We start from the raw sequence: 144,179 nt of genomic DNA, 5'->3' as shown, positions 1-144,179 counted from the left end.
ATCCGGATTCGAGCCCTCAGCTCCCCACCTGCAGGAGGGTGTCACTTCACAAGCAGGTGTCTATCTTTCTCTCTTCCTCTCTATCTCCTCCTCCTCTCTCAATTTCTCTCTGTCTTACCAAAGAACAAAAAAAAATTAAAAAGGCATAGGAGCAGTGGTTTTGTAGTGCAGGCTCAAGCCCCAGCAATAACCCTGGAGGCAAAAGAGAGAGAGAGAGAGAGAGAGAGAGAGAGAGAGAGAGGGAGAAATTGTCATATTAAAAAACTAAGCAGCCACTTCAATTCAACATGATGATGACACAAATACTTTTTTTTTTTTTTTCTAGAGGACTACTCAGTTCCGGTTTATGGTGGTGCTGGAGATTGAACCTGAGACCTCAGAGCTTCAGGCATGAAAGGCTTTTGCAGAACCATTATGCTACTTCCCCAGCCCAATCTGATTAACTTTACACTGCATGGGACACTCAGGATTCTGAAGCTGGCAGAGCAATGGAGACACACTAAGGAAAGACAGTTGCCTAGACTCTTTCTTCCCCCCTCACCTGACATCTCCACACAACCCACCTGCCTTTTCTGGGGGAAAGAAGCTGGCTCAAGTCAATTTGTCTGCATCCTTATAGCAAGAGCCTCTACTGTTCTTGCAAGAGAATGCATTTGTCTGCACCGGTCCCTCAGAGAAGGTAGTCTGCAGAGCTTCGGCACTCTTGGCACATATTTGTGTAAGGAATAAAGAATGGAATACATAAAGGAACAAGCAAATGACTCAGTTATAAGAATTGGACTCAGAGCTGATATTCTCATCAGTCGCTACTACTATGAGCAACTCACTTTATCTCCGTGAGCTTCACCTTCCTTATCGCAGACAAGAGAAAAGCATTTCTTGCCTAGTGGACTTCTCAGAGCAATGGGAGGAATCACATAAGAAGAGTGAGTGCTACAGATAAATGGTAAAGCATTACACAAAAAGACAGGTATTGTCTGGTCTCTGAATGAGACATAAAAAACTAGCTAAGGGTTGACCAAGGAACCAAAACAAATTTCTCTGTCTAGGAATGTATGACTGTTGACCCAGGTCCCAAAAGAAAATCCTAAGAGATCTAAGTATACTTATGTTTGTAGCAGCACAATATGTAATAGCCCAACCTGGAAGCAACCTAGGTGTCCAACAACAGATGAGTGGCTGAGCAAGTTATGGTCTATATAGAGAATGATTTGAATATTGTTCGGCTATTAATAATGATGAAGTCACCTTCTTCACCTCATCTTGAGTGGAGGTTGAAGGAATCATGTTAAGTGACATAAGCCAGAAAGAGAAGGGTGAATATGGGAGGATCTCATCTCACTCATGGGCAGAACGTAAGAAACAAGAACAGAAAGGGAAAACACAAAGTAGAACTTGGACTGGAGGGAGCTGGGCAGTAGCTCAGCGGGTTAAGCACACATGGTGCAAAGCCTAAGGGCCTGTGTAAGGATCTCGGTTTGAGCCCCCAGCTCCCCACCTAAAGGGGATGGCTTTGCAAGCGGTGAAGCAGGCCTGCAGAGGTGTCTATCTTTCTCTCCCCCTCTCTGTCTTCCCCTCCTCTCTCGATTTCTCTCTGTCCTATCCAACAACAACAGCAATACCAACAATAACAGTAACAATAACAACAAGAACAAGGGCAACAAAATGGGAAAATGGCCTCCAGGAGCAGTGGACTCGTAGTGCTGGCACCAAGCCCCAGCGACAACCCTGGAGGCAAAAAAAAAAAAAAAGAAAGAAAGAAAGAACTTGGACTGGATTTGGTGTACTGCACCAAAGCAAAGGATTCTGGGGAGGGATGGGAGGGAGAAGTGGGAGGAGAGTGGGGTCCTGGTGCATGATGGCGGAAAAGGACCTGGGCTGGGGGTGGGAGTGTTTTATAAAAACCTATCAGGGTGAGATGAGAAATTATATCCATGTGTCAACAACCATATTGTAAACAATTAACCTTCCAATTTAAAAAAATAAGGGAAAATTCTGAGAAATATTCATGACGCCTCCTTCTGCATCACTCCTCCAATCTTTTTTTCTCTTCATTTTTTACTTGTGATTAATAGCGGGTTAAAAGACTGTAAGATTATAAGGTATAGTCCTGCACCACACTCACCACCAAAGTCGTGTGTCCTAACCCTCCCAGCACCCAAAGATAACCACCACAGTTCTCACAAGTCTTAGAAACAGTTGGCTGCTTCTTCTCCTTCTCCTTCTCCTTCTCCTTCTCCTTCTCCTTCTCCTTCTCCTTCTCCTTCTCCTTCTCCTCCTCCTCCTCCTTCTCCTTCTTCTCCTCCTCCTTTTTTTTTTTGCAAGTTCTCATGTGTATCTGTTCTCTAGATTCCTCATATGAGCAAAACCATCCAGTAGTTAGTTATCTTTCATAGCTTCATTTTTCTAAGCATAATCACTTCCAGTTCTACAGGACACAATATCATCTTTTTTTAATTGCAGTTTAGTATCCCACACTCCTCCGATCTTATTAGAACCAATAACACCTATTAAACCATCACAACGGCCAAGACAGGAACAGCCAATTAACCATTCAAGTTGCATCTCTCACATTGGTCATGACCTCCAGAGGCCTACCCAACCCAAGGAGTGGGACTAGCATGGAAATGTTGGTCTGAATTTTTCATACAAACGCCATGTGGAGAACTAACTAGAGAACTGCTATGTGACAACATTCCCCCATAATTCAGCTGCTAGAAACAAGTGCTGTAGAAACTAGTCAAGGCCCTATCTCGGGCCTGCAGGGAGTTGTGTCACATCACAGTGCCACAGCAGTTGAGGAGCGTGGGTCAAGAACAGTGTCCAGCACCAATTGCAGACAAGTCCAAACAGCCTTTCTCAATCAACTCCAAACTCTTGCCTTCATCTCTGCTCAGAAGCCCACTCCCGCCGACCTCTATTTTTTCAGTCATCACATTTCTAGGATCTCATTCCTGGTCCCTAACACTAGTTCTCAGAAGTGTGTCTGGCTTGTGTTAACAAGTTTCTCTAACATAAATCTTGGGAAGTAGGTATGGAGTTCCAATATCTTTCCCCATACTAATGAAACACCTTCTCTTCTTACTTATATAATCAAAGGGATTACATAGAACAGTGAGGATCAGTTTTAAGGACACTATCAACCACCCACATTTCACTTAATACCTGGTGTAGCAAGAAAACACCAAGTGCTGCCATTTTGAGTGCCAGAATACTTCCCAATCCCATTCGTTTTCCTTGTCACTACCTCAGTCAGGTCACATCTTTCACTTGGATTATTGTGGCTGCCTGCTTTATGTTGCTCCTCTCTGAATCAGTCTCCAAAAAACTACCAGTGCGCTCCTTCCAAACACAAATCAGATGGTGTGGGCTCTTAGTTGAATAAAGAAGTTTCCCATTGTCCTCTTCGTGAATCCCTCCACATGATCTTAAAGAACCTTGAGGACACAGCCTCTATTCCAACTTCCCATGCCCTCTCCCTCTGCCTCTCCACCCACCCTGCTGTAGAGAGTCCTCATCTCACAGCTTGTTCTCATGGACCTTAGCACTGGCACATCCCACACCAGACCTGCTTCCACACAAGTAAATGCTTAAGTGATACATGTGGTTTAGCTTGTTGTCTTTATCAGCTTTCTGAAATCTTGCAATTTGACTCTCTCAGGCTCAGCTGACCTTTGAACAGAAACCAAGACCCATTAGGTTAAGTAACTAATCTCATGTGTCTAGTTAGTAAGTGCTGGAGCCCAGATCTGAATTTAGGCTATTTTCTCAAGTAAGAACACACTTGGTCTCTGAGAGTAATTAGCCCCCAAATGGGCCAGTCTGTGTAGAGCTTACAAAATGGTTAACTTTAGGTTAAATCTTGCTACTACTCATTGCAGATAACACACAAGATGTATTAATTTTGTATATGAGCCTTCTTGAAACTAGGTGTATAGCTGAAGATTACTCTTCTCTTGTTCTCAGAGAATTCCCACTAATTACATTTCCTGGTCTGATTCACTATAGACTCTCCATAAAATGTTGCCTGTTCAAGAGTAGTGACAAATGTTGGCGAGGGTGTGGAGAAAAAGGAACCCTTCTTTTTTAAAATTTTTTTAATATTTATTTTATTTATTTATTCCCTTTTGTTGCCCTTGTTGTTTTATTGTTGTAGTTATTATTGTTGTTGTCGTTGTTGGATAGGACAGAGAGAAATGGAGAGAGGAGGGGAAGACAGAGAGGAGGAGAGAAAGATAGACACCTGCAGACCTGCTTCACCACCTGTGAAGCGACTCCCCTGCAGGTGGGGAGCCGGGATTCAAACCGGGATCCTTATGCGGCCACCTGCGCTTAACCCGCTGCACTACAGCCCAACTCCCAAAAAGGGACCCTTCTACACTGCTTGCGACAAAGCAAACTGGTCCAACCTTGACTGAAAACGGTCTGGAGACTTCTCAGGACACTAGAAATGGACTTACCCTATGACCCAGGAATTCCTCCCCAAGGGATATATCCAAAGAAAATGAGCACACCCATATGAAGAGACCTAAGTACTGTATATCTATGTTCATAGCAGCACATGTGTAATAGCCTGACCTTGCAAACAACCCAGATGTCCAAAGACAGATGAATATCTAAGTTGTGGTATATATACACAATGGAATACTACTTAACTATCAAAAATGAGTAAGCTATCTCCATGACTTCATCCTGGGTGGAACTTGAAGATATTATATTATGTGGGGTAAGTCAAAAAGAGAAGGACAAATAACAGGTGATCTCACTTATAATTGGAACTTAAGAAACAAACCTTAGGAAGAAAACAATAAGCAAACTGTGAACTGAGCAGGGCATACTGCACCAAAACAAAAGATTCAGGGGACAGAGGGATTGTGAGGGAATGAAAAGGGTCATGAGATAATGATTTTCCCATATGTCAACAACCATATTGTAAAGCACAAGCACTCCAACTAAAAAATAAAAAAAATAAAAAAGATGGTGTCTGTTCTTTTTACCTGAAGAATGATCGCTTGCTAATCTGAACCATGGTAGTTTTCCAATATGAACACAGAGATAGCATTGCATTACATTTGGTGTTTATATCTGGCTATAGTCTGAAAAATGTTTCTATTGTTATTGTATGAAGATTCTTATCACCATGCTAGTCCACTTTGAGTAATGTATGCAGGGTAGCTTTTTTTTTTTCTGCCTCCAGGGTTATCGCTGGGACCCAGTGCCTGCACTACAAATCCACTGCTCCTCCTGTAGCCATTATTTTTATTTATTTATTTATTTATTTATTTATTTATTTATTTATTTATTTATTTTGATAGGACAGAGAAGTTGAGAGGGGAGGGGAAGACAGAGAGGGAGAAAGAAAGATAAGAAAACCTGCAGACCTGCTTCACTGCTTATTAATTGAGCCCCTTCTGCAGGTGAGGAACTGCTCAAACTGGGATCCTTATGTGGGTCCTTGCACTTCGCATTATATGAACTTAACCCGGTGCTCCACTGCCTGACCCCCATGGTAGTTCTTTGTCCATCCTTTTAATTCTCACTTTTATGCATCTTATGAAGTCTACCTATTGTATGCAGGTATATAAAGAAAAAAAGAGGAGAGGGGAGGGGAGGGGGGGAGAGAAGGGAGAAGGGAGGAGAGGGAAGGGGAGGGGAGAGGAGAGAAAAGAAGTGAAAAGAAAAAGGTAACCACCTTGAGAACTGGCTGAGCAGACAAAACCAATGTAATCATACCAGCTTAATTTAGCTTATTTTGCCAGACTAGTCTGGCCTAGATCATTGTTTATGACTCTGGAAAATATAAGCAAAGGTTAAACTATTTCCCAAGGTTGTTATGCGATAACATAGGAATCAGTTTCCTATCTTTCGAGAAAGTGCAGCAGCCTAGGAGGTGTTGAAGTGGATGATGGGCTATTGAACTCTCAAACATGAGGTCCCAAATTCAGTCCCTGGCAATACATGTGATACTCTGGTTCTCTCTCCTTCACTCTTCTCATTAATATATATAGATCATTTTTAAAAGAAAATCTAATCATTACACTGTCTTCTCACTAGGTAAACTACTTTGTAACAATATACTCCTGAACCTCATTCCATGTTTTCAAAGGTTGAATGTTCCCAGGTTTGGGTGTCTTTTGATGAGTGAACAATAAATACGACTGTCATTACTTTGGTAATGTCTTGGCTACATTTCAACTGTTTCTGAGCTTTCGGCATAGTAAGTTGAATCCAAACTTTAAAAAAAAAAGTATATAAAAGAGTGCTAATCAATTTTCTTTTTTAACCTAGTATAACATATATCACCAGCGCTCTTCTCAGCTCTGACTTATGATGGTGCTGGGAACTGAACTTGAGCCCTAGGGAGTCTTAAGCATCAAAGTCATTTTGTATAACTACTGTGCTATCTCCCTGCCACGCCCATTTATATAGTTACAGATAACCTACCATTTACTCTTTGTTTTTTACTTGATTACTTTACCTTCCTTACACTGTTTTATCAAGACATTTGTGTCAAAGGAAGTGTACATAAAATGAAATGCACAGATTTTAAAGATTACTTTGATGATTTTTGACAGGTGTAAATACTTGTGTAATCACCAACCCAATCAAGGTAAAGGAAATCGAAATCATTCCAGGAAGCGTCCACGTCCCCTTCCAAGTAGCAATTTCCACAATCACAGATGAATTAATTTAGGCTGTTCTGGAACTTCATATACAGAGAATCACAGAGTATTTACCTGCAGGTTTTTTCACTTTGTTTATGAGATTGGTCCATTGTTGTTGATCCTTATTTTTGCGTTGAAGGACATGGCAGTTGTTCCCTTTAGAGTATTATAACAGAGCTACCGTGAATATTGGTGTACAAATCTTTCTAAGGATTTCTGTTTGTTTGTTTGTTTTTCTTTCTTTACCTTCTTTACCAGAGCACTGCTCAGCTGTGACTTAAGGTGGTACTGGGGATTGAATCGGAAACCTTTGGTGCCTCAGGCATGAAAGTCTTTTTGCATAACCATTATGCTATCTTCCCAGCCCTGAGGATGTATTTTTTAAAATTTATCTATAAATTAAGTTTGAGCTGGCAAAACTGTTCACCTGGATAGTGTGCCTGTTTTGCTAAGCCGATGACCCAGGTTCAAGCCTAACAGCCATTATATAGGAGAAAGTTGCCATGCGTTGGCGTCTTTCCCGTCTCTGTCTCCATCTGAAAAATTGTCAGGCTGTAGGAGGTGAAACCCCCAGTAGTGACAAAAGTAAATTTTAAGTTTGAATGTTTCTGGTTTTGCGCCCTGTCTTTTGGTATATTTCAATAAACATCTACTAATTATTACTTGGTGGGTTGCTGATTTAATTTTGGCTGTTTCTGAACTTTTGACGTGGGATAGACAAGTCTAAACTAAGAAACGTACGAGTAGGAGTGGAGGGACTTGTTAGGTCATACAAGAGTCCAATGTTCAATTTGCAGATTACAGAATACATATCTGGCTTATTACAGCCGAATACATTTTTGTTTTCATTTTCCTGAGATATGTAGAACCTAATAATGTTTATAATTCATTTACCCTCCAGGCTGCTTTGTGATTGCCGTATGTTTTGTTATATTACCTTTTTTAAAAAATATTTATTTTCCCTTTTGTTGCCCTTGTTTTTTTTTATTATTGTAGCTATTATTGTTGTTATTGATATCGTCGTTGTTAGATAGGACAGAGAGAAATGGAGAGAAGAGGGGAAGACAGAGAGAGGGAGAGAAAAACAGACACCTGCAGACCTGCTTCACCGCCTGTGAAGCGACTCCCCTGCAGGTGAGGAGCCGGGGGCTCAAACCGGGATCCTTACACTGGTCCTTACGCTTCTTGCCACGTGTGCTTCACCCACTGTGATACCGCCCGACTCCCCATTATATTACCTTTTAACGTACCTATTTTTGACAAAGAAAAATTGTATTTAAGTCATGGAACTTGATGTTCTGATATAAGCATACATTGTGAAGAGATTCTAACAAGCAAGCTGGCGTACTTGCCACCTCCCTTAGTTATCTTTTGGGCCTGCATATACAGTAAGAACGCTTAAAAGCTACTCTCAACAAATTCCAAGTATACAGTATAACATATTAACTATAGTCAACAAGCTGTATGTTAGGTTTGCAGAGCTTCATCACCTTATAAGGAAAAACTTTTGCAGCCCAGGAGATGGCATAGTGGCTAGAACATTGGGTTAGTAGCCCCCTTCTCCCCTAGCCCTTAGTGTCTGGAACAAGCCATGTTACTTTCTTTATATTCCACATAGAAGTGAAATCATCTGCTTTCTGTGTCAGGCCATTTCACTTAACATTATGTCCTGCAGGCTATCCATGCTGTCACACATGGTAGGGTTTTATTTATTTATTTATTTATTTATTTATTTATTGCCACCCAGGGTTGTTGCTGGGGCTGCCTGCTTGCATATTAAATCCACCAGTCCCAGTGGTCATTTTCCACCTTTTGATTTTTCACTTTTTGATAGGATAGAGAGAAGTTGAAAGGGGAGCAGGAGATAGGGAGCAAGAGAGACACCTGCAGCACTGCTTCATAGCTCCTGATGTTTCTTCCCTGCAGGTGGGGACCAGGGGCTTGAACCCAGGTCCTTGCACATGATAATGTATACACTCAACTGAATACACCACCACCTGGCCCTGGATTTTCCTTCTACTAAAAATGTAAATAGCACTCCATTATGTGTATATATGCCTTCTTTTCTTTTTTCTTTTCTTTTTTTTTTTTTTTTTTGCCTGATTGTCTAAATTTGTTCATTTGTATAAGGACATTTAGGTCATTTCAATGACCTGCCTGCTATGAATACCGCAATAAACACAGTGCAGCAGATATTCCAAGAGAGTGAATATCCTTTATGGGCTGGGTGGTGGTGCACCTGATTAAATGCATGTGTTACCACGCACAGAGACCCAGGTTCAAGCCCCCAGGCTCCACCTGCAAGTGGAAAGCTTCATGAGGCACCAGTGAAGCAGTTCTGCAGGTGTCTCTATCACCCTTCCCTTTCTATTTCTGTTCTATCAAAGAAAATTTTAAAAAGGAAATAAAAATTTCAAATACTCTTTGAATATATACCCAAAAGTGGGAATACTCCAACACATGACTTTAGAATTTTCAATTAATTTCATGTTTTTTTTTTTTTTTAGGAAACGTCATGCTGTTTTCCATGACTGTACCAATTTTTTTTCCCCACCAATGTTAAAAAAAAAAGGGTTTCTTTTCTCTATGACTTTGCCAAATATTTGCTATCTGTTGTCTTTTTGAAAACAGCATCCTAACAGGTGTAAAAGTTCATCTCATCATGGTTTCGATCTGTATTTCCCTATTAGGGATATTCAATACCTTTTTATTAACCTGATGGTCATTTGTCTTCTTTGAGAAAATATAAAGATGATTTTCCTATTACATTAATAATTGGATTGATTGTTAGAGTTTTTGCTATTGAGATGTACGAGTTCCTTAACGTTTTGAATTACACCCTTGTCAGTCAGATTCAACAGTTTGTACTTAGGGTAGAATAGTCATTTTGACAATATTCTTATAATTTGTGTTCAGTATCTATTTGTGACTTCTTTGATTTTTCATCAGTTTGTGTTCTATGTACGAATCTTTTACCTCCTTGGTCAAAATGACTCTCGATTTCATTCTTTTTGTTATCATTACTAATGGAATTAGTCATCTTTGTCCTTGATACTTAGTTGTCTATAGGAAATCAATTCTTTTTGTACATTGGTCTTGTCTCTTGAAATTTGACTGTATTATTAATTTTTGGTAGTTTTGTCTTTAGGGTTTTCTACATATAAGATCATGCCATCTGCAAACACAAGGCAGTTTTATTTCTGTTCCAATTTGATACTATTTCTTTTTCTTACCTGATTGCTCTGGCTAGAACATCCATTACTAAGTTTAATAGAAGTGGTATGACTGAGTGTTTTTGTCTTGTTCCTGGTATTATCAGGAACGTTTTCAACTTCCACCTGTTGTGTATGTTAACTATGGCTTGGTCATATATGACTTTTATTATGTTGACATAATTTATTCCTAGTCCTATGTTGGTGACAGGTTTTATCATGTTAAATTTTGTCAAATACTTTTGCATCTATTGAGATGAACATGCAAATTTTTATCCATCATTCTGTTAATGTGACATTAATTGATCTATGTTGAACCATACTGCATCTGAGGAATAAATTCTGTGGTCATGGTGTGTAGTTCTTTAAAATCTGAATTTCATTTGCAAGCACTGTTCAGAATTTTAAAAACAATATTCATCAGGGATACTGGCCTGAAGTTTTGTGTGTGGTGTTTTTTGTCTGACTTTGGAATCAGAATAATGTTAGCATCGTAAGAGGAATTTGGAAGCATTCCCTTCTCTTCAATTTATGGGAAAAGTCTGAGAAGGATTAGTGTCAATCTTTCTTTAAATTACAGGTAGAATTCACTGTAAAAACTATCTAGTCCAAAACTTTTCCTCATTGAAAGATTTTTGTTGTTGTTGAAGTTTCTCATCCCAGACTTCCTGATACTTGTTATTGGAAATCCTGATTGTTACCTTGGCATCTATGTTGCAAAATTTGTTGTCTGCCAGGTACACTCCTTTGACTAATATCATGAGGCCTATTTCTGCAGGTTGTATCACGATAAGAATCCTACTCTAGGGCAAAGTCTAGATGTCAGAGAATTTACTAGCTCACAGGCAGTAGAGGTGTATCGCTACATGTAGCCACCCATAACTCTGATGTCTGGCTGCTGCCCTGTAGGTCTGGAGATTGGGCATGGAAAACTGGAATAAACTCAATATCTTATGGCATCAAAATAACGTACCTGGTATAATGACACTCAGACAATGCCAGTTTTAAATATCCATTGCTACATTTCTGATGTTTTCCATCACCACGAAAATATGTCCTGACTTTTTGATGCTGATGTTTAACCACTGTTATTTGTGTCTTAACATTTAAGTTTGATGTGTTTACTTAAAAAAAAAAACATCTTTGGATCTGCCATCTTTGCTTAAGTGGCCAACATACTTCTCTGACACCAAGTTGCAGATGCTACTAACATTCCTGGGCAGACACCAGTGTGTCCCGGAACCTCACCTCTCCAGAGCCCTACGCCATGAGGGAAAGACAGAAACAGGCTAGGGTGGGGGGTGGGGCACCTGATTGAGCATACATGTTACAATGTGAAAGGACCTGGGTTCAAGTCCCCGGTCCCCATCTGCAGGGGAAAGCTTTGCAATTGGTAGAGCAGTATTGCAGATGGCTATCTCCCCCTTCCCTCTCGATTCCTGACTGTCTTCTATCAAATAGATAATGAAGAAAAGAAACAAGCTGGGGATATGTATCCACCTGTCAACGCCCATGTCCAGGAGAGAAGCAATCACAGAAGCCAGACCTTCCACCTCCTGCTCCCCATAAAGAATTTTGGTCCATACTCCCAGAGGGGTAAATTTTAGGGGAAGATGACCAGAGGTCTCTGAACTCCAATTCCATCAAGACTCGGAGAGAGAAGAGGAAATAAAAGAGGAGGAGGAAGAAGAGATGGGGAGGGGAGGGAGTATAGGTGTAGAAGTAGTAGGTGTGACTTACAAAGGAAGGCAGGACCATAGGAAAAAATAGGCAAATATCTATAGTCATAGAAGTAACAGTCAACCCATACCTATGATCTTGGGAGCACTGCAGTTTCCAATGGAGGGAAAGGGGACACAGAGCAGTGGTGGTGGGAAAGGTGTGGAAATATACCCTTTATCTTAGAATTTTGTAAATCGATATTAAATCACTAATAAAATAAACCGTCTTTGATCTTCCTTGTTGCTTTCTGATGTAATGAATAAGCTTATCAATAAAAACTCTGGGAGCTTGAGACAGTGGATCACAACTGGCACTGTCCCCGCTCTGAGAGCCTTGTGTGTGTTTCCCTCCAGATCTCTTCAGATCATGGGCATATGGCTGAAGTGAATTGTTCTCAACCCTGAGATGTGTCAATTCTCAGCGTCCTGGTAACTGGCAAAGGTTCTCCGCCCGCAAATTAGCCATGATTTTTGTCAATGACTTAGTCTTTATCCTAGTTATGAATAGTTTGGCTTTCGACATTTAGCCTTTCTGTTTCTGCATGATTGGGCCTTGGCGAGTGGCACGTTTCTAGGACCATTGCTGTTCTTTCAGATTATAATTTGTTGGTATGTCACTTTCACATGGCAATCCTGAGGTTTTCTCGTTTCCATTTGCATGGAATTATCTATCTCTTGGGATTATCTGCCCCCCTCACCCCATGTGGAGAGCAGGAAGCAAAGATAGGGCTAAAAAAAAATAAATAAATAACAGAGCACTACATATTGACTGGTTGCAGTTTTATAGCAAAGGTAACAAGAGACTTTTGTCTTGAGAAGCTGAGATGATTCACACATCCTCTCCAAATCGTAAACGTTTACAAAAAGGCTTTAACTGGGTTGAATCACGTTCCCCACACAGCTGGTCTTAGCAACACATTTTATTTCAGAGAGAGGTCCTAGGGCAGCGTCTGGGAGGAAGGTAGGCAGGTGGAATGCACAGTCCTAGGGTGGGAAGGGGGCAAATGGTGGTCAGGAGCCTCTAATTGTCTGGTCAGTGTGTGCTCACCACTGCTTTGAATTCCCTTCTACAGCACCATCCCCTGACGTTCAGCCTGTGTGGCACTAGTTGAATCTCTTAGGCAGCAAATAGTTGGATCCTTCCTCTACTTTTTTGTTTGTTTGTTTTTGTTTTATTTTTTGGTATAACTGCACAATTTTACTGCTCTGGCAGACATTTTCACCTTCCTGTCAGTATCAGAGATACAGAGGTGAGAGGTAGAGGTATTATAGCACGGGTCCATTATTTGTGACGCTTACCTTTTGCATGGTGCTCCCTTATAGTTCCACAGGCAGGAACTAGGGTCCTGGCACATGGTAAAATATGCTTTACTGGAGTTCTCTCCTGGCCAGAACTTTTTTTTTAAATATTTATTTATCCCCTTATGTTGCCCTTGTTTTATTGTTGTTGTTATTGATGTAGTTGTTGTTGGATAGGACAGGAAATGGAGAGAGGAGGGGAAGACAAAGAGGGGAAGAAAGACACCTGCAGACCTGCTTCACCGCATGTGAAGGTACTTCCCTGCAGGTGGGGAGCTGGGGGCTCGAACCAGGATCCTTACGACGGTCCTTGCACTTTGTGCCAACTGTGCTTAACACATTGTGCTACCGCACTATTCCTGAGGCCTTTAAATTTTTTATTTATTTATTTATTTATTTTTTGCTTCCAGGGTTATTGCTGGGGCTCGGTGCCTACACTATGAATCCACTGCTCCTGGAGGCTATTTTTTCCCCTTGTTTATTGTTGTTGTTGGATAGGACAGAGAGAAATTGAGAGAGGACGGGAAGACAGAGGGGAGAGAAAGACACCTGCAGACCTGCTTCACTGCTTGTGAAGCGATCCCCCTACAGGTGGGGAGCTGGGGGCTCCACCTGGGATCCTTAAGCTGGTCCTTGCGTTTTGCGCCAAGTGCACTTAACCCACTGTGCTACCGCCCAGCCCCCGGCCTTTACTATTTTAAAGCCACTCAGTTAATCTATGTCTGGTGATTGGAGAATTTAGTCCACTTGCATTTAAAGTATTTATTGATACATAAGGACTAATATACTAGTTCCGTCTTGTTTGTTGTTTTCTGGGAGTTGTGTTTTTGTTTTTTTCCTTTTTCACCTCCAGGATTATTGCTGGGGCTCGAGAATCCACTGCTCCTGGAGGCGTTTTTCCCTTTTGTTGCCCTTGTTTTATCGTTTTTTTTTGTGATTATTGTTATTGATGTCGTTGTTGGATAGGACAGAGAAATGGAGAGAGGAGGACAAGACAGAGAGGGGGAGAGAAAGAGAGACACCTGTAGACCTGCTTCACCGCCTATGAAGCGACTCCCCTGCAGGTGGGGAGCCGGGGGCTCGAACTGGGAGCCTTACACCGGTCCTTACGCTTAGCACCATGTGCGCTTAACCTGCTGTACTACCACCTAACCCCATTCTGGGAGGTCTGTAATCTTTACTCCTTATTGTCTTTGTGATTTGATGATTTCTATTGTAATAGGTTGATTCTCTTTAGCTTTTCTGTTTATTGCAGAGTTTTGCAATAAGTACAAGAAAGCTTTGTGAGTAGTGAAGCAGAGCTTGCAAGTGTCTGTCTCCCTCTCCTCTCAATTTATGGTGGTCTCTAACAAGTAAAGATAAATTTCATAAATACATTTTATAGTTGTAAGTCTATTTTAATCTGTTAACAACTTAATTTTGTTCACATAAAAAGCACCATTCTTTTCCTCTACCACACCAATTTATGTTTTTGGTGTCACAATTTTTCTTAAATCCTGGTATCTATTTGTTCTTCAACTCTGAAAGATAGCTTTGGTAGATATTCTAGATTGGTAGTTATTTTATTAAGTGCTTTCCATATATCAGCCCACTCTTTTCTGGTCTGTACAGCTTCTGCTACTAAATCTGTGGATATTCAGAAGATTTTGGTGGGTGGGTGGGTGGGTGGGGAGTAAGGAGTGGAGAGGTTCCTGTGTGACGAGCTTTTTTTTCTCTTGGTCCTTTCAGAATGTCTTTGGGGTTTTTTTTGACAGCTTTATTATATTTCTCAGTGATGTCTTTTATTGGCTTGACACTGAGAAGTACCTCTAAGCTTCAGGGATCTGTATGTATCCCAGATTTGGGAGTGTCCCACCATTACATTTTTAAACAAACTTTCTGCTTCTTTCTCTGTCTCCTCCTTCTGTGATTACTGTAACAAGACTATTTCACTTGGTAGCTTTATGTGGGCCCATAGGCTTTCTTAATTCCTTTCCATTCCTTTCTCCTCTGGCTAGATAATTTCATGAGATCTTTCTTCTGATCAAATCTGCTATTGAAGCTTTCTACTATAATGTTCAGTACAGCTGTTATTATTGAACTCCATTTTTGCAGTCTTTATGTTTACTATATCTCTTTGACTGTTCATTTTGTTCTTGTACTTTCTCCTGACTTTCTTCAATTATCTGTGGTCTCTGAGGTTCTTTAGAACACTTAAAAATCCTTTATCAGGCAATCTGTCAATCTCTATTGCTTTTGGAGTTGAGTATTCATTTGCTGGTATCATGTTTTCCTGACTCTTCATTGTCCACAACACTGCTAACTGTGTGATCCTTAGCAGTAAGAGTTACAGGAGTCCATTGTGCTTGGAGTAATTTGGGGATCCTTATCAGCACCTCCAGGTCCAGCAGCAAAGGACTGAGATAGGTGGCAGTTATGACCAGCACTGACAGTATGCACATGCCTAGCTGTGGGTAGTGCTGGCTGCAGACACATACGCAAAAGCAAGAGCCAAAACTAATGTCAGTGGCTGGGGACAACCATGGACACATGAACAGCTACATATAAATGCCAGCTGTTAGCATGTCAGGCTGTCAGCAGCCCCTCATGTGGCTACAGGGTGTAGTCAGATATATGTACAACAGTGGGGCCCCATAAAGAGTTGGGGTCACTGGTGTACAAATACTCATCCCCAGGGGTTTGCAGTGGGCATGCGTGGTAGCACAGGCCAGTGACAGGAATCAGGGCTATGTCCACAGGCCCTAGCAGCTAGCCCCAGACTCATGCCCAGCAGTGGGGAATAATGATGTGAGTCAGAGCTTGTAGTACACTAGCCTGTGTGAAAATACAGGCATGTGGCCAGTTAATACCAGCTCCCCATCCAGAGTCATGGAAGTTTTTGGTGTTGTTACGTACTCACATAGCTACAGAGGTTAGTCATGGAGGCATTCCCATCAGAAGTTGGTGACAGGAGTGGCAGACTGGCAGTGTACACAAACGAGGCTATAGGTGTTAGCTGTGGATCCACTGGTGGTGTAGGCCAGTGAATGGTGTGCCAACGCCTGACCCCCGAGATTTCAATTACGTGAATGCTAAATCATTTCAGTATGTATCAAATGACTCTTATATGCTCATCTTTATTCCATGTTTCCCCTGCCTTCCTCAGTGTGAGAACTTTCTATTGACTCACTCTCGGTCACTAATCCTGCATCATTCTGTTATGGCCCCTGTTACTAAACCCAGAGGTTTTCAATACAGACAGAACATTATTCACTTCTGAACTTTTTGATTATTGACTAAAGATCCAACTGTTTTAATTTTTCCACCCTTTAGCCAATTCATTCTTTTCTTCTGTTTTAAATATATCATTAACATATTATTCAATGTTATTTTAGAAGTCTTATCTACTAACTTCAGTATCTGCACCAACTACAGATCTGCATTTACATTTTTCTACTGCTTTATATAAGCCATACAGTATTACCTCTTTGCATACTGAAAAACAACTTTATTGTGTAGCAGAGAGTATGTTCAGAATTCTAGCAGTTTTGGGAGGAGTAAGGTTTATTTCTAAGTGAGTAGGCTAAGTGACCAATCACAACAATCTGACCGGAAATTGAACTTGACCAGTGATCTATACTGCAAGTTCATGAATAATTAATATCTCTGCAAAAAACTTCCTGAACTTTTACCCGTGTCAATTTTAAATCAATACTTGTCATCTCTCACCTAGGCCACCATAGCAATCTTCTTGTCATCCCTCACTTTACATTTTGTCCTGAGCCACCTGGCCTCTACAAAAGCCAACAAGATTATCTGTCAAAGTAAAAGTCACACCATGTAACTTGCCAACATAAATTCCTTCAAAACTTCCATGTATGATTCCAAAACAGTGATCCACTGACAAGTGTCACTAATCACTTCTCATTTGTGTGTTTCACAAATAGAACTGAGAAGAATAGTGTGATCTTTTTTTTAATGAAACTAAATTTATTTACTTTGAATAAACTGCATTCTACAGTTCTATCTTTGATATCAATACATTGTTTTAGGAAATAATGTTGGCATGTGTACCACTTTTCATTTGCCTTCCTTTGCAAAACTAGAAGTCAAACGTGGGCCATTCTCCCCAGTTCTTAAAATTATACTGTCCACGGAATCCAAGTCTGCGCAGCACTGACTAAGAACTGAAGTGCAAGTTCCTTAATGTGGCACATGATGTGGGATCCTCCATGCATACAGATGCGCAAGCAATGCAAACACATACAGGAGGCTAATCTTGATGGTCTTAAAACTACATCCATTAATTGTCCTTTTAAAAAAATATATTAATATTAGATAAGACCAAACTACACAGAAAGCATTATAGTAGATGGGATACAAAGATGATCAAAGCAGAAAAGGGGCCTTGCCCATAAGGAAATTAAGAATAGTTTACACTTTGGAGTCATACTGCTGTATGATTTCAAAGTAGATAATTAGAGACTTGCAGAGGCATGGCTATGAAGTTAATAGCAGCTGCATTTTGCTCTCCCAGATCAACTACAAAGGGCAATGAAGAAAAATCACGTGAAAACCCAACAAAATACGGCCATGATGTTTTCAAAATCACGTCCAACCAGACACGTGTGGCTTGTGAACAGAAAAGGGGTGAGGGTGCGATTCCCAGAACTAAAAGGCTTTACTCAGGGACAGCTGAAAGAACTATAATGCACTAAAAATATGTACACTAAGAGAACTCGACATAGTTTCAGCCCAGAGGTTTCCATGAGGAAGTGCAATAAAAACTGAGACTGAAAGAATGCAAAAGGTGAATGGGTGAGTGAGATGGAGAGAAAGCAACACAAGTAATGGGAACATTGTGCAGAGTATGAAGTAGGAACAACAGCTCATGAAGGGGCCAGATGACACTAGACCTTACATGCCACACACGGAGTTTGAACTCATTCCCAAAGTGAAGCACTACCTGCCCATGCATCAACAACCACAACCCCATCCTGACCTCCCTGGACAACAGACCACATACCGAAGTGTCCAGGAATTTCATCTCTCCCGATCCCTATTCTACTAAGTAAAGATAGACAGGTCTGGGGTATGGATCCAGCTGGAAGCAATTATAGAAGTCAGACCATTTTCAACACCCCAAAAGAATTCTGGTCCATACTAGAGGGAGAAAAGAGGCAGTTCTGAAAGACAGGAAGCCTGAAGCCCCAAATAGCTGAGACATAGTCACTTTGTTCTGTGTAATCAAATGTTTCCTCAGGTGAGTGGGAAAGAATTTAAAGGTAGCACCAGGGAAGCAGAAGGAAGCAAGGAAGTTATAACAGGTGTGGGCGTGGCTTGGACAGGAAGTGAAGGCAAGGCCTGCCAGGTTTATAAAAGTCAGTTGCCCTAGTGCTGTTGAGCTCTGCCTGCTGCATATAGACAAGTAAGCATGCACTCTATCTCTTTCTACCCATGTGGCCTCTAGTAAGTGCTCTCACTTTCCCTGAATAAAAGCTTAAAATTCCTGGGGGAAAAAACAAATAACAGAAACATTATGTTTTATCTCTCATTGCTTTCACAATAATCTGCACTCTTCACTCCAAAGTGCCCAATTTTTAATTTTTAAAACTAGAGTTAGGAGGGAGCCAGATGGTGGCGCACTTGCTTAAGCACGCATATTAATTACAGTGTGCAAAAACCATTAGGAGCGCAAACTTTCTGAAAGCCAAAAACAGTCATATTGGTATTTCCATCTCCAGCTCACATTTATTTATACTACTGGGTACAACAATCTAGTCAATGTGTTTCACACACAAAGAGAGAGGGGGGAGGGAAGGGGAAGAGAGAGAAAGAGAGAAAATGTTTGCCACAGGCCTATTACTTAGAGAAGAACTCACAAAGGGTGGACAAAGAAAAACATTATTCCTCTTCTCAAATGCCTCTGAGCTCATGTGGAATTAAGATTTAAGTTTTTTTAGTCCAGATAGTTTGTAGCTTTTCCTGGAAATCCAGTTCTACCATAGTGATTTCCAGGTAATGACAAACACTCCGGAGATTCTCGAGGACTTCTAGAAGGATCTCAAAGAGAAGTTCTGTAGAGGTTAAATAGCGGACACTTTTATTTAAGAAACCTCCAAATATAAATGAGTAATGGTAAGTGAAATGTAATTCTGGAAAGCAATGATTCTAACAAAAACTGAAAGGAAAGAGGGAAGAGACTCAGGTACTTAGATACAGCTAGAGTGAAGTAGTCAAGAGAGAAAACTCAGCTGGGGTCATCAGTCAACTCTAAGAACTTGTCCACTACAGAGTTTAAGATAACATGGCCCATGTTTCCACTATATTAACGAAGTGATACTTTTAGTAGATTTGAGTATTGTAATCCTTGTTCTTTATTTACAATAAGTACATTCTGTTAATATGAAACTGTCAAGTGGCCATGGCATTATTTTATTACAAACTAACATTATAAGTTGAGTAAGTAAAGTAGTGAAGAACAGAGTTGTCTTAAGAGTTAGACTGGGTTTTTCTTGGCTGTGCCTTACTGGATAGCATGATCACAGGCATTTATTTAATCTGTGCAGGTCTCAGCCTCTTGATTTGTAAGCAAGAGCTAATTGACAATATAGTACACATCTTATAGAAGTGTTACCTAGTACAGAGGGCAGGGGAGATAGCATTATGGTTTTGCAAACAGATTTTACTACCTGAGGATCTGAGGACCCAGATTCAATTCCCTCTCCACCCTAAGCCAGAGCTGAACAGTGCTCTAGTAAAAAATAAAAATAAAATAAAAAATTGCTAGGAACCTGGGGGTGGCACACTCAGTTGAGAGCATACACTACTATGAGCAAGGACCAGTGTTCAAACCTCTGGCCCCCACTGCAAGGGAGAAACTTTACAAGTGACTAAATAGTGCTACAGGTGTCTCTCTCTCTCTGCCAACCCATTCCTTCTCTATTTCTGTCTCTATTGAAAATAAATAAACATTGTCTAATAAACTTTCTAAGACTATGGAAACAGTCTATTCCATGCTGTGCAAATGGCAGCCACTACTGCTGAGCACTTAAAAACGTGGCTAGTGCAATTAAAGAAGTGAAGAGTGGGATAGAGAGCATAATGGTTATGCAAAGAGACTCTCATGCCTGAGGCTCCAAAGTCCCAGGTTCAATCCCCAGCACCACCATAAACCAGAGCTGAGCAGAGCTCTGGTAAAAAAATAAACATACAAACAAAAAACACTTTAGACTCAATTCTAAAGATTTAAAAGTAAATCGTGATACATGGCTAAAGGCGAATGTTCTGCAAAGTAATGTCTTTGTGAGAACCATGTAGGCTAAGCATCCACAGCAATGTCTGGCACATAAGAATTAGTTCATCGATAATTCCCAGCAAGTCATCTCAGAAGAAACTGATCTGCAAGTGGGTTGCAATTTTCAACCCATTTCCTAAATGTTGTCAATAATTCTTATCCAGATAATTTCTAGTTCCTAGCTAGCTAACTTTTCTTTTACTTTCTGCATGCAGTAGCTTCAGAAACACCAGACTGGACTGTATGCCAAGCCAAACTTCTCATCTTGAGCTCAATACATGTGTGGAATGATCTCTTTCTCTGAAGATTTTGCAAACTGTTGAGAACACATTCGGTATTGGACCCCGTCAGAGGTTACCCGGCCTCCAATTCTGGGCAGTCAGACTGTTCCCAATGTTTTTATTACATTTACCAGAATCTTCCAAGTATTAAAGCATGTTCCCGTCCTGTCTAGATAAACTAGATGGGGATTTTATTATTGTACTTGACACAACCGTTAATTTAGTCCTTCTAAACCTTGAGACATCTAACTAGGTTTACAAATACTAGATGAAAATGTCCTATAATCTTGTTTTTGCCTGGGATTAGACTGAAATTAGAAAAATGCTATCTTTTGCTCTCTGGCATAAATTTCAAACACATATTTGGTACTTTTGAGAAGGTTCCCCGTTCTAAACTGGCATCATGTTGCATCTCTTTCTATGTAGACCACAACTCTATTTCCACAACACTCTACTAAGACCGAATCCACTTTATCTAGCTTGAAGTTTCCTAGATTAATCAATATGAATTCTTTCCACTAAAGAGGATATGGCAGAGAACGAGACCAGCTGATAGAAGATTACTGAAAGTCTGAATTTTGATAGCTAAGAAACAGGCTAGATTGATATGATCCTCATAATTTTGTATCCTAAAACAGAGAAGAAAAAAAAAGAGAAAAGTACATAAATGACCTGATATAACACTTGCAGGAAATTAAGGAAGAAATGACAGGATTTTAAAAATAATTAAAGCTATGGGCTAGAAAGATAGCTCACTCAGTAATGTACTGGTCTTGAATGTACATAGCTCAGATTCAATTGCTGGTACCTACCACATGAGAATGCTATGGCTCTGGGGGAAGCTCCAGTGTTATAGTCTGTCTGTCTGTCTCTACAAGAGACAGACTGCATCCACCCTCTGTCCCTCTCTGGAAAAGTTAGTCTGAAACTGAAATCCTACATACACCAAGGAAACTACTATCAGTTATAAGTTAATCTGAATCGCAATTTAAAAGGGGGAAATCCCACCAAGTTACTGCCCCAAACTGAAAGGTGTGAGTGGAGGCAGAGTGGGCGCTTCTTTCCTACCCTTCTTCTAGCAAGTGCAAGTCATCCTCCTTCTGTAGTAAAATGATTCTGTCTTGGAAACCTCGTGTGTGCAACAGGTAACTTTATGCTCTGCAATTCTTTTCTCCCACTTCTGGCATTTAGAATGAGTTTAAAGGTGGGGGTCTGTGGGGGTGGGGTGGGGAGAATACAGGTCCAAAAAGGATGACAGAGGACCTAGTGGGGGTTGTATCGTTATGTGGGAAACTGGGAGATGTTATGCATGTACAGACTATTGTATTTACTGTCGAATGTAAAACATTCATTCCCCAATAAAGAAATTTAAAAAAAAGAATGAGTTTATAGCTTCAAGTATTAGAAACCTTGATTTCTGTGGCAAGAAACTGGTATTCTGAAGGAATAGGCATATGGAGGAAAGGGTGGTGGCACAGTAAATCAATTTGATCAGGCTTAATTTCCTGTGACTGACTATAAGAGAACTCCTAACTCTTTAAACTGGAATCACCTACCTGCACCAAGACAAAGTCTTTCCCTCCCCAAAGACCCTACTCCATGTTGTGAGTCTAACTAGACCTAGCTGACATGTATCTAGACCAGTATCAGCTACCAAGGCAATGTTGAACACCAACTGGCTGAGACTAGTCAAGATTATCCTCTGGAACTGGGGATGGCATCAATCATATCAACTGTGGGAAGTAAATTTCTGGCACAAAATAGAGTTCTGGTACAAGGTAAAGAAGAAATTGATGCGGGATAGGTAAGTCACAGAATACATCATGTTTGCCTCTCACCTCTGACTGACCTGGTGTCTAATGCTAAATGCTTGTGCTGATTATTAATGCTGAGCTCGACTGGCACAAAGCACGACCTATACCTTGGGGGTAAGTGACTGTCCTAATATTTTGGTTGAACATAAGTGACTATGGAAAAGTAGACAATTAAGGACGAACTTGAAAAGGTTAAAAATGTTCTAGTTGAACTCAGGACTGTTACTGAAACCGTGGCCCTAAAGGGACAGGGTTATTAACATGGATGAAATGAGTTAAGCAAACAAATAAAATAATAACTTTTCCACATTCTGTTCTGCAGGAACTGCTTTGAAGAAGTAGGAAATGTATTCTCTTTTAGGAAGAAATGCATAGAAGCATCCCAAGAGCTCTTCCCCACTAGAGAAAGAGAGAGACAGGTTGGTTGGGAGTATGGATCGAGCTGTCAATGCCCATGTTCAGCCAGCGGGGAAGCAATTACAGAAGCCAGACCTTCCACCTTCTGCATCCCACAATGACCTTGGGTCCATACTCCCAGAGGGGTAAAGAATAGGAAAGCTGTCAGGGGAGGGGATGGGATACGGAGTTCTGGTGGTGGGAATTGTGTGGAGTTGTATCCCTCTCATCCTATGGTTTTGTCAATGTTTCCTTTTTATAAATAAAAATTAAAAAAAAAAAAGAAACAACAGCAAACCATCATCCAGAAAGCCAGATGACCCATGACCTCAAACTCCCTGTCATATATATTTCTCCTGAGACCTACCTCTACCTACCTCCTGTCTTTCCTCAAGGCTCCATCCTGTTTGTCCAGAAACCCACCTCTTAGTTTTTTAAGAAATAAACAAGACAGAAATTTGAAGCCCCTCCTTTGACCTGCATAAATGTTCTTTAAAACAAAGAGACAGAAGCAGACCTGAGAAATGTCCCTGCCTTTGGATTACACTAAGAAACGTTTTTCTTCCTTTTATTTTATTTGCTTTTAAAAGACTTATTTATTTATTAGAAAGGTAGGGGAAGAAAGAGAAAGAACCAGACAGCACTCTGGTACATGTGCTGCCGGGGACAGAACTCAGGACCTCATGTTTGAGAGTGTAATGCTCCCAGACCACCTTTTTCTTCCTTTAAGAGCTTATCTGTATAAGACACTTCAAGGTAAACAGAACATTCCTTGGAACAGGCTGAAAGAAAATTTTCAGGGTCTCAAGCCAAATACCAAGGGAAACAAAAGTAAAAACAAATGGGACTGTATCAAACTGAATAATCCACCGCACAAAAAACCATCATTAAAGAAAAAAGACATCTCACTGAACGGGAGAAAATATTTGCCTATGTTCAACAGAAAAATGGCTAATATTCAAGATATATAAAGAACTCACAAAACTCCCATCAAAATGGGTAGAAGATCTGAGCAAAAGCATTACCAAAGATAACATACAGATGGCCAACAAACACAGGAAATGCAAATCAGGGCAACAATGAAATTTGACTTCACACCAATGCAAAAGGCTGATTATCAACCAGGATAGTTAATAATCAATCAGTGCAGGTGAGGATGTGGTGGAAAAAGAATCTTTGACATAGCTGGTATGAAACTAAATTGGTCCAGCCATGTGAAAATCAGCATGGAGACTTTTCAAACCTTTAACAATAGAGCTGCCACTCTGTCATGTAATGGCACTGGGACTTTGGTGGTGCAGGTGGTAATTTGTGCATAGACATAGGTGTGAAACTATACTCTCAAAATCAAATAATACTGTAAACCATGTTAGATAAAATTTTAAGAGAAAATAAAGCTAACACAAAAAACAAAATAAAGCTAAAAAATAAAAATAAAAAAATAAAGCTAAAAAAACCAAAAACTTATCAAATGACTCAGAAATTCTACTTCTAGATATATCAGAACAAAAAACAGATTCAAATATATATATATATATATATATATATATATATATATGTGCGCGCACGCGCGCGCACACACACACACACACACGTTCACTGTAGCACTATTTACAATAGGCAAGATATAAAAACAACTCAAGTACCCACTAATGAATGAAACGATAAACTGGTATAAGGGCCCCAGGTTTAAGCCCACAGTTCCCACCTACAAGGGAGGAGCTTCACAAACAGTAAAGCAGTGCTGCAGGTGTCTCTTTTTTTCTCTTCCTCTGTATTCCCCCTCCCATCTCATATTCTTTCTGCGCTATCATAATAAAAAGAAGGGAAAAGGGAAAAAAAAAAAGAAAAGAGAAAAGGGGAAGAAATGGCTGCCAGGATTGGTGGGTCCATTATGCAGGCACTGAGCTCCAGCAATAATCCTGGTGGCAATTAAAAAAAAAAAAAAAGAACAAAATCAAATGAAGAAAACCCGTCTGACACAGAACTGAGAGCGAGTAACTATTACATATCTCTACCTTCTACCTGGCCACCCAACTGAGCAATGTCACATCTAAACTGTTACAGGCAGTTTCAATAAACAGTACATGACTTGCTTCCAGCTTTCCTAGTAACCCAACAATTATTGCATTCCAGAAAGCCTGAAATACTTTCCACTGACATTTCATAGAAATAAAGCTGTAGAGTTCATCACAATTTGCAATAATTAAAAAAAGTATATTAATATGGAAAATCATAAAAAATTGCGATGAGTATTTACTCAGGATCGAGGTCCTAAAGGTCTCAGGTCCATACCAGTACATGCCAGAACCGAACAGTGCTCTAGTTGTGTTCACTGTGTCTTTCTCTCATAAAGATAGACACTGGGATTAAAAAAAAAAAAAAAAAAAAAAGGGCTGTGGTCTGGGAGGTGGTGCAGTGGATAAAGCACTGTACTCTCAAGCATGAGGTCCTGGGTTCAATCCCGGCAGCACAAGTATCAGAGTGATGTCTGGTTCCTTCTCGCTCTCCTATCTTTCTCACTAATAAATAAATAAAATCTAAAAATAAAAGTTATTTTAAAAAGGGCTGCATTCTATAAACTCCATTTGTATCATTTAAAAAATATATATTTATTTGATAGTGACAGCCAGATATCCAAAGGGAAGGGGGAGATAGAGAGGAAAAGAGACAGTGAGACACATACAGACCTGCTTCACCTCTTGTGAAGGTTTGTTTCTCCCTGCAGGTGGGGACCGGGAGGTTCAAACCTGGGTCCTTGTGCATTGTAACACGTGCTCTCAGCCAGGTGTGCCACCACCTGGCCCTTCTTTGCTTTCATTTTGTGGTTGTGATTAATAGTAGGTTACAAGATTGTGGCATGGAAGATGATGGATTAGCAGTTCATAGTTCCAAGTGTAAAATGCTACCACCTGTAATAATCTTTACTATCAATTGGCTGAGATGGAAAAGTCCATCTCAGTTAACGATTTTAGAGCAAGTCAGGACATTCCTTTCTGTACACATCCTTTTGCGCTATTTTCCCTCTCCAGATATTCTCTTACTAGTCCAGAATGTCTTTGAAAAGAGAAGTTTCTTTATTATCTTTATTTATTTATTGGATAGACAGCCAGAAATTGAGGAAGGGGGAGAAAGGTAGGAGAGACACCTGCAGACCTGCTTCACCTCTTGTAAAGGTTCCCCCTGCAGGTGGGGGTTAGAGGCTTGAACCTGGGTCTTTGCGCACTGTAACATATGCATTCAACCAGGTGTGCCACCACCCAGATCCTTCTTTTTAAATTTTTTTTAAGAGTAAATTTTTATCCCTTTGAAATATCTTACTGGACCTCTTTAAGATAAAGCAGAAATGAATTTTCACTTATTTAATTTTTTTCCAGTCCCTAAAGTGCACTGTATCCTTTAAGTTAGGTTAGCAAAAATTTTGTATTTTGTAAAAAGTGTTACCTAGAATGCGAATTTCAGATAGTTTAAAAGACAGTTTGCTTTTTTGAATTTTCTATCAGGTATTCTTAACCTTTAGAAAGAGGTATGCTTTTCAGAGAATATCCTAAATTTTTCACATTCTTATAGACAAACAATTTCAGAAAAGCTTTTTAATGAAAGGTTCAAATAGATTCAAACACATAGTTCATGATTTCCCCCATTCTGACATTTAAATTTCTCAAGAGTATGCTAACTTAAACTTGTATATCCTAACAACCTTGTTTCATTTATCTACTTGAAGTTGACTTTTATGTACTAGGTTTTACTAAACTGAATATGTTAAAAGGACTGTTAAAGGCATTTCTTAAAAAAAAAACACATTGACTAAAATATTATATTTCAATACCTGTCTTGAATTAAGTGGTTAGTCTGAGGCTGACATTTTGGGCTGGATCATTCTTTGAGTGGAGAGGGGCTGTGTCCAGTGAAGAGCAGAATGTTTTGTGGCAGTCCTGGATTGTCCACTAGATATGAATGGCACTTCTATGTCATCACGCCTGGGCCCTACTACTTCAGACCAAAATGTCTCCGGAGGATATACCAGATGCCCATGGAGAGAGTGGTGGGTGACAAAATGGACATAGTTGAGAACTACTAAAGTACGCTATTTTTGTGTATCAACGAAATTGAAGATTCTACTATAAAAGTCTCAGTCCTAACTTTTAGAAAGGAGGCATATGTTTTAAAATGAAAATAAGTGGAAACAAAACATTCCTGCTGGGAAGACATATTTTGAAAAATGACTAGATTGAGATTGTAACTATGACCCAGTCAGTCTCTGTACAGCAAGATCTGATTCCAGCTGAACCTCTGCTAATTTCAAAGCAATATCTCTGTAAAGGGCACCACGCACTTTTTGGTCTGTCACCCAGGTTTGCTTCTTTTCTCTCTGAAGCTCTTCTCTGAATAGATGGAAGTTTTGCTCTCTGCCTAATAAAGCTGCCACATCACGACTTTTGTCTGTGCTTGATTTATCCCTCTGCTCCAAGTTGCTTCTAACCTCACCTAAGGCAGAAGTAACAGAATGAAACGTAAACAATTCCTTGTCCAGAGCAGATGCCAAATGATCAATTGGGCAACCTTCACTTGCAAATTTTAGGTTTTCGATCAAATAGTCTATAGGGAGAAATGAGATCAGGTCATGAAGGCACTGGAGCAAAACTGTTTGGTTCCTAGAAAAAAAGAAATCATAATATTATACAAACAGGGATATTGTGGCATGGCTGTAGACAACATATTGCAGTAATCAACATTCAGTAACGCATGTAATCACTGATGGAATTCAATCTAAAGCGATCTAATATATAGATTTTTACCAGAGCATCGCTCAGTTCTTCTTTATGGTGGTGTGAGGGATGAACCTGGTACTTTGGAGCCTCAGGCATGAGTTTCTTTGCAGAACCATTATGTTATTTATCCGTGCCCTCTAATATACATCTTACGTCAAGTTGGTTAATAATAATCAAATTGCTTCCTGATTTAAGATTTTTCTGAATAATCATGTCAATATTGTTCTTCTAAAGTTTGTGAGGAAGTAAATGGAAATCTTAAAAGAAATTACAGGCACTAGTCAACTAAAACAATAGCCAAACCAAAACAAATATAAAATTTAAACAAATCTTCAGTTTGTAGATGAATTTACTTGTCCATGTGGGCCACATCAGACAAGGATTCCGACATGCCCCACACAGCACAGAACACTACAGTGAGGGTCTCTGTTGGACCACATGTTCGCCACATATCCACGCAGCATTTTTTTCTGGACCAACTCCAATTTAATGTACATTACCTTGAATAGACTATTAAAATCCCTTGAAATGGTGTTCTTTGTTGCCAGTTGAAGATTGTCCCATAGAAACTCCCTGACCTTTTGCAAAAGTAAATTTCTTGAAATTCTTTGACCATTTCACATTTCATGTTATCCAAGAGCCATGTCTTCATTGAATTCAGGGCATAGGTGGGTGACGTGATTTGAAAACAGGTTTGGTGCAAGGCAGCAAGAAGTGCAAAGAGATCTTCCACATGTTCTACAAGAAAAACACATTGCAACCTCTGTTGTTAAAAACTTGGCCAACTATCAAATAAAGTTCTTATTTGATTAGGCATATGATTTTAAAAAGTACTAACAAAAATTACCTATAGGTTCCTTCTTTAGAACTGTCACTAGGTATTTCCCACTTGAAAGATCTTCTAGACTAAAAGAAATCCTGCCACACTGAATAAAATCATTTTCACAACGGTAACCACATTTTCTCTTCTTAATTTTTAGCAGCACAATGCAACAAAAATTATTAAATACTAAGAGGGGTGGAAGAGATGTCACAGCAGTAATTGCATATACACACTCTTTCTCAGAGGGTTGTTTGCAAACAAAATTTTGCTCTTCCTCACTATCAACAGTCAACTTGATCCTTTTTGCCTCTGTTGTTGTGTCACTTGGCACTGAGGGTTGAGCTGGCAAAGAACGTGTCCTTAACTTGATCACCTTGTTTTGACATTTAATAAGTTGAAAGTTAGAGCTGTGGTCTTGAGTCATTAACAGTGACAATGTCATATGATTCAGGGATCTGGAAAAAGAGAACAACAAAAAAGCCAGAGTTCTGTTTACAACAGCATTCTTAAAAATCAAACAAACAAAACAACAAAACAGCATTTTAACTATCAAATTAAGAAAACAAAGCAAAAACTATAACAGAAAATTAAGCTTAACAAAAAAACTTTTGGTGGTGGGAATGGTGTTTATGTACACTCCTAGTAAAATGTAGTCATATACATCACTAGTTAATATGAGAGGGGGAAAATTAATTGTATGTCTCGAAGTTTTTCAAAACACAAACAGTCTTTTCTCAATATATGCAGTGTAATTGATATGCAGACTCTCTCAAAAGCCTAGACCAAGTAGATCAGAAGCAACCAATAGCACAGCTATACAAGATACTGGGTACTGTACAGCAAACCCTAACAAAAGGACTTTTCAAAGTTAACCCAATTACCAAATAATGTGATGATAACATTAACTATCGATTGTCTTTTTGAACCCTAAGACAGCAGGAACCTCACATCTCCACTATAGAGCCCCTACTTCCCCCAGTCCTGGAACCCTTGGATAGGGTCCACTTTCCCGTATGCCTCTCCCAATCCATATCAAATAATATTGCATCTGCCGATCACAACCTAACCAACACAACGATTGCCACCTCAACATGCTTCACTTCAGACTGTGTCCAGAGACACTTCACATGTGGAATGACAACCCTTCAGCTTCATTACTCAGGTGAGACCTTTCCTTTCATAGTATACTCTCATTCCATCTCAGGTGGTTCACTTTCTAACAAAGTCCCAAAACCTAGATATACACCAGTTTCTGTGAGAGAGAGCATATGTTCACACGTATCCGTAAACTATGCAAAATATATACCTGAAAGCAGAAGTACACTAGAGTTTGCAGTGAGTAGCCCCCTAACACTTCCTCTCCACTATTCCAAGCTTTGGGTCCATGATTGCTCAACAACTTGTTTGGCTTCGTATGTTAACTCTCTTTTCAGTCACCAGGTTCCAGATGTCATCAGGATGCCGGCCAGGCTTCCCTGGACTGAAGACCCCACCAATGTGTTCTGGAGCTCTGCTTCCCCAGAGGCCCACCCTACTAGGGAAAGAGAGAGGCAGACTGGGAGTATGGACCGACCACTCAACGCCCATGTTCAGCGGGGAAGCAATGACAGAAGCCAGACCTTCTACCTTCTGCAACCCACAATAACCCTGGGTCCATGCTCCCAGAGGGATAGAGAATGGGAAAGCTATCAGGGGAGGGGGTGGGATATTGAGAATGGGTGGTGGGAATTGTGTGGAATTGTACCCCTCCTACCCTATGGTTTTGTTAATTAATACTTTCTTAAATAAAAAATAATAAAATTAAAAAAAAATTAAAGACATTTTATTTTTTTAAGATTTATCTTCCATTCTTTTGCCCAGAGCTGCTCATCTCTGGCTTATGGGGATGTTTGGGCCTGAACCTGGGGTCTCTAAGTCTCCATCATACATTAAAACCCATTGTATTAATGACTATGCTATTTTCCTGGGCCAATCGAACACATTTGTAAAGCTCTTGTAGTACCACTTTTTTTTGAAAGAGGAAAGTAATGCAATTATGTTGGATTTTAGGAAAACTAATGTTTTAAGAGACAAGAACAGGAAAATGCCTAAGTTTTATTTTTAAGACAGAAGTCCCCCATTCTTCTTAATTATGGGGAAAAATCATTTTGAAAGCACGAGGCTCTCCGTTTGAACCACAGCACCATAGGGGCACCGTGGATAGCATGAGGTGTTTTGTTTAATTCTTAAGCACTAAAAATTGCATTTTGGACTTCACTAAATGACTTGAATAAAACCTACCTATTTTTGCCTCAGCAATGATGTTTTAGGTATAATAATATATTTGTTAAAAATAATGAGAAAGCAAACCAGACCACCACCCTGGCTTAAGGATGGTCAAGGATCAAAGGCAGGATTTCATGCATCCAAGGCCAGGGCTCTGCCATGTGCTACATCAAGCTCAAATATTAGAAGGGTTTTTATCTTCATTATATTCTTGGGCTGGCAAATTAGGTCATCTGGAAAGTGTGCCTACTTTGTCATGCATACTACCCAGGTTTGGGCCCAGCCCCTACCACACTGAAAGAAGCTTTGATACTGTGGTATCTTTCCCTCTTATTTTGTGTATTTTACTTTACTGATCTCACTCATAAGTGTTTCTATCTGAGAAAGTCATCATGACGCAGTGAAGCACAGCTGACAACAACCACCACCACAAAGTAAACTGTATTATACTTCTGTTGGGTAGCACTGCTGTGGAGTATCACAACGTTAGCATACTAGTTAGTGTTCACTTACAGCTGCAAAAATGTGGTTTTCACTCCAACAACCAAACTATCGTCCATTACACGATACCAGATCTTCTCTACTATCTGCTCTGAAAGTTGAAAGTTGTCTGGCTGGTTTTCAGTGAAGTATGTATACACAGGGCGTTCTTCTTCACCACAAAATGTCACAAGATGTTCCTTACAGAAAAATATGTTGAAATGATTAAATACTAAAAAGGTAGCAAATGTAGCAAAGCTGAAAAAAATCATGTAAATTACTATCTGGCCAGGCCTTTGGCTTGCATCTTTTAAATTACCATCTACAACAGACTTCATTATATATAACTCACCAAAGTAAAAAGTTCTAAAATTTGGCTTAAAAGCATGCTCTGATTAGGAACAAGATGGGCTATATCTAGCACAGCCAGCAGAAATACAAACAAGGAGTGCATTCTGACAAAAAGTCTGAAAATATGAGTCCCAGGTGAGCTGAAAACAATTCAATTTATTGGTGGCTTAAACTAAACCTGTGAGTATAAGCTTCTGTATGAATAAAATCAATTAAATTATCTTTGGATCACTGGTTGGCTGTTGTTAAAACTTTTACTCATAAATTCTAGGCCATGCTCACTCATTTCTACACACACACACACACACACACAAGAGAGAGAGAGAGATTTATAATATCAGAAATAGGGAGAGGAAGAATTATAGTAATATATAACACACTGAACGCTTACCATATGCCAGGCACTGTTCTAAATGCAATTCTTTTATCACTTATGTTAAAGCTTCACAATAAGCCTGGTACCCCAAGTCTGTAGTAGGATTATTGCCTGCATTTAACAGATAAGGTAAAGCAGGCACAGGGAGGTTAAGAATCTTGCCCAAGGCCACAGAGTTACCAAGTGGCAGGGTTGGAGCTTGAACCAAAGCAGAATGGTTCCAGAGTCCGTGTTGCATCCTAACCATTCTTCTCTACACTGTCTCTCTATAAGGTAATTACTGAAAAATGATTTGGACTCTTGCTTTATAGTCGAAGTCTTGAAGAATCTGATACTTCTGTCAGTATCTTTCTATGTTGAGACAGCTTATTCATCTGAAACCTATAGAAATTGACACTGACCGCCAGGACTGCTTTGAAAATTAGCCATGCACAGGAACAAGAATAGCGCTTAGGACTATTATTTAAGACATCGATTTAACATTTCTTCTCCTTTTCCAGTACTGGAAAATTGTTGGGATGAGGTAGAGGAGGAGAAAGGGAGACCTGAAACAATGAGTTTCATTAGGTTTCCAGGAAATTAGGATAGTAACATGGAAATGAAACACTGTGCTTTTGTTAACATTAACAGAAATCATGATTTGGAACCAAATCATTTTTTTAAATTTATTTTTATTCTTGCCTTTTTTAAAAAAACTTTTAAAAATATTTTTATTTATTTTCCCTTTTCTTGCCCTTGTTTTTTAATTGTTGTTATAGTTATTTTTGTTATTGATGTCGTGATTGTTAGATAGGACAGAGAGAAATGGAGAGAGGAGGGGAAGACAGAGAGGGGGAAAGACACCTGCAGACCTGCTTCACTGCCTGTAAAACGACTCCCCTGCAGGCAGGGAGCCAGGGCTTGAACTGGGATCCTTATTTCAGTACATGCGCTTCGAGCCACATGTGTTTAACCCACTGTGCTACCGCCTGACTCCCTTTTTTTTCTTTTTAAACTTTATTTATTTATTTATTTTTAATATTTATTCCCTTTTGGTGCCCATGTTGTTTTATTGTAGTAATTATTGATGTCGTCGTTGTTGGACAGGACAGAGAGAAATAGAGAAAGGAGGGGGAAGACAGAGAGGGGGAAAGAAAGACAGACACCTGCAGACCTGCTTCACCACCTGTGAAACGACTCCCCTGCAGGTGGGGAGCCAGGGGCTCGAACCGGGATCCTTGTGCCGGTCCTTGAGCTTTGCGCCACCTGCGCTTAACCTGCTGCGCTACCGCCTGACTCCCTAAACTTTATTTATTTTATCTGATAGAACAGAGAGAAATTAAGAGGAGGAGACAGAGAGGGAGAGAAAGACAGAGAGACATCTGCAGCACTGCTTCACCACTCCTGAAGCTTCCCCCTTGCAGGAGACCAGGGGCTTGACCCTGGGTCCTTGTGCATGGTAATACACGCACTAACCAGGTATGCAACCACCTGGGCCCCAGGCCCAAATCTTCATATGACAAGACTAAAACACAGACACAGAAAAAGGGGAACATTACAAGAATGGCAAATCTCAAAGGGGTCCAGGTTAAAGAACTAAATGACTCAAGGGAAGAAAATATAGCACTGAGTTTCTCTCTTGATCTTAGTCAAAAGGCCAAGAAGCAATCATTAAGTTTCGCTATGTCCAGCTTTCCCTTAACTTATCTAATTTTGCTATGCCGTGCATATCTCTTACATAACTAATGTGCATAAACACTATGCACATTAGTCTTTCTCTTTATGGAACATACACGTTATTTCTTATGAAGTTGAAATAGTTTTTATTTACTTTCTCCACTATCAAAGTGGCATAAGTAACTGCAAACTACAAGAGGCTCTTATGATGGCCAACCACAAGAAAATGATATAAAGCACATATAAGGGCTAAAAGAGCGTAACAACTTAGGGTTATTAAGTGGAGGAATAAATATCCTTAGAGGGTAATTAGGTGGTGATACATTCAGTTGAACACACACATTACCACACACAAGGACCTGGGTTCAAGCCCCTGGTCCCCACCTGAAGGAGGGAAGTTTCACAAGCAGTGAAGCATTACTGCAGATGTCTCTCTTTCTCTCTCCCTATCTCCCCTCCTCCTCTCAATTTCTCTCTGTCCTATCAAATAGTTTTATAAATGTGTTCAAAAAAGTACATATGTATCCTAAGAAATGAACAATACACTGAAAGAATATTGCTCTAGGGGCCAAGTGGTGGAGAACCTGGTTCAGCACACACATTACAGTGTACAAGGACCTGGGTTCAAGACCCCGGTCCCTACCTGCAGGGGGAAAGCTTTGCAAGTGGTGAAGCAGTGTTGCAGGTGTCTCTCTGTCTCTCTCTCCCTAACTATCTCCCACCCCCCTTTCCCTCTCAATTTCTGGTGGTCTCTATCCAATAAAGAAATATAATTTTTTAAAAAAACTTAAAAAAAAGAATATTGTTCTAGTGACAAAATAATGGCATTATCAAAAGATTAAATAATGCTCTCTATTCTGTTTAAGAGATCAGAAATACAAAATTCACTTAGATGTGATTTCTCATTTTTTGACGAAAGCCCTGCTCAGCTCTGGCTTACGGTGGTGTGGGGGATTGAACCTGGGATTTAGGAACCTCAGGCATGAGGGTCTCTTTGCATAATTATTATGCTCTCTATCCCCACCCCTTAGATATGATTTCTATTCAACTATATAAATAAAAATTTAATAGCTAAATCTTTTTTAAACAAAAGGGTTTTTCTCAGACTCTTGAAAACTGAAATTTATTTATTTTTTATTTATAAAAAGGAAACACTGGCAAAAACCATAGGATAAGAGGGGTACAACTCCACACAATTCCCACCACCAGAACTCTGTATCTCATCCCCTCCCGATAGCTTTCCTATTCCTTATCCCCCTGGGAATATGGACCATGACATTTATTATTATTATTATTTACTTTTTTGATCTTTCTTTTTTTAACTGGTGAACTGAGATTTTAACACTCTACATATTAGTATACAATTTTAAATTATTGGCTCCTTAACCAAATTATTTTTCAGCATCATAAAAGTACACTGTTATAATCCTTGCCATTTTTATTCTTGATCCACTAAAAAGCTGTTTCTAATACATTTTAATATTCCAATTTAAATAACTTTCAGTAGCTTATATATCTTAAAATTCACAAATGACAAAATGGTCGCATGATCAATTTTACCTCCTCTTCAGCTGAGGTACTATCATCTTTTCCTTGAATCAGGTTTATTAAAGCTTTGTAAGATTTTGAAATCATTTTTTCCTTGAGCAAGATATGCTTCTGTAATTCCTGACTACAGATCAATCCAACCTATAACACAGAAAGAAAAAACATTGCCAGAGACATAACTTCCAATGAAAACATGGCATTAATTCAGAAAATATTTTCTCCAAATTAATTCACTTCTACAGGAAAGCAGGTAATACTTTTTATTGTTATTATTTATTTATTAATGAAATGGATAGGAGAAGAGAGAAAGAATCAGACATCACTCTGGTACATGTGCTGCAGGGATCAAACTCAGGACTTCATACTTGAGAGTCCAACATTTCATCCACTGCACAGCCTCCCGGACCAAGCAGGTAATACTCCTGAAAGCAAAACTATTCCAGTTATCAGTTTTAAGCCTCTGATTTTAAATGATGTTATTTTTTCCAAAGGAAAATGACACAGTAAATAACAACAATCAAATCTATGTATGAAATGATAGATTGCGAAAGTTATTAGTTATCTGTTTCACCACTGAATTAAGTGATCAATATCAATATTAATATGAAAAGTCCAATGAATATGAATAAAAATCAAGGTCTGCCAAAACGAAACTTTTTCTTGTTGATGAGATAATGTCTGCTTCAAAAACAGCATCCACAAGAGCAAAGACATCAGCATGACTAAAAATTGTCACTTTTAATTTGATGCTGTTTGAAATCCTCTGTTCATATGACCTCTATAGCACAGATTTAAAGATACTACCTGACAGTCTCCCAGCTGTCATGAATTAATATTTTTGTGCTAATAAGCTCACTGTTAGGGTCAGCTTTAACTTCAGAAAAAGAAATTTGGCTCTGAACTGGATAAAAAGCAATCCATTCCTTTTATCATACCGATAATAGATGTCAACACCAGGATAAAACATTCATCATTTACATTTAGCAACTGAAAATAAAAAGAGTTGTAGCATTGAACTGATAGAAGCTGCTTCATTTCAGATGGATAATTATGAGTGTTTAAGCATTAATCTAACTTTCAATGTAACATTTTCCCCTAGATTTTAAAAAATGAAAGGCATCTTGGTTTGGGATTTCTTTAAAATTATGTATTAGGCCTGGAAAACTCTTTTATCAACAAGTACAAGTTGGGAAGTGAAGACTGATTATATCTTATTTCACTTCATTATCAATATTTTAAATGTCTAGGTAATATTTCATTTCCCCACCTCCCCCCTGTAAAACTTCATCTGTTGACCTAGTTCTGTAGGTATTACATCATTCATTATAGGAGTGACTTGAGCCTGTGTCCACAGATGGTAGAGAGCCAAAACTGAGATTGCTGGAGGACTAGGAAGTGAGAGAAAGGAAACAAGGGAACCCTCAAAAATGATTATTGGGGGGAGTCAGGCGGTAGCCCAGTGGGTTAATCGCTCGAGCGATTTTATATATGTATATGTATACACACACACACACACACACACACACACACACACACACTGCACAGCATTCAATGGTTGGCATTATTATATTCCTAATGATGGATATTTAGGTTTAGATCGAATTTTGTTGTTTGTAAATACTTCACAGACATTCCATTAAAATCAGCTTTTCTTATATGTTTAAGTATAACCCAAATATAACCCTAGTACATATTTTTAGAAGTGTAGTTGGAACAGCAAAATGATTTCTGCAAGCCAATTTTTTTTCTTTTAAATTGTATGTATTTGTCTTGGCACCAGAACATCTTTTTTTAAAAAAATTTTTTATTAGTATCTTTACTTATTTATTGGATAGTGACAGCCGGAAATCCAAAGGGAGCGGGGAGACAGAGAGGGAGAGAAACAGAGAGACACCTACAACACTGCCTCACCACTCCCAAAGCTCTCCAGGGGCTCAAACCCCTGTCCTTGCACATTGTAACATGTAACATTGTAACATGATCCATTGGGATGCATTGGATCGACCTTCCCGTGGTGCATCCCGTGAGTACCCATTCATTGGGGAAACCGACGATCCTTCCTAGCCGACTGAATCCACATGGATCCCAGTCACTTTCAAAGCCAGCAACAAGCAGCTCCTGACAGCTTTCAACCTGACGCTGTTGACTGGCTACGGAAGGGCAAACGCTAGAAGAAGTAACATGTGCACTCAACCAGGTGCGCCACCACCTGACCCTGCAAGTCACATTTCAATAAACATAACAATTTTCCTCTAAGAAGGCTGGGTCACTTTATACTTTCAATAATCCTATTTTAGAACATGTATTTATAGTAAAGAAATTTATCCTCTGTCATATCACAACTGTTCCTCCCACAATTTATGGTTTTTATTTTACTTTGTTCGCTGCACAAAAGTTTTAAAACGTAGTCAATCTTTTCCGCTATGGTCTTATGATCATTATAATGTTTTATTTACCTACTATTCACATTCATTATAATATGTGTTCAATAAGCATTTAGTGAATTCATCTTAATAATTAAAACAGCTGCAAAGGGCCTGCTATGTGCATATACTTACTTTCTGGTCCTTTACGGAAATAAATTGGCAGAGAGAGAGAGGAGAATAAAACTGAAATAACACCACAAAGAAACAAACAGACAAATCTGAAAGGAGGAACACTTGACCTGGCCTCCTCTTGAGTGCCTTGGGGGGGGGGGGCATTATTCTAGACAAAAAGACCAATGAGACACACAGTAATCAAATGCACATGTAAACTTTTGAAAAACAGAAGCCATATAAACATTTTTGTGACAACTGGAGATATCTGAATATGAACCAATGTGTAAATAAAATACAAAGATTAGTAATTTGGGGCCAGGTGGTGGCGCACCTGGTTGAGTGCACATGTTACAATGCACAAGTACCCAGTCCCCAGTCCCCGGTCCCCAGCAGCAGGGGGAAAGCTTCCCAAGTGGTGAACCAGGGCTGCAGGTATTTCTCTGTCTCTCTCTCTCCCTCCCCCTCAGCTTCTGGCTAACTCTATCCAATAAATAAAGGGATTAAAAAATTAAGAAAATGTAAAAATAAAAATATATATAAACTCAAAAGAAAAGAAAGTGTGTTTGAAAAAGATTAGTAATTTTCAGGAGCCGGGTGGTGGCACAGCAGGCTAAGTGCACACTGCGGAAAGAGCAAGGATCAGCATAAGGATCTCAGTTTGAGCCCCGGGCTCCCCACCCACAGGGGAGTTGAATTGGTGCTGGGGATTGAAGCTGGGACCTCAAAACCTCAGGCACGAAAATCTTTTTTCACAGTCATTATGCTATCTCCATAGTCCTGTTGCTGGTCCTTAAAATAAAACTGTGGTGTCCTGATGCTATAGACCAGAAAGAATGTTTTCCAAAGTGAGTATTTCACAGCCCCAGAGCTGGTACAGTAGACAGAAGAGCATGAGGTCCCAAGTTCAATCTCCAGTAATGCGTGTACCAGAGTCGCGGTCTGCTTCTCTTACAAAATAAATGTTTGTAAAAAAGTGAACATCTAATATTTTATCTTATGAAGTTAACACAATCTTACTACAAAAAAACAGCATTTTTAAGTAACACATTTATAAGCAATGTCATAATAATTTTACAGAGGTACTAAAAAGGAACAGATTGGGGACCTGGCATGTGTAAGGGCCTAGGTTCAAGCTTCCCTCCCCAACTCCCCACCTGCAGGGGGGAAGCTTCATGAGTGGTGAAGCAAGTACTGTAGGTATCTCTCTCCTTCCCTCTCAATTTCTCTCTATCCTACCAAATAAAGGGCAGGGGTGGGGGGTGGGTGGGGAATAAATGGCTGCCAGGAGCAATGGATTTATCATGCATGCACTGAGGCCCAGTGATAACCCTGGTGGCAATAAAACAAAAATAAAATAAGGTATAGATATTTTAAAATACCATTTCTTCTTCTTCTTCTCCTTCTTTTTTTTTTTTTTACCAGAGTACTGCTCAACTCTGGCTTATAGTGGTGCTGAGGTTTGAACCTGGGAGCTCAGAGCCTCAGGCATGAAAGTCACTTACATAATCATTTGCTATCTCTTTAGCACAGAAATACTGTTCCTCAGTCACTGAGTTGCTTATTTTTAAGGCTCTTTCTTATTTCCTTTAGAAGGGTACTAATCCAAAGACACACACACAAAGATACACAGATACTCACTTTCACTCTTCTTTGTAGAGGTGGAATCAACAAACATTTCTTTTTGTTCTTAAGTAAATCATCTTCATTACATTGCAATGGTTCACTCTAATAAGTTAAAAAAATATATATATATATATTTAATTTGGAAACTGAAAATTCATGAGATTAACAAAATGCAAATTAATTTAGTCACTTAAAGGGCAATTTCCCCCACTACTGTAACTATCACATAAGAGACAAAATATGCATTTCCCATCATTTTCCAATAGCTAGAAAACAAATACTACCAGCAGTTATAGGCAGTTGTCCCCCCAATAACTGAAAACAAAAAGTTCCTATTTGACATGATATAGTGGGTTATTTTTCAGTCTAGGAACGTTAAAAAATTTCTCTTACATTACTAAATCAAACTAAACAGGAACGTTCTACTTTCAGCCAGTGGGGGAAAACTATATTGCTTCAGAGTATCACCTCAAGAGATTTTTCTAAAATCCCATAAAGTGGGAGGGGGAAAAAAATCAGCATTTTAAAAAAATTGAGGGTGAGAGACATGTTGTACAGATCTGCAACTTCAGGGCTATTATTTTCCTTATGCTCATGATATTATGAACTGGTACTTCTTTTAAGCTATTTCACTTTATTTTATTACATTTCCTAATCCACTATTATCATGTTTACTTAGATAAAATGTGATTTTTTTAGAAGCTAACAATGAATTGAAAGAATTAATGACATTTGAATCTCCATCAATCATACTTTGATTCAAATTAATATCACATAAGTCAATTTGTGTCACTTTTTAAAAGGAGATTCTATGTATATGTTTAAGATTCAACCTAGGCATTTTAAAGTTCAAAGAGTTTACATATGAAATCACAAGCATTGAAGTAGTGGTGCAAATGCTATAAAACATATTTCTAGGGGAGTCAGGTGGTAACGTAGCGGGTTAAACGCAGGTGCCACAAAGTGCATGGACCAGCCTAAGGATCCTGGTTTTAACCTCCAGCTCCCCACCTGCAGGGAAGTCGCTTCACAAGCATTGAAGCAGGTCTGCAGGTGTCTATCTTTCTCTCCCCCTCCTCTCTCCATTTCTCTGTCCTATCCAACAACAATGACATCAGTAACAACAATAATAACTACAACAATAAAAACAAGGGCAACAGAAGGGAATACATAAATATTAAAAAAACATATTTCTAATCAATACTTAATATAAAGAAAAGAAACAGAACTTACTGGATAGGTTATATCCTCAAGATCTGTTATTTTAAATGAACTCAGGCAATCTGAATTCAAAGAGTCCTTAAAAACTAACAGTACTTGTTCAGTTCCAGTTCCAATGAAGTCATCTACTAGGACTGAGCTAATAGTTTTCCATTCAGCAACAACCTGAAAGGAAGGGGGAAAGGAGGAATAAAGAAGGAAAAAATTAGATGTGACATAAACTAGTCTTTCGTGACATGCCGCTATGTTATTCTATTCTAGCAAACCAGTAATGAAAACAACACAAATGCAAAAAAAAAAAACTGAACTAAAAAACATTCGAGATTAAAAAAGTATGAGTACGAACAATTTTATAAAAAGCAATAGACTCAATATTCTATCAGTTTGTCCAAGAACTGTCACATTCCTGATTTCTATATTAAAAATTTAATTATATATATATATATATATATATATATATATATATATATATATACTTCCTATGACTAAATTACTTTAGAAATTTTACATTTCTTATGAGTAACTAACTAGTGAACATTCTTTCTCCGACCTGGTTTAAGGATAAGCCTTCACTCCTATATGCCTTGTGGAAACGTACTGATGAGCAGACCAATTGCAACAGGAATTCAGCCGCCTTAGTTAACTAGAACACTGTATGAGCTCTCACGACAGAACAACCTTTAAGAGAATCAAGATGGATTTAATATCCTAAATCCTTATGGGGGAGAACATGGCCATTATCAGGGACACAGAAAGGGAGAGATTCTAATAATGAGACAGGTAGAACCATCCTAGCCTAATAGAATGTTTTGATGAGTAAATAACGGATATGACACCCCAAGTATAAATTAGAAGACCACTTTCTTTTTTGCTGCTCAGGTTAAAAAAAAAAAACTGGGTAGTACAGGGAATTGAACATGGGACCTCAGAGTCGTGGGCACAAGTGTTTTGGCATAATTGTTATTATGCTGTCTCCCCAGTTCCCAAAACCACTTTTTTTTTTTTGCCTCCAGGGCTATTGCTGGGCTCAGTGCCTGCAGCATGAGTCCACTGCTCCTGGAGGCCATTTTCCCCCCTTTTGTTGCCCTTATTGCTGTAGCCTTGTTGTGGTTATTATTGTTATTGTTGATGTCCTTTGTTGTTGGATAGGACAGAGAGAAATGGAGAGAGGAGGGGAAGACAGAGAGGGGGAGAGAAAGACCTGCTTCACAGTAACCAAATAGCAATCTTGCCCCTATAAAGCTAATTTCCAAGCAGTGATTTTTCACTTACGTATAAAGGAAGCTAATTTGTAAAGCCATAGCCTCTCTTCTTCCTACCCTGCCAGGAAAATCATGGAATATAATGAACTATGTGAAAAGGCATTAGTAGAAAGAATGTGCTCAGCATGCAAATACCAGAGAGCTGTGTACTCATGCATGTACACACACGGCTGCAATCTACAGCTCAAGAACAGTGCTGTCCAAAGGAAATACCCGATATACTGGATTGTCAGAAAAAGTCATGACACTTGTTTTTTTTTTAAATCTGAGCACTGCTCAGCTCTGGCTTATGGTGGTGCGGGGGATTGAACCTGGGACTTTGGAGCCTCAGGCATGAGAGTCTCTTTGCAGCATAGGAAAACACATCGTGACTTCTCTGGAAACCCAATATATATATAATTTAAAATTTTCTAGTAGCCAATAAAAGAAAATTTTCTAATGACACTGTAAAGAAAAAGGTCAAATTAGTTTATCGTATTTAACTGAATCCAATAGATCCCAAATACTAAGTTTAATTCAATATAATCAGTAAAAGTACTTTTCTTCCAAAAGGGCCATGATTGGGGTACAATGGCTGCGTTCCAACTATACTGCTTCTGGTGGCCTTTTCCCCCACCCCTTCTAATACAGGGTAATACAGAGAGGTAAGAGGGAGAGACAGAGAGAAGTAGAGAGAGGAGAAACACCTACAGCACTGCTCCACTGCTCATGAAAGTTCTCCCCTACGGGTGGGGACTGGGAACTTGAACACAGATCCTTGGCCTGGTAATGTATGTACTCTGCCAAGTATACCACCACCCGGCTCCTCAATAAAAGTATTAACAGAACTTTTTCCATTGAAATCATTGAAATCTGGCAATATAGGCATTTTATAGGCCATTCCAATTCTGATTACAAAAAGTTCAACAGAATTACATGATAATTACAGATTTATCAGTAGTTTAAGTGCGTGTGGCTAGTAGTTACCACATTACAAAGCACTTTCTTGAACATACTAACATTTTTTTTTTGCCTCCAGGGTTATTGCTGGGGCTTGGTGTCTGCACTTAGAATCCACAGCTCCTGCAGACCATTTTTTTTTTACCCCGTTTTGTTGCCCTTGTTGGTATCGTTGTCATTGCTGTTTGATAGGACAGAGAGAAATCGAGAGAGGAGTGGAAGACAGAGAGGGGGAGAGAAAGACATTGTGCTGTCTCCCCAGCCTAGTAACTCAATTTTGTAAAAGTTCTTTTCTTTTTTTTAATTATCTTTATTTTATTTACTGGATAGAGATGGCCAGAAATCGAGAAGGAAGAGAGTGATAGAGAGGGAGAGACAGAGAGAAGACACCTGCCGCCCTTTTCACCTATTGCAAAGCATTCCCCTGTACGGGGGGGGGGGGGGCGGGGGGGCTTGAACCTGGGTCCTTGTGCATTGTAATGTGTGCTCAACCAGGTGCGCCACCACCCGGCCCCTAAAAGTTGGTTGTTTTCTACTTAAACTTAAAATGAAAGCACAGTGGAAATTTGAAAAATATATCACTGCCTATTAAAGACAATTATATTCCAGAGACAAGTGGTAAATGGCATTTTTTTTTCTCAAAGCTATTTAGAGGGCTGGGAAGATTGCATAGAGGCTAAGCAAAAAGAACTCATGTGCCTGAGGCACCAAAGGCCCTTCTGAGTTTCACTGTCCCTTCAAAGTTAAAAGGGGGGGTGGGCAGGCTGTAGCACTGGTTAAGCGCACATAGCCCAAAGCGCAAGACTTTCATGAGGATCCCAGTTCAAGCCCCCGGCTCCCACCTGTGTGTGGGGGGGTCACTTCACAAGTGGTGAAGCAGGTCTGCAGGTGTCTCTCTGTCTCTCTCCCTCTCTATCACTCCCTTCCTTCTCGATTTCTGGCCATCTCCATCCAGTAAATAAAATAAAGATAATTAAAAAAAGAAAAGCACACCTATGGACATCTAATCTTTGACAAAGGGGCCCAGACTATTCAATGGGGAAAGCAGAGTCTCTTCAACAAACGGTGTTGGATACAATGGGTTGAAACACGCAGAAGAATGAAACTGAACCACTGTATTTCACCAAATACAAAAGTAAATTCCAAGTGGATCAAGGACTTGGATATTAAGACCACAAACTATCAGATACTTAGAAGAAAATATTGGCAGAACTCTTTTCCGCATAAATTTTAAAGACATCTTCAATGAAACGAATCCTATTACAAAGAAGACTAAGGCAAGTATAAACCTATGGGATTACATCAAATTAAAAAGCTTCACAGCAAAAGAAACCACTACCCAAACCAAGAGACCCCTCACAGAATGGGAGAAGATCTTTACATGCCATATATCAGACAAGAGTTTAATAATCAACATATATAAAGAGCTTGCCAGACTCAACAACAAGACAACAAATAACTCCATCCAAAAATGGGGGGAGGACATGGACAGAATATTCACCACAGAAGAGATCCAAAAGGCTGAGAAACACATGAAAAAATGCTCCAAGTCTCTGATTGTCAGAGAAATGCAAATAAAGACGAGATACCACTTGATTCCTCCTGTGAGAATGTCATACATCAGAAAAGGTAGCAGCAGCAAATGCTGGAGAGGGTGTGGGGTCAAAGGAACCCTCCTACACTGCTGGTGGGAATGTCAATTGGTTCAACCTCTGTGGAGAACAGTCTGGAGAACTCTCAGGCTAGAAATGGACCTGCCCTATGATCCTGCAATTCCTCTCCTGGGGATAGATCCTAAGGAACCCAACACACCCATCCAAAAAGATCTGTGTACACATATGTTTTTGGCAGCACAATTTGTAATAGCCAAAACCTGGAAGCAACCCAGGTATCCAACAACAGATGAGTGGCTGAGCAAGTTGTGGTGTATATACCCAATGGAATACTACTCAGCTGTAAAAAATGGTGACTTCACCGTTTTCAGCCGATCTGGGATGGACCTTGAAAAAATCATGTTGAGTGAAATCAGTCAGAAACAGAAGGATGAATATGGGATGATCTCACTCTCAGGCAGAAGTTGAAAAACAAGATCAGAAGAAAAAAACAAACAAACAAGTAGAACCTGAAATGGAATTGGCGTATGGCACCAAAGTAAAAGACTCTGGGGTGGGTGTGGGTGGGTGGGGAGAATACAGGTCCAAGAAGGATTCAGAGGACCTAGCGGGGGTTGTAATGTTATATGGGAAACTGGGGAATGTTATGCATGTACAAACTATTGTACTTACTGTTGAATGTAAAACACTAATTCCCCAATTAAAAAAAAAAAAGAAAAAGAAAAACAAGGTGACAAAAGGGAATAAATAAATAAATATTTAAAAAGAAAAGAAAAGAAAAGAACTTTTACAAAATTGAATTACTAGGCTGGGGAGACAGCACAATGGTTATGCAAATGACTCCCATGACTGAGGCTCTGCAGTTTCAGGTTCCATCCCCAGCACCACAAACAAAAGCTGGTCTGTCTAGATCATTCAAATATTTTTTTTTAACTGAACAACTTATGGGTTTTCTAAGATGTATAGAAACAAATTACTAATACTCCTGTTTCAAGTAAAAATGCATATTCAATTATCATTCATAAACATTAGAAATAGTTAAGAGTAGATCTTACTTAAATGAGTTCTCAACACAAGAAAAATTTTTAACTATGTATCAAAGACAGATGCTAACTAGAATTATGAACATTTCCCAATATATACAATTATGCTGCACACCTGGAACTAATCTTATATGCCAATCCTCCCTCAATAAAAAAATTAATGCGGTGAGTCGGGCAGTAGCGCAGCGGGTTAAGCGCACGTGGCGCAAAGCGCAAGGACTGGCATAAGGATCCCGGTTCGAGCCCCAGGCTCCCCACCTGGCAAGGGAGTCTGCTTCACAGTGAAGCAGGTCTGCAGGTGTCTCTCTTTTTCTCCCCCTGTCTTCCCCTCCGCTCTCCATTTCTCTCTGTCCTAGCCAAAAATGACGACAACAATAATAACTATAACAACAAAAAAAAAACAGCAAGGGCAACAAAAGGGAGTAAATATTTTTTAAAAAAATTAATGCCACATTAGATAGCAAACTCAAAGTGACTAAGTAAACCCTTTTATCAAGTAGTATTCAGATACCTATAAGCAAAAGGAAGGGTATATGTAATTTTAGGGCAGCACTAAAAATTATTTAGGTAAGACTCCTGAAGGAATTCTATGAAACATAAGAATGTTATTCCAGAAGCCAGACCTTCCACCTTCTGCACCCCATAACGACTGTGGGTCCATACTCCCAGAGGGATAAAGAATAGGACCGCTATCAGGGGAGGGGATGGGATACGGAGTTCTGGTGGTGGGAATCATGGGGAGCTGTGCCCCTCTTATCCTATGGCTTTTGTCAGAGTTTCTTTTTTATAAATAAAAATTAAAAAAAAAAAGAATGCTAATAGATCTAAAGCTACACCAGCTAAATGATTATGAAAACAAGTGACACACCTGAAAGTTCTTACTCCGTACAGCACAAGCATCGTAAGACTGAAAAGATACAACAAAATACAGGTCTTCATCTCTGTCCATGAGTTGAACTGCACAAGGATCTTCAAATGGAAGTTGGCACACACCTTTAGGCATCCCATTTTGAAACAAAATAAGCTGATTCTTTCCAGTAAGAGTAATCAGAGACATTGTTAACTGGTTGTTGACATACTCAGCTGTGCAGACACGCACATAAGTTATCACACTGCTATAAGCAGGAGGGATAATGTATGAATCACTTAACACTTCCTGACTTTCAAGGGAGTAGATACAAAAATTGGTCTTCCGAAATTCAAAATCTGATTTGGAGAGCTTCTGGACACATCCACCCTCCTTTTTTCCTAATAACACCATACCTAGATTTTCAATCTCCCCTGCCCACTCAACAGAGGAGAAGTTCATAGTCACAGTAACCACGCTGCCAGTTTGGGGAGAAATAAAGTAGAATGATTCAAGATGTCTCCATAAAAGTAAAGGGCCATTAAGGACCCTTAATTCATCCAATTCATAGCTGAGTCTAAAACTCAAACGGTTTTCAAACTTATTAATACTGTGAATAAATAGTAGAAAATAGTTGAAGTCATTATTCTTTGCACAGCTTTGTAGTACAACACAAGGGAGTTTAATTCCAGTTCTGAAATCCGACACACAGTTGCAGCACATAATTTTTACAGTAGAGTTTTCTTTCTTTACACTAAAGAATCCAGTGGATTTTTGAACAAATGTGCTTGTTTCTCTGTCAAACACCATTTTTTTGACATGCAACACGGGTAATTGTTTAGGCCCTTTAACTGGAAAATTTCTTTCGGACAACTGAAAAACAAGGACTTCCCCATTGTAACACAAAAGCCATTCTTGTTCCTTAGACGGCATTGCTTGCTCACTTGCCATTCCACAATATCAAGTCTTTGTGCCGGTTCAGTTTTCAAATGCAGATTTATTCTAGTTGATACTCTTAAGCCTAAAAATGAAATGAGAAAAACCGTCAGCAAGTTGGCATAGTTGAAAACATTTGTTTCTGTTTGAGAACTATCAATGATTACAAATTTTATTAAGGTAACATCGGTAAGCTTTTCACTCTGAATATCAGGCTTAGCCAAAAAATGAATCCCAAATATTTATTTCTATCCAGCCCTTAAAAACCACAATGTGCATTCTGGGGAGATAGTATAATGGTTATTCAAAAAGTTTTTCATGTCTGAGTGCTCAAAGGTCTCAGGTTCGATCTCCAATACCACCATAAGCCAGAGTCTAGTCCTCTGGTAAAACGTATATACACACAGACATTGTGCTGACAATGTAAATGACCACAAAAGATAACGATGAAACTCTCATCTGTCAAAAGCTTTATGCAGGGGCAGCAAACCAGCTCATTTAGTATGCCCCTTTGCCATGTGTGCAACTCAAATTTGAGCCCAGCCTCCACAGCACTAAAGGAGTATTTTTGAATCAATTAATTAATTTGACAGAGACAGACATCTAGAGGAAAAAGGGAAACAGAGAGGGAGAGACACTCCCATCACCGCTTCACCGCTTGCAAGCTTGCTTTCTCCCAGCTTCTTGGGCATTACATGTGCACTCAACCAGCTGCACCACCACCTGGCCCCTACAGGAAACTTTGATGCTGAGGTTCCTTACTTTGCCTCTCTGCATGTCCGTCTCTATCTAAGATCATAATAGTCGCAGTAGTAGTTTTAGGGGCTCTATAAAAAGTGAATCGGGACATTTTTTTCTGGCTCAAAAATTTTCTTAAGGGTTCTACTTGTAGCATAGGAAAACACTTCTATCTCCTTTCGGCCTACTGACTTACTTGGGTTTTCCTATGTTCTTAACATCTGGCCTCAAACCTGGATTCTCCCTCTCCAATTTAGGCCCTCACAACTATTCACTTGTCTTGGACCTTAGTATTCCCAAAGATGGTGGATCCTTAATTATAATGCTCCCAAGGCCCTTCCCGCTTCTTAGGGATAGCAGCTTATAAAGGCTCTAGGAGATTTTCTAAGTCGTCTTAAAAGATCTCCATGAATATAAAATCTAACTAACAGAAATAATGCAGTTATACCTAAGAATACTGCTATTCTTCAAAGTAGGAAACAGCAGAGGATTAGTAATGTAACATACTGAATACAAGAATTAAATAACTCAGTTATTCATAATTATTACATGTCAGATACAATAAATGCATTCTTTTTTAATATTTATTTATTCCCTTTTGTTGCCCTTGTTTTTTATTGTTGTTATTGATGTCGTTGTTGGATAGGACAGAGAGAAATGGGAGGGGAAGACAGAAGAAGGAAGAAAGATAAGACACACCGGCAGACTTGCTTCACTGCTTATGAAGCGACTGCCCTGCAGGTGGGGAGCCGGCAAGTGGGGTGGGAGGGCTCGAACTGGGATCCTTATGCGGGTCTATGTGCTTTGCGCCACCTGTGCTTAACCCGCTGCACTACCGCCCAACTCCCAATAAATGCATTATTTAATGCTTACAATTATTCTTTCAAGGAATATGTTCTTTTGTTGTTGTCTTTGTGTGTGTGTGTATTTTTTTTTTTAAGCCAGAGCACTATTCAACTCTGGCTTGAGCCTTGGAGCTCAGCTCTTAGAGCCTCAAACATGAGACTCTCTTTGCATAACCATTACGCTATTTATCTCCCACATCCAATAACAGAATCTTAAAAGAAAAAAGAAGTGGCACTTTCTCCTCTATTTTTTAATTCTTTTTTTATTATTCTATTTATTTATTTATTTATTTATTTATTTATTTATTTATTCTCCTCTTCTTGAGGGTTGGGCACTAGAACTTGCTTTTAGCCAACAGAATACGGCAGAAGCAACAGTGACTTCTGGGTCCCAGGGATATCCCATAGCTGCTTCCTCTTGGGGCCTCTTCCTCGGCTCATCTATGTTGGGAGAAGCCACCTGCCTGTCATCAAGACACTGGGGTAGCCCCATAGTGCTGTACACAGGGCAAAGAACTATGGCTTTCTGCCCAGAGCCAGCAAGGAACTGTCAACAGCCCTGTGAGTAAGTCTTCTTGGGATCAGATCCTCCAGTTCCAGTCAAGTCCTGAGATAGAACCACCCACTTAAGTTACTCCCAAATTCCTGATCCTACAAAATTATCAGATAACAGATGGTAGTTGTTATAAGCTGATACATTTTTGAAGCAAATCCTTATGCAACAATAGATAAATACATTCCACTGTGGCATTTGTCTAATGAAATTTCTGATGCTGTTTGAGAATTTCACAAAACCTATTAGGTAACTAGAGATAAACTATGATAGTAGAAAATTAGCACAAACCTCTGGCTTACCGGTTTGTTCTTAGGCAATGGATGCAAGATCTAGGACAGTATAAAATCTCAAGGTACTTTCAGCTTCATCCCTGAAGAAGTAAATCAAAGGTGTGCACGCTCGTACTTGTCCAACTATCTCTTACTTTAAAAGAAATAACCATACTAATTACCCCAAAATGTAGCAAACATCATTTGCTTCAAACTTCCCACAGGCATGTTAGGCCTTTTAGGGAATTTCTAAAAAGGAAAAGAAATGATTTATCCCAAGGTAAAGATCTTAGAACTTACTGTCTTCTACCATCTACTCAAAAAGCTTTACTCAATACTTAAGACAACTAAAAATCACTTCTGTAAAGAACATAATTTTATTATTTTTAGGTTAAATGCTACAACTAGTTTAGTCAACACAATGCTCTGGGTCCATCAATACCTGAAAGATATTGTAATAAGAAGGATTTGATTGCTACATGGTGAGAAGCCTCTTCAATTTTAGATCACATACGGTTGTACCCTGACACAATTCTGACTTGATGTAGAGGGGGAAAAAAGTTATGAATTTTTGCTATGAAATTTCCCATGTTATTCAAAGTCCTGTTATAATCCTAACCTAATGTGCTTTACACATGATCTCTAGGCAACAAGCAGACATACATCTCATAGATGTAGAGTCATAAAGATGAAAAACAGATGGCCGCAAGATTAAATAAAGGCTATAAATATTTATTTTTAGGAGGCAGGTGGTGGTGCACCTGGTTAAGTATACAAGGACCTAGGTTCAAGACCCTGGAACCCACCTGCGAGGGACGGGGTGGGGGGGTGTTTCACGAGTGGTGAAGCAGGACTGCAGATGTCTGTCTCTTTCCCTCTCTTCCCAATCCCCCTCTCAATTTCCTTTTGTCACTATCCAATAATAATAAAAAAAAGAATTTAAAAAATAAACTGCTTAAAAAAGGATTAAAATTTCGAAAATATATTAATTTTTAAATAAGAATGATAGGAAAACCACGAAAGGCCATGTTTTCAGTGTTAAGATAGTTATTTTAGTTAACTAAGAAGATCTGAAAGGGAAACTAAAAGCAGGACCTGACCAAATTGTAAGTAGGGCACCAAAGTGAAAACCCTGTGGTGCGGGGTAGACATGCAGCTTCCTGGGCCAGTGGGAGGTGGGAGTGGGTGGGAGGGATGGGTCACAGTCTTTTGGTGGTGGGAATGGTGTTTATGTACACTCCTAGAAAAATGTAGTCATATAAATCAGTAGTTAATTAATATGAGACGGGGAAAATCAATTGTATGTCTCGAAGTTTTTCAAAACACAAACTGAATCTTTTTAATATATAGGCTGTGTATTTGATATGCGGACTCTCTCAAAAGCCTAGACCAAGTAGATTAGAAGTATCCAATAGCACAGCTATATACAAGATACTGGGTACTGTACAGCAAACCATAACAAAGGGACTTTTCAAAGTTAACCCAATTACCAAATAATGTGATGATAACATTAACTATCGATTGTCTTTTTGAACCCTAAGACAGCAGGAACCTCACATCTCCACTATAGAGCCCCTACTTCCCCCAGTCCTGGAACCCTTGGATAGGGCCCACTTTCCCGTATGCGTCTCCCAATCCATACCAAATAATATTGCATCCGCCGATCACAACCTAACCAAGGCAACGATTGCCACCTCAACATGCTTCACCTCAGACTATGTCCAGAGACTTCACGTGTGGAATGACAACCCTTCAGCTTCATTACTCGGGTGAGACCTTTCCTTTTATAGTACACTCTAATTTCATCTCAGGTAGTTCACTTTCTAACAAAGTCCCATAACCTAGATATACACCAGTTTCTGTGAGAGAGAGCTTATGTGCACACGTATCCATAAACTACTGCAAAATATATACCTGAAAGCAGAAGTACACTAGAGTTTGCAGTGAGTAGCCCCCTAACACTTCCTCTCCACTATTCCAAGCTTTGGGTCCATGATTGCTCAACAATTTGTTTGGCTTCGTATGTTAACTCTCTTTTCAATCACCAGGTTCCAGATGCCACCAGGATGCTGGCCAGGCTTCCCTGGACTGAAGACCCCACCAATGTGTCCTGGAGCTCAGCTTCCCCAGAGACACACCCTACTAGGGAAAGAGAGAGGCAGGCTGGGAGTATGGACCGACCAGTCAACGCCCATGTTCAGCGGGGAAGCAATGACAGAAGCCAGACCTTCTACCTTCTGCAACCCTCAATGACCCTGGGTCCATGCTCCCAGAGGGCTAGAGAATGGGAAAGCTATCAGGGGAGGGGGTGGGTTATGGAGATTGGGTGGTGGGAATTGTGTGGAGTTGTACCCCTCCTACCCTATGGTTTTGTTAATTAATCCTTTCTTAAATTAAAAAAAAAGATAGTTATTTTAAACTTCTGACCACCTTTGGAGTTTAAAAATTATAACTGATACATTACTTTGCTTAAAACGACAAACTTTTGATTCCTCAAACTATCTGTAATCTCAAAGCCTTAAGTCACGTATCTATGTAATATCTTTGTGTGTGTGTGTGTGTGTGTGTTATTGTGTTTTTTTATTTTATTATTGGATAAAGACAGAGAAATTGAGAGGGAAGGGGACGACAGAGAGGGAGACAAACAAAGAGAGACCTGCAGCCCTGCTTCACCACTTGTGAAGCTTTCCCCCTGCAGGTGGAGACCAGGGGCTTGAACCTGTATCCCTGTGCACTGTAATGTGTGCGCTTAACCAGGTGTGCCACCGCCTGGCCTCCTGTATGTGTATTGTTATAACTAGAGCTTCACTGCCCTGGGCCAACCTTTTCAGACAGAGACACAGAGCTTCACTGCCCTCGGCCAACCTTTTCAGACAGAGACAGAACGATGGCGAGATACTACAGCACCACAGCTTCCCCTAGTGCATCAGGGAACAAGCTTGAACCTGTGTCATATGTCTGGCAAAGGAGGCACCCCCCCCCAAGGTGCGATATCTTGCTCGTTCCAGTATTTCTTTTTAATTTTCTACTGATACTACATCTATTTTAAGAGTAAAAGTACATATTCATAGAACAAACCTTAAAGCTTCTGGAATAAGTGTAAACAGTCTTTATTTATTTATTTATTCATTTTTCTGATGATAGAAATACATCAGCAAAGAAGTCAAATTAAAGTTCAATTTAGAGCTTTTTTTTTTTTTGCTCAGCTCTGGCTCATGGCGGTGCGGGGGATTGAACCTGGGACTTACGAGCCCCTCAGGCATGAAAGACTCTTTGCATAACCATTATGCTATACCCCCATGCAATTTAGAGCTTCTTAATTCAATATAAACAAGTCCTGATTAACCAGGCCCTGATTATCAGGGCTTCAGGTTTATTATACCAGCCTGTCTGCCATCAGACCTTTACGACAACATTAGCTGTAGAAGAAAACAGATTAATCAGTCATAATTTCCCCTTCTGTTGGAGTTGGAGTGGGGAGAGGAGAAATTTAGAATTAGATTTACCAAACATTCTATAACTAACTTGAGCTTCTCCTGTTCTACATTGCCATGGTGGATGTTGTCTGTATATACACAGATATAAAGTGAAATGAGATGTGTGAGTATACTAGCAAAGTAAGATCTGCCAAAGTAATACATTATGCCGTAGGCTGGCAACAATCTATCACTCTCACCCACTCTTCCCTATGCCTCCTACCCAGTAAACAGAGTGTACTTTGTAAATGTTAATAAATTCACTTTGGCATAATAGATTTCAGAACTCTTTAAATAAACTACAGGTCTGCTTCCGGAGGATCCTAAAAGAGCACTGTGATTTCTAGAGAGGAGAATCTCAAAATAGTACAAAAGAAACTATAAATTGTTATCAGTAGAAAGTGTCTTTGGGCAAAAGGTAAAGACAGCAACTCAGAATTTCACTTACTATGTAATATAATCTTATGAACATAAAACTGATAGCTATCTTTTTTATAAGAAGCAGGGCTTTTTTTTTTTTTTTTTTTTTTTTTACCCCCAAGGAAATTAACTTGGCTACAGAACAGGTTGGCTCTGAAAACTTTTCTACCATTATAACTAGAAGTCATTTGTTCACAGCTACCCAGGATCAACCTTTCGTTCATCTTCCCAGTATTTCTTTCCCTGTGCACCTGAAATATAGGTAAATGTTAGGGAGAGGTGATCCACTAAGGCCGAGGTAAGGGACGTCCTTGGTGTGGCCCTGCCAAGGCAACAGCAAGTGGGACTAGAGATTTAGTAAATCTAGCTTTTTTTCATAGCAACATTAAGTGCTTATTTTTAAGCTGATCATTTTGTATGGTCAGAGAATGTTTCTGAAAGGTCTTTGGCAGAAAAAAAAGGTTCTCCACCCCAGCACCATGAGGGTGAGGGGGGGAAAAAATCGGGAGTTGCGCGATAGCTCAGCGGTAAGTTAAGCGCAGGGACCGGCGTAAGGATCCCAGTTGAGCCCCCGGCTCCCCACCTGCTGGGGAGTCGCTTCACAAGCGGTGAAGCAGGTCTGCAGGTGTCTGTCTTTCTCTCCCCCTCTCTGTCTTCCCCTCTTCCCTCCATTTCTCTCTGTCCTATCCAACAACAATGATAATAATAACTACAATAAAACAACAAGGGCAACAAAAGGGAATAAATAAATACTTTTAAAAAAATCAAGCTAATTTTTTTTTTCTGTGTCATTTCTGTAAGCAATGACAAATCACTGGGAGATTTCAAAAATAAAAACCACAGGACTGTGCTTCTGAATTACAGAGATACTGGTGACAGTGTTGCAGAGGAGGATGAAGTGAGACAGAAAGCAGTGCTATAAACCAGGAGACAACCATGAGAGCTTAATTAAAGGGAGAGGGAGTCTGGAAGGCATTTCAGCAATAATTTGGAATGCATACAACTAGCAATTTCACTTCTATATGTGAGCCCAAATAGTCCTACTTAGTAAATGCAGAGACACACTATACAGCTCCGGAGCCAGATTAAGTCTAGTGCGATGTTATGTGCAATAAAGAAACAAACAAACAAACAAAAAAGATGGAATTTTGTTAAGTCAGCTAAGTCAGAAAGATAAAGATGAGTATGGGATGATCCCACTCATCAACAGAAGTTGAGAAAGAAGAACAGAAAGGGAAACTCAAAGCAGGATTTGATTAAATTTGGAGTAGGGCACCAAAGTAAAAACCCTGGGCTGAGGGTGAGGGTGGATGTTCGGCTTGGGGGGTGGGGTGGGGTGGGACACAGTCTTTTGGTGGTAGGAACGGTGTTTATGTACACTCCTATTAATTTGTAGTCATATAAATCACTAGTTAATTGATTTAAAAAAAACAGTGAAAACTTTAATGACCCCCAGTAGAGGAATGGATAAGTACAGATGAAATATCACAGTTAAGAAGAATGAATTAGAGTTATGTCATAACATATCATTAAAAAGAAAAGGGAAGGGGGTCGGCGAGTAGCGCAGCAGGTTAAGGGCACGTGGCGCAAAGCGCAAGGACCGGCAGGAGGATCCCGGTTCGAGCCCCCGGCTCCCCACCTGCAGGGGAGTCGCTTCACAAACGGTGAAGCAGGTCTGCAGGTGTCTGTCTTTCTCTCCTCCTCTCTGTCTTCCCCTCCTCTCTCCATTTCTCTCTGTCCTAGCCAACAATAACAACAACAAGAAAAACAAGGGCAACAAAAGGAAAAATAAATAGAAAAAAAGAAGAAAAATTAAATTGGAGAAAAATGGATGTTAGAGCATATTATCTAAATCAAAGCCCAAGGGCAAGAGGATGGGGGGTAGCTAGGTAGCATAATGGTTATACAAAGAGACTCTCATGCCTGAGGTTCCAAGGTCCCAGGTTCAATCCCCAGTACCACCATAAGCCAGAGCTGAGCGGTGCTCTGATAAAAAAGAAAGAAAGAAAAAAAGAAAGAATGAATACCACACAAGGGCAAGAGAGATAGCTCACTGGCTTGTGTGCCTGTATTGTCACGTGTGTGACCCAGGCTTGAGGCCCTTGTAGCCTACAGACGTAGGTGCTGTGGGGACATTAAAGAAAAAAAAAAAAAAGCAGCTTTGGCCCTCTGGCTTCTCTCCATCTGTCTGCTTGTTTGTCTGAATGAGGAAAGTAGCTGAAATAATGCAACCCCATAGGTGTGAAGCTATAAAGGAAATACATCAAAACTCATAACTGCATCGAGTAATTGTGCTATCTGTGTCAGGGCTTTAGGAATCTCTTCTTCACAACCTCTTTTGCCTAGGGACTGCTACCTCCTACAGTCGGAGAGCCTGAAGCACAAAGTTTAAGGAGCTTCTCAAGAAAGGCTGACCAACAGAAGTCACAGAACCAGGATAAATTCCAGGAAGGCTAGGCCAAAATGCAAAACCGTAAAGATTGCTGGCAAGTTCAGAATGAGTAAAGGAACAACAGGACAGGGAACAAGCGCTTAGAGGGAGACTCTAAAGATGTGGGAAATGTTTCTTTTTTTCTTCCCCTGGCTTTTTGTTTTTTTTTTTTTGGGGGGGGGGTGTGCGTGCGTGTGTGTTAAACCGCTAGTAAAAAATTAACAGAAAATGTTAAAAGAGTGTATTAAAGTAATTCGAAACATCATGTTCATTCCCCCCGCCCCAGTTTTAAAAAAAAAGCAAAAGAAAAGAAAGTCTGGCAAGAACGATGTCAGAGAGAACCAGAGATCCATGATACAATATTTATGACTGCTTACGGATGGTACAAACATGGGGGGGGGGGGGGGCTGTGCTTACAACTTCTTTGTCATCAACTTCCTTTAAAAAGTCTATTAGTGGGGCTGGGCAATGGCGCGCCTGGTTGAGCACACGTGTTACAGTGCCCCAGGACCCGGGTTCGAGCACCTGGTTCCCAACTGCAGAAGGAAAGCTTCACAAGTGGTGAAGCAGCGCTGCAGGCATCTCTCTCTTTTTTCTTCTCTATCTCCCGCCTCCATCTCGATTTCTGTCTCTATCCAATAAATAAATAGGCATAATTTCAATTTCTCTCTACCAGAGCACTACTCAGCTCGGGCTTACGGTGGTGCGAGGGGATGGAACCCGGGACTCGGGAGCCTCAGGTAGACGCGCATCTCTGCATAACCATGATGCTATCTACCCCCCTCCACTCTATAACTGACATTTTTTTTTTTTTAATTAAAAACAAACGCCGACTAGTACTGAACATAAAATCTCGCTCCCAACAGCCATTTGGCCCATTTGGTGCTGGTGACCGGAGGGGGCCGGCCTGGGCGTTCATTCCCGGACGCGCCGGGTGGGCAGGAGCCCCCTCCCGAGCTGTCACAGGCAGAGTGTCCCCCGCCCTCCCCGGGGCCACACGGCTCGTTGTAACAGCCTGAGCGAAGAGCCGCTTCGCCCCTGCAGTCAGTCCCGTGGCCGCTCGGGCTAGAGGACTAAAGGGCGCGGGGGCGAGGCGGCGTACGGGCTCCGCAAACGCCTCCGCCTCCGCCTCCGCCCCCGGCGCTTCCTGCCAGTACTGAGGGGCACCGGGAGGCCAGCCCAGCCCCTCGCCCCCTCCGCCAAGGGGCGACGCGCCGGCCCTACCTCAGCGAGCGGAGCGGGCCGCCGCGTACAGAACCGACACGCTTCCGACAGCCCACGCGCCCCCGGCTTCCCCCTCGCTCCAAACTCCCGCGCGCGCGCGCTGCACCCTGGGAGGGCCGGGCCGGGGGCGGGGCCCAGGCCCGCAGAGGCGGAACCTTCCGCCTCCGTCCGGGGAGGCGGGGCCGGCCGTCCCGTGCACGCGCATTGGGAGCTCAGGTGGGCGGGGAAAACGGCCGCGAGCCGGAGGCTGCCCGGGGCGGGCCCGCAGGGCGGGGAGCGGCGGGGTAGGGCCGGAAGGAAACTCAAATAGGCAGCCAGGCCGAGGGACTGGTCCCGTCCTCAGGTCCAGGCGGCCGCAGTGGATTGGGCGGCGCCGCGCCGCTTCCGCCCGCCTTCCGGTGTCACGCGACCGCCTCTCCCTCCCGCCCTTCCCTCTTTTCCTCTGGGCCGGCCTGCCCGCTGATGCGCTTTGCGAAAGGCGGCCGGGCAAGTGGCTACGGCGATTCCTGTCACGCTTGACCGTGACCATGGCCGAGGTGAGGACCGGGCGCACGGCGGCCGCCGCCTCCCTCCCCCCCCATACACCACACGGGGCTCAGAAAACGCCCCTGGGTCCCGGAGAGTCGCGGGTCGCCGGTACAGGTGGGCTGGGTTCCGCGGACTCCGGGGTGGTCGGAGCGGTGCCTAAATGTCCTTCGTGTCTCCCTTCCAGAATCACGCCCAGAACAGAGGCAAGCTCATCTGCGAGACCCGCCAGCGGTTCGAAGCCGAGTATGTGACAGGTGGGTGCAGCACGCCCAGAGTCCCGCAGGTGTGATCGGGGATCCCCAACTTGGCCGCGATGTTTGTGGGCGTCTGGGACAGGTGTCGGAGACCTCCTCAGGGGCTCTGCCCCGCACCTTGCTAGGGGTTTGTTCTCCGTGGTATGCGGGGCACGCTCTCCGTCGTGGGCGCCTTTAGAGGGTGTGAAAGTTGGGGGGCCGGGGCGGTGGCGCACCCGGCTAGAGCGCATTTTAGAGCTAAGCGCAGAGGACCCGAGTCGGAGCCCTTGGGGGAGGCTTCACAAGCGGTGAAGCAGGGCTGCAGGTGTCTCCTTATCCGCCTGTCTCCCCTCCCCTCTCACTTTATCTCCGTCCTGCCCAACAAAATGTTTAAAATAAATAAATAAATAAATAAATAAATAAATAAATAAATAAAGGGTATGAAAGTTGGAAACCTGTGCATTTCCAGCATCTTCAATGGCCGGGACTTGCTGGATGCTTGGTGAGCCCTTGGCTGACAACACTTGAGAAAACGACCCTGGAAACTGTCATAATACTTTTGGCATATATGTCATTGGAGATTGAAATGCCTCGGCTCTTTTGCCCAATTCCACCTCCGGGCCGTCCAACATGCTACCTACAGAGCTGCCCCTCCATTACGGGAACAGATGCTTAGTTTCTCATCCCAGCCTGTGCTTAACAAAGTACCTGTGAGCCAGAATTGATTCATTGGTTGAACACTCTGTGCCCAGATGGCAGATATTTGAGTTGTCTGGTACTTAACTGGTGATTTAATCTGCATATAGTGGTTATTTAAAAGCACGCTGGGTAATTTGGGATATGGAGTAAACATTCTCATGCCACTTAATAACTTGTCTTTTCGGAGGCCCTGTATCTGGGAAATGTGAGTGATAAGGCTAGGAGGCTAAAATGAAAAAAAAAAAAAAGTGTATCACTGTCTAGCATGGGCTTAATAGAGAAGAGAATGAATAGTTTTGCCTTAGTCATTTTGGTTTCTGTGAAAGGAGTTAAGCTTCCGCATCGTGAGCGCTAAGTGGAGGTTTCCTGCGATTTTAGTCTGTCCTAGATTATTTTGTGACCTCGAACAATTAAGGAGATCTGGAGCTGGGTGGTGACTCGCATGGTTGAGCTTACATGTTACAATGCACAAAGACCCGGGTTCAAGCCCCTGGTCTCCACCTGCTGGGGGAAAACTTTGCGAGTGGTGAAGCAGTGCTGCCAAGTATCTCTTTCTCCCTCTTCCTCTTCCCAGCTGCCCTCTCAGATTTCTGGCTGCCTCTATCCAATAAAGATAATTCTTTTTAAAAAGATGTGTTACAAATAACCTGGTCGGTGAAAGTCAGTGACTTGTTTCTGCCTCTCTGCTTCATTTCCTTCACATCCCAAACTTTGCACCAGAAAGTTGCAAAAGCATTTGACCTTTAGTCCAGAGAGCTCATTTCTAATATAGGTAGCCCCAATAACAAGGTGATTTGAAACTTCAATAGAAATATAACAGTTATAATTGAATGGTTTGTAATTTTAATTTTTTTTTTTTTTTTTACTAAAGCACTGCTCTGGTTTGTAGGGGTGCAAGGAAGGGCTTGAACCTAGGAGCTTATGCTATCTCTGAAGCTCCGGTTGATAATATATTTTTTTAAATATTTATTTTCCCTTTTGTTGCCTGGTTTTTCATTGTTGTAGTTATTGTTGTTATTGATGTCGTCATTGTTAGGACAGAGAGAAATGGAGAGAGGAGGGAAAGACAGAGAGGGGGAGAGAATGACAGACACCTGCAGACCTCCAGCGACTCCCCTCCAGGTGGGGAGCTGGGGGCTCGAACCTGGTTCCTTATGCGGGTCCTTGCGCTTTGCGCCACGTGCGCTTAACCCGCTGCGCTACCGCCTGACTCCCGATAATATTTTTATATGTATATATTTTTATTTATTTTCCCTTTTGTTGCTCTTGTTTTTTATTACTGTTGTAGTTATAATTGTTGTAATTTAGTTCTAATTGTTGTAATTGATGGCGTCGTTGTTGGATAGGACAGAGATAAATCAAGAGGAGGGGAAGACAGAGAGGGGAAGAGAAAGACACCTGCAGACCTGCTTCACCACGTGTGAAGCGACTTCCCTGTACATGGGGAGCAGGGGGCTCGAACCGGGATCCTTACGCCGGTCCTTGGGCTTTGCGCCACCTGCGCTTAACCCGCTGCGCTATTGCCCGACTCCCCAGTTAATAAAATATTTTTAAGGAACCCAGAACTTTTTCACCTTATAAGCTAGTGTCTCCCAATAGTCATTTACTTATGCCCCTGGGAGGAAACAGAATATTTAGCAATAAACAAGACTAAAGATCTTCTTGCTCCAACCCTTTTCAGTTTTAAAATGAAGGGAAGTCAGGCGGTAGCGCAGCGGGTTAAGTGCAGGTGGCGCAAAGCACAAGGACCGGCGTAAGGATCCCGGTTCGAGCCCCCGGCTCCCCATCTTCAGGGGAGTCGCTTCACAGGCGGTGAAACAGGTCTGCAGGTGTCTTTCACACACACACACACCACCCCCACCCCCCCACCACCTCCCCCACCCCCGTCTTCCCCTCCTCTCTCCATTTCTCTCTGTCCTATCCAGCAACGACGAGATCAGTAACAGCAAAAAAGGGGCAACAAAAGGAAAAAAATATGTATTTTTTTTTTAAATGAGTAAAGTAAGCTCTAGGGAGATGAAGTAATTTGCTCAAAATCCCTGGAGGCATTAGCTAGGCTGGGGGCTAGTGCCCAGGTCTTCTGAATTTCATGATGGGATTCCTTGGGCAGCACCTGCTCATCAGATTACCTTGTGCCCTGCCCCAATTGCAGTTCTTTATGGCGGCCGTGCATGATTTGGCTCTTGTCCACCCTTCCTCATCTGTTACCATTCCCCTTGCTTAGCACAGATTTCACTGCAGCCCACGGTCAGAAAGTGTTATCCACAGCAAGCCAGTTAAAACACACACGTGCACAAAACTGAAGCGAAAGTTCATTAAGCAGCACTTGTTCTGAAAACCTGTGGTTCCCTGATGCAGTCGGTTACCAGATTGACGCCACAGTCTAGAAACAGGACCCACAGCTTGAAAGGCATGCCTAACCACACAGCCTCTTTTATGTTCTTCCAACAGACTTGGCATTTTCACATCTCTGTCTGGAAGGCTTTCGCAGGTAATATGCTTGACAGGTTCCTTTCGTTTTTCCAGCTTCGCGAGGATCTGGGAGGCTGTTCCTGATTACTGAATCGCCTCCTTGCCTTGCTTACTGGGAGGCTGTTCCTGATTACTAAATGGCCTCCTTGCCTTGCTTACTGGGAGGCTGTTCCTGATTACTGAATCGCCTCCTTGCCTTGCTTATCTGGGAGGCTGTTCCTGATTACTAAATGGCCTCCTTGCCTTGCTTACTGGGAGGCTGTTCCTGATTACTGAATAGCCTCCTTGCCTTGCTTATCTGGTCTCGTGTAATGACCTTGTGTGTCTGTCGACTTGCTTAGTTTTCATTTCCTCCAGTAGAATGTGTATGGGTCTGGGGTAGCCTGTGGACAGAGGCCAGAGTCTGACTCACCTCTGTCTACCTGGCACTTCCCAAAAACGTACCCTTCATGATTACAGGGAGGCTTAAATAGATAACCTAGGGAAATTGGTCAAATTCCATGTTAAGGGTTGTCCAAACAGGCTCCTCTCTCGCACCAAAACCTAGCAGAAAGCAGCCCTTGTCTGAAAAAGACCAGCATTCTTTCAAAGTCAAAGGGGGTGTCCTTCAGCGCCTACCCCTTGGTATGTGAGTGTGCAGGTGGGTTAACTCCACACCTGCTGTAAATAGTAGGTTAAAGGCTTGCGTGTGGAAGGAAGGCAGATGAACCATTTGTGTATGCCCCCTCCTTAAAGTTTCTAGAGTGCTCTGCTTTGTCGGTTGGTGTTCTTCTCCCTTTCAGGTTTCCGTTTTAGAAATGAACTCAGGTGCTTAGAACATCCAGCTCTCCTTCCTGTCTCCCACCCTTTCTGTTGTCAGTAACAATATTTGGTTTCAGAAGAGACTGCGGCCGGCTTCACTTGTTTTTCCTTTAGCACTTAAGCACTGGCTGCACTCCAAAAACTCTTGGAGGCAGGTTCTTAAAAGAATCCCAAGCTTTTATTTATTTATTTTTTTTTGTTCCCATAGAAATTAAGTTGTCAATTACAGATAGATTTTTAACTAACAAGAAAATATAAATCCATAACTGTTTCACACATGACTGGTATTCCATGCTGAGTCTGAAATGAAGGACTTTCCGACCTCTCTCCTTACAGCAAGACAAGAGACGAGTTCCCTTACCTGCGACAAGAATTTACTTAGTTCTGCAAATACTCAAATTATGTGCTTGATTCTGAGAAGCAATTTGTCAATACTAGAAAAAGAACTGTGAGATAGAGAACCTCCACCCTTCTCCCCCCCCCACCTTAGGACAGAGAACTTGAGAGAGGACAGGGAGAGAAAGATGCACACCTGCTGACCTCCTTCACTGCTCATGAAGCAGACCCTCTGCTGGTGGTGAGCAGGGTCTCAAACCCTGCTCCTTGTGCTTGGTAATATGTGCGCTCAACTGGGTACACCACCACCCAGCCCCCTAGAACCCTCTCCTAAACTACTGTAGTCTAGAGTGGTGTTCCAAGAGTTAACTATGGAAGTTAGACTAATTGTATGAAGGGCAATAATGCTAAAATCTGTTCTGTAGAAGTCATAGACTAGGAAAAAAAAATCACATATGCTTGGGGCAGCTGGGTTAACACCCTGTTTGAAAAAACATCACAAAAAATGAGCTTGCCCAGGAACTTGGGAAGATGGTAGAGCTGGGCCAGGTAGAGAGAAAATGTTAATTAACCAGACAGATGAGATGGTTTGAGGTGTGTTGAGGCAGCCACAGGAAATCCACTTTGATAAAAGGCTCAAGAAGTATCAGCACACTTGACTAGATGAGTAGGAACATGGCACAGAGAGCCCAGAGCACCAAGTGGTGTACTTATAACTTAGTGGGTTTGGTGAGTTCTTGAGAGATTTCTGGGTTTTGTTATTTTGGGTTTGTTTCCTGACTTTATGAGCATATGAATTTGGATGATGGCCAGAGACTCTCCCATAAAATATCGAGTTAGCTTTGAATGTGCGTCCCCCGCAGCCACCCCACTGTCTTTTATCTGAATGCAGTTAGGAAGAAAAGTGTCCTAAAAGGCCATTCTGTGTGTTGTTACACTTTTTTGTTGTTGATATATTCTTACTTCTCCATATTTACGAATAGAAAGAAAAGTCTCACATTCCATTTACTGCTCAGATCTATTCATAACATGATTTTCTTATCTTAAATAATTCCCCTGGACTGGGAAGATAGCACACAAGTGATACAAAACTACTTTCATGCCTGAGACTACAGAGTTCTAGGTTCAGTCCCCAGCACCCTCATAAGCCAGAGTTGAGAAGTGCTCTGGAAAGTAATAATAATAATAATAATAAATTTGGTCATTGAAATTCTTTTAAAAAATTTGTATTATCTTTATTTTGTTTATTGGATAGAGACAGCCAGAAACCTAGAGGGAACCTGGTTGCTCAAAGTCTCAGACATGAAAGTCTTGCAGGATCTCGGGCTGGAGTTGGTGCACTGTACCAAAATAAAAGACTCTGGGGTGTGGGCGTGTGTTCAGGTCCTGGAACAGGATGGCAAAGGAGGACCTAGAGGGGGTTAGATGGTTATGTGGGAAACTGAGAAATGCCACACATGTTCAAAATACAGTATTTTACTGTTGACTGTAAACCATTAATACCCCCCCAAATAAAGGGGGAAAAGTTCTCATCACAGGAAAATAAAATATAAGTGAGGTAATACGTGTGTGTGTGTGTGTGTGTGTAAAATTCATACAGTGTTATTTGTCAATTATATCTCAATAAAATTGAGGGGTAGGGAAAAAAATGAAAGTCTTGCAGAACCATTATGCTATCTTCCCAGCCCAGATAAGAGAGAAATTGAGATGAAAGAGGAAGATAGGAAGAGACAGAGACGCCTGCAGCCCTACTTCTCTCCTGAAGCTCCGCCCCCGCCCCACTACAGGTGGGGACTGGGGGCTTGAATTCGGGTCCTTGCACACTATAATGTGTTCACTCAATCCTGTGCACCACTACGTGACCCCCTTCCACTCATTTTAAACGTCGGTTTAAAATATGTTTTCCATTCACATGACTTTTATCATTGGTTTGGGCTTTTCTCATGTTACTCATCTCATTTTGTGAAAATGTGTTCAAAATGACCCATTCCTTTGTAGTTTGTCGCTTTGCTAGTAACTTAAAATAATAGTCTCTCATCCAGTGGATATTGCTAACCTTTAACATTTTCATTTTGGGTTAAAAATGTTTTTAAATTTTGAACTATCTTTATATATAGTGCGTACTGAACATAAGCAAACACACTTGGACCCACCTCTGAGGTGGAGAATCAGCTTCCTGTATGTCCCCACCTCTGGCCTTCAGGGGGCCAGCTGCTCAGCCTGCATGGGGCATGGCTCATTCTTGAGCTTTTCATTTGCTTTACCACCTGCGGTCTTCCAGATAAGTTTCCATGACTTGGTTCTATTGCTCAAGCGTCTTTCCTACTTTCAAATGACCACAGTTGGTTCATTTTGGTATAGCAAGCAGTTTGCAGAATGAATAAGCCGACTGATGGATTTAGGATTGTTGCTGGGTCTTGTAAGGCATTCTCCAGAGCAGTGCTTGTAGTTTTTTTGTTTAGCTCTGGTTTGTGGCCATTTTAAGCAGTTAGGGAGATCCAAATATCTCCAATAACACTCGTGTGTGTGTGTGTGTGTGTGTGTGTGTGTGTGTGTGTTGTTGTTTTCTTTGTCACTGTCATTCTCTCTCAAGTGTACAATGGCGTTTTCCAGAGGTTTCGTGGCATGTGAAGATGGGCTGACAGCATGTGTGATCGTGTATTTAACATTTATCTCAGTTTTAATGCCTAACTTAGTAACTACCCATAAACATAATTGATGTAAATAGGAAAGCTCTTTAGGGTCCTTGGTTGCTTGGTTTTTGTTTGTTTGTTTGTTTGGTTGGTTTTTTTTAATTTTCCCTTTTGTTGCCCTTGTTGTTGTAGTTATTTTTGTTGTTACTGATGTCGTCATTGGTAGATAGGACAGAGAGAAGAGGGGAAGACAGAGAAGAGGAGAGAAAGATAGACACCTGCAGACCTGCTTCACTGCTTGTGATGCGACTCCCCTGCAGGTGGGGAGCCAGGGTCTCGAACCGGGATCCTTACACGGGTCCTCAGGTTTAGCACCATGAGCACTTAACCCACTGCGCTACCGCCCGATGCCCGCTTGTTTCTTTTTAAGAGTATAAAAGGGGTCCTCAGGCCAAAATGTTGGGAAGCACTGTTCTGAGGTTGGTACCCAGCATTGAAATAGGTGGACCATACATGAGGCGTAGATGTTCAGCTTTACCAGGTAATACCAAATAGGTAGTGTGACTGTACCATATTTCATTTTATCTGGCAATGTTTGAGTCTCCTTGTTGTTCTACACCCTGGAGTCATGGCATTTGGGGTGGTTTTGACTTTTTTTTTTTCCTTTTTTGTTGCCCTTGTTGTTTTTATCATTGTGTGGTTATTACGGTTGTTATTGATGCTGTTGTCGGATAGGACAGAAAGAAATGGAGAAAGGAGAGGAAGACGGGGGGGGGGGCGGTTGGGGGGGAGAGAGACACCTGCAGACCTGCTTCACTGCTTGTGAAGCGACTCCCCCCTCAGGTGGGGAGCCAAGGGCTTGAACTGAGATCCTTACACCAGTCCTCGAGTTTAGCACCATGAGCACTTAACCCACTGCGCTACAGCCTGACCCCTGGTTTTGACTTTTAACCATGTAGTGGAAGTGTTGAGTAGCTCCTGTGGTACTGATTTGCATCTTGTACCTGAAGAATGAACATTTCTATATCCATTTGGTTTCAGCATCTGTGAAAATAACTTCTTGAGACTCCTTGGCCCCTTTATTCTTCCATATAACTTACAGAATCAACTTACACTTTTTGGCGGGAAAAAAACTTTTGTTGTAATTTTGAGTGAAATTATGGGCCCTCAGGATGCGAATCCTATGTGCCAACCTCGGGAAGGTCTATATGTTTGGTAAAGATTAACTAGCTTTTGTTAAATTTATCCTTACGAACTTCGTGTTTAATTTTTATGGTTGTTTAAAAGGCATTTCTTAGGAATTTATTTTCTAAATGGTTTTTCCTCATTTATAGAAAGTATATATGACATATATATATATATATATATATATAAATTACAGAAATCTTCATTTTTATAATTATTCTCAATGTTTAGGGATTTTTTAAATTTCTTTATTGGGGAATTAATGTTTTACATTCAACAGTAAATACAATAGTTTGTACATGCATAACATTTCCCAGTTTTCCACATAACGATACAACCCCCACTAGGTCCTCTGTCATCCTTTTTGGACCTGTATTCTCGCCTCCCACCCACCCCAGAGTTTTTTACTTTGGTGCGATACGCCAATTCCAGTTCAGGTTCTACTTGTGTTTTCTCTTCTGATCTTGTTTTTCAGCTTCTGCCTGAGAGTGAGATCATCCCCTATCCATCCTTCTGTTTCTGGCTGATTTCACTTAACGTGATTTTATCAAGCTCCATCCAAGATCAGCTGAAAACAGTGAAGTCACCGTTTTTAATAGCTGAGTAGTATTCCATTGTGCATATATACCACAACTTGCTCAGCCACTCATCTGTTGTTGGACACCTGGGTTGCTTCCAGGTTTTGGCTATTAGAAATTGTGCTGCTAAGAACATATGTGTACACAGATCTTTTTGGATGGGTGTGTTGGGTTCTTCAGGATCTATCCCCCGGAGAGGAATTGCAGGATCAGTGGGCAGGTCCATTTCTAGCCTTCTGAGAGTTCTCCAGACTGTTCTCCACAGAGGCTGGACCAATTGACATTCCCACCAGCAGTGCAGTTTGACCCCACAGCCTCTCGAGCATTTGCTTCTGTTACCTTTTCTGATGTATGACATTCTCACAGGAGTGAAGTGGTATCTCGTTGTTGTCTTTATTTGCATTTCTCTGACAATCAAAGACTTGGAGCATTTTTTTCATGTGTTTCTCAGCCTTTCGGAGCTCTTCTGTGGTGAATAGTCTGTCCATGTCCTCCCCCCATTTTTGGATGGGGTTATTTGTTGTCTTGTTGAGTCTGGCAAGCTCTTTATTGGTTGGTTATTAAACTCTTGTCTGATGTATGGCATGTAAAGATCTTCTCCCTCCCATTCTGTGAAGGTTTGGAGATTCTATATAGTAGTAACACCTTGAAATAGTGATAGGCTAACTTTCCAGTCTTCCAGTTTTCAATGCTGTTGTTTTACACTGACTGCCTGGAACCTTTAGAACACTGTCGAATAGAAGCAGGGATAAAAAGCCTGTTTTATTCGCAATAAAGCTAGCCCCAACATGTCACCATTGAGGATGGTCCCTGTTGAACCTTTATGATAATGAATCAGTTCCCTCCTTCAGAAGCTTACTAGTTTGGGGCTTGTTTTATTTCCATGACAATTGATTGTTGAATTTTACAAAATTTGTTTCATATTGTAACTCATGAGTTGTTCATTTTTTTTTCTTTAAATCTATAATGTGGTAGGCAATATCAGAATTTTAAAGTAATTTCCATATCCAGTTAATTAATATTTTGTCTAGGAGTTTTGTATCTGTAGTCACAAAATGGCCTGTATTTAGATATATATATTTTTTTTTTGGTCTATTTTTCTTGTGTGGTTTTGGACATCAAGGAAATACAGGCTTATATTTCTGTTGTCTGCAAGATCCATTCTTTCTGTGGCGATCTAACCCGGTTCCCAATTGTCACCTCTCCCCCTAATTTATTGGATCAATGTATTATTTTCTTGCCATGTGTTTTCTAATGTCACTACTTACCATTTCTTCTTATGTTTAAGATCTCATATCTGGGATCATTTTGTCTTTAAGTCTTTTCTTGGTTTGGGGGTTGTGGTGGTATCTGTTGGTGGTTTTAGCTTTGAAATGGTTTTGACTTTCTTTTTTTTTTAATTTTATTTATGAAATGGAAATATTAACAAGACCATATGTGGTCTGGGAGGTGGCGCAGTGGATAAAGCATTGGACTCTCCCAGGACCATTATGGGGTGCAGAAGGTGGAAGGTCTGGCTTCTGTAATTGCTTCCCCATGGAACATGGGTGTTGGCAGGTGGACCCATACTCCCAGCCTGTCTCTCTCCCTAATGGGACCCGGCTCTGGGGAAGCAGGGCTCCAGGACACATTGGTGGGGTTGTCTGCCCAGGGAAGTCCAGTTGGCATCATGGTAGCATCTGGAACCTAGTGGCTGAAAAAGAATAAAAATATAAAGCAGAACAAATGTTAACTCTCTTTGCAGAGAGTTTTTAGTTTTGAATCATGGTCATTATCCTATGGTTTTGTCAGTGTTTCCTTATTATAAATTAAAAAAAAATAAAGTAGAACATATTATTGACTAATCGTCGTGAACCGAAAGGCAAGAATATTGCAGATGAAGATATGGGGTATCTGTTTTGGAAAAAGTTAGTAGGTCTGTTTTAGGTACTCCAAGGGGCCCGTGGCTTTACTAGTTTTTGCCTGAGTCTGACAGCTAACATGCAGGTGGACCCAAGGCATTGTCTGGGAAGTGGTGTCAGAGTTGGAACAAGGACTTTAAACAGTAAGAACTTTACGTTTAGGAAAAACTGAAAAGGAATAAAGGGCCTAGAGAAGATCCCAACAATCTCAGGAGAAATTCAAGGAGAAGTGAATTTTCCAGTGAGTGGAAGGGTTCCTTCAAGGCAACGGGAACATCAGACAGAGATTGTTCTTATCCACTGCCTTTTTTGGAGAGGAAAGGTAGGCGGAAAGTGACTTGTGGAGTGTAACTATCTAGTGGAGGACATTTGCCATGAACTCTGCAAATTAGGAACCGTTCCGACATTTTTTTCATCTTTCTACCTGCAATTTCTAGCTCTCTTGGGCTAGCTAGCATATGGTGAGTGATCCTAAGTTAGTATCCCCAAGAGAAGAGACCCTTTCTAGACAGACGAATAGACACAGAGAAACACGTATTTCGAAAATTCTCCATCTTTTTACAGTCGTGAACTCAACCTTTTGAAATTGTCCGTACTAGAATAGAGGGAAATATCTAAGAGTTTATAGACTTTTGTCCTTAGTAACATACATTCTAGAAGTATCAGGCTTCTGCTGCAGAGATTGGAGCCTCCTCACGTGGAGAGTCGTGCAGTAAATTGGTGGTGCCCTGGACTTGGGAGATCTGAGTGTAGTCTTCAGCCTCAGTAATGTCTTAGAGGTACTTGACACTGTTTCCACTCACCTCTTGTAGCTGCTGATCTCAGCCCCCATATATGTGCATCCTAAATGCTTTGTGTCCTATACAGTGTTAAAGTCAGTTACTAGCTAGCTGCGGCTTTTCAGCTGGCAGTTGGTTTTTAGTCAAGGTCATTTGCAAAGCTTGCATGAGAAGAGATTTACCAAATCTCCTCTTAAACATGAGTGACTTTTCCCTACTGAAAATTTAATCTCTAATAAGAAATTTGGTTTGATTAGCTCTCTAGAAAGTGGAGCAGTGTTCACAGAAATTTCATTGTTTTCTTTTTATGCCTGCAGCCATTTTGCTGGGAATGGAAGGTCAAAAATAAATGCTGCATTTCAGTCAGTCAGCAGACTTTTAGCTGGCCTCACATTGTCTGTAGTGATTTGGTATACCTCTATTTTGATACCTTGTAATTACTAGATGGGTGAGGATTTGCCCAAGCCTTTTTTTTTTTTCCCTGTGTTATAGTCACAGCTGACATAGGACAGTAAAAGACCATATGGTTTTTTTTTCATTTTCGGATAGAGACAGAAATTAAGAGGGAAGAGGGAGAAAGAGCACTGCTTTAACACTCGTGAAGCTTCCCAACTCTGCAGGTGGGGCGTGGGGGCTGGAACCCCGGGCCTTTGTGCATTGTAACTTGTGCACTCTACTGGATGCACCACCACCCACCCCCAAAAAACTTATTAATGTTTTTTTTTTAATATTTATTTATTTCCTTTTTGTTGCCCTTGTTGTTTTTATTGTTGTTGTTGTAGTTCTTACTGTTATTGTTGATGTTGTCGTTGTTGGATAGGACAGAGAGAAATGGAGAGAGGAGGGGAAGACAGAGAGGGAGAGAGACAGAGAGACAGACACCTGCAGACCTGCTGCACCGCTTGTGAAGCGACTCCCCTGCAGGTGGGGAGTGGGGGCTCGGACCGGCATCCTCACGCTGGTCCTTGCACTTTGCGCATGTGCGCTTAACCCGCTGCACTACTGCCCGACTCCCTATTTTTAAGTTTTTATACAGATATTATATGCAGATTTACTGGAAGAAAAATAACACAAATATGTCTACAAAAGTATAGACAATAACATTTGAAGAAATATCAATAGTTGACAGATTTCTAAAATCCTGAAGTTAGAGCATAAGAAAATATAAGCATCATTTTAGAGAGAAAATTAATCCTTAAGCATATTATACTAAACAGATGACACCAAGGACAAAGAGAAAAATCTAACAGCTAGGGAGAAATTACAGGTTATCTGCAAAAGAACAAAAGCCAGAGTGATAATTGATTTCTCAGCAGCAGCAGTTAATACCAGGAAACATTGAAATAATTTTCTGAAAATGCCAAGGGAAATAACTGCCTCTTGGAATATTTATTCAAGAGAAAAAGTAAAACTTTTCAGTCCTACAAAGATGTGACAGTTTTATTGATGATTAAAAATAAACTAGATCAGATCACTAATAATTGAATAGAACCCAGAAGGAATCAGATTACAAGAAACAGCAGAAAATAGTGGGTAAGCAAATTAGTAAAGGGAAAGTCTAAATAACAGTCCGGGTGAGGAGATTTAAAATACAACGTAAGGACTGGAGATGTTAAGCATTGACTTTGTTGATTGAATGTGACTACTAAAGGTTACCACTTGAGACAGCAATAAAATGTTTCATTTTCACACCAAAGAAGGTATAAAAAGGAGGAAGAAAACCTGTCTCCAGAAGGTCATGAGGAAAAACACAAACATCTAGCGACTAAAGTACAGTGTCAATCAGAAGAAATACTTTCATCAGTAGTTACCACAGATAGAAAGAGACATATAGTTATGCGAATAGATATTGAAAATCGTATTTATATGTTGCCCACTAAAAACTAATATAAAATTAATAATAGTAAAATAAAGAATTGAAGAAAAAAGAAAGGCAAGACAAATACCAAAAGCAGTCATGTGTTGGTTGTACTCTGACTAGCAAATCGTCATTCAGGGGGTAAAGAGGGATAGATACTATTAGTGGTAAGAAGGAATCCTAAAAATGTCCGATAATTAGGAGCTAGCAACATAAAGTGCCCAGCAGTATAGCCTCAAGAAACAGAAAACAAAAATTCCCGGCATAATAAAGGGAACTTGATAAAGTCCAAATATGCTGACCAACTTTAACAAACCTCTTTCAGTAATATACACAAGCACCATGAACCATGAACCATGGGAGCCATTGGGTGTGTGTGTAAAGAATATAAAGATTATTCCTACCCAACAAATAGAAAACATATCCTTGTATTGTGTCTTTGTGCTGTTGGAACATTTGTAAACATTCATGTACTAATCATAAAAGAAGTCTCAGAAATCCCAGAGTGGCTGAGTCACACAAACCATGGTCTTGCATCATTAAGCAGTTAAATTAGACGTCACAGCTTTCGGTTTTCGGCTCGGAGGAGGCCAAGGTGCAACTCTCTTTGGTCATACCGAATCCGAGTTCATCCGACACCAGACGCCTCCACCATGCTGCTAAAAGTTCGACCCCAACGAGATCTAAGTCGTGTACCTGAGATGCACCGGTGGGGAAGCCGGCGCCACTTCAGCCCTGGCCCCCAAGATCGGGCCTCTTGGTCTGTCTCCAAAAAAAGTTGGTGATGACATTGCCAAGGCTACTGGTGATTGGAAGGGTCTGAGGATTACAGTAAAACTCACAATCCCGAACAGACAGGCCCAGATTGAGGTGGTGCCCTCTGCCTCAGCCCTCATCATTAAAGCCCTCAAGAAACCACTAAGAGACAGAAAGAAGCAGAAAAATATTAAGCACAGTGGAAACATCACTTTTGATGAAATTGTCGACATTGCCCGACAAATGAGGCACCGATCTTTAGCTAGAGAACTCTCTGGACTGCTAAATCTGTGGGTTGCAGTGTTGATGGCCTCCGTCCTCATGACATCATAGATGACATCAACAGTGGTGCTGTGGAATGTCCAGCTAGTTAAGAATTACAAAGGAAGATGCTTTAATAAAGGATTATTTGAAAAAAAAAATGAGACGTCACAATAAACAGGTGTTTAAAAACAAGTCAGATGGGGTTTGTTGTTTGTTTTTAGATAAAGAGAGGCAGAGAGAAATAGACCAGCTACATAACCAAAGGTTGTTTGAATGCTTAAACCTAGGTTGTGTGCATGGCAAAGCAGCACAGTATCCAAATGAGCCATTTCCCCAGCCCCCAAAACAGTTCAGCTGTTAGGAAACCAAAATAGCACACCTCAAAATAACCCAGAGTTAACACTTCCTGGCAGTGTCTGTAATTCTTTTGATAAATAACCCACAGGTTAAAAAGAATATCACAACGAAAACTATAAAGCACTTAAAAACTGAATAGTAAGCTATCTATAGTCTTAGTGCAAGTAGTAGATTTGCAGACCCAAAGGCTTAGAGAATGGCTCGGTGTGTTAGAGCACAGGATTTAGTATGCCTGAAGCCCACGTTCCATCCCCGGCGCCACAGTAAACTTGAGCTGAACTGTACTGAAGTCTCATAAAAATTAGTCAACTCCAGGCTGCACAAATTTGGGGACCCTTGGGTAGTAGGTAGAGCATGTTGTCCAACCTCCCTTTGGAGAATGAAACGGAAATTCCCTACCGTTATTGATTCACACCATGGGCAAGGTCCTAAAGGGGCCCACAGATGGGTCCATTGTGTTGTTCCTGATGGAGATGACCAGTGACAGTGGAGATAGGGATCTGTTAGAGGTCTAGGCCCATCGTGTCTGTGTGACTTGGAGCCCTGCCTCCCCAGATCCCTGCCCCACTAGGGAAAGAGAAAGACAGGCTGGGAGTATAGATCTACCTGTCAACACCCATATTCAGTGGAGAAGCAATTACAGAAGCCAGATCTTCCACCTTCTGCTCCCCACAATGACCCTGGGTCCATGCTCCCAGAGGGATAAATAATAGGGAAGATAACAAGGGAGGGGATTGGATATGGAGCTTCTGGAGTGGTCATTGTGTAGAATTGTACCCCTCTTTTCCTGTCGTCTTGTCAATATTTCCATTTTATAAAGAAAAAAAGAATCAGCTCTTAATTTTTTATTTAAGATTTGTTTATGCAGGAAGGAAGAGGGAAACAGTATCATTCTGGTACTGATGATGCCCGAGACTGAATTCTGAACCACATGTTTTAAGAGTCCAGTGTTCTATTCACTGCACCAACTCCCACTCCGCCAAAATAAAAATAAATAACTATTTTTTGTTTGTTTTGTTCTGTTACTGCTACCAGGATTATCAATGGGCCATAGTGCCTGCACAACCAAATTCACCAACTCTGGCAGCAACTTGTTTTCTCTCTCTCTCTCTCTCTCTCTCTCTCTATTTTGACAGAACAGATAAATTGAGAGGGGAAGAGGAGACTGAGGGAGAGAGAAAGACACTTGTCACACTGCTTCACTGCTGATGAAGCTTCTCCTGTGTAGGTGAGCCTGAGACCTGAGCTCCAGTTCTTGAGTGTGGTGAGGTGTGCACTCAGCCAGGTGGCCACTGACCAGCCCCTAAAATGAAAAAGAAAGCAAGACCTGAATAAAAATTAACGAAAGATTCAACCGAAGCAGCTACAGAATGGACATGAGTAAATGAATACAAAGAAAGGAAAAGAAAAGTAGTATAGACTTTTAGAGTATAGGGGAAAAGACAGTATAGGTAATAGACATCAGCCGGGGGTGGGGGTGGGGGTGGGGGTGTGTTCTGAAAGGATTACGAAACTTGACAATCGTAGAAAGACGGAGAGGAAAAAGCAAAGGCATATGCTAGGAATGAAAGCAGATGTAGTCATTGATGTGGCAGAGGTTTTGAAAACCCTAGGAGAATACAATTACTACCGTTGCTACTGTAAATTAGAACATGTAGATTTCAAGGAAAGAACTTTTCGAGGATGTCCACGTTATCCATATTTCTCATTGAAAAGCATGAAGCCTACCTAAACTAGTGACTGTTACAGGGGCTGGGTTTGTGGAGCTCTCTGCTATCCACTTTCCACCCTGTCTCCACACATTGTCATGTGTTGTTTTCACTGGGCTATGTTTTCGGCGGGCTGGCTTCACGGGCGGGTAACAGACGAACAGGGACTCATGATTGAGCTGTAGGCAGTATCTCTTTATTCATGCAGGACGCAGCACAATCTAAGACGAGCTAAGCTAAACTCAAGTCCCTTAAAACTCACAATGCTGTCTTTATATATACTTGCCAAGTAGGGTGGAAACAGATGTGACATCGAGAGGGTGGAGAGAAAAGTGACTGGTGAAAATCAGAGTGTGACAAGGAGAGGGCACAGCAGGCGAGAATCCTATCACTGAACCACCAATGCCCTGGAGGGAGTGCTTTATGTAAATGTAAAAGTGATTTATGTAAATAGACCAATGCTTTGAATGGGATTAAATCTATCCCTATATAGGCATATGGTTAAGCAGAAGCCAGGGGGAGCTGGCATACTATCTAACAGTCATGCTCCCACAAGCGACTAAGCAGTTGTGTTAGTCCACAGAGTGGAATGCTACTTAGTCAAGTACTTGACTAGGGACAGCTCAGTAGTCAAGATTTAAATAAGAAGATAAAGATTTGAGAAGTATCTTGTCTCTTGGTCCTCTTCTCTCCTTAGACAACCGTATTTGTTTTGTTTCTTCTATCATTAAACAGTAAAGCAGAAACTTATATGTTATTTAACAGAATTACATGAGGAAAGCTTTTCACTTGTTATTATTTAGTCTTTAAATGAAAAAAAGACCAGAAAACTGCTCAGCTCAGGCTTATGGTGGTACTGGGGATTGAACCTGGGAATTCAGAGCCTCAGGCATGAGAGTCTTTTGTATAACCACAATGCTGTCTCTCCAGCCCAAGTGTTTCATTTCAGTAAGAAGCAAATCACCACTGATTTATATATACACCCTTAGACTTTTCTCTGCGAAAGTGTAACTGTTACAGTCTATTTGGTGATGGACCAGATATAGCATAATAGTTATGCAAAAGACTTTGCATGCCTGAGGTTCTGAGGTCCTGGGTTCAATCTCTGGCACCTCCATAAACCAGAACTGAGCAGTGCCCTGGTAAAAGAAATAAATAAAAAATTTAAATACCTTTTATTTGAAAAAACTATTAGATGACAGGACACTGTGTAAGACCAACATTAAAACAAACTTTATATACAGAGTAGAAAGAGACATTGACCTGGAGGTGGGCTGATAGTTCATTAATGGCCTTTCTTAGCAAAGGTGTGACCAAGATGAACTTTGAGTCATTTTGAAGAAATGCAAGGATGAGCCCTAAAAAATCTACCACTTGAGATTACTTCATCTCCTTCCATCACTGAGAGGGAAAGTCTCCCAAAACGATAGCCTGAGCAAGGGGAAAGCTATGAGCACGTGTGTGTCTTGATACCTTAAGACTTTTTAAGGGTCATATGCTTGAGCGTCCACATTCTCGTGTGCGGGGACCTGGATTCAAGCCGCTGCTGCCCAGCTGCAGGTGGGAAGCAAGTGTCTCCTTTTCTCTCTCCCTCTTTCCCCCTCCCCTCTCTCAATTTCTTTCTGACCAATCCAAAATTAATAGACTTTTTAAAATTTGTAAAAAGACGGTTAAGGGACACACTTATTAAAAAAAAACCCAACTTTTTAAAATAACTTTTTCTTTCTGTACTATCTAGACTTAGCAGAGAACTGGATTTCTGAAAATTCCCTAACTTGTGAGGGTTCGGGTAGTGGTACAGTGCTTGAAAGCAGAATACTGAAGAGGGGGAAAAGCAGCATATTGTGTTACCCTAGTTCTTAATTCTACACACCTATGAGTGTGTCCTTTTAGTGTTCTATGCGACAACATGGCAAAATGTGAAAGTTTGCATTTAAGTCCATCTGTATACTAAGTATGTTTGAGTTGCCGGCTGACTTTGGCAGTTTTCATAGCCTGTTGCTCTGATTTGAAAGAGCAGCTGACAGACTGGTTATTCAGACTTGGGTGTTAGGTAGAAAGTGTCTTGAAAATGAATGAAGTCAGCCTGTAGTTTCCAAGACAGCATCGTATTGGTCCTGTGGAGAGGCTTGTCTGGTGGCCAAGCTGGATGGCCCTACTTCAGAGGACAGGCATTTCCAGGGGTCCTTCTGATGCTACCGATACAGTCTAAGCCCATTTGGAGCCCAGTCCTGTTGAGCAATTAGAAAGAAAGAAGAGTTGGGCTTTAGAAACTGACAGATTGTGGAATCACAGACCTATAAAACATTCGCTAATGTTCCCCTGCTACAGAGCCACTCACTGTATAGATACTGAGCCCAGCCACTGAGAAGCGTATCTGAGGCAGGACTGTAAGCATGATTTCTGGCAGAAGCTTATATTTTCTAGTGCTTGAAACCTCCAAGTACTTGCATATATACTTTTTCATCTGATGCTCACATAGCTTTTGTATCTCAAGCAGCTTAAAGATAAGGAAATTGGGTCTCAAAGAAGATGCTGTTTTTCTGCCCTTTCTGCTGTTATCTCTGACTGCCCGAAAGACAGCAGAACACAGAGAGGAGATTGAATCTATAAAACTTGACAACTAACTGGAGCCCCCCCCCAAAAAAAAAAGAGAGAATGAATGAAAAAAGAAAGAGCTGCAATTGTTTTGTTTTGTTTTAGTTAATATAATTAGGACATTTAAGTTCTGTTTTAGTACCTAAAACGGAAGGTAGCTGCACCATTTGTAACGACCCTTTTTTCCCAATTTAAGTTTATTTTTGATAGAGGATAAGAGGCAGAGAGGAGGAGAGATACCTGCAGCACTGCTCCTCTGCTTGTGAAGCTTCCCTCCTGCAGGGGGGGACCAGGGTTTTGAATTTATGCCCTGAAGCATGGTACTGTGTGCACTCCACCAGGTGAGTCACCACCCAGCTCCTGCCAACAATTAATTTGTATCCTGCCACTGTATTGTAGTACCTAATGCTTTCTAAAAGTTTTCTACTGGATTCTTTTGTAATTAAAATTTTTTATTTTATGTACTTGCTGATGAGAGAGTATCACTCTGGCTGGCACATGCCGTGTCAGGAATTGAACTCAGGACCCCATGCTAAAAAGTCTGATATTGGGGCCTGGTGGTAGCGCACATGTTGCAGTGCGCAAGGACCCTGGTTCGAACCCCCCAGTCCCCACCTGCAGGGGGAAAGCTTTGCGAGTGGTGAAACAGTGCTGCAGGTGTCTCTCTGACTCTCTATCATCCCCTTCTCTCTCGATTTCTGGCTATCTCTATCCAGTAAATAAATATACTAAAAAAGAAAAAAGAAAAACATATTTTTTTAAGAAAGTCTGACATTACACTACATCCTGGGCCACTTAATAAAGTACAGAATAGGGGGGAAATGAGGAACAGATTCAGTCAAGAAATGTTTTCTGAAGGCCTTTATGACAGTGGGGGGGGGCGCGGGGGGGCGGGGGTTCTTCGCACATGTAGTCTGCACTGCCATTGGGGTATATGTATGGGAAGATAGGACCTGCCTGCCAGTAACTTTCTCCAGGGAAAAGTGCTCACCTGCCTCCAGAAAGACTTGGGTCAAGTCCTGTTCATAGCAGGGGAGTTCCTTGGGAGCCTGGGAAAATGTAGACAAGAGAAAGTATTTGAAAGCAACCTTGCAGAATAGGGGGAGTAGAATGTGCAGAGAGGTGCCTCCTACGAGACAAGGGAAGTCGAGTTACAGGGATTTTCAAAAGAGCAGAATGTGGAAGGGGGCTTATTGGGTTTAAAGGTTGAGAAGAATATAGCATGTGTGTGTGTGTGTGTGTGTGTGTGTGTGTGTGTGTGTGTGTGTGTGTGTGTGTGTGTGTGTGTGTGCAGATAACGATGACCTCGGTTGGTTATCGGAAAAGTTGACTGCAGAGCTTGAAAATGATAAATACCATAATGGTATTTCTGGTCAGTTCCCCATTTTGTATTTAACTTTTTTTTTTTTTTTTTTTTACCAGCAGGGTTATCACTGTGGCTCAGTACCAGCATTATGAATCCACCACTCCCTGCAGCCATCCCCCCTTTCTATTTTGATAGGACAGAGAGAAATTGAGAGGGAAAGGGGAGATAGGGAGGGGAAGAGGGGGGCCAGGTAGTGGCACACCTGGTTAAGTGCACATGCTACAGTGCACAAGGACATAGCTTCAAGCCCCCGGTCTCCATCTGCAGAAGGAAAGCTCTGCGAGTAATGAGGCAGTGCTGCAGATGTCTCTCTCTCTCTCCCCCTCTCTGTCGGGGTACCCCCTTCACTCTTGATTTCTGGCTGTCTCTCTTCAATAAATAAGTAAAAATAACAAAAAAAAATTTGGAGCGAGAGGGAGAGAGAGAGAGACACCTGCAGACCTGCTTTACCACTCCTGAAGTGTCCCCCTTGCAGGTGGGGAACAGGGGCTTGAACCCTGGTCCTTGCATATGGTAATGTGTGCACTCAACTGAGTGTGCCACTGCCTGGCTCCCCAACTCATTTTTTTATAAGATACTTGCCAAGCAAGTGTCATCTGAAAACTTAGTTCTGTCTTTACATTTAAGACTCCACCTCCTCATTTTTTCACTAACTACAGTTAAGAATTTCAAGATCAGATACATTAATCTCTGTACATGTTGTTTGATAGTTTTAGAGAGGATTGCACAAAACATTTTATAGTGGTTTTATTTTTTTGGATGTCAGTGGCTTCCCTCACACCCAGAAAGTCATAGGTCCTGGATGGGGGTAGATAGCATAATGGTTATGCAAAGAGACCCTCATGCCTGAGGCAGTGCTCTGGTAAGAAGAATAAAAATAAAAAAGAAAGTCTGTCAGTCCTTAGGATTGCTTTCTCATCTGAACTGCATCCCTCCATCTATCTATCCACTGTCAGCTTAGCTTTGTCTTCCAGGTCTTCCTTCTTCTCCTTCTCCTTGGTGTTTGTTGTCCTCATTCACTAGACAGTTTATCTGACTTGCATCTGCGCTGATACTCTCGCCTAGATAAACCTGATAAATATGACCCACGTGATATTGAAAGGCTACAACAAGATGACAACTGGGTGGAAAGTTACTTATGTTGGAGACATAATGTGGTGGATGAAACACTGAAGATGATTGATGAGAGTTTTCAGTGGAGGAAGGAACTAGCTGTCAACGGTAAGTTTGTCAATTTAACCCTGATGGTTTTACACCAGCGCCTACATAAATATCACTGTTTTTCACTCAACTTTGTGCTTACTGTTGGGCTCCTCACTCATCATAAACCCTAGAGCATGCTGTTACTTTGAAAGGATTGCCTTGTAGATAGCTAAGGAAATCTTATTAACAGGAAGCGGGCTCTTCACTCAGAGCAGAGTCTCCGGGTCTTCTATTGTTTAGGTAATGCCATTAAACCCTAGCAGGACAGCATCATCAAATCTACGCCTAGTGCTAGGCTGATGCTACTTGCCTGTCCCAGTTAGCTTTTGTCTGTATCCCCAGAGTTTCTCCTAATAAATGCTCCGTGTAAAATGACTGCAAGAATGGGGTCCTCCCAAAAGCAAACTCCCCCCCAGGGATACCACAGGCAACTTTCTCTTAACCTCTTTAAGACCCGCTTCTAGGTAGAAAGTCTCTCAAGAAGCAGTTTTAAGTCTCAGGAGGTTTTAGAATCGTCTTGAAGTGCTGTTCTCGGGAAAAGTTGTCCTCTCTCTCCTCCTAAACATTTTAACAAGAAGAGAGTGACCTAACAACTGGTTTTGATGCAGTAGAAAGGGTACTGTGACCTTGATGGTTATAAACTTTTGCAGACTATTAAAGTAGTCAACAAATCAGGAGCACATACATTTTTCCCTTCATGCTTGTGGAAGGAAGCCATGAGAGGTGGGGGGAGAGTTTAAGAAATTAGACCAATGCTGTGGCTTCTCTACCTCTACCTCTATATGCAAATGTAAAGTCAACAACAAACCAAGAAAGACTGGTCAAGTTTTAATTTGTATGTAAGTCCATAATAAAAGCTAGAACTCAGCAGCATTTAAAGATCTGTTGGGTTGTCTGAACAGTCATGATGCATTTTTTGCATAGAGAAGAACAAAGACTGTGTCATGACTTTGCCAACAACCCAGTATTTCACAAGTGACAGGTAGATGGGGTGATGAACCAGAGCAGCACTCTGGTTTATGCGTTACTGGGGATTGAACTAAGGACCTCATGCTCCTAAATCCAACACTTGACCCTCTGTGCGAAGTCCCAGGCCACAGTATTTTTTTTTTCTTCCTAACACAGAATTGCTAGATACAGTGACAAACAACAGAGATATGCTAAAATGGGGATGGGCTCAGAAAAGTTCTTGAATGTAAGTTCCTGGTGTGAGTGAAATCAGCTTCCTGCCTCCTCTCTGGTTCTTGGCCTCACAGCACTTTTGTTGCTTCTCCTGCTAAAGGACCTACAATGGCTTTCTGGCAGTCTTTGCCACTTGCCCCAAAGTTAAAAAATGTGTGAGATTTTGCTAGGTAGCAAAGTTAGTAGAAAATGTTTTACTAAAGAAACCATAGTGCTTTGTTTGATGAATTCTGAAGGCACACTGTGGATTTTTGCTGGCATATCATCTTGAAACTGTCTGGTAATAATGATTTGTTTGCAAATCATCATGTGAAACAGCCAGCACATGCAAATGGGGCCACAGGAACAGTGACTGTCTCTAGGGAATTTTTTTTTTCATTTCTCTCATTTATGTGTGTGCTTACTTACTTAGAAATACCATATTTTAAAATCATACTTTAGTGTTATAGTTAAATTGTAATTACTCATCTCAGTGTTTCACTTTCTAGACCTCAGCGAATCTTCCATTCCCCAGTGGCTGTTGGAAATAGGTGGCATCTATCTCCACGGTTATGACAAAGAAGGCAACAAGTTGTGTAAGTATATGTCACTTACTTACTGGCTTTTAGAGATAAGAGTTCTCAATCTCAGCCAGTTACTTAGTCAACAGAACTTTCTCCTTCTGTTCCACAAGCAGTTTCCTACAGTTGAGAATGGTTAGACCTCGGTGATTGAATCTTAGTTCCTTTGTCCTTGTCCTAGTGTTTGCATTCTGGTGGCACAGGCAATAAGCACAACTGCTGCATCCTGTAAAACAGCCAAATCATTCATTCAGTCATTAACTCTTCTAAGTGGACTGTGGTGTGAAATCCACCTCCAGTGTTGTTTCTCCTTCCAACCCGATATTTTTATGTCAACTCTGACTACTCCCAAGGGTTGCTAAACAGATGATGCTCTTTTCAAGTTTCCATTCTCCTCTTAGCTGCTTCCTCAATCTGTGCTCAAGAGAGGAGCAATCACAATACTCCTTGCTGTCCCAAGCCCTCCCTCCCATGTCCCTCTGGTTCAGAATCCAGTTTGGTTTTGCCCCAAGGCAGTGGACTGTCAGTCCATCCTGAGCAGATATCCTGTCTGGGGGTATTATCTGGAAGAAATACCGTATTTTAAAATCATACATTAGTGTTATAGTTAAATTGCAATTACTCATCTAAGTGTATCTATCTGTGTCTATCAACAAGATTCTGTGTGTGTAGTCCAACTGCCCTCCTCCTCCCCCTCCTCTTATTCCACAAACTCTTCCCAGCTTCATGCCTTTCTTGGCCTCTGTCACTCCCCAGCTGACAAGTCTCCTGGGGCGATCTCAAGTACATTGCAACTTCAGCTGCCTCCCCACAAACAGCAACCAGCAGATCCCACCACCCTCCATGGGCCACATGCCAGTTCCTAGCCAGCTCCCCCGTCCCCCACACAGTCGGCTACACAGTCTTCAGCACAACAGACAGTCCCATTCCCTCTCCCACTGCCCCTGCGGCCGGCCCCTTCCTCCCTTTGTACCACTTCTTCCCCAGGGCAGCCCCAACTCTCCATACCAACATCCCACGGGGGTTCTTCTCTGCCTTTTCTAGTTTCCCTGAACTCCCCTCTGTGCTCCCGCCCCAGAGCTGTTTTAAACCAGAGAAGCAAACCCCCGTAACATTCCATTCAGACTTTCTGCTCCGCCCTTGTCTAGTTTCTCTATCACTACTCCACACATCTGACCTCAGCTGCCCCCACTCCCTCCTTAGATCTTCCCTCCACTGGATGGAATGTTCTTCGTAGTGCTCGACTGAACTAAGCATCTGTTTGATGAGGCACCGTGAGGAGTACTTCCAGGCTGTTAGCAACTGTTTGTTCACCCGCATGTTCTTTCCCCCCTTGTTAATGAGGTGTGTTTGAAGGTTCCCACATACCGCTTCTCATTTAAAAGAAGGAAGAGATGGCTTTCGTCTGATAAACAAAATGAATTGTAAGCAAATTGAAATGCCTGGGGAAAAGAATGATTAAATTCATGATCATCATGCCATAAGCGTTTTCCCACTGGTTTTTAACCTCTTGTTCTGCTTAGTCTGGATCCGTGTGAAGTATCATGTGAAAGACCACAAAACTATCATGGACAAAAAGAAGCTCATAGCATTCTGGCTGGAACGATATGCTAAAAGAGAAAATGGGAAGCCTGTGACTGTTATGTTTGACCTGTCTGAAACCGGAATAAACAGCATAGTAAGCATTTCTTGTTCATGCGAAATCACTGTTTCTCCCGGAGTCTTGCCTACTACCCCGCCTCTCACCCAACTAGCTACTGCTTTGACATTGAACTAGCCAGGCTGTTTGGGATTTATTTAGTCTCCTACATTGTCAGTGAAGTCAAACAAGGAGTAAGGTTTGCAAATAATTGAATTTTCCTGAGTGTTTGGCAAGAAGGCTATGAATTTCCTAGAGGTGCCCCTTGTCAGAGACACAAGCGATAGAATTAGGATATCGAGGCAGGCAGAATAATAATGAGTGGGTGGGGGCGGGTTTTGTACTATGGCAACTAGCAGACAGTTTTGTTTATATGTGGAATATAAAGAATTGAACCACATGACCATAAAAAAGGAAAAAGAAGCCAAATGGACTCTTCAGAATTTCTGAGAACTATGGCAGCTATAGTTGGGGGTTGAGGGCACAGGACTTTGGTCTTGGAAACAGTATAAATAAGTGCCGCCTACCAGCCTTTTCTGGGCCCTTGTAAGCCATATAAACAGTAACTACTACCCTGTGAATAGCACCAGGGGCCTATTAGCACATTAGAGCCGCTGTCTCTTACCTGTGAACCTTTGCAGATTCTGGTAGCAGCTGATGAGGCACTCATACACCTGCTTAGAGCAGGATGGAAACCTTGCTAGAAATCCATTTGGTAGGTGGGGGTAGACAGTATAATGGTTGTGCAAAGAGACTCTCATGCCTGAGGCTTCAAAGTCCCAGGTTCAGTCCCCCATACCACCGCAAGCGAGAGCTGTACAGTGAGTGCTCTGGTTAAAAAGAAGAAGAATTAAAGAAATCCATTTGGTAAAGTACTGTGATGAACTTAAGACATCTGTAGTCATCCTCCACCTGGTAACTAGTTTTTGGTAATACATTCTAAAGAAACAATCCTGAGTCTAGAAAAAGCATTGTCTTCCACTGTTGTTGAAAATAAGTGAGACATTAGAATGGGAGCACACCTGGTAGAGCTCACATGTTATATGCCTGGCCTTGGAGCAATAAAATTGCCATGTGCCAAGCCCTGCCTCCACAAAAAAAGAAAAATGTAATTGTTCGGCGTGGTCTAATTATAAATCATAATCTATCCGATTGAGGGAGTATATGTAGCTATGTTAAATGATATTTATAAGGACTTTGTTAGAACATTGGAAAATAACTTTTTTTTTTTTAACCAGAGCACTGTTCACCTGGCTTTTGATAGTACTGGGGGTAGGACCTTGTAGCCTCAGGCCTGAAAGTCTCGTTGAAGGACTGGCCGGTGGCACTCTCAGTTGAGTGTTCATGTTACAATGTGCAGGGACCCGTCTCCATCTGTAGGGGAAAACTTCTCAAGCAGTGAAGCAATACTGCAGGTGTCTCTCTTTATCTCTACCACCATCTCTTCTTCCCTCTCAATTTTTCTCCCTCTACCCAATAAAAAATACTAAGAATAAACAGTAGAAATGTTCTTTTAAAAAAAGACTTTTTGCTTAAATATGCTGCTATGTCCCCAATTAAGGGAAAAATACTTTTTTAAGAATGAAAGAAGACTGGTCTGGGGAAACATCGTAATGGTTATACAAACAGACTTTGATGCCTGAGGCTCCAAGCTCCTAGGTTCAATCCCCAGCACCACCATAAGCCAGAGCTGAGCAGTGCTGTGGTATTTCCCTCTGTGTCTTTCTCTGTCTCTCCCATTAAAATAAAGTAAATAAAACATTTTTAAAAAAGAATAGAAAGGGTTGTAGGATTATATAATAGTGATGCCTAGACCCCTTCCACCAAAGGAAAGCATTGACAGTAAAAACAGACTAGAGAGAGCTGTTGGGGTGGTCAGAGAAGCACAGGCATCTGCCTTGGTTTGTTGTTTGCTTTTTCTTTTTTTCATTTTACTCCATTTCTGTATTTTAAGAGCTAATATCTTTACGGATGAGTTCCAGACTAGAGAGAGAGAGGGTATGTGTGTCTGTTTTATCCAGAGCACTGCTCAGCTCTGGTTTATGATGGTGGCAGAGAGTGTACTTGGGCCATCTGATGCCTCTGGCATAAAGGTCTGTTGTATAAACTGCTGTGCACTCCTGACACTTGAACTAGAGAAAAAGGCTTTCATGGGTCCTCAAAGATATGGCATTTCACAAGATAATAGATGGCATCCTTGAAAACATTCTTACAGAATGCAGATCAGTGATACCCACTGCCATTTGTACACCTATGGCATCCCTCAGTGCACTTGAATGAGCGGGAACTTGAGATTTTGTAAGCAAGGATATTCAACTAAATCAAAGATAAAAACAAAATTATCAAAGGTGGGGAGAGAAGATAATGGTACTGCATAGGACTTGCATGTGAGAGACACAAGCTTTGATTCCTGGTATCCCACAGCATAGCCAGACCTGAGCAGTGCCCTGGGGAGGGAAAAACAAATTGTGTTTGTGTGTGCGCGCGTGCGCGTTTATATGCATACATACATATACATATATCAAACAAAGAATCTTTGGCACAGTCTTTGGGGGTTACAGATTGAAAATCTGATGACCTAGAGTGTGTGTGTGTGTGTGTGTGTGTGTGTGTATGACTAATTTGCTTGTCTTGGGCTAGTTATTTTAAGATATTTTCTTTATCCCTTAATTACAAAATATTCAACTATGTACAATGGATATAATGATTTTAGTGTTTAAAGGTATATGGAGGGTTTTATCCCCTAATAAAGACTTGAAGTGACTGACTATACTTACTTTCAGTTTAAGCTGTTAGAACTCAAAAGACTGGGAGTAGCTATATATACTCACTTCTAGGACAAACCCCTTTTAGTAAATGGTTGATGTAAATTTTCTTGGTTGTCTCTTTCTCCCCATGGTCTATAAGATGGTCAGTTTGCGGCCATAGAATAACACGTCATGAAACAAGTCATGTGAATAGTAACCCTAATATCCTAGTTTCATGGACTTTTATTACTCTGTTCAATGCAGTAGAACCAACTAACACAGATTTTGTAAAGTCTCTCGGAAATTCGAACCAATGAAAAACACCTGAATATAGGCTAAAAGATTCTAATTTAGAGCCCAAAATAAGATACTAGAAGGTAGAAGTGCATTAGCTACCGCAGGGCATTATTACCAGGTAAACTGCTGTGTAGATAATAAAACATTTTACTGAAGGATTTATGAGGTCTAGGAACTAAGTAAAAAAGCAACTTCTAGACTAGAATTTATATACATGTGTGTAGTCATGCCAAGTAGTCAGACTGTATATTTGTTTCAATGATTTTGTGACTAATTCAATAGATTCTTAGAATTTCTCTGAGGGAATTGCTTTGAGAACATTTTATTGACACCATATCCATTTAGCAACCTGAACTAACCACTTTGAGGTAACATGGACCATCTTAAAATATCACTAGACATATAACTTAATTCAGTTTTAGGAGTGATAATTATAATAAGTAGCTTAATTATATAAAACTAATCTCTGGTATATAGATGCTTGTGATCTTATTTTGAAGAATTGAATAATTGTCTCACTTAATATTTATCACCTTTAGAGCTGTACAATTTAAAATTCTATAATGTGGACAATCTTACAGATTTAAATTTATAATCTTTGTTTTAGGACATGGACTTTGTACGCTTTATCATCAACTGCTTTAAAGTTTATTACCCTAAATACATTTGTAAGTAACATACTTATTTTTAAAAATATAATGTATTGAAACATAAGACAATGTCTGAGACTTGTAGAGCTCAGTTTTATATAGGCTTTTATACCTAAAACATTATCTCCTGGTTAACAGTTCAGATGTGTTCATAGAAATTTAAGTACTTATCTTAACTACATGTGGAGAGCTTTTTTAAAATAACCATTGTCCTTTACAGTTTTAAGAGTTCAGATTCTAAACTATACAGGTTGCATCCTATACCACAAGTACACAGGAGTAATAAAAGCATACTTTGATTTCCAAAGATTATATCTTTTATCCTTTCAATTGAAAAATGAATTTACAGTAGTGGATTATACGAACCTTTTTACATGCAAAAACAAATAAGCAGTATTGATAACTAAAGCACACTGTGACGAACTGTTCTCTATACAGGACACCATGAGCTAACTGCTATGTAAAAATTGTCCCTTAGCAAGTACTTGACTGGAACATTTTGAACATTTGTACCTGATGTTTGGAGTTAGTTGGTTTTTAAGTGTGATTACTCTATAAATTACCTGAGTGAAGAGCTCCTAAATTTTAGGTAGTTTTAGTTATTGGACTTGTATAATGGTTCCCTTGGGAACCTGCCTGCCCACATGCACAGTCTAATATCTTTAATCTGAGTGAGTTGAAAGTGAAAAGACAGATTAAAGACAGCCAAGACATCAGAAAATGGAAATTCACATGACTTCCTGGGCACACCCCTGGAAAATAGCCCAATTGGGGACTGTTGGAATTCATGACTAAACTGACCCTAAAGCAAACTCCCTATATTGTCTTACGTGGGCATCCTTTCACATCATTAATTTGAAATAAAGACAAAACACAGTAGGAGGGTCGGGGTAGATAGCATAATGGTTTTGCAAAGAGACTCTCATGCCTGAGGCTCCAAAGTCCCACACTGTAAGCCAGAGCTAAGCAGTGCTCTGGTAAAATAAAAATAAATTAAAAAAAAAAAAAAAACAGGAGATGTCTAGAGTCTGTATTTCCCCACACCCTATGCTCTCATGGCTTCAGGAAACTCTTCCTAGACCTTTGTAGGTTAAGACAGTGTCTGGGTTTTGGACCTATGGGATCTGCTGTTCCTCCTCAACCTGGCAGCCACCCTGATTCCTCAGGCTTGCTGTCATCTATCAGCAGGGGTTGCTCCTCGCTCTTCCTGTGCTTGTTTCTCTTTCTTGTCCAAAGTGGAAACTAAATACCACTTGTGTATTGGCATATTTAAAGGAGTTCTGAAAAGCCACTGAAAATAGCATTACTACCTGGCCAAGCACATTTAAGATTCTTTTAAGAAGCCTGTTAATTCACAAAAAAAAAAAAAAAAAAAAAAACCCACCTTTTTTAAAGTAAAATAAACTCATGGGACTGGATAAAGATGAATTAGAGCATTAACCATTTCCACATGACAAAACACTATATATTCTACTTACATAATCCAGCTTGTCAGACATTAAATTGTATAGGCTCTTAAACTGATTGTGCTTCAAGCTCTTCTGGACTTTCCTATCTTAAAATCTAGAGTTTGGTTCTTCTTAGCCATGTCCCGGATGAAGACTGAAATACTTTATTCCCTACTTGCATTGTACTGTCCCACATAAATCAAATCCTCCCAGTTCTCTGGTCAGAAAAGAATGAAACAGATAGCAAAAAATCCTTTGTGGTTTCTGGTTCTTACAATTGTTAGTAGGCCTATTTAATATCTTCATCCCAGTAAGCAAATAATACTTTTATGTACCTTTGAATTACTGGCTTCCTAGGGTTTATAAGATTAAGGGAAGTGGAAATAATTTTGTTTGTTAAAGCATACTGATTTATTATAAATGAAGGGTAGCAACAGATTGATCTAACAACATAATCTCCAAAAGAATTACAAATGAAATAATAATAAATGAGCCATGGGAATCGTCTTAAAACTCAGTGGAGTTCACTGGTACAACATGCCTTATCCAAAGACTCCACTCACCCACTTAGCCGTTGCATTTTGTACCTTTCTCCAAGCAACAGAAGAGTAAATGAACACAGAACAGGCTATCTGTCGAGGGCAGCGAGCATTTCCCACAAGCTGTCCTCGCGGGTGAGCCCCCCCCCCCACTGCTGTGAAACGTGACTTCAAGACTAGTACCCCTCACACTTCAAAGTCAGTGTTTAGTTATGTTTAGATCCCCAGTTTTTTCTAGACCGGGGACATATAGAAATGCTATAGCAGTACTAAATCTCATTCACTGAATCGTTTCTCTTTCAGCAAAATTTGTCATCTTTGATATGCCTTGGATAATGAACGGTGAGTCTATCACAAATGTAATGCTTTTTTTCAGACTGTACATTGTTCATCTGTTTGCACATGTCATTTGTGACATGGAAAGCAATCAAGAAAACCAACTTGGTTTTTTGTTTGTTTGTTTGTTTTTTAGCATCTCCAAGGCTTCATTGCTCTTGGTCAGCTTTTTTGGATATAAATAGATGCTAGATAGACCGACTGACCAACCAGCCACAGCACTGAAGTTCCTCCCCCAAGTGCCTTGGAGGCCAGGGGCTCAAACCTGAATTGTACACATAGCAAAGTGAGTTATCTTCCCAGTCTGAAACCTGGTTCTTAAAAAATTCAGTAAGATTGGCAAAACTAGCTAAACTGGTGGGGAAATGACTTAGTTCATTAAAATTAAGGATGAAAGAAGGGATATTACTATTCACTACAAGAGTGAAAAGGACTATAAGAGAATAACATAAACATGTGTGTCGGGGCCTGGTGGTGGTGCGCCTGGTAGAGTACACAAGGACCCAGGTTCAAACCCCCAGTCCTCAGCTGCAGGGAAAAAAAAAATCTCGAGAGGTGAATTGGTGCTGCAGGTGTTTCTCCTCTCTCACTCTCTATCTCCCCCACCTTCCCTCTCAATTTTTCTGTCTCTATATAGAAAAAAAACAAAGTATGCTAAGAAATAACCTAGATTAAATGGACAAATCCCTCAAAGTAAACTACTAAAGCAGACTCAAGAAGAATCTTAAGTATTAGGGCAGGTCAGTGGCGTGCTCAGTTGAACATATGTAATACCTGAGTTCGAGCCCTCACTTCCCACCTGCAGGGGGGGTACTTCATGAGCAGTAAAGCATGTCTGCAGGTCTTTTTCTCTCCCTCACTATCTCCCTCTACCTTCTCAATTTCTCTCCGTTTTATCAAATAAAATAGAAAAAAGAAAAACTAGCCACCACCAATGGTGGAGTCGTAGTGTCGACACCAAGATCCAGCAATAATCCTGGTGGCATTTAAAATAAATAAATAAATAAATAAATAAATAAATAAATAAATAAATAAACGTATAGCAAATAAAATTGAATTAATGGTCAAAAATCTTCATAAAGAAAAGTCATGGCTTGGGAGTCAGGCGGTAGCGCAGCGGGTTAAGCGCGGGTGGCGCAAAGCGCAAGGACTGGCGTAAGGATCCCGGTTTGAGCCCCCCAGCTCCCCACCTGCAGGGGAGTCACTTCACAGGCGGTGAAGCAGGTCTGCAGGTGTCTCTCTTTCTCTCCCCCTCTGTCTTCCCCTCCTCTCTCCATTTCTCTCTGCCCTATCCAACAACGACAACAGCAATAATAACTACTACAATAAAACAAGGGCAACAAAAGGGAATAAATAAATATTTTAAAAAAGAAAAAGAAAAAGAAAAGTTATGGCTCAAATGACTATTGGTAAATTTTTACCAAAGAAAAGGCAAGGGGGAGGGTAGGACACCATGATGGTTATACAAAGAGACTCTCATGCCTGAGGCTCCAGAATCCCAGGTTCAGTCCCCTGTACCACCATGAACCAGAGCTGAGCAGTGCTCTGGTTTAAAAAAATAATAATAATTTCCAGGTGCCAGATGGTGGCGCACCCGCTTTAGTTCTCATATTGCAGGGGGCAAGCTTCACGGGTGGTGATCATAGCTGCACGTGTCTCTCTGCCTCTCCTCTATCTCCCCCTCCCTTCTTAATTTCTGTCTGTATCCAATAATTAATTAATTAAAAATGTTAAAACAAAAAACAAGGGCTGGGTGGTGGTGGTGGTGTACCTGGTTGAGCATACATGTTACAATGAGCAAGGACCTGGTTTCGAGTCCCTAGTCTCTCCAACTGCAGGGGGAAAGCTTTACACATGGAGAAGTAATGTAGCAGAGTGTCTCTCTGTCTCCCTATCTCTGCTTACCCTCTTGATTTTTGGCTGTCTCTATCCAATAAATAAAGATAATAGGAAGGAAGGAAAGAAAACAACACAAGTTATTTAAAAGAAAAAAAAAATCCCTCCATGGCCCATGAAATAGCTCACTTGGATCATGTCCCGCTTTGTCATGTGCATAACCCAGATTCTAGCCTGGCCCCCACCATATTGAAGGAAGCTTAGATGCTATGGTCTCTTTTACACACTGTCTGCTTCTCTGTCTTCTGTCTCTACTTAAAAGAAAGGAAAAAACTTCTGAAAGAAAGATTTCCCCCAACTAATTTTTATGAGACCAAATAACGCAAGAAAAATAAAAACCATTGTTTATGAATACAGATGTACCTACCAGTGTTGATCAAAGTACTAGTGAATTGAATCTAACAGAATATAAGGAGGGTTATATAGCTGGATATGTGGGATTTAGCTCAGGAATGCAAAATTATTCAACATATGAATGTCAGTCAGTGACACCGTCTCTGTCCCTACCCAAGAGAAAAATTAACACATGAGATCATTTTGACTGGTAAAAACATTTGACAGAATTGACTGTCCTCTCATAAAAATCACTCAGGGACAGGGGTAGATAGCATAATGGTTCTATAAAGAGACTCATATGCCCGAAGCTACAAAGTCCCAGGTTCAGTCCCCAGCACCACCATAAGCCAGAGCTGATCAGTGCTCTGGTTTGAAAAGAAGGGGGAAAAAATTAAATAAATGGGGAGTCGGGTGATAGTACAGTGGGCGCAAAGTGCAAGGACCAGCGTAAGGATGCTGGTTCAAGCCCCTAGCTCCCCACCTGCAGGGGAGTCGCTTCACAGGCGGTGAAGCAGGTCTGCAGGTGTCTGTCTTTCTCGCCCCCTCTCTGTCTTCCCCTCCTCTCTCCATTTCTCTCTGTCCTATCCAACAACAACGATATCAGTAACAACGATAATAACTACAACAATAAAACAAGGGCCACAAAAGGGAATAAATTAATTAATTTAAATTTTTTTAAAGTAAGTAAAATTAAATTACTCAGCAAACTAGAAATAGAAAGTACTAAGAGTTGGACCAACTGGAAATTGAGAAGTAACCACTGTAGTCCACACAGGACCACCCTCACTTCTTATATCAGCTACAAGTTTAGGAATTCTAAAACCACCCTTAGATGCAGTGACCAAAAAAAAAAAAAAAGCTCTAAATGCTAGTTATACTCAAGGTTATAGTATTACAGGGTAAAGGATTCAGATTCAAATTAGCCAAGGAAATAAAAACATAGCACAGAATGCCCAGATGTGTAGCCTGTTACTTTCCCAGCTCAGATCTGTGGCAGTGTGACTGGACTATTCCCAATGAAGAAAGCTCAGCCAGACCTCAGTATTCTGACTGGGACCCCTTCATAGGTATGACTGACTGACTGACTGTTTACATGTACGTGATTGACCTCAGTCTCCAGAGCAGGTGTCTCGCTCTCTATCTCCCCCTCCCCTCAATTTCTCTCTGTTCTATCTAATAAAAATAGAAAGGAAAATGTATATATATCAACACAAAAACTTCTGCACAAATGTTCACAACAGAATTGCTATAGTGAAGAAGGATGGTAGCAACCCGGATGTTTATCACTTAGTGAATGAGTGGATAAACCAGTCTTGTATAGCCATAAAATCAAAATTATCCAGCAGTAAAAAGTTAAATACTTGTGCATGCTACTATATCATGGATGAACTTTGAAGATATGCTGACTGAATCATGCCAGCAAGCAAAAAGGGCACATATTGTATGATTCCATTCTTAACAAAATATCTGACCAAAATAAGCATAAAGCCAGAAAATAGGTGAGTGGTTGCCAGGGAAGGGGAGAAGTGGGAGATAAAGAAAGATTGCTGATTAATGAATGAGGTTTCTGTTTGGCGTTTTGAAGTTTTTCTAAAATTAGATAATGGTGAAGCTTGTAGAACTCTTGACTGTATTTTAAAACACTTGGAAGCATATACACTTTTAAATGGTGAATTCAAGTAGCACAGCTTCAAGTGTAAATTTACATATTTTGGATTGAAATATATGAAAATGTTTAAAAATTTTGTCTAATCAACTAAAGCAAAATGTAGTTTTCTGAGCTGCTATTTAATGATTATCATACAGCTTTTTCTTCCTGATTTTTTTTCATTTAGACTTTTGCCAGTTCAATGCAGTGATTTTTTTTTTTAAGATTTTATTTATTTATTCATGAGAAAGATAGGAGGAGAGAGAGAAAGGACCAGACATCACTCTGGTACATGTGCTGCCGGAGATTGAACTCACGACCTTATGCTTGAGAGTCCGATGCTTTATCCACTGCGCCACCTCCCAGACCACAGTGTTCTTTTTAACTTCTTTAAAATGTACTTAGACTGTCACAGTTGAAACAGGGTTTTGATAAATATAAAAAATGGCATGACAGAACAAGATTGTAATCAGTAGACAGCTATATTTGATAAGTTTATTCTCCTGCATTCTGAAAGTTCCCCCCAGTTAACATAACCTGCAGAGCTTGGGAGAATGGCAGAGCCGCTTAGGGACTGGATGGAGTTCTGGGTTCAGCTTACAGACCCATAATGAAGAGAGCTGCTTCCTTCTCCTCCTAACTTCCTGTTTGCAGCTTTTCCGATGGGTGCTTAACAGAAATGTAAGGCAAGTGACCTTCTTTGCCTTACTCATAATAGAGTTTGACTCATTGTCTGGAAATTGTAGTTGTGGGATCATTGATAGATTTGTTCAGAAGTCCAAACCCTGATTAAATTTATTAATGGACATCAGTATAATTTAATCTTCCCAAGGCTTCATGAAACAGCTGAAATCCATAAGGGGCAGTGACACTTTGTGTCTACAGGGATATGAGAACATTAAGTAGCATGACTTGAAAAGATAACAGTGAATAGATTAGGGCCCAAACTAGTTTCAGGAGCCCTGGGTTAGCACATACATGCTGGAAATAAATTAAGAATGAAAGGAATTAATGGGATGACTTTTTTTCCCCCCCCCTCCTCTAGCTGCTTTCAGAATTGTGAAATCCTGGCTTGGCCCAGAAGCAGTGGGTTTGTTGAAGTTTACAAGTAAAAGTGAAGTCCAAGATTATGTCAGTGTAGAATACCTGCCTCCCCACATGGGTGGAACTGTAAGTATTGTCCTTGAAATTTGCTACTAGAATAAGGCTAGATTGTGGCATAGTAGACCGTCTTCTTTCCTCAAGAGAGGAGAAGTGTTACTACAGCATTCAGAGAAAGATCGTAGTTACCCCAAAATAGCAAGCAGCAGTACTGAACCCAACTGTCAAGATTTTTGTTAATGATTTTACTATGTAAAAACATGAAGCTGGGAGTAGGTAGATAAATATTAAATGTGTAAAATACTACGTAACAATGAAACATGATAGGACATTGACTTGTAAGCTTTGAAACGTAAGGATTTGGTGTGCTTGGGTCTACTTGATTATAATTTGACTGTTATGATCTGTTTCATAGTCTGCTTACCTGGTAAAATTGTATTCATATAGAACCAGAAGACTAGAAAGGTGAAAAAGTCTTGGTGATTTGACCAGTTTGTTGTATTTAATAATTTTCCATGGAATCATTACAGCTTAAAATCAATGGCATTCTTTTTTTTTTTTTTTCTCCAATATTAAGGAATATACTCAGGGCTTCATGCAAATGAAACAAGAGCTCTGCCACTCAGCCACCTTCCTGGCCCAGTTTTGTTTTGCTTTGTCTGAGAGAGATCAAAGCCCCGGTCTACCACCCATAGAGTAACACTCATTTTGTGAGGCTGGAACTCAGGGCTTCACACATACAAAGCAGGCATTCCACTGCTGAGCTCACCTTGCTGGCCCTGTGAAAAACTGTATTTGTATCGAGGAAAAGATTGCTTTCCTTTCTCTGTTGTGAGTGGCCTATAAAGTGTCTGCAGTCAATAACCAGATTGTCTTTTCTTCAGTAGCACTGGTCTACAGCGCTGTGTATGTTTTAGGAGTAGAGGTTCACATCTCTTGAATGCATAGTCCCGCACCATACCACCACTAGCGCCCTAGCGGCCCCCTCTACCCACTGCCAGCGCCATCTTCCCCTCAGGCAAACAGTTCCACTGTCAGAACCCCAGGGTTAGTTTCTGCTTCGCTCATTTACTTTGCTTCCTTGTATTACCACATATGAGTGCAAGTATCCAGTATCTGTCTGACTTACTACACTTAACATAACCCCTTCATGCTCCTGCCCTGATACCAGGATTTCAGTGTTGAGCATAGCCACGCAGTATTCCATTCTGTGTACCGCGTGTCCTTCATCCATGCACCCACCCTAGTCACTAAGCTTGTCCCCATGTTTTAACTGCTGCTGCGCATAGCACTTCAGTAAACACAGAGGTGCAAATATCTGCAGATTATCCCCCGTCCTAGACGCCTAGAAGTGGAATTACTAGATCTTTTTTAACTTTTAAGGGACTTTCATACCATCTTCCAAAGAGGCTATACTACACCAATTTACAATTGCTGAGAATCTACACATACTGCTTTTAAGATTCTTCAGTTCAGTACTTGCAGTGTAGACCATAATGTATATGCATGTATGTATGTATGTATCTGTCAGGGTTGGGAATTTTAAAGCTTCCTGAATTTGGATACCTGTTTCTGCCCCCTTCTCCTGAAACCCCTGTGTTACTCCTCTTGCTCTTATCCCATAAATCCCTTAAGCTTTGTTTTTGTTGTTCTGTTTTTTCTTTGTGTGCTCCCCACTACCCAGTCTTTGAACTCACTGGCTGGGTCCTGTCACTTCACCTCATCTTCTGTGGAGTCCCTCCATTGTATCTTCTAAGTTCATTGTCTCTGCTACAATTCTCATTTTGGTCATCCATTCCAGGCATTTCAGTGAGCATCACTAAGGCTGTTGCTGTGAAATCTTCAAGCAATAAGTAGCTGTTTGATCAGAAATTTTTCCTGAGGCTTTCTTACTCTATCATTTGGGATATGTTTATCTCCTCTGTTTGGGAATTAGTTTATATCTGTAAGTTAGGTTTTAAAAAAAAAATCTCTTTTCCAGTCGTGTTGTCTGTTAAAATCAGAAGGTTGCTGGGTATGGGCCTAGGCGATGAGCCTAGGCGGCCTGGGCACCAGTCAAGAAGACTGGAACCTGAGGATGGGCAAAGTGGCAGCCTGACACACAGCCTTGTAGGGTGGGAGCCAAGACAGCAGGAACCCAGAGAGAGTGCCAGGGACTGTGGGCTTTGCACAGACTGCTTTCCTAGCAGCTCCTGGCTGGCACTGACCCTTCAGCTGCAGCCCAGCACCACTGAGGGAGCTCTCCCCAGGCACAAGCCTGAGCCAAGCAGTCCAGAAACTGTGGGCTCGGGCTGCAAGCCAGTACCGCAGGCTAGCAGAACCAAACATTTGTGTGTGTGTGGCGGTGTGTGTGTGTGTGTGGGGGGGGGGGGTTCAGGGCACTGTACTTCCTTGTGCAAACCTCCCTTGTGGATGCTACCCCAGGTGGGAGTTGTGACCACTCCTCTCCCCCTCCCCTCAGCAGTTTTCTACAGAGGCTCAGGCTCCAACTACTAGTGCCCAGAGACTGGGGCCACACCAGTGCGGTCAAGAGCCGGGCAGTGCCTAGAGAGTGACTGGTCCTCTTTCTCTGAATTGCAGCAAAAGTATCCTTTTGTGGTAGGGGAACAAGGCAAAGGAGGTAGAGGTCCCCTTTAAGCTCTGCTGGTAGATTTTATAGAGGGGCAGAAAGATACACTTATCGGCACGTGCAGGGAAGGGGCCTAAGTTTCCCCACCTTGCAACTTTTATGGGTTCAGGACATCTGAATTTTATGGCCTCCAAATCAGGTAGAAGGGGAGGTGCTGGTGCAGGGTGCAGACAGCTTGGTGGCAGACCCCTCTCGCGGTCTCCTTTTGTGGGGGGGAGTGAATGTCCTTCCTCCAGGAGTCTTCCCTAGATAGCCCCCTGACACTCCTAGTTTCCTGTGTGCTCAGTCCCTGGATCTCTGCTAGTCTCTGAAGGAAAGCCCCTCGGTTTTCTATCCTTGGCTTTGCCCCCCCCTTCTAGGGTACAGCCCTCTGATGCTAGGGCTCCCACAGAGGGAGTGAGCCCATCATTCCCCCTGGAGGCTGTGACAGTGGTGCATTCCCTCCTCCTCCCCCCCCCCCCAGTCTTGGGCCACGGAGCCCAGGTGACCCTTCCTGCCCTTTGTGTTGGCATCTCCTCTGTCTCCATGGAAATGGTCGCCCTCCAGGCTACCACTGTTTTGCAAAGGACCATGCTCCTAAAGGCTTTCTGTCCTGTTTCTGAGTGGAGGGCTTGAGGCCAGAGTCAAGGGAGACCGCCCCAGGATGTTTCTTCAACATCTGTGTAAAGAGTTATTTCCAGGGCAGGGGGGGTTATCATAATAAGTTTCAGGTTCAGTCCCTCCCCCCTTCCCCACTACTGTAAGCCAGAACTGAGCAGTACTCTGACGTCTGTATCTTTCTGTATTTCAATCTGTCATTAAAATAAATAGAATAAAATGTACTTATAAAAAAAAAAGTCCATCTCCCTCCCCAGTCTCTAGGAAGGATGGTTTCCAACTTTTCTCTCTCTCCAGATTGTCTATTATATATGCATGTGTTTCTATATTTACATAATAGTTACTATCGATATCATTCAGTTGTGAATTGATCTCACCATATAGTTTTAGATTACCACATTCACTCATAAAAGATCTGATTTTTTGTTTTTTTTTCCTCCAGGGCTATTGCTGGGGCTCGGTGCCTGCAGCATGAATCCACTGCTCCTGGAGGCCATTTGTCCCCCTTTTGTTGCCCTTGTTGTTGTAGCCTTGTTGTGGTTATTATTATTGTTGATGTAATTTGTTGATGGATAGGACAGAGAGAAATGGAGAGAGGAGGGGAAGACAGAGGGGAAGAGACAGACACCTGCAGACCTGCTTCACCACCTCTGAAGCAACTCCCCTGCAGGTGGGGAGCCAGGGACTTGAACCAGGATCCTTACGCCCTTCCTTGTGCTTTGTGCCATGTGCGCTTAACCCGCTGTGCTACCGCCTGACCCGTTTTTTTTTTTTTTTTTTTTAGGTTAACCTGATATAAAGCAGCCCTAACCCCTCATCTCTACATTAGTAGGTCAGCTGTTCTGCCAAAAGCTGCCTTCCATTTCTTATAAGTGTTGTATATATTTCCTCAGCTGACAACCCACTTCCCTTTTTTCAGCCTTATTTTATTGATTTAAAATTGGCCTATAAAATCAGAGGGCCTCAGGCCTATATATGTATATAACTTACCACCAAATTCCTGTGCCTCTCCACAGATCTGTCCCACTGCAACTTCCCTTTCCCTCTAATGGCTAAGAGTGTTTGGTTACTGTGATGGGGGTGTGTGTTCATTTGCTTAATTTTTCTGTTGATCGAGTCTATGTATGGGTGAAAATAGCCAGTGGTTGATTGCCTTTCACCTCATTTCATTTAGTATAAGCATACCCAGTTCCATCCATTTTTGATTCAAAAGCTACAGTAAGTAAGGAAGTGATGGACAACTACTGGATAGTTTCACTTGTGTGGAATATAGAGAATTGAAAGGTGGGGGAGATAGCATAATGGTTATGCAAAAAAAACTCATGCCTGTGACTCCAGAGTCCCAGCTTCAATCCCTTGCACCACCATAAGCCACAGCTTAGTAGTGCTCTGGTAGAAAACTGAAATGCATGAATTTGAGAAAAAAAAAAAAAGTCTGTGTGTATGTGTGTGTTGTGTGTGTGTGTGTGTATATATTCAAGCCATATTTGTGACCTTGGGAGAACCACAGCAGGTACTGCTGGAGGAGGTGGAGGGCATAGAACATTGTTGAGAGTGGTGTAGAATTATATTCCTTTCTTGTAAATCACTTTTAAATCACTAATACAGAAGATTAAGTGTCCATGTAGTTTTCCACTGAATATTTCATAACTGCTTTAGCAAGCCTCTGTCACGGGTGCTTAGGTTGGACCTGTATTTCAGCTGTTGTGAATAGTGCGGCTGTGAACATAGGGATGCATACAGCCTTTGGATGTAGTGTATTTCCAATGTAGCCATTTACAAAATTAAATGTCATAATTTTTAAAAGATTTATTACAAGATGAATCCACCACTCCCAGCCACTGTTTTTTTCGTTTCTTTTTTTCTTTCTTTTTGATAGGATAAAGAAATTGAGAGTGGAAGAGGGAGATACAAAGAGACAACTACAGCACTGCTCCACTGCTCCTTAAGTTTTCCTCCTACAAGAGGGGACTGAGGCCTTGAACCAAGATTTGTTTGTTTTTTTTTTTTAATTCTTTATTGGGGAATTAATGTTTTACATTCAACAGTAAATACAATAGTTTGTACTTGCATAACATTCCCCAGTTTCCCATAGAACAATACAACCCCCACCAGGTCCTCTGTCATCCTTCATGGACCTGTATTCTCTCCACCCACCCACCCACCCCAGAGTCTTTTACTTTGGTGCGATACACCAATTCCAGTTCAGGTTCTGCTTGTGTTTTCTCTTCTGATCTTGTTTTTCAACTTCTGCCTGAGAGTGAGATCATCCCATATTCATCCTTCTGTTTCTGACTGATTTCACTCAACATGAATTTTTCAAGGTCCATCCAAAATCAGCTGAAAATGGTGAAGTCGCCATTTTTTACAGCTGAGTAGTATTCCATTGTGTATGTAGACCACAACTTGCTCAGCCACTCATCTGTTGTTGGACACCTGGGTTGCTTCCAGGTTTTGGCTATTACAAATTGTGCTGCCAAGAACATATGTGTACACAGATCTTTTTGGATGGATGTGTTGGGTTCCTTAGGACCTATCCCCAGGAGAGGAACTGCAGGATCATAGGGTATGTCCATTTCTAGCCTTCTGAGAGTTCTCCAGACTGTTCTCCACAGAGGTTGGACCAATTGACATTCCCACCAGAAGTGCAGGAGGGTTCCTTTGACCCCACACCCTCTCCAGCATTTGCTGCTGTTACCTTTTCTGATATATGACATTCTCACAGGAGGAATCAAGTGGTATCTCATTGTTGTCTTGATTTGCATTTCTCTGACAATCAGGGACTTGGGGCATTTTTTCATGTGTTTCTCAGCCTTTTGGATCTCTTCTGTGGTGAATATTCTGTCCATGTCCTCCCCCCATTTTTGGATGGGGTTATTTGTTGTCTTGTTGAGTCTGACAAGCTCTTTATTGGTTGGTTATTAAACTCTTGTCTGATGTATGGCATGTAAAGATCTTCTCCCATTCTGTGAGGGGTCTCTTGGTTTGGGCAGTGGTTTCTTTTACTGTGCAGTAGCTTTTTAATTTGATGTAGTCCCATAGTTTTATACTTGCCTTAGTCTTCTTTGTAATTGGATTCGTTTCGTTGAAGATGTCTTTAAAATTTATGTGGAAAAGAGTTCTGCCAATATTTTCCTCTAAGTATCTGATAATTAATTTGTGGTCTAACATCCAAGTCCTTGATCCACTTGGAATTTACTTTTGTATTTGGTAAAATACAGTGGTTCAGTTTCATTCTTCTGCATGTTTCAACCCATTGTTTCCAATACCATTTGTTGAAGAGACTCTGCTTTCCCCATGTAATAGTCTGGGCCCCTTTGTCAAAGATTAGATGTGCATAGGTGTGGGGGAAGTTTTTTTTTTTTTTTTTTTTTTTTTAAAGAGAGACACACAGAAAGGGAGAGATCAAAGCACTGCTCAGCTCTGGCTTTTGGTGGCGCCATGATTACACTTGGAACCTCTAGAGCATCAAACTTGCACATTCTGTGATCTGACATGCAAAGCTATATCCGTACCCCTACTTATTGCTTTACTTCTTTATGGTTGCTGGTTAGATTTTGAGGCATTATTATTATTACTAGTGACATAACATTGGTTTACAGGAGATCATCTCAGATTTCAGGGGTATGGTTTCACACCTAGAGTAGCCACAGCTTACCCCACCGTCAGTCTGAGTCTTACCATTTCAGAAGATTTTTTTATAGTGCCTGATTCTTTTTTTATCTATTTTTTTTAAATTTATTTTCCCTTTTGTTGCCCTTGTTGTTTAACATTGTTGTAGTTATTGATGTCGTTGTTAGATAGGACAGAGAGAAATGGAGAGAGGGGGAGAGAAAGACAGACACCTGCAGACCTGCTTCACCGCTTGTGAAGCAACTCCCCTGCAGGTGGGGAGCCGGGGGCTCGAACTGGGATCCTTATGCTGGTCCTTGCGCTTTGTGCCACCTGCTCTTAACCCGCTGCGCTACTGCCCAACTCCCTATAGTGCCTGATTTTTATAAATGTATACACATTTCCTAAAGTTTTCTTCCATGCTTAGAGACGTCCACTCTCCTGAGATTTTACTTGTTTCTCTAATCTTCCTATGTATGAACCTTAGTTGTTTTTTTTTATTGTATTATATTTTTATTTATTTGACAGATGGCCAGAAATCAAGAGGGAAGAGGGAGTTAGAGACAGACAGCTGCAGCCCTCCTTCACCACTCGCAAAGCTTTCTCCCCTGCAGGTGGGGACCAGGGGCTTGAACCCCAGGGTCCTTGTGCCATGTAACATGTGTGCTCAACCAGGTTCACCACCACCCAGTCCTCCTTAGTTGGGGAGAGAAAGACAGACACCTGCTGACCTACTTCACCACCTGTGAAGCGACTCCCCTGCAGGTGGGGAGCCGGGGGCTCGAACCGGGATCCTTATGCCGGTCCTTGTGCTTTGCGCCACGTGCCCTTAACCCGCTGCGCTACCGCCCGCCTCCCCCAACTTTTGTTTTCCTTTAGGATCCTTTCAAGTATAGCTACCCACCACTAGTAGATGATGACTTCCAGACACCGCTGTGTGAAAATGGACCGATCACCAGTGAGGATGAGGCTTCAAGTAAAGAAGATCTAGAAAGCGATGGCAAAGAAACCTTGGAAATAGTTTCCAGTGAAGAACAAGCATGTCTTCCCAAAAAGGTGATCTGTTTAATAAAAAATGAAACTGAGTCCAAAGATGTGGACTATCCCCAACTCCACCACCAACTGGCTATGTGATGTGGATAATTCTCTCCACTTGCTGCCTTTCTGCCTATTACATGTAGTAAGAGGAAGGCGGAGACTAGCTGAGCATTAGTGCCCTATAAAATATAAAAGGCCAATTCCATGCTTTTGTATAAAAATGGATAGGATGTACCTGAAAGGAATTGTTTTATCAAAAATATTTTACATGGAATAAAAGTAATGAATTGGAACATTACCTTTATCTATTCTTGCCCCCTTCATCTTTGATTTAATCAACCCTTGTCATGTTTTTATGAACCATTAGGAACTTGGCAAATGTAATTTAGAACAGACTTAATGACATTTAAGGAGGAACCAATTTATACTTTTTTCCAATGACCTATTTATAGTTGGCTCTCAAATAATTATTAATGGCCATATTGAAGTCTGCTAGGTATACGACTTCGACATAATAAAACCTGTTAAATATTGTAATTTTATTAAACCAATGTAACATTTACTTTTTTTAAATGTTTTATTCATTATTGGACAGAGTCAGAAATTGAGAGGGGAGGGGAGATAGAGAGGGTTTTTTAACAGACACACCTGCAGCCCTTTGTCGCCTCTCGTGAAGCTTTCCTCCTATAGGGGGGGAACAAAGGCCCGAACCCGGGAACTTGTGCACTATATTGTGAGCACTTCACCAGGTGCACCACCAGTTGGCCCCTAACATTTTCTTTTTAACCTAATGAGCAGCCCATCGATCTGTGGCAAACAAAAAATGTATTCATCTTTCTTTTTATCCTTTTTTTTTTTTTATTGTTAGAGTAACCTAACTGACACTACTCCCAAAGAAGAAAATGAAAAAGTTGATTCCAAAATGAAAATTTTCAAGAAACCATCCAGTGTGTTTAAAGGGCCCTTATTACATATCAGGTAATAATAAGGATCTTACTGGCTATGCTCTCCTAATATACGTTGATTATCTTGTGAACACTGAAAATTAAGAACATCTCTGTACTGGTTTTAATATAATGGAAATACAAACTTCAGGGTTATGTGAAGACTGGCTTTGCTTCCAGACATAGTGGATATTTTTAGCTGCCTTTGTGTCATTCTGTTTAAAAGACTCTCAGCCCATATCAGGTAATAAAAGTGGACAGTTATGTATTAATAGTAAATCTAAATCACCTGAATTTTTCTCACTTTACTGGTACTGAGAGACTTTGCACAAGTTCAGGGATGCCAGAGATGGCACTGAAGTGTAGGCAGTTACTGATTTGGTTTTCCAAAGCTAAGGGTGAGTCAGAGAAATAGGATTTTCACTAATGTCCGTTTTGTTTTTTTTAAAATAAATGTGGCACTAGGGAATTGCCTTGAGGCCTTGTGTATACATGGTGCTGTTGAATGGCTTCTCAGTCCAACTTATTTTCATTTTTTATGTGGGAGAGAAAAAGACACTGCTCCCTTGTAGTGCTAGGGCTCGAACTGAGGTTTTTATTATACATGGTTAGGTGACCTATCTCCTGGCCCTGGGACTGCTTATCATTATGTAACGACTTTTCTCAATAACTTTTTTTTGTTTAGTATATTCATATTGGTACATCAACATTTATAGTAGTTTTTGTTTGTTTTTTTTGTTTCTTTGTTTTACCAGAGCATTGCTGAACTCCAGAAACTTTAGTGCCTCAGGCACAAATTTCTTTCTACATAACCACTATAACCATCCCCTGCATATATTCTGATGACTGATAAGTTCCGATTTATGTGCAGCTGTGTGTTTATGTGTCTGCTGTGTACATCTTATTTCCCATGTTGTTTCTGCCATTTTCCACATTAGAGTATTTGTCCATTTGTTTCCTGTTTTTCCCTCTCCTGTTTTAGAAGTTACACATTGTCTTTTTCATCAAAGTTTGTCAGAACCATAGGCTTCAGTCCGGCTAGAGGGGCAGGCCATGCAAAGCAGGGTGACTTTTGCCCCTGGGATATCTATTCACTGACAAGACACCCAACCAACATCTATCTCCCCAGAGTATCTGAGGGTCCTCACAGAGAGTGGTTCTGAGACATATATCGTTCCAGTCTTTTCTGTGGTGATTCTCAGATTGGATTCAAAGGAAGCCAACAATTGATTATATTTATTGTTTCTTCCATAACTGGGCAAAACCCTCCAGAGAAAACGCATCCTTAGAAATGTGTTCTCTTCCTGAATACATCCCTCTGATACACAGACGTTACTTACATCTTTAAATAGATTCATTAGATGTATTTCCAAGTTGGGCTACCAGAAGAATTCATTTTTTATCTAAAAATCACTCCTTCACATTGTCTGGAGATATCTGAGTCTTAGCTAATATAATTGAACCGCACAAACTTGGCTTTATTCTTTTCATGTTTAGTTTTGGGTATGGTTATTATAGTAGCCAGTAATGATAAAACTATTAAATAATAAATTATGTGAGGCACAAAACATTAAAGTTTGTCTAGCAGTTCACCCAGCGCACTACCTCACTGCTGCACTGGGCGAAACTTCAGTGCTATGATAGGGTTCAATCTGAAAAAGTTGACCCCAACCACTGACAAAAAATTGGGAGTCAACAAGATAATTCACCTGCGAGTTGTAGTGGCTAGTAATGCTAAAATTAACATTTTGCGCCTCACATAGTAAGTTTTTCTAGCGGTTCTCACCCACCTGCATTTGCTTTTTCGCCCCGTCTCTGTCTGGAAAATTCAACCCAGAACAGTGCAGCCCTGATGACCAGAAAAAAGTTATATCCCTAGAGAACTTTTTAACTTCCACTCTTTTCTGTTTTGACAAACATAATAATAAGCATCATTTCAATCTGTTTGTAATTAGGGAAAGTTGAAATAGCAATACTTTCATTATCTGTATAGCTTTGCAAAGAGCCTAAATAAATACACTGACGATAGGACTTGAGAAAATTGCTAATTCTTCTATTCCTTTGTTTTGTGTTTGACTAGCATTCATAGATTCAGAAAGATGGAAAATAGGTAATGGTTTAATAATTTGGGGAGAGTTTTTTTATTTTTAAGTCTATACAAATGAACATAAAATAGTATCCAGATGGTTACTTTGTCATTTTTTTCTGAGTAATATGATTTGTTTTGTCACCATGTAGCCCAGCGGAAGAACTGTATTTTGGAAGTACAGAATCTGGAGAGAAGAAAACACTAATAGTATTGACGAACGTAACTAAAAATATAGTGGCATTTAAGGTAAATATCAGAAATCTGTTTGACAGTGATATGGGAAGTCATTTTAGGCATTTTAATTGATATTGAGCATTGTGAACATGGCATATTACCATTGAAATAAGCTCGGTGTCTTTAATAATTTAAAAAACTGGCGTGTTATATATACTGCCTTCTAGTTCTAACTGTATAGCATAGCTTATCCAACATATTCCCTAGGATCTGTGTCTCAGATTCAAATGTGAATTAAATTAATCCCAAGGGTTAGTGTTGCTTAGAAGTGTAAAAACAAACAAAAAAAAAACAACCCAAGGAAGGAAATATACCTCACTCCAGGTGTGATATATTTGGAGTGAAATTTATGCTAACCTGAAACTGGGCATTCATTGTCATTAAGTCTTAGTACTTCCTTAAATCATCTAATTTACATTTAGCCACTAGGACTTCTGAAGGTCTTTTATCTGCACACATTTCTTAGCTTTATTAAATTCTGTTAGAATAAAGAAAATTTAACAGGTAGGTTTTAACACTAATTCCACTTTACTGAGCAAATATTGATTTACAAGGGCACATGAAAATTTTTCAGAGAATAACTATTGGACTTCTATAAACTTCATTAACTGTTAATTTTTTTTTAAACCATCCACCCTTCCCCCCCCCAAAGCATAAAGGCTTTTTACTGTGTCTACAAACAGGTGAGAACAACTGCACCAGAAAAATACAGAGTCAAGCCCAGCAACAGCAGCTGTGACCCTGGCGCATCAGTTGATATAATTGTGTCTCCCCACGGTGGTGAGTGTCTCCTGATGGCCACAGCGGGGTGGAGGGTAGTAAGCTACAACTGGGCACAGAGTGGGAATATAATCTAGACATAGGCGTCAGCACGTTTTCCTCACCTGTAAAAAGAGTTGGGCACATAACCCCTCCCCAGCATTAAATATTTTTACTTGTTTCTGATGAGTAAAAGTGTTTAAACAGATACTAGTGGAAATTGAATTTCCAATTCGTAGACCACATATCTGTTCTTTTTTGGGACACTTACATACACCTATGCTCAAGCCCCCAGTCCTACAGTATCTGTCCCCCAACTCTTTTAAATAAAAAAGGTTCCTCTTTATGAGATAATTGTCCTTTTGGAGCACAGGTTTGACCGTCTCTGCCCAAGACCGTTTTCTGGTAATGGCTGCAGAAATGGAACATTCTTCTGCCACGGGCACAGCAGAGCTGACTCAATTCTGGAAAGAAGTTCCCAGAAACAAAGTGATGGAACACAGGTATGCATTTTTTCCTCTTGGGCTGTCAGGTTTGGTGGCAATGAAAGTGTGCCTGCCGAGGCTATGCAGCCCACCTTCTGTGCCATAAGTGAGGGTTTCACTGGTAGACGAGACTCTGGCTATGTCAGAGCTAGACAGGCACCTGTCTGCTGGCAGTTCAGCAAGTCTCTTCTGGTGTGGAAGAAAATACCTAGTCACAGAGAAAGGTAGAGCATTAAAAAGAGGTCCTATTAGTGTATAGACATGTGCATATGTGTCTCTGGGAAGTATCAGGCAGTGGTGCAAGGACCCAGGTTCGACCCCCGGTATCTGCAGGCATTCTTGGTTGTTGCAGTACCTACCAAATGCCCACAACATGTGAAAGGTAAGAGACCAGGGGTGCCGCGCAGCACATAGTGTTAGTCTAGAGGAAGGTCAGAAGGGTAGGGTAGGGACAGAGCTTTTTAGAGGACTGAGGGCAGACCCACATGATACCAATACTGAGTTAACAGGGTTTGCACGGTTTTGAATGCTTATCTATTTATGTATCAAAACCATCCTGGGACATAGTTATTTTCCCCACTTCACAGCCCAGGGGTTGGGACATGACAGTGAGATCTGGAAGTTGAAAGAATGGAGGTGCAGGTAGAGCTTGTTGACCAGCATCCTAGCAAAAAAGGGAGGGCTTAAAGATCCAGCCGTGAGGGAGCTGCAAGTAAGAAGCAGAGGTGGTTGGATTTGAATTCTTCACAGATTCTAAATAGGGGGTCGGGCAGTGAAACAGGTGTCTATCTTTCTCTCCACCTCCAATACAGCGACCAAAACGCTGTTGCGTAGTTACTTGAGCAGTAGCTACCTTAGAGAGGCAATCAGGAAGACTTTAAAAGAGGGAGATAGGTATGTAAATTTTTGCAGAACCCCAGCATCACCGGAACTAAGTAGTGTACTGGTCTCTCTCATTAAAAAATTTAAAATATTGGAACATGAGGGAGCCAGTTAATGTTCCTTACAGGGTAACTAGCTTCTACTATATTTTCAGAACTTTTCTTGTGGTTTTTATTTTATTTTGTTTTGTTTTAAACAAAGCACTGATCAGCTTTGGCTTATGGCAGTGCAAGGGATTGAACCTGGGACTTCAGAGGCAAAATCAGCTAGCTTAGGTATGGGTGGTGTGGTGGCTCAGTAAGCGAAGCATGCACAAGGGACCTGGGTTCAAGCTCCTGGTCCCCACCTGCAGAGGATAAGCTTAAGAGCAAAGCCCCGGAGGCAGTGATCAGAGCTAGAATGTGATATCCACCAAGCAGATTATAGTTCCCTGAAACAGCATTTCTAATTTCTGCCAAAGAATGACAGTAAAAGTGATTTGGTTGCTTTAGAACGGGGCCTAATCATCTACATAGAGGGCCGAGCTGGTCAGTTCCACACACTATCAGCTTCCTGCATCTCTTCATATAAGCAGTAATATTGGACTGTTAAAAGGCTAGGACCCACCCTCAGATTTTACCTGCAGTGCCTCTGCATTTGGGCCAACTTTCCTTGAGGACCTCAAGCCTACCGGCAAATGCCTTTCCTTATTACTCACCTGTAAAGGCAGAGACTAGGGTCAGTTTCTCCCATTTGGTTATACCTGATGTTATGTTTATCATTTTGAAATATGGTATTCCAGTCAGAGTTTGCATCTGTGACCTCAAAAAAAGTTTCTTACTACATTATCATGCTAAGAATGTTCACCAAGAGAAAGGAACTGGAGAAACAAAGAATTAACAGTATTTATTTAATAGAAACAGAAATCGAGAGGGTAGGGGGAGAGACCCCTGCAGGTGGGGACTAGGGGCTCCAACCTCGGTTCTTGCGCACTGTAACATGTGCGCTCAACCAGGTGCACCACCACCCGACCCCATTTTTATTATTATTATTTCTATTACAATCCAGATTTTTCTTTAGCTCTGGAAAATCTGTTTTCATTGGGGGAAAGGATTTTACACAATAGTTGCTATCAACTGTGTGTAGTTTCTTCCCTTCCCCATGATAAGCATCTGCACACTGTTGCCCCCTTTGTTTCCGTGCCATGTGTCTTCCTTCTCATTTATGTCACATATCAGAAGTTCACCACTCATTCGTTTTATGTTCTTAGCAAGTACTCTAGAATCACAGATTTCCCTTGAAAATGAAACATTTGCAAAAGCATCAGTGTGAAAAGGGCTTGCTCCCTATGTAATTTACCATATCCAAGGAAAACCACTGGACAGTTACAGAGTTTGGAGTCAAAAATATCAAAATGTTCTGTGCACTTGACTAAGAAGCATCATAGAACATTGTGAAATAGTAATTATTCATTCAAATATGGGGGTTTACATTAGTGATGAGCACACATAGACTTTTTTTTTAAGTAGGTAATTAAAGACCTTTACTTCCTAGGCAAATTACTTGAGATTGCCAGATTCCCCCTCCCCAATATCAATTAGGTCAATTTTAGCCCACTTAACTACACAGCTAAGACTCTCCAATTTTATCTAAGAAAGTTGTTCCCCATATACATAAACTTTTAATTACCAGAAACAAACTTCTTCATGTGTAGAGTTGTAATTCTAACATGCACTCATTTTTTAAAAATATTTATTTATTCCCTTTTGTTGCCCTTGTTTTATTGTTGGATAGGACAGAGGGGGAGAGAAAGAGACACCTACACGTGGGGAGCCAGGGGCTCGAACCGGGATCCTTCCGCTTAGCCCACTACTGCCTGACTCCCTAACATGCACTTATTTTTAAAATCATATGCTTCCTCTTAGTACATTTTTTGTCATAGCTGGGACCTGACAGGCCAATCTTTTTATTATCGTTATTTATCAAATGGAGATAGAGGCACTGCTTTACTACTCGCAAAGCTTTCCCCCTGCAGGTGTACAGTACACACTTTCTAGCCCTGTACTAGGATCCAAATTTTGATCCACCACTGTGGTGTCTCTTCATCTTTTAAAGAAAAAGTTCACTGCTAGTGATAGAATCATACAAAAGTGGGGGGGGGCTCCCCCAGTGCTTTGGGTACCAGACAGGCTCCTTCCCAAGTGAGCTTTATCTCCAGCTTTTTTTTTTTTTATTGTGGCATAAGATATGTTTGTCACCAGACTCAAATGCTTCCGTAATATGAAGCCAAAAATAGGTAATTCTAAAAACTCTTAAGTTCACTTTCCTTTATCAAAGACACTTGATCCCAGTAATCAACAAAAAATTTAGTCAACTAGGCTGTGTTGGCCAAAGATTTGTCCAAGCTACTTCCTCTGAATTAGTTCCTGTATTTTCAAATGTTCGGCAGTACCAATTGGGAGGTACAAAGACATACACAGAGGGGCCAGGCAGTGGCACACACACAAGGAGCCGGGTTCAAGCCCCTGGTCCCCACCTGCAGGTGTCGGTCTCTATCCAATAGTAAATAAATAAAAATTTAAGGAAACAGAGACCTTGTACCTATAATTCTGAAATCCACCAATCAGATATAGTAAAATGAAAATCACTGGTTTATAAATAGAACAGTTGTGGGGGAGGGGGAACAGTTGACTCTAGATTGTGTTTCTGGCAGTTGGAATTAAGTTTTACCTGCTCAGATAACTAAAACTTTTACATATATACAGAGACAGTCACCACTGCAGGTTGACTTTCAGGCAGACAGGGAAAGAAACTACAACACCGAAGCTTCTTTCAATACTTGAGGGCCTGGGGCACACATATGGCAAAGCAGTGCACAGGCCAAGCGAGCTATTTTTCCAGCCTTTTCATTTTTTCCTACCAAAGCATTGCTCATCTCTCTGGGTTTTGGTGGTACCGGGGATTGAACCTAGGACGTCAGGCATGGACATCTTTTGTGTAACTATTATGCCCTGTATTTATTTGCCCAGTTGCTCCTTTTTTTTATCTTTTTGAGGATAGTAATTTCTTCAAAGAGCTATTGGGGGTCTAAAGAAAATGGGATAGAAAGACATAGAGTATGTGAATATTTCGTTAATTTTTGGGTATATTTAGCCTATTTTCTAAGTTGTGAAGTAAATAGAGGACCGTTGGAAAATGGTGAGGCTAGGTGGCCTTCCAGTTCCTTCTAGTGCTGTTTCTGACTTTGTGGAAATTTGCAAGACAAAAACCACTGCTTTTAAACTGGGTTGCAGCCAGGGTGCTATGGAGGGACTGACCTGCCTATCCAAATGCCTTTTCTTTTCCATTCCATTTGTCAGAAAATCGGGGAGATTTCAGTGATGAGGCCTTGAGAGTCTATGCCTTTTCAAAGTAGGGTGGGGGAGATAGCAGAGTGGTTATGCAAAAAGACAGGCCTGAGCCTCCGAAGTCCCAGGTTTGTCCCCTGCACCACTATAAGCCTGAACTGAGCAGTGCTGCCATCTGTCTCTCAAAGTGAATTGTTTAGATTGAGAATGCAGTGTTGGTTCTCCCTGTGTGGTCACCGGAAATGTTTAAGTGCACAAGTTTAAGCAAGGCAACCTGGGTGTAGCTGTCCCCCCCCCCAGGCTCTATGGGGTGCACTTTATCCTTTGACCAAAAGGATGCTGTCATACCTATTTCTATAGAAAATATTTTCTAATTTAAAAGGCTAATTCAAATCATCCTTCATCTGACCGCTGAAAAACAGTCTTCTATCAATCTCAACAGCAACTCAAACCACCGCTAATTCTTTTTATGGCAATTCAAAAGAGGGACGAAAAGATGCGACAGTCTGGCCAAGATCCAGAAAGGTCACTCCCATAGTTAGCCCTGGAAGGCGATGAAGGGACCATCATCACAGGCAGTAACAGTATGGTAAATAAACTGTCTCCAGTTTCCCAGAAGAATCTGAGATGCCACTGGTCCCTGATGTACTAAGGAAGCTGGGAGGGAGGCCAGGCAGGCACTTCTGGAGTAGACGTTCTGAGCACTAATGAGACCCCGAAGCTTGAGATAACAGGTGCCTACTGGGCCAGGCCCCTTTCTGACACAGGACGACAGAGAATGCGGCTTCCCACATAATGTCCCTGGCCTAGTCAGCAGGCTGCCACACACACACACCTCATCCATCACAAAGTCAAAAGGAAAACTTGTGGCCGGCCCGTGGTTCTAGTCCGAACAGTTACCTCAGTTACCTGCTAAGTCTCTCTGGACCAGTGACTACGTGACACAAATCTTTTGTCCTCTGAATATAAATCTGGGAAGAGACAAGACAAAGTGAAATTGTACCTTCCTTTCAGCCAGGCACTACAGAAGGAGAACTGACTGACTGGAATCCTCCCCTTTATGGAGACCTGCCAGTCTTCAGGGACCCTTACCCTATGGGTCAGCTCCAAAGCAAGGGTGGGATCATCACAGGTCTCCAAGCTGCATAAGAGGAGAAATCATTTCCCTCTACTCTTCTGGTTCTTGCCTGGATTAAATGGGGGGGAGGGGGGTCCAGAATCCTAAGGATGTGTCTGCTTCCTGGATATATGAGAACCAGACAAACTGAGTTACTCCCCACAATGGCCCAAGTCGCCACTTATTTTAAAAAAATATATTTTGGACAGATGGAGAGAGACAGGAAAGGTAGATGCCTGCAGGCAAGACTGAGGGCTTGGACCTGGATCCCTGGCCAAGTTGCCACCTTAATACCATCTTCAGTTAAAGACAAAGATGATGTTGGGGCAAGGGTCTGGGCAGCCAGCCACCCACCCATTAGAAGACATTGTCAGGCCAAGCACTGAACACAAGGGTAAGGTTGTTGAAGCCACTGCCTTCCCCATTAGTAAGGGTTTCTAGACTGATAGTGACCCTTCTCTTCCGTGTACAGTAGGATACACTCACACAATGTCCTTCATAAAAGGCTAAGTGCTATTTACTTTTCAGAAATTTTTCTGTGTCTTCTGTTAAAGATGAACACACGCTACCATGTACAAGTATCTATCTGGGGGTTCAAGCTCTCAGTCACCATGGTGATAACTGGTGGCAATAAAAATAAACTGATCAAAATGTTATGCTCTAAAGGCATAATGTGGATGGCATTGTCTACCCTTGACACTAAGATACATGCGTTAGGTGTACCCGGGGAGAGGAGTGAATCTGTTGTTTCCTGTATTTAACTTTTTATCTTATACTGTACTTGGATACAACAATTGATTAAAAAATTAAGAAATGTGCTTCCTTTATTTTCACAGGTTAAAATGCCATATTGTTGAAAGCAGTAAACCAAACACTCTCATGTTAAAAGACAGTGCTCTTACTATGTCAGATAAAGCCAGTGAAGATCTAGCTCTACAAGTAAGTGCTCTTTCTTCCTAAAACTGAGACTTGTCAGTGCTCCTCAACATAGTAAATCCTTGCTCTCCCATTCAAACGAGGGGACCTTTTGAGCAAAGACACAACACACATACTCTCTTTTCCTTGTGAAGAGATGCCAAATCAGAAATGGTAAGTGATGAGTTCCTTTTGGAGATTTAAGTTTCCATCTGATTTGTAAATCTGGAAGAATTCTGGTCATTTTAGACTAGGAACCATACGAAGAAAAAAAAAAAAAAAACTCAGGAAAGTACTATTCCTAGTACTTTTCTAGTATGGAGAAGCTCTGAGCAGCTGGCTTCCTTACCTCCCACAAGTGGTCGCTTTGCTCCTTCCTCAACTAGAAAATCAGACCTTTCTGAAACAAGAGTAAACAGAAACGTGGCTGTTCACCAAACCAGTCCTCTCCTCATTCCAACCTTCAACCTTTCAGCTGTTGAGCCCTGTCCTAGAAATGTTTGAATTTCTAATATCCCTATGTGTCATTCATATAAGTAATTACTGTTTTACTGATGCAAATCTTTCAACCTTTTTTTTTTTTTCCTTCTCTTTAGCTCAGTCATTTACTAGAAAGCAATAGGAAGCTTGAAGACCAAGTTCAGCGCTGTATCTGGTTCCAGAAGCTGCTGCTTTCCCTAACCGTGCTCTTGCTTGCTTTTGTCGCCTCTTCCTTCTATGTGTTGTACAGTTAAAGAAATGGCGCTGCGTACATAGGAAAGACGGCTCCACTAGCTGGAAAAAGTAACACACCCCAAACTTCACCTTGCTACTAACAGTGCCGCACATCTGTGCTTCTGGAAAGGAAATGTATGACGCTCAGAGGGGGACAGATACATGCCTGGGAAAATAAACTATTAGAATAAAGAAATGCTGGAGAGATTTGATTATAGCAGACTGTAGCTAGTTAATAATGTAAGTAACGGTATATTTGTTGTATAAATTAATTGTTTAGTATAATTTATTTTTTTTCATTTTGACTTGAAAACCTTTAACTCTTAAGTTTTATAATGTATATACATTAGCCAAACTTAAAAATAGAGGTTAACATGCTTTGTTGCAGCCAGAAAGTTACCTACTGTCTTTTTTTTTTTTTCTGACAGTCACTATAGCTGAGCCAACCTGGTGGTTTTTCTATACTATGTAAATATAGACTATATATATATGGGGGTAGGGGGTACAGAGTAATTTATGTGATCTTGAGAGTTACTTCCAGGTGATAGTTAAGATTCTTTGGGAATGTAAAACTATTCAATGCCAAACCACCTGTCACCTTTTGTTTCTTCTCGCCTATACATTCTATCACTCTCGGCTCGACCTTTTTTTTCATGAACACTCTTATTTAGGCAAAAGTTGAACAGAGCACTGGTCGGATTTCCCTTTAATTCTGTTCGTGACGTGCAGAGGCAGGCAGAGCTGTCCAGTCTTGTGTATGCACTTTCCTCTTGCTCTGTGGCTGGACACTGACCCTTGAACTTCATTGGTTATGTAGGCCTACCCACTCCAGCACACCCTCTTTGCCTTTACTGGATGCAAGGAGTTGGGTCAGGTGCTTGGAAATGTGACTTGTTTAGATGCAGAGTAATATAGCTTACTTTTTCAAATCCTTGTTAATTTGACATCAGCCCTGAGAAGAAGACTGGAGTTATGGCTGCGGGGTGGGAAAAGAGGAAAAAAAAAAAAAAAATCGAAACTCGAGTGTCAAAGTGTGAAAAATAGAACATGTGGTGGATGGCTGTAAAACCTTCGGACCAGAGCTAATTATCTTGCTTGATAATCTCTGCCTCTGTCAAGGATGCTTCCAAATTTCTGTTAAAACAAGGAAGCAGAAGCTGTTGAAATTAGTATTTTTCTCATGAATATAACTGGTTTAAGTCCATGTTGGTTCACCTGTAAGACTGCTTGATATGAAAGAAAAACTAGTCTGAATGTAAAATAAATTTTGAGTTTCGATTAAGCTATGTTTGGATATAATTTTTTTTTCATTACTCTGAAAAGGGATATAGTCTTGGTAACTTTTTGTCTTGACAAGTTGATGGTCCCAAAATTGAGTTATGAAGAATGATGTACTAGCGTCCCTTCGAAACTGGCCTAGGAAATAAAACCTTAAAAGGACACTGGTCTGATACTTTGTCTTAATTTGGGTTTTTCTGTTTCAGTTTGCCAACTCCAGACGTGCAAGTGACCGCAGTTCACCCTAAGTACTATCCAAAATAACTCCCTATATGTGCACAGTGGCTCCCCTTATGTGTCAGATTCTTGGCATTACTGTAACCAAATCCTAGAGTATCCATATGTATTTGTTCCTCAGCAGATAAATGAGGAGACCTTTGGTCTATATTGTCCTAACAGTGTCCCTTTAATGTTTCATAGGAAAAGGTGTTAACTCACTAAAGTGTTCTTTCCTTGATGTCTGGCCAGTTGAATTTTAATAACATACCTTGCTAAATGTCTGTCTATTAAATGTGCCTAAGTAGAATTACTGAACATTCACTATAAATCAAAAGCATCTAAACTATTCTGTTTGTCTTGATTAATCATATACATTTGATTTGATTCTGCTTTCATTTGATTTGGGTTTAATGACATTTGTATGATTGTTATTTTCAGTACTCTATAATTTAATTTTTGATAATCATTACCTGTTCATGACCAAATTACCAAGGACCAACATTAAGGTTGTTTTCACTTAGAAAATTGACAGATTTTCCATGAAAACATTAATGGAATCTCATTAGCTTGATCTGCAAGTAGCCTAAAAATGCAATTGCTGGTAAAGCCGGCCTTAAATTTCATAATACCCTAACTTTTTATATCTTGCCACTAATTTTGACTGAATTTAATAGCACTTTATTGTACGACTGCAAAAAAAAAATATTCCTAGAATTGTTGCCAGTGTAATTTCTCTAATGTTCTGGTGCTCTTCATATATTTTCAGTATTTTTATTACTATTTTGGTATTTTCTTTGTATAAATTGATTAAAAGAACATGTTTTCTATTTTAATATGTTTTAGAAAAATAATTACATTTATGAAATAAATATCATCAGAAAAAAAAAAAAACTCTGGTCTCTAATTGATAAGGTATCTTAGAATCAATGTTCAGGCTCACTCTGACCTTTCAGAGATCATGAGTCATTTCTTTGGGGCCTGCTTTGTGTTTGCAGCGCGCCTGTCTTTAGGGTGCCTCCAGGTTTCCATCTACCTGAGGCTCTGTATTGGCCCTGCCGTCCCACTCACCTACACACCTTCCTGCCTGCCAGGAGCTGGCAGACAGTTCCCACCTGACCGGAAGTGGTCTCTAGCAGCTAGAACACACACTTGGGGAGGAGCAGGAGGGATGCTGTCCCAACAGGCCCTGGGAATGGTCGTTGGGTGCTACCACGCTTTAACAATGAAACCAATAGTACAAACCCATTATTTTCTTTTTCATTTTACTGGATAGGATAGAGAGAAATTAGGGGGAGCAGACCTGCTTCACCATCTGTGAAGCCTCCCCCCTGCAGGTGGGGAGCCAGGTGTTCAAACCAGGATCCTTGCACTTCATACCACATGCGCTTAATAACCCAGTACGCCGCCACCCGGCCCCTCAATGTCTCCCAGCAGCTCAGCATTTCTGATGTCACAACAGAGAGGGGCTCCATCCTCTCCCAGGCCCAAGAAGACAGAACTGAACTCCACATACTTGCTTCAACTGAAGGCAGGTATGATGGTTAGTGCCAGGCTGAAGTTCCTTCTATGCCACTTGCTACCTGTGTCACTGGGAAATGTTAAAATGACTTCTTCCACTCCATCTTCCCATGAGCCAGAGGAACAGTTCGAGCATCCTCAGAGCGCTGGCCTTGCTTCCCCAGTCTGCTATCCCAGCTTCCTACAACCATTCACACATGGGTTGATGGTCCTCATTCAAAGCCAAACATCAGTCCCCAAACTTTCCCTGCTTTGTGTTCCAACTGCGGCATCACATCAGATTCTAAAGTCAAGGTTGAAGGGCGCATCGGAAAGCCGGTGTGAAAGAATGCCTTCTAGTCTGTTTCTTTCAGCCCACCACAAACACTCGATTATACACAGTTGATCTTGCAATGTTCCACTCACCAGAGTTTCCCCTTCAATTTGTAGTAATTGAATAAAAGTATAAGAGTATCCCAGATCTTCCTCTAAATTCTATCCTTACATGGAAAAATTACCTCCTGTAATGCCCAAAGATTCTTTTCCCTGCCATGCAAACTAAGACTAATCTCTTGTACATGCTGAAATGTTTTAAGAATTGATTTAACTGCTAAGGATATAAGAGTAACATTGCCCTGATGCATAAGGCAAAATATTTGTACATTTTCAATGTTTTTTTTTCTTTTTTTAGCCAGAGCACTGCTCAGCTCTGGTTTATGGAGGTGCAGGGGATTGAACCTGGGGTTTTAGAGCCTCAGGCATGAGAGTCTGCATAACCATTATGCTATCTACTTCCACCCTTTTCAAGTTTTTCTAAAAGGAGAATTTCAGTGGACCTTAAAACTACTTGAAATCATGTTTTCCCATGCCTCTTTGTCCTGAGCTATCTGGGAAGACATTGTCTTGTGTTTTACAGATAAGGTAACCTAAGGTTCAAGAAGCAATTCTCTAGCTCCATATCACATGCCTAGTTGGCTTCAGGGCCAAAGGTTGAACTCTTCTCCAAAGTCTTGCATTTTCCTGGTACAATCACCCTGAACTGTCTGAGTAATAGGTTAAAAGGTTCAATGTGCAGGTCTGGGAGCTTTACTTCTGTTAAACAGCATGAGAATAAAAGAAAAGAGAAAATAAAGTATTTCGGCAGGAATGGAATTGACAAAACATGAAAGCCACTCAAGACTCTTAGCTGGAGAAACCAGTTTCTCACTATTCCTTAAGCTCCAGGCAGACCTGCCTTGGAGAGCTCTGAATGGTCTGGGTTCAGACAGTTGACCTTGATGGAGGCTTCTGATGTACAGCCTCAACCTGCTGACATGTTCTCCTGTCACCACAGACCACGGGGTTCAATGCCACTCCTTAGCCAAAGGCTAATAACTGCAGCATGTTATGTATTTAAAATCTGAGCATGTACATTTACTTGTGCCATGTTACATGACCAACGGGCACAGTGTGGCTGGGAACAGTGCTCGGGGTCTCTCAAGGTTGAAGCAGAAGTGTCCCCTGACTGCATCCTCCCAGAAGGCACTACTGGATAAAACACCATTGGGAGTCTTAATTCATCCAGCTGGAACTGCATGAAGTCCTCTTGTGCTGTAGAACTGAGGTCCCCGATGTCTTACTGGCTGTTAGCCAGGGCCTACTCTCAGCTCCGTGAGGCTACTCCCAGGTCCCCCTCCACAGGCAGCTGGCCACTTTTCAGCCTGTTCTTTCTGGAAGGGCTCAGGTCCAGTTACCGGTCACCTAATTTTGTCAGGCCCAGCCAGGACAATCTTACTTTTGAAGCACTCAAAGGCAACTGGTAAGGTACCTTAATTGTATCTGCCAAACCCCTTCTTGTAGTATAAGCTGATCTAATTATGGAAGCCATCCCAGAGTATTCAAGAGTCCCGCTCTCCCACCCCTAAAAGATGAGAGGTAAGGTATATTGGGTGGGACCCAGATGTTCACATCTTTCGTGGACCAGGAAACAGGGTTAGGAAGCTGAACCCAACTTTAGTCTAACCAAGTGCTCTGAATTCACAGATGCTGTGTACAAAAAATAATAATAAAAAAATTCTCACAAACAGATGTCAAATTGACAAGTCAAAATGGCAGTAGGCTGTGACAAAACCAAGAGCTTATTCATTCCTATGACACATTTCTGGTCAGAAAAATAGCACCAAGCTTCTAAAAAAGAAAAGCGATGTCAGAGAACTCTTAACATCCGGCAGTCGTCTGTGTCCACGCTTCATATTATTTCACCCACTAACTCCAGTGTAGGGTCATGGGTAGCCCGAACCTGTCCCGACAGCGCAGTCAAGGCAGGATCCACACACAGGACACCCTTCTACGGCAGGGTGCCTCTCTCTCTCTCTCTCACACACACACACACACACACACACACACACACACACATAACCACCGACACTGGGGGACAGTGCACACACGCCAATGAAACTCAGTGCGCAACTCTGGGGTGTGGGCAGAAGCCTGCCAGACATGGGGAGAGCATTATAAACAGCCCTACTGTGCACTCGACACAGACAAGGAGCTTCTGGAAGGGGCCACCAGGACAGACCCGGGGGACAGTGGCCATGTCTCTAGTCCAGTTGCTTTTTTCTAGCCTCATAACTTTGGTTCCCACAAGCATACACGTTTATAAGTAAACTGATAAGGGGAAGTATGTCGCCACTGTTTCAAACATTCATTCAATCATAAACACCGCATGAGAATTATTCTCAAGATGTGTTACGCGCTAGGGCAAAGGGGACTTCCAGTAATTGTGTGCTCAGGTAAATGAATCCCTAGTGAAAGCCTTTGGTGACTTTCTCTACTTGCAGAAAAAGCCAAGCACTTCAGTTTACTGACTGGACATGTCTGGAACAGAAATATGTTACGGGAAGGCAGTAACACAGAAAGGCTAAAACTTAAGAGTGGGAAAAGGTCCTTTCTTGGGGAGACTGACGTCAGGCTTCCTGGCATTTACATTCTGCTGTGAAGTCGGGTCAAATGCCAGAGCTGTGGGTTCTCTTAGCCCAGAATCTGGATGAGCGTGAGGCGTGAGTGGTGGAAAATCGTACTGATACCTGCTCTGTGGAAGTCATCCCAAACTGCCCTGCAGACTACTGCCCTACAGATTCATACTGCATTCATTTATTTATTTATTCCCTTTTTGTTGCCCTTGTTGTTCTATTGTTGTAGTTATTATTATTGATGTCGTTGTTGTTGGATAGGACAGAGAGAAATGGAGAGAGGAAGGGAAGACAGAGGGGAAGAGAAAGATAAGACACCTGCAGACCTACTTCACCGCCTGTGAAGCGACTCCCCTGCAGGTGGGGAGCCGGGGGCTCGAACCGGGATCCTTGAGCCCGTCCTTGTGCTTTGTGCCATGTGCACTTAACCCACTGCGCTACCGCCCGACTCCCTGCATTTTTTCGTTCTTATGCACGTATTTATTCTTGTTTCTGACTATAAATGGAAGAGAGCATAATCTGTCACCCTCAGAGTCATTTTTTTTTTTTTTTGGCAAAAGGGTTGATTTTAGGTGACGATCCCCTATAAAGGCAAGGTGTGGAAATGCCCTGAAATAGAGGCTTCTGTGGAGAAGCCAGACAGACCTCATCAGACCTTCCTCATGGGAGTGGAGCTGTGGCCCGGGAAGGTGCACCACTGTGCCTTCCTAGCTCCCCCCTTCCAGAAATCCTCTGTTCCAAAAGCTTATTGGGCTGTGCCCAGGACTGCATGCCTGAGCTTTCCAGAATTCCTGGGATTATTCCCACATGTGCAGGAGGTCCACATGCTGTTAATAAATTTCTCTTCACTTTCTCTCTCTCTAATTTGCCTTGTGCTGATGTGACTATTTTGCCCAGTCTTGAAGAAATGAAAGAGGTACAGAATCATCTTTCTCACCCAATACAAGAAACTTCAAAACTCCTATCCCCATCCCCCCTCAATACACACACAGAGCTGTGCTTACTGGGACTGTTTCTGCACCAAGCCCTCTCTCACAAGATAACAGATTCAAACAGCCCCTCCCCAAGCATACCTTCTGTCCCTTCTCAAGGAAGCTGCCCAAATACATGTCCCACTAAGATGAGACCAAATGAGAAGAATCAGACAAGGGGGAAAAAAACGATGATTTCAAAAGAATATACGATAGTATGTCGTACAGTTGCAGTGAAATTGGCTTTGACCTAGCACGTTATGATTGGGCCCTCCTCAATCGCTATCGAACAGGCCACGGCCGGTGCGCCGCTATGTTCCATCGCTGGGGAGCCAGAGACGACCCGAACTGCCCCTGCGGCTCCAGACAGACTATGACCCACATAGTCAACGACTGCCACCTCTCCAGATTCAAAGGAGGTCTCGAAACTTGACATCAGGCTCAACCTGACGCTGTTGACTGGCTACGGAAGAAGGGCAAACGCTAGAAGAAGAAGTGAAATTTGCTCTGAGGGAGGGCACAGAACTGTGGGGGAGGGTGTAGTATGGAACCAAATCCCTATAATCTTATATCCCCATAAACCATTTTTAAATCACTAATAAAAAATAAGCTAAAAATAAAAATCTGCCCTGGACTCAGCCAACGATATTACTCAGTTGGCTAATGTACTATTTTGCTTGTATATGACCCAGGCTTGAGCCTAACCTAGCTCCTCTCTTTCACTCTCTGTGGAAATACCAAAAATGGGGGTGGGGGGGCAGGCAGTGGTGCACCTGGTTAAGTGCACACATTACAGTGCTCAAGGTCTAAGGTTCAAGCCCCTGGTCCCCATCTGCAGGGGGAAATCTTCACAAGTGGTGTCTGTCTCTTTCACTATATACCCCTCCCCTCTCAATTTCTGTCTATCTAATAATAAAGTAACTAATTAAAATAAATCTTAAAATAACTATAATTTGCCCTCAACTACTTTTCCCCCACCATCATACAAGTGTGCTAGAGCAGCTTACTCAAGTGCCAAATAACCATTCCCAGTCATCAGACCAAACACTGCAAGTGTTTTGAGTACTTTTCCAATATTCTGACTCTTGACTCCAGCTATTTCCTTCTCGAGATTGGAAAGGAAAGAGCTGATTAATAAGGACAGTAACTATTATGAAACAATTGCTCTTTTGCCCCCATCCCCATGTGGTTGGCTTACTAAACTGCTTAAAAGGAAAGGGAAAAGGAAGCTTATCTAAAAAACAAAGCTTCCTTGCTAATCCAGTTTTCAGTGCACTGGGATCTTAAAGAGTGCTAGATTCTCCTCACTAATGGTGATCCTCCTCACTAATGGTGAGCTGTGAGGACAGTCAGAATGTTCCTTGAAAACCCACTAGTGGGGGCTGGGCAGTAGGGCAGCGGGTTAGGCGCACATGGTGCAAAACGCAAGGACCGGTTCAAGGACCAGTGTAGGGTTCCCGGTTCGAGCCCCTGGCTCCCCATCTGTGGGGGGGGGGGAGTCACTTAGCAAGCGTTGAAACAGGTCTCTGTCTTCCTCTCGTCTCTCGATTTCTCTCTGTCCTATCCAACAACAACAATAAGCAATAAGGGCAACAAAAAGGGGGAAAAATGGCCTCCAGGAACAGTGGATTCGTAGTGCAGGCACCGAGCCCCAGCAATAACCTTGGAGGCAAAAAAAAAAAAAAAAAAAATCCACTAACAAATTCCCCCAGCAGAGCTGGATATGATAACCTATGCCTTGGGAAGGCCCAGTCTTCTCTAATAGCAGGTAAATTTTTGGTCTACTTTTAATTTGGTGGAGAATAATGTACAATAAATATGTATTTATATATATGTATTTATTGTACATGCACTGTGTCACATCAAAGGGAACTTTGGTGCTGTGATATATATATATATATATATATATATATATATATATATCATCTTAAAAGTCACTACTAACAAGATTCTCCAGAGGCACTGAGAACAAACAAAAGAAAAACTTACCACTCTGTACATATTGAATGGAACAGACTCCTTATTCTTAGAGTTTGGAACCTGGGCCCCAAAGGAAGGGGTGGGGTATTAACAGAGAGAGAAACCTGACCGCCAAGCAGTCAGCATGCTGAAAAAAAACCACATTTGGTAATTAAAGGACAGCAGCAGGAACTCTCCTCCCCAAGGAGCCGTGGTTACGGAAGTGGAGAAGGCCTTGGTGCCCTGCTACTTCTCTAACTTCCAGCTCCTGGCTTTTCAGCCCTGCCCCCACCACTTCCACCTGGATAAAAGCTGAGTCTCTTTAGAGGGCAGAAAGGGTGATCCACTAACTCTGTCCTGGGTTATACAGAAGGTGGGAGGGTGGCAGGTACAAGCCCAACTTCAAGTTGAGGGTCAGATACAAGTGAGGCTGATCACACAGGGCCAAACTCACAGCTAAAGCCTGGCCCTCCTCAGCCACTTCCACTTGGACTCCTCCCTCCACACGTCTATTCCCATCACACCAGCACTGCCCTGCTGCCACTTCCCCCAGGGGATCTGCGGGTTCTGCCAGCAGTATTTGGTTATGCCAACCACTAGAATTCTGAGACAGACTCCTGCTTTTCTTATCCCAGACACTCCTTCGTTTCCTATTCTGGCTCTCATTTTCCTCTGCCAAGTCTGTAAGATGATGAGATGGGGCCCAGAAAGGACTGGGCTTGGACTGTCTGATAAGGCCATTGGGGGAGAGGGGACCAGGGATTGATGAATTGGGTTAAACTGAATTCCAGCAATAGGTGCGTCTGGAAACAGCAGAGACAGCCGCAGGGATTCGAACCCCCATCTGCTTTCTGCATCTTGGGGAGGTACTAGGGTCCTATAGCTGTGAGAGTCTGAGCAGGGCGAACCCATGTTCTGACCTTCTCACCCTTCCCCGTCATTTCTGATGAGCATCTTGAGGAGGTACTAGGCTCCTACAGCTGTGAAGAGTCTGAGCAGGGCAAACCCATGTTCTGACCTTCACACACACACACACACACACACACACACACACACACACACACACACCGTCTCCACCTATGCAAAAAGCCCAGCTGTCATCACTGGAAGAGGAGGGGCCAGAGGGCCAGAGGGCCGGGTCTGAGGAAGAAGACTGCGCAATCAAGGACAGTCCCTTCTTGCAAGAGGCTGGTGTGACAGAGACCAGCTTTTCTGCAGCACTACCTACCTCCCCCATCAGTACTGTATCTTTAAAACTAGAATCTATCCATATTAAAGTTAGAACTGGGTGATCAGGGAAATCGCTTCATGACAGAGCACAGGACTTGCAGGCCCAAGGCTCCTGGTTCCATCCCTGGGACCACATGTACCAGAAGGGTGCTCTGGCTTCTCACTCTCTATTTTTCTCTCATGTGACATAAATAATACATCTTTACTAGTTAGAGGGCTGGAGAGATAGCATGATGGTGTAATGGTTGTGCAAAAGACTTTCATGCCTGAGGCTCTGAAGTCCTAGGTTCAATACCCATCACTGCCATCAGACAGAGCCAAGCAGTGCTCTGGTATAAAAAAAGAAAGAAAAGGAAGGAAGGAAGGAAGGAAGGAAGGAAGGAAGGAAGGAAGGAAGGAAGGGAGGGAGGGAGGGAGGGAGGGAGAGATCAGAACTGTGCTCCTTTTCCTTTCTCTGTGGAGGGATCTTCTCTATACCCACAATGCAGTCACCATCAGTAAGCGATGAAGCCTGGGCTATTCTAACCAGACCTTCTGCTCTAAAAGCACGTATCACCCCCCATCAATTCAGCACTGTCCAGTGTCTAGCACTCAACGTCAAAAGCAGCTCAGGACCTCCCCCTCCCCCCACACCCAGTCTTCCTGTCTCCACCTCCCCGGCTGGCACCACTCTCCATCCATTTACAATGACAGGAAACTGGAGCCGGAAACACAGTTCGCCCCGATAGTGCGCCTGCTTTGCCTTGCACGTGACCCAGGTGCAAGCCTGGCCAGCGCTGCACTGGGGGAAGCTGTCGTACTGTGGTGTCTTTCCCTCTGTCTGCCTCTCAAATCCGAAAAAGCCAGCCCAGAGCAGTGATTCCCTAGCACTGAGGAAAACAGAAGGGACAGCTGAAGACTTGGCCTTCGCCCTTGACACCAGAGTCTCTCTCCCTCCACTTCTTTCCATCACGACATCTCTGCCCAGGACGCCTGCGGCAACCTCAGGTGGTGTCTGGACATCCCCTCTGACGGGCCACAATCCTTTCTCCAGAACACATTCAGGGCCCGTAGAAAATGTGCATCCTGGGAGTCGGGCAGTAGTGCAGCGGGTTAAGTGCAGGTGGCCGCGTAAGGATCCCGGTTCGAGCCCCTGGCTCCCCACCTGCAGGGGAGTCGCTTCACAGGCAGTGAAGCAGGTCTGCAGGTGTCTGTCTTTCTCTCCCCCTCTCTGTCTTCCCCTCCTCTCTCCATTTCTCTCTGTCCTATCCAGCAACGATGACATCAATAACAACAACAACAACGAAAAAACAACAAGGGCAACAAAAAGGGAATAAATAAATAAATAAATAAATATTTTTTAAAAAAGAAAATGCATCCTGTCATATCCCTCTTCAGATTCAATCTTTCAAGTCACTTCCATGGATCTTAGCCCATGGGCCTCTCTCTGCTCTGGTCTCATTTGTCTGCCTGAAATTCGCCTCTATCCCAGCCTTCACGTGTAATCACGGTGATTCAGCTCATTATCTGCATAGAGGAGGTCCTCCTAGCCCCAAGGTTGTAGACCGATCTGCTACTAGATGTACCCATGACACTGCCGTGTTTTCTGCATAGCACTCATTACCACCTATACTATAGGGACCTGTGTGATCTGTACTGATGCCGCTTCCAGTTCAGCTATAGGCTCCTTAAATTCGGGAAGGAATGCTTTTCGCTGCTGAGTTCCTAGTACCTAGCCACACCTGTCACATAGCTGGAACCTCACTGAGGAAAGAATATCTCCAACTAAGAAAATAAGCTATTCTCAAGCTCCGAGCTGGCCCCGGCGTCCACCAGTCAGTCAGCATTTATCAGCTGCATACAATGTTAGGTAAAGCATTCAGCTCGGTTCTGTAAACAGCCAAAGACAAGAGGAGACAGTGCCTGCTGTCAAAGAACTTGGCTGGGCTCTGCTGTCCTGGTGGGAACTACAGGTCAGCCAAGCCACTAACTAACCAAGCCTGGAAACCACCCCCTTTCTCTAACTCTTCATGGACTCAGAAGAGCAGGACAGTGTTTGGCTGGCCCCAGTGCTGACTGAGCCAGGAGCATTCCTCAGTTTCTCTTACCCTACGCAAGCAGCCCCATTCCCACCAGGCAAAGCAGCTCCACAGTGATGTTTCTAGAAGCTCTGTAGGACTGCATTTCCCCTATTAGAATGTGGGTCCCCTAGAATACCAGCTCCTCGGCTTTCTCTCAGCCCAGAGACTTCCACCAGCACAGAATTGAGAAACACTGTGTTAAGCAAAATTACACTTTCTCCCTCAATAGAATTTCTCCAAGTCTGTAGTGTAGCCATGTGCATGACACAGCTCCAAGGAAATTGTGTAGTGCTTCCTGCAAGTTATGGAAGCACAGAATCCTCTTTTTTATATTTTTATTTTAACTATCTTTATTCATGTATTGGGTAGAGACAGCCAGAAATTGAGAGGGAAGGGAGTGATAAGAGAAGCAGAGAGACACCTGCAACACTGCTTCAACACTTGCAAAGCTTTCCCCCTGCAGGTAGGGGCTGGGGGCTTGAACCTGGGTCCTTGTGTATTGTAACATGTGTGCTCAACTAGGTGCGCCATCACCCGGCCCCCACTCTTTTCAAGTAATACGTTCTGGGACTTAACACCCAGAGAACACATTTAGGGAGACACAGAGCCCAGTCTGTGATGGAAACTCAAGTCAGAGCCAAGTGGGTGCCCAATGCCATAGCCTGGGGTTGTAACATACATGTGAAGAGGTGAGGACCTTGAACTCCCATCCCTGCGACCTGGAACAAAGCCTATGATTGTTCTTAACTAGTCTATTATTTCACAGTGGAAAGGCAGGTGCGGGGGTGTTGGGAACATGTGTGAGCCTGATAGAGCTTAGGGAGAACCACCCCCATCTTTGGATGGAGGTCTGAGAAGATAACCTCTTGGTAAGTCTCTCTCAACCGAGGTGAGCATAAGGGGGGAAACTCAGACTTGGTTCTTTCCTTCTTGACTCTCAGGCCCACAGAAACCCCAGTACTTCCCTCCATTAACTGCAGGCCACATGGCCACAGATTCACTCATTCAAAGTTACCTTCTGATCACAGAAAAACACACCTTATCACACACTTCATCACACACCTCAGACCCCAGACAAGAGAAATGCCAAACTATATGGCCTTTTGATATCCATCCTCGCTCTGTCTCACCCTACGGGTTTAACCCCTATGCTTCTCTCAAATACCTTTGGATAATTAAGTTGCTTGTGTTATGGAGAATAACTGTCTTATATCTCATCAATTCCTGTCATACCAGCCCCCTACCTTAGGGGCATGCTGACTGTTAAGAAACCTGTAATTTCTGTCATATTTCAACAATAATTAACTTCACTGCTTTTCTATTTAACTCATGTCCACTTTGCTAATAAACGGACTCTAGGATTCTGGGACTCAAGGACTCAGATTCTAGATTCACGCTAAGAGTCCCCTGGTGTCTTTTACTTCGTGTCACCCCTGTCGTGAGCGAGAAAGAACCAGCCCGTTACCTTTCCCCTGGAGGACACCCTGCCGGAGAAGGAGAGAGACACCCCGAAAGGGGGGGGTGTTTGGCAGGGGAGGGGTGTTTGACTCTCCAGTACTTGTCTACCTGTTTTCCAGAACAACTGCTGGAGTTCAACCCAATTCGTCAAAGTCATCTCCTCCTGCCTCTGCAGAACCACAGATAGCCCAACCCATCCTTTGGAAAGCCCGGTTTCAAAGCCATGCCCCTGTGAAAACATGCACGGATGTGAAGGTACGAAATATAAAAATGATGAAAGGCCATAACACAGAGGAAAGAAATGAGATCTATGGGGAAACTTCAGGACAAGTCTTCGGAGTCTCTTTTTCTCAATTCCATTCAAAAGCAGTAGGAACTGGGAGTGGCCTGTAACCTCTAAGACCCTCAGACCCCATTACAGTGAGGTCATAGAGGAGTTGTGGCCAGACTGCACCTGTGTGATTCTCCCTTGCTCCAGATACCTGTCTGGACGATGTTTCTGGATATCTGTCCATGATCAGTGTGGACCGTGTCTGGGATTCACCAAAGTGGATGCACACCAGGAGAGTCAGCCATTCCAATGCTCTCACGCTGTCTAGCTTTCAAACGCCACTGAGCAAATCCAGTAGACACCAGCTTCCAGGGACTTCAGAACAGAAAGTTTAACGTGAATGGCCTGCCTTACGTCTTAGCAGGCTTGGATGCAACAACGACGTATCATCCCTTCATCTTGGTGCCTCCCTGCCGAGTCAATGTGAGGGCAAGATCAGGACAAGAGGATTCTAAACTCTAATTCCAATGGGGCTTTCGGGACCAGGAAATAGTGAGAAGAGTTCTAAGAGAACACCTGAAGAGGAAGTCAGGCATGATTTAGAAAGGAAGAAAAAGATGGGAAGTCTCATCGGGATGACAGGACCAGTAGAAGAGACAGCATAATGGTTATGCAAAAAGACTTTCATGCCTGAGGCTCCAAAGTCCCAGGTTCAGACCCCAGCATCACTGTGAACCAGAGCTGAGCAGCATTCTGATCTTTATTTAAAAAGCTCATCCCGGGGGTCGGGCGGTAGCGCAGCGGGTTGAGCTCATGTGGCGCAAAGTGCAAGGACCAGCGTAAGGATCCCAGTTCGAGACCCCGACTCCCCACCTGCAGGGCAGTCGCTTCACAAGTGGTGAAGCAGGTCTGCAGGTGTCTTATCTTTCTCCCCCTCTCTGTCTTCCCCTCCTCTCTCCATTTCTCTCTGTCCTATCCAACAATGAACAACATCAACATCAACAACAATAATAACCACAACCAGGCTACAACAACAAGGGCAACTAGAGGGGGAAAAACTGGCCTCCAGGAGCAGTGGGTTCATGGTGCAGGCACTGAGCCCCAGCAATAACCCTGGAGGCAAAAAAAAAAAAAAAAAAAAAAAAAGCTCATTCCAGGTAGACAGGTCAGAATAAAAGGGGTCCAGTTTCCAGCTTCCTCAGCAATTTGCCTTTTAGCCCAAGTGGTCCCCACATGTCTCCAGATGCGTGTACTCAGTTTTCTGAATAAAGTTTATAATGGTTTCCCCAATTCTTTGTGGAATTATGACAAACCAGACACATGTGAGGCGTCCCTTATACTCATTCCCCTACAACAGTGAAGACATTTCCTCTCTCCATCTTCCCCATCTTGAAGTTTCTCTAAGACAGACTTTCTGCTGTGCCAGTCATGCTAAGTTTCAAATCAATATGCATTTCTTTTTCTTTCTTTCTTTTCTTTTATGCATTTCTCTTAAAGATTCAAGGGGAAAAGGCAGGCAGGGGCTTGTGTGAGCTGGCTGTATATAAATGCATTTTATTTTCCCCTGCCACCTTTCACGATTGCTTCCTGCATCTAATATTCTTTGACTCAATTTTAGGTGAGATTTCTACATCCCCTTTCTTGCCTGCGGGACTCATTATTCAGTAATGTATTTCTCTGCCCTCCGGTAAACAGCATGCATAACAGTATTAAACTATTTATTTGCCAGGCAGGCCATGAACAAACATGGCTTGAAGCCAGTGGACTGAAAGTTCAAATTCTTTATGGTTTTAGAAAGTACAAGGGTTAGCAGTCTGCTTTGCTGCCCCTAAGCAACAAGCTTGGAAACACTAATCAATGACGACAGAGCTCTAGCGCTGCCAAAGAAAACGTCACAGTGGAAGTAGGGCCCAATGGTGATGCATCTGGTAGAGTACACATGTTACCATGCTCAAAGACCCAGGTCCAAGTCCCTGGCCCCACTTGCAAGAGAGAAAGCTTCACAAGTAGTGAAGCAGTGCTGTCGGTGTTTCTTTTTATCTTTTCTTATCTCTCCCCTCCGTCCCAAAAACGAATCAATAAAATTCTGAAGTAATCAAGGAGCTCCCGTGCTTTCTCAAGGAGTGATTTCCAAGAGATCAGGAATGAAGAAAAGAGTCAATCCATATTCAAAGTTCTAAGGGAGAGGGAATTCCATCCACAAATATTGTATTCTGCAAAATTATCCTTCACATGAGGGAGAAATAAAGGTTTTCTCAAATATTCAAGAACTAAAGGAATTTGCCACAAATATTCAAGAACTAAAGGAATTTGCCACAATCAACCCCACCTTACAAGAACTACTGAACCGAGTCCCACAAGAAAGGAGGAAGCAAAGGAATACTCGTTCCAAACACCAAGCTGCAGATGCTACCATGACGCCAACCTGACTCCCCGGACAGACGACCTCACCAATGTACCCTGGAGCCCCACCTCTCCAGAGCCCTGCCCCAGTAGGGAAAGATATGGATAGGCTGGGAGTATGGATCAACCTGTCAATGCCTGTGTTCACTGGAGAAAAAACTACAGAAGCCAGACCTCCCACCTTCTGCACCCCCATAATGACCCTGGGTCCATGCTCCCAGAGAGATAAAGAATAGGAAAGCTTCCAATGGAGGGGATGGGATACGGAACACTGGTGGTGGGAATTGTGTTGAATTTCACCCCTCTTATTTTATGGTTTTATTGATATTTTCTATTTTTTATTTTATAAATAAATTAAAGAAAAAGAAAAGAATAGAAGCAGGTCCATAGGAAAAAATTGCCATATATATATATATATATATATATATATATATATATAGAGAGAGAGAGAGAGAGAGAGAGAGAGAGAGAGATAGCTATAGAAATAATAGTCAACCTGTATCTTTAACCTTGGGAAAACTGTTACACAAAATTTTGGTGGTGGGAATGGTGTGGAATTATACCCATGTTATCTCATAATTCTGTAAATCTATAATCATTTTTTTAAAAAGCAGTCTGACAGATGAGGTCAAGGTTTGGGGAAATAGTGGTTATGCAAAAAGATTTTCATGCCTGAAGAACTGAAGGTCCCATGTTCAATCCTCAGCAACTCCATAAATCAGAGATAATTAGTGCTCTGATGAAAACACACACACACACACACACACACACACACACTTACCCTTCAGGGATGAGATTTCTGTACCTGAAGAAATAAGCCAGGTCCGAGCACATATGTGGAATACCTATAAGAGGCGTGGCCAGACCTTTTTATTATTATTATTATTGCTAGGCAAAGAGGGGCAGGAAGATAAGCATAATGGTTCTGCAAAGAACTTTCATGCTTGACGCTCTGAAGTTCCAGGTTCAGTCACCTGCACCACCATAAACCAGAGCTGAGCAGTGCTTTGATTAAAGGGGGGGGGGAGGTGATAGCATAGCGTGTTAAGCGCGCATGGCACGAAGCGCAAGGACAGGCGTTAGGATCCCGGTTCAAGCCCCCGGCTCCCCACCTGCAGGGGCGTCCCTTCACAGGCGGTGAAGCAGGCCTGTAGGTGTCATTCTCTCCCCGTCTTCCCCTTCTCTCTCCATTTCTCTGTCCTGTCCAACAACAACAATAGCAATGGCAACAATAACAACAACAACAAGGGCAACAACAAGGGCAACAAAATGGGGAAAATGGCCTCAAAAGAGAGAGAGAAGAGGAAGAGACAAGCAGAAAGGAGAGATACAACAGCACAGTTTCAACATAATGGAGTGCCCTTGGTGCCAAGGAGTGGACAGAGAACTCCATGCATGGTTGGGACACATTCTAGCAGGTGAGCTATATCTCATGACCCAAATTCCTGCATTCCTTTTCTCTCTCCTTTCTTCTTTTATGGGGGGGTGCAGGGGGGAGGAAGGGAGGAAGGGAGGAAGAGAGAGAGAGAGAGAGAGAGAGAGCAAAAGAAATCACAAAACTGAAGCGTCCTTCAATGTGGTGGGTTGCTGGGCTTGAACCTGGGCCATTCACATGGCACAGCAGCACGCCATCCAAGTCAGCTATTTCACCAGCCCCTCTGCATTCCTTTAAGATTTACTTATTTATTCAGTAAGAGCAGAGCCCCGCTTCAGCACGTGAAGCATCTGCATTTCTCCCAAATCCCTTAGGCCAGGCTGATGCTGCAGGGCCTGGCCCACAGTTACTCAGCTTCAGGAGAGACCACCTTTGTCCCCTCCCCCTCTGCTATCAGAATCTACAGGCACGCAAGATCGCCAGGGCCCCAGATGAGTCCTGTGTATATTTACCTTTGGAAGGTAATGACTTTAAAGGACTCCTGCCTTTTTAAAAAATTATTATGATACTGACAGGAAGAAATGGGGGCGGGGTCCTTGTGCATAATAACGCGTGCATGTCACCGGTCGTTGTCACCATCCAGCCCCAGACTCCTACCTTTAGCTCAAAGTCCTTTCTCATAAGGGGTGTGCCTTACCCTGCACAAGACCCTGAGTTTGAGCCCTGACAACACAGGGCTGGGGGCAGCTCCACAGATGTGGGACAGTGCTGTGGTGTCGCGCCCCTTCCTACTGTCTCCACTCCATCTGAAGTAGGTAGAATGGGGTGGGGGGCATGTCTTCACAGGAACCATGGCATTGAGTATGCTCAAAGACCTGGCACTACAAAAACCATTCAACTGAATGAAGCGGACTAACCATTTTTTAGCTCCTCCCTCGGTGCTGTGAGCTGTGCAGGGCACAATATTACAGAGAAAAAGAAGGGGGTCTCCATCCTCAGGTAATCCCAGTGCTCTGGTGGCCATGACCCTGAGCCAGATTTCACACGTGGGGCTCCGCTTACACAAGGGGAGTCATTTCTTGTGGGGCTATGTGAAAGCTTGGTAGAGCTTAGGGGAGCTCTCCCATCCTTGGATGGAGGTCTGGAAAGACACCCCACTTGTTAGCCTCTCCCGTATAGGGATGAGTTAAGAGGGAAAGGCTCCCAGACTCAGTTTCCCCTTGTTAATCTCTCAAACCCACAGAATGCCCACAAGCCTCTCATACTTAGTTCCCCCTGCTAGCAGGCCAAATGGCTGCCTGCTTGAGGGCTCACTCAAAGTTCACACGTTCACTATAAGTTTACCTTTTGATCATGCAAGAGAACACACTTTATCATACACCCTTGCCAGTGACTTGGCAGTGAGACCCCCACATCTATTTCCTTGCCTTTGATATCTATGATTTACATCAAGCCTTGTCTCTCTCTGTTTCATCTCACCCTACTGGTTTAGCCACTATGTTTTTCTTAATACCGTTGGATGATTAAGATGCCCACATGGAAAACAATTGCCTTGACCTTTTGGTATCACATCAATTCTTGTCATTCCTACCCCTCCCCACTATAGGGGCAAGCTGACCTTTAAGAAACCTGTAATTTCTGACATATGTGAAAAATGTCCTTTGTTCTGTTTGCTATAAAGCCTTGTGTTTTACCCTGAATAAACTACAGGTTCATACTAGGATCTCTCTCCTGGCGTTCTTACTCCATCACAGAGTCCCTAGAACTTGCGACGAAGAAGCCAGAGGCTTACCTCCTGGTTGGAGGCACTCCAGGTGAGCGCCAGCAATTTCTGACACGGAACTTCACTTTATGCTCAATAATTAAAGGAGAATAGCATTGGCATTCCCCAGCTGCTCCTGCCCCAGAAATCCACTGCATTAACCTAAAAGAATCCCGCACATACCTGACCCTTTCTGACAAATACACTTGGCACATAAGGACACCCCATTGGCAGTTTCCAGCAGGAAGTCCAACTAGGCCACGGAGCCAAGGAGACATCTGCTCTGGTCACTTCCCTGGTGGAAACACTGGATGCTGGGGCACTGTGCAGGCTGCCATTGCACTAGGTAGCCAGGCACACTGGGAACCAACTGTGGGCCTTGCAGAGGGGAAGGGACAAGCGAGACCCAGTTTTTAAGGCACACAGCTGCCCCGGAGCATGTGACACACAATCTCTGAAGAGGCAGGCCTCACTAAGTGTGGAAATGAACCCTCAGCAAACAATGAAGGTCACTCATTCGAATACATCCTTGACTGACTGTTTTGTTTTTTCCTCATTGCTGGCCTTTTACCACTCATGGGTCTACATTTTCAGAGAGAGAGTCTGAGTCACAGGCATGGCCAAGTAGCCACTGCGCTATCGAAGTAAGCTATTTTGCTAACCCCAGGGTACATTCTACAAAAGAAAAAAGAAAAACAATCACTGACATCCACCTCTGTAAAACAAGTTCAGACATTTGATGCTCCACTAAGAACAAATGGATTCCTTCAATGTTGGAAACCCATTAGCAAGCCAGAGGTGGCAACATTACACAACATTCTGAGGCTCTCCTGAGCGCATTAGGAAGAGACACCCAGGGCCGGGATCTAGCTCAGCCTGCCAACCAACTTGCATGCCGGAGGTCCCAGAAGCCGCAGTGGCACCACTGTTTGGCACAGCTGAGCAGTGCTCTCGTCCTCTCTGTCCCTCTCTCCCTTTTCTTACTCTCACTCTCTCATAATCTTTTGTAAAGAAACTGCAACTGGTGCTATTCTACAATACAGAATGGCTCTTGGAAGCAGAAAAAAACTAGCCAGCCAGGTGTGTGTATTTTATCTGGGTGCTAATGGAATGGGTTTTGCTTTTCTGGATCTGTGAAATCATTCTATTTCTTGTTTAACTCCTGAAAACAAACAAAAAAACAAAATTATACTAACTAGTTTCCTATGACTTTTAAAAGCGGTATTTATTAATAGAGAAAGAGAGAGGAGAGGTAGAGAGGAGGGTGGGGAGGAGACCACACGAGATGTCGGGGATCAAACTCAAGACCTCAAGCTCACATGCCAGATGCTCTTAGCCACTGCGCCACCCCTTGAGCTGCTCATTTTATTTTTACTCTATTAAAAAACAAATTCTTAGAATGAGTATCAAATATTCCCAAGGTAGAAGAGTAGGGTTTATTTACATGAAGACAGTAGTCTACCTAACTATATAGAAAATGTTGGAGCTGGGTAGTGGCACATCTGGTTGACTGCACCTTACAATGCACGAGGCTCTGGATTCGAGCCCCCTGTCCCCACCTGCAGGGGGAAAGCTTTATGAGTGATGAAACAGGGGTACAGGTGTCTCTCTGTCTCTCTCCCTCTCTCTTTTATTATCTTTATTTATTTATTGGATAGAGAGCCAGAAATCAAGAGGCAAGGGACTGATAGGAAGGGAGAGAGACAGACACCTACAGCCCTGTCTCACTGCTTGTGAAGCTTTCCCCCTGTAGGTGGGGACCAGTGGCTTAAACCTGGGTTCTTGAGCACTGTAATGTATGCACTCAACCAAGTGCACCACCACCTGGCCCCATCTCTTCCCCTCTCTATCTCCCCCTACCCTCTCAATTTCTGGCTGTCTCTATCCAATAAATACAACAAAAACTTTTGGAAAAAATTGAGAAAATGTCCTCTTTTCAAAGGAGAGAAAAGGGAAAATAGTATGCTGAACCCACAGAATTTCAACTAATGGTATAGCATGGATTTTTTTTCACTTTTTCTTTCTTTCTTCCTTTCTTTTTTTAAATGAGCTTATGGTACTTCTACAATATTTTATAATTAAAAACATCAGGAGAGGGAGTTGGGCGGTAGCGCAACAGATTAAGCGCATGTGGTGCAAAGCACAAGGACCGGCATAAGGATCCCGGTTGGAGCCCCGGCTCCCCACCTGCAGGGGAGTCACTTCACAGGCGGTGAAGCAGGTCTGCAGGTGTCTATCTTTCTCTCCCCCCCATCTTCCCTTCCTCTCTCCATTTCTCTCTGTCCTATCCAACAATGATGACATCACTAACAACAGCAATAATAACTACAACAATAAAACAACAAGGGCAACAAAAGGGAAGACATAAAATATTAAAAAAGAAAAAAAAGTTAGGAGAGAAAGTGCAGAGACAGTCTATCAGACATGCACACCAAAGGCCACAGGTTCAATCCTTAGCAAGACCACATGCCAGAGCTGAGTGCTACTCCAGTCCCTCATTCTCCCCTCATGAAAATAATTTTTTTTAAAAAGTGAAGTGGCCCAGTAAGTGACAGTGGTAAAACATTGGCCACTCAAGCATGAGGTCCTGAGTTCACTCCTCGGCATCACACATCCCAGAGAGATGTTTTAGTTCTCTCTCTTCTTCCTCTCTCCTGAATAAAGAAAAATATATAACAAAATTCTAATAAAAGTACAATGCAAAATAAAAACAAGCTGTGATCTCTGATTTAATTCAGATTTTTGATACTTTAAAAATATTTTAGAACAACTAGTGTGGTCAAAGGGGAAAAAAAAAGAAAACCACAGAATGCCTCAGGCAAATAAAAATAAATACAATGTACCGAGACTTGTAGCATACAAGAATGGAGTTCAAAGGGGGAAGTTCTCAGTGCCTACATTAGGAAATTACAGAGGTAGGGAATAGTTCAGCTGGGAGAGCACAAGACTTCCATGCTGGAAACTCTCACTTCCATCCCTTGTGATGCATGTACTACCTAGAGTGGTCTAGAGTGGTGTTTTAACTTCTCTCATGTGAAAAACTATCTCATATGCTCATAGTAAGTTAAAATCATTTAAAGATTTTTTTTGGGTCATCACTGAGAATTCAGAGCTCTGGGCTGAGAAAGAGAGAGAGAGAGAGAGAGAGAGAGAGAGAGGGAGAGGGAGAGAGAGGAAGTAGGAGGGAGAGAGAGACAGAGAGGGAAAAGTACAGCACTGAGTTCTTTGAAAATATAAACAAACCTGTGGCTAGATTCACTAAGAAAAAAGAACTCAAAACAGAAATGTAAAAAGACGTGTTTCAACTGATACTATAAAAACAAAAGGAATCATGAGACTACTATGAACAAAAATATTCCAAGAAAGTGGGCAGCCTAGAAAATGTAGAGAAATTCCTAGAAACATATTACTCACAAAGATTGAATCAAGAAACAGACAAGCTGAAAAAAGCCATTACTACGGAGACTGAATTAGTGATCAAAAACCTTATAAACAAAACCACTTCCAACAAGCAAAAATTCAGGACTTCACAGTTTCACTCATGAATTCTACCAGTATTCAAGAAAAACAGAACATCTATAGAATATGAAAAACACTTTGCAGCTTCTGTCATCCCCAGGTGATTCTAAACAACATTGCATGGTCAAACTGCCGTGCAGTTCCTTTGCAGAAAGAACTAAAATCATTCTAATATATATATATTATATTATAATATATATTATATATTATAATATATATTATTATATATTATATATTATATATTATATATTATATATTATATATTATATATTATATATTATATATTATATATTATATATTATATATTATATATTATATATTATATATTATATATTATATATTATATATTATATATTATATATTATATATTATATATTATATATTATATATTATATATTATATATTATATATATATATATATATATAAACTGGGAGATGGAGAACTAACATACAGAGTACGAGGGACTGACTCAGAACCTCATGCCTGCAAGTCCCGCGTGTTATTGTTGTGTTGTCTCAGTGCAGAATCCTAACCTTACCAAGGTTTCATTCACAGCACTGAGCTGACTCTAGAATCACAGATAGAGAGGCGTGGGAGAAAGGGAAAGGCACCATAGCATCGAAGCTGCCTCTAGTGCAGTGGGGGCCACGTTTGAGCCTGTATCACGCATATGACAGAGTTGGCACACTTGTCCAAGTGAACTATCTTGCCAAAACTGGATTTTTTTTTTGCCTCCGGGGTTATTGTTGGGGCTTGGTGCCCACACCATGGATCCACTAGGCCTGGAGGCCATCTTTTTTGCCACTGTTACTGCCGTTATTGTTGTTGGATAGGACAGAGAGAAATTGAGAGAGATGGGGAAGACAGAGGGGGAGAGAAAGATAAACACCTGCAGACCTGCTTCCCCACTTGTGAAGCGACCCCCTGCAGGTGGGGAACTGGGGGCTTGATCCTTGCGCCCATCCCTGTGCTTCACAACTTAACTCAATGCACTACCGCCCGGCCCCCTGGAGTAATTTTTGAATCAAACCCCAAACAGCTCCCAAATCTAGTCCTATTTCCAACTCTGACACCATCTCCCCAAATAATACCTTTAGCATGTTAACTATCGGGCTCAGGCAAAAATTAGTAGTCATGGGCTCTTTGGAATATACCTAAAATAGACCTGCTAGCTTTTTCCAACATGAAGACCTCAAAACTCATCTGCCATATTCTTGCCTTTAGGTTCCTGATTATTAAACAATTTATTCTGCTTTATATCTCAATGCTTTTTCAGCCACCAAGTTGCAGATGCTAACATGACGCCAACCTGACTTCCCTGAGCAGATGACCCCCACCAATGTGTCCTGGAACCCCACTGAAGATGGCGTTGGCAGGTGGATCCGTACTCCCAGCCTGTCTCTCTCTTTCCCTAATGGAGCAGGGCTCTGGGGAAATGGGGCTCCAGGACACACTGGTGGGGTTGTCTGCCCAAGGAGGTCCAGTTGGCATTGTGGTAGCATCTGGAACCTGGTAGCCTCTCCAAGAATCCCAGGTTGAAAGCAGCTACTTTGTGGCGCTTACAGCAGGTGTTGTCTCCAAGTTGCCATCTTGGCTCCGCCCCATGGAAACATTCTTAACAGTATCTTGACAATACAACAACATATAAAAAGAATAATCCACCAAGACCAAGTGGGAGTCATGCCAGGGATATGGGGTGGTTCAACATAGGCAGACCCATCAATGCAATACACATCAGTGAAAAGATAACAATCACATAAGCATATCAATAGATGCTGAAAAAGCATTTGACAAGGTTCAACACCCATTTATGAATTTAAAAAATACACCTCAATAGATTGGGACTAGATGGAGCATTCCTCAAAATATTGAAAGCCACAGATAACAAACTGATGGGTAACATTGTACTTAATGGCAAAAAAAAAAAAAAACACTTTCCCCCCTAAGATCTAGATAAGACAAGGGTGCCCAGTCTCATCACTACTGCTCAGCATAGTCCTAGAGTTTGTTGCCAGAGCAATCAGGCAAGAGAAGGGTATTAAAGGAATCCAAATCGGAAAGGAAGAATTTAAACTATCACTTTTTTTTTTTGCAGAGAACACAATAGAGATAGAAAGGCCAAGAGAGGGGCCGGGTGGTTAAGGGCACATAATGAGAAGCGCAGGGGCTGGCGCAAAGATCCTGGTTCGAGCCTCAGCTCGCCACCTGCAGTGGGTCACTTCTCAAGCAGTGAAGCAGGTCTGCAGGTGTCTATCTTTCTCTCCCCGTCTCCCCCCCCCCATTTCTCTCTGTCCTATCCAACAACGATGACATCAATAACAACAACAGTAACTACAACAATGAAACATCAAGGGCAACAAAAGGGAATAAATAAATAAAACAAATATTTTAAAAAAGAAACCACAAATTTAGTCAAGTGCCAAGATAGGAAATATATACACACAGATCTGTGTCATTTCTGTACATAAACAAGTTAAAACAAAAGGTAGTAAAGGAAACAATCCCATTTACAATTGCACCAAAAAAAGATAAAATACATCAGGAAAAAACCTACCAAAAGAAGTGAAACACCTCTATAATGAAAACACAAGGACACTGCTAAGAGAAATAAAGGAAAGGGTGTCAGGCGGTAGCGTAGCGGGTTAAGCACAGGTGGCGCAAAACATAAGGACCGGCGTCAGGATCCTGGTTCGAGTCCCTGGCTCCCCACCTGCAGAGGGGTCGCTTCACAAGCAGTGAAGCAGGTCTGCAGGTGTCTATCTTTCTCTCCCCCTCTCTGTCTTCCCCTCCTCTCTCCATTTCTCTCTATCCTATCCATCAATGATGACACCAATAGCAACAATAACAACAACTACAACAAAGGCAACAAAAGGAAATTTAAAAAAAAGGGAAACACAAAGAAATGGAAGGCTAGCCTGTGTTCACGAATCCAAAGAATAAGTATTGCTAAAGGGCTCATTTTACCTAAATCAATTTATGCCATTCTTCAAGAATACTGAATAATCCTAAAATTTGCATGAGATCCCCCCCATGCACACAAACCATAAATAGTCAAAAAAAAAAAAAATCTGAGAAAAAGAAACAAACAACAAAAAAAAACACCCTTCAGATATCACACTTCCTGACTTCAAACTAAGCTACAAAGCAAACAGTAATTAAATCAGTGTGGTATTGGAACATAAGCAGGCAGGCACTTAGGCTGATGAAACAGAACAGAAAAGCCCCAAAATAAAACCACATGTATACAGAAATCTGATACATGGGAGTCGGGCAGTAGCGCAGCAGGTTAAGCGCAGGTGGCGCAAAGCACAAGGACCAGCATAAGGATCCCGGTTCGAGCCCCCGGCTCCCCACCTGCAGGGGAGTCGCTTCACAGGCAGTGAAGCAGGTCTGCAGGTGTCTATCTTTCTCTCCCCCATCTGTCTTCCCCTCCTCTCTCCATTTCTCTCTGTCTTATCCAACAACGACAACAATAATAACTACAACAATAAAACAAGAAGGACAACAAAAGGGAATAAATAAATATTAAAAAAAAAAAAGAAATCTGATACATGACAAAGGAGCCAAAACCACATAAAGGGAAAAGGAGAGAGTCTCTTCCACAGTTGTTGGGAAAACTGGACAGCCACCTATAGAAAAGTATGACTAGGGAGTTGGGCGGTAGCACAGCGGTTAAGTGCAGGTGGCGCAAAAAACAATTACCAGCGTGAGGATCCCGGTTCGAGCCCCCGGCTCCCTACCTGCAGGGGAATCACTTCACAGGCGGTGAAGCAGGTCTGCAGGTGTCTCTCTTTCTCTCCCCGTCTTCCCTTCCTCTCTCCATTTCTCTCTGTCCTATCCAACAACGAAGACATCAATAACAATAATAAGTACAACAATAAAACAACAAGGGCAACAAAAAAAGGAAAATGAATAAATAAATACTGACGAAATCAAAAAGAAATAAAAAAGGAAAAATATGACTAGACCATCATTTGACACCACACACTAAAATCAATTCAAAATTGATTAAAGACTTGACTCGTAGGCCTAAAACTATGAATCTACACAGAAGAAAACGTGACTGAAACACTTCATTAGAGACACGTTTGGGAATTCAACGCCACAGGCAAAGAATGTTAAAGAAAGAACAAATGGAACTTCACTAATTTACAAAGTTGTTATATATCAAAACAATCGCAAAGTTAAGAAGGCAACCTAGCAATTCAGAGAAGGTATTTATTTGCACATCACACAAATGGCATAGGGTTGACAGAGAAAACACATGAAGGGGGCTGGGGAGATAGTATAGCGGTTATGCAAAAACATATTCATGCCTGATGCTCTGAAGCTTCAAGTTCAATCCTCAGCACCATTATAAGCAAGAGCTGAGCAGTGCTCTGGTGAGAGAAAAAAAATTCATTCAGCACAACAACAGCCAAGCTAACAAGTAGCTCAAAGCAGTAGGCCAAAGGGCTGCCACTTCTCCAAAAAGGTATGTACAGATGACCCACAGACATGAGAACAACAAAAGCGCCATTATCACTTGTCATTAGAGAAATGCACATTCGGACCACAATGAGATGGTACACCTCACACCTGTGAGAATGATCTTCATCAGAAAGATTCGAAATGGGGCTGGGGAGATAGCACAGTGGCTTATGCAACAGGCTTTCATGTCTGAGGTTCTGACGATCCTAGTTCAGTCCCTCCCATCACCACAATCCAGAGCTGAGCAGTGCTTCAGTAAAAAAAAAAAAAGAAAGAAAGAAAAAAAAGAAAGAAAGAAAATAGTAGCAGTGTTAATAGAAATGGCAAGTGTTGGGGAAGATGTACGGAAAAAGATAAACTGGTACACTGGTGGTAGAAATGCTAACAGGTGCAACCCCTGTGGAGAGCATTATGGAGAGTCCGCGAACAAATGCAAATAGACACACTTTACAACTCAGCAGTACCATTCCTAGGCATATGCCCAAAGGACAGGAAGACGCTGAAGGGATACATGCACACCTGGGTTCACAGCTGCACTAGTCACAAGGGCCAAAATATAGAAGCAGCCTCAATGCCCATCAACAGATAACTAGAGAAGAAGTTGTGAGGGCTGGTAAGATAGTTCATCTGGCTAGTGTGCCTGCTTTGCCATCTATAGGCTTAGGAAGAACTGTTACCACTCCCTTAACTACCTAGGAGAATTATTTAGAACCAGATGTTTATCTGGTAGAATCTTCCTATCAGACATTTTCCCTGTTCCGGGAATCCCCTCACCTTGTCATGTGAGTCTTCCTCTACTTTCTTTAAAGTCCAAGGCCCCTATCCCATTCCTTAGACCATGAGAAATAGCCCCATTTTTTTTCTCTAACGGATCTTGATCTTGCAATCCACAGCGATGTTATGTGTGCTTTTTAGCAATCATTTATTTGTATTCATTTTTTTCAATCTCTGCTTGTTTCTAGGTCTCCTGATGCTAAAAAAAAAAAAAAAAAAAAAGCCAGGTCAACACAATCCTTATGTCAGAGAGGCACAGTTTGGGGAGTCAGTCTCCCCTTCATTAGCAAATAGGAAGGTCCTTGTGCAACTTGAGATTGTCATTTATTGTCCACTAACTAAACAAGGAAAAAACCAGTTCAGGCTGTGAGGCTTGGCGCTTTGACAAAAATGAAAAAAAAAATTTAACAAAGTGAGTGATGTCTGCTATAGGACTCGAATGACACGGAACATGTATGCATTATGGCAGGCAATGTGCTAGAAATGTATCCCTACCACTGTTATCCATGACAACCATTCTTTTTGATTCTGTTCCTTTGACACTTGAGAATAAAAGAAAACACTTTTTGAGGTGAAGGTGAGACCACCTCGAAATATGTCACTTGGGCACATTCTTTCCAGCTGATGTCCCTGCTGGCATCTTTGTCCTATCCAACAACAACAATGAAAAAAAGATGGTCACCAGGAGCAGTGGATTCATAGTGCAAGCACTGAGCGCCCGCGATAACCCTGGAAGCAAAAAGAAAAAAAAAAAAAGAGGAAGTGGTCTCTTGACCTAGAGTGCAGATGTAATGAGCAGAGTTTCAGCAGGCCATCTTAAGACAGAAGTCATGCAGTGAGTGAGGTGACAAGAAAGGGAACGGTTTGTGGTGTTTTGTGGTAACTACCATTCCAGCTGACCCTGCAGCTTCACTGAATTTTTCTCTGTGTGAAAGGGCAATGAATTTGTATCTTGTTGAGACAAGTTCTTTTGGCCTGTATGTACCTGGAAACACTATACTGATCTATCGATGATTCGTCATTCCAGGTTACTCACAGGAGTGCTTTCAGTCACAAAATAAATACATAAATAAATAATAAACACAAAAGCCCAACAAAAAGTGTCTGGAGGAATTTTCCCTTAGTGATTCTACAGTTCAACAACGTGTTCCACAGCCCAACAAGTCAAGGGTAGCCCTGGCCTATTTCTCATAATTAAGATGGCTGCCACAGCTCAGGGAATCCCATAAGGCAGAAGAAATGACAAAGGAATTTAGCAGTCACATTTATTATTTTAGTAACTGGAAAAGCAGTAGCTTTCTCAAAATTCACCCTGGCAGATTTCCAGTAAGATGTTTAGCCCTTTCCTCAGCTGCAAGGAAGGCTGGGAAAGCCAACACTGGGCTTAGAACCCAAGGCAAAGGCAGGCAAGAAGGCATGGAGATGCTGTTGCTTTCGACAACTCCCTGTGTGTCCAAAAGCACACTGTTACCAATGCCCTTCAGAATAAAGGCACCACTGGAAACATCCAGTTATAGAATAGCACTTGTCAGGCTCGACCAAGCAGATGGGTGTTTGGGGCTGCTCGTTAAAATGCAGATTTGGGAACAACTATAGGCCACCAAGTTAGAGAACCTAGAAGAAATGGAAAAGTTCCTAGAAACATATGTTTTCAAAATTGAACCAGGAGGAACTAGGAAATATGAACAGCTCAGTCACAGCCAAAAACATTAAAACAGGGATCCGGGTGGTGGCGCAGTGGGTTAAGCACACGTGGTGGAAAGCGCATGGATCCGCATCAGAGGCTGAGTAAGTTGTAGCGTATATACACAGTGGACTACTACTCAGTTATGAGAAATGATGAAGCCATGTTCTTCACTTCATCTTGGATGGAGCTTGAAGGAATCATGTTAAGTAAGTTAAGTCAGAAAGAGAAGGATGAATATAGAGTGATCTCACTCACAGACAGAAGTTGAGAAGTAAGAACAAAGGGGACACAAAGTAGAACTTAGACTGGATTTGTTGTTTTGTACCAAAGTAAAGGACTCTGGGGGGAAGAGTGGGGTCTTGATGCATGATGGTGGAGGAGGACCTAGGCTGGGGGTGAGAGTGTTTTGCAGAGAATTGGGAAATTTTTGCACACGTACCAACAACTGCATTGAGATTAATCCCCAATTTAAAAAAATGCAGATTCTGACACACCAGAGTTCTCTGGGGGTGGGACCCAGGATCTGCATTCCCAAAAAGCTCCCAGGTGATTGATGGTCGTGGTCCCCAAGCACCATACCTGGCTTAGTGAGGAAAGACAACCAGGGTTCTATGGGTTAACCCCTGCATTCTTTCTCTAATGCCTCATTTCAAGGAAAGAGGCCCTTCCTCTTCCCCTGTCTCAGCCCTGGCCTAGACTTTCATTTCCTTAGAGGACTCGTGACTAACTGTTGACTATCTCCCACACTGCACCCTTTGCTAAGGAGCACCCCCAGCTTCACCTCTGCCCTGTGGCGTGGGTCATGTTCCTTGAGTCCCCTGTGGGTGCTACTTCCTCCCAGGGGGATTTCTGGGGCCTACTTCCCTCCCTCATAGGTGGCATTCCTCCCTGGTTACTCTCTGCAGCCCCAGGGGCCACCCTAGAGCCTGGTCTACAGTGGATGTTGAGCAAATGTTGTGGGATTGATTAACCAATTAGTGAGTCAGATGCGATGCGACGGTTGTAGCCAAAACCCATGCTGTCGCTCAGCCTTCACCAGCAGCTTTGCTGCCGCTAACAGCTATCAACTGTAATGCTTCTCCAAGGTCAGTTACTTCTTGCAAATTAGAGTCTGCCAATTTTTTTTTTTAAACTGCCAACAAAACCAACTACCAGGGCTGACTTAGATCAAGCAAAGGTGACAAAAGGTTGAACAAGATGTCAGAAATAGAAATGTGCAGCCTGGGAGGTAGCATAATGGTAAAGCATTGGACTCTCAAGCATGAGGTCCTGGGTTCAATCCCCAGCATCACAAGTGCCAGGGTGACAATGCTCTGGTTCTTTCTCTCCTCCTTGATCATATAAACAAATCTTTTTAAATGTTCAAATATATAGAAAATTAATTAAATACAGACATTTCA

General features: G+C 41.8%; 2 protein-coding genes and 1 pseudogene across 6 annotated transcripts; 2 read left to right on the top strand and 1 right to left on the bottom strand.

The window, feature by feature from the left end:
* Positions 1 to 26,412: 26,412 nt before the first annotated feature.
* Positions 26,413 to 56,977, bottom strand: FANCB (FA complementation group B). 3 transcript variants are annotated; one of them, XM_060183020.1, is made up of 10 exons: positions 52,874 to 52,921; positions 49,398 to 49,468; positions 46,045 to 47,044; positions 40,332 to 40,484; positions 39,114 to 39,200; positions 34,948 to 35,076; positions 31,038 to 31,204; positions 28,284 to 28,714; positions 27,937 to 28,174; positions 26,413 to 27,319 (listed from the first exon to the last, which is right to left on the bottom strand). In XM_060183020.1, exons 3-10 carry the CDS (start codon positions 46,972 to 46,974, stop codon positions 26,908 to 26,910), a joined length of 2,547 nt encoding a protein of 848 aa, XP_060039003.1. In that variant the 5' UTR covers positions 46,975 to 47,044; positions 49,398 to 49,468; positions 52,874 to 52,921; the 3' UTR covers positions 26,413 to 26,907. The 3 variants fall into 3 exon arrangements, with proteins under 3 accessions (XP_060039003.1, XP_060039005.1, XP_060039004.1); XM_060183022.1 differs by lacking the exons at positions 49,398 to 49,468; positions 52,874 to 52,921 and adding an exon at positions 56,919 to 56,977; XM_060183021.1 differs by lacking the exon at positions 52,874 to 52,921 and having other exon boundaries at positions 49,398 to 49,487.
* Positions 56,978 to 57,322: 345 nt separating this feature from the next.
* MOSPD2 (motile sperm domain containing 2) lies at positions 57,323 to 115,288 on the top strand. 3 transcript variants are annotated; one of them, XM_016185737.2, is made up of 15 exons: positions 57,323 to 57,454; positions 57,631 to 57,700; positions 79,037 to 79,192; positions 80,845 to 80,931; positions 82,440 to 82,594; positions 86,207 to 86,267; positions 88,540 to 88,578; positions 93,498 to 93,622; positions 101,271 to 101,447; positions 102,298 to 102,407; positions 104,612 to 104,708; positions 105,380 to 105,476; positions 105,829 to 105,958; positions 112,102 to 112,204; positions 114,379 to 115,288. In XM_016185737.2, exons 1-15 carry the CDS (start codon positions 57,446 to 57,448, stop codon positions 114,418 to 114,420), a joined length of 1,458 nt encoding a protein of 485 aa, XP_016041223.1. In that variant the 5' UTR covers positions 57,323 to 57,445; the 3' UTR covers positions 114,421 to 115,288. The 3 variants fall into 3 exon arrangements, with proteins under 3 accessions (XP_016041223.1, XP_007517551.1, XP_060039002.1); XM_007517489.3 differs by lacking the exon at positions 114,379 to 115,288 and adding an exon at positions 112,777 to 114,334; XM_060183019.1 differs by lacking the exon at positions 114,379 to 115,288 and adding an exon at positions 112,777 to 114,334 and having other exon boundaries at positions 57,381 to 57,454; positions 57,631 to 57,689.
* On the top strand, positions 60,731 to 72,623 carry LOC103108537 (uncharacterized; annotated as a pseudogene).
* Positions 115,289 to 144,179: the final 28,891 nt, after the last annotated feature.

Source organism: Erinaceus europaeus, chromosome X (assembly GCF_950295315.1).
Source record: "Erinaceus europaeus chromosome X, mEriEur2.1, whole genome shotgun sequence".
In the NCBI taxonomy this organism is placed as follows: domain Eukaryota; kingdom Metazoa; phylum Chordata; class Mammalia; order Eulipotyphla; family Erinaceidae; genus Erinaceus; species Erinaceus europaeus.
Note: the sequence above shows the minus strand (reverse complement) of the source record. Positions and strands in the feature narration are given on the sequence as shown.

Coding starts and splice junctions, on each gene's coding strand:
- MOSPD2 (XM_007517489.3), top strand. Junction 79,193..80,844: donor GAAGGAACTAGCTGTCAACG/GTAAGTTTGTCA, acceptor TTCACTTTCTAG/ACCTCAGCGAATCTTCCATT. Junction 82,595..86,206: donor AAACCGGAATAAACAGCATA/GTAAGCATTTCT, acceptor TCTTTGTTTTAG/GACATGGACTTTGTACGCTT.
- FANCB (XM_060183022.1), bottom strand. CDS start 46,974: ATGGCAAGTGAGCAAGCAATGCCGTCTAAGGAACAAGAATGGCTTTTG. Junction 40,485..46,044: donor TACGGAGTAAGAACTTTCAG/GTGTGTCACTTG, acceptor CCTTCCTTTCAG/GTTGTTGCTGAATGGAAAAC. Junction 28,175..28,283: donor TCTAAAGAAGGAACCTATAG/GTAATTTTTGTT, acceptor TTTTTCTTGTAG/AACATGTGGAAGATCTCTTT.